This window comes from Mytilus edulis, chromosome 3 (genome assembly GCF_963676685.1).
Source record: "Mytilus edulis chromosome 3, xbMytEdul2.2, whole genome shotgun sequence".
Taxonomy (NCBI): domain Eukaryota; kingdom Metazoa; phylum Mollusca; class Bivalvia; order Mytilida; family Mytilidae; genus Mytilus; species Mytilus edulis.
The window spans coordinates 42,402,554-42,539,068 of NC_092346.1; the positions used below are offsets into that span (position 1 = coordinate 42,402,554).

General features: G+C 32.2%; 5 protein-coding genes and 1 long non-coding RNA gene across 8 annotated transcripts; 2 read left to right on the plus strand and 4 right to left on the minus strand.

Moving 5' to 3' along the window:
* Window positions 1–7,297: 7,297 nt before the first annotated feature.
* Window positions 7,298–8,531, minus strand: LOC139516539 (uncharacterized). The gene is made up of 2 exons (XR_011662981.1): window positions 8,360–8,531; window positions 7,298–7,660 (listed from the first exon to the last, which is right to left on the minus strand). It is a non-coding gene; the product is annotated as an uncharacterized lncRNA (long non-coding RNA).
* A 21,625-nt stretch (window positions 8,532–30,156) lies between these two features.
* On the minus strand, window positions 30,157–47,442 carry LOC139516541 (legumain-like). Of its 2 annotated transcripts, XR_011662982.1 has the most exons (14): window positions 47,206–47,442; window positions 43,202–43,299; window positions 40,540–40,624; window positions 39,549–39,634; window positions 39,172–39,247; window positions 38,455–38,517; window positions 38,163–38,232; window positions 37,565–37,683; window positions 36,047–36,136; window positions 35,187–35,267; window positions 34,373–34,489; window positions 33,589–33,762; window positions 31,373–31,913; window positions 31,134–31,218 (listed from the first exon to the last, which is right to left on the minus strand). XR_011662982.1 is itself a non-coding variant. In XM_071306709.1 (13 exons), exons 1-13 carry the CDS (start codon window positions 47,353–47,355, stop codon window positions 31,812–31,814), a joined length of 1,311 nt encoding a protein of 436 aa, XP_071162810.1. In that variant the 5' UTR covers window positions 47,356–47,442; the 3' UTR covers window positions 30,157–31,811. The 2 variants fall into 2 exon arrangements, 1 of the variants encoding a protein (XP_071162810.1); XM_071306709.1 differs by having other exon boundaries at window positions 30,157–31,913.
* Window positions 47,443–47,481: 39 nt separating this feature from the next.
* Window positions 47,482–52,823, plus strand: LOC139516542 (testis-expressed protein 30-like). The gene is made up of 4 exons (XM_071306710.1): window positions 47,482–47,616; window positions 51,010–51,244; window positions 51,826–51,874; window positions 52,405–52,823. The coding sequence occupies exons 1-4, from the start codon at window positions 47,567–47,569 to the stop codon at window positions 52,815–52,817; spliced, it is 747 nt and encodes a 248-aa protein (XP_071162811.1). The 5' UTR covers window positions 47,482–47,566; the 3' UTR covers window positions 52,818–52,823.
* A 3,414-nt stretch (window positions 52,824–56,237) lies between these two features.
* Window positions 56,238–84,761, plus strand: LOC139516560 (ABC transporter F family member 4-like). 2 transcript variants are annotated; one of them, XM_071306739.1, is made up of 16 exons: window positions 56,238–56,598; window positions 64,167–64,238; window positions 65,356–65,522; window positions 68,143–68,177; window positions 68,895–68,929; window positions 70,008–70,155; window positions 72,542–72,640; window positions 73,385–73,498; window positions 74,413–74,514; window positions 75,489–75,572; window positions 76,221–76,400; window positions 78,679–78,815; window positions 79,558–80,018; window positions 80,347–80,445; window positions 81,963–82,006; window positions 83,868–84,210. In XM_071306739.1, the coding sequence occupies exons 1-16, from the start codon at window positions 56,503–56,505 to the stop codon at window positions 84,062–84,064; spliced, it is 2,070 nt and encodes a 689-aa protein (XP_071162840.1). In that variant the 5' UTR covers window positions 56,238–56,502; the 3' UTR covers window positions 84,065–84,210. The 2 variants fall into 2 exon arrangements, with proteins under 2 accessions (XP_071162840.1, XP_071162841.1); XM_071306740.1 differs by lacking the exon at window positions 81,963–82,006 and having other exon boundaries at window positions 83,868–84,761.
* A 7,784-nt stretch (window positions 84,762–92,545) lies between these two features.
* On the minus strand, window positions 92,546–94,399 carry LOC139516543 (uncharacterized). Its single transcript, XM_071306711.1, has one exon. It carries the CDS (start codon window positions 94,383–94,385, stop codon window positions 92,712–92,714), a length of 1,674 nt encoding a protein of 557 aa, XP_071162812.1. The 5' UTR covers window positions 94,386–94,399; the 3' UTR covers window positions 92,546–92,711.
* A 20,607-nt stretch (window positions 94,400–115,006) lies between these two features.
* Window positions 115,007–117,157, minus strand: LOC139516544 (E3 ubiquitin-protein ligase Trim36-like). The gene has a single exon (XM_071306713.1). The coding sequence runs from the start codon at window positions 117,075–117,077 to the stop codon at window positions 115,401–115,403; it is 1,677 nt and encodes a 558-aa protein (XP_071162814.1). The 5' UTR covers window positions 117,078–117,157; the 3' UTR covers window positions 115,007–115,400.
* Window positions 117,158–136,515: the final 19,358 nt, after the last annotated feature.

Here is a 136,515-nt window from a genome sequence, read left to right on the forward strand (position 1 = left end):
GCTGGACACAATATTATTTCTATATAAAACTTCTGAATATGGGGGCTACAGGCGGACACAACTGGACACAACGTTATTTCTATATAAAACTTATAAAATCTGCTGGCTACAGGTGGACACAGCTGGACACAGTGCTATTACTATATAAAACTTCTAGAAATGAGGGGATACAGGCGGACACAAGTGGCCACAACGCAATTTCTATATAAAACTTATAAAATCTGCTGGCTACAGGTGGACACAGCTGGACACAGTGCTATTTCAATATGAAACTTCTGAATATGGGGGGCTACAGGCGGACACAAGTGGACACAACGCAATTTCTATATAAAACTTATAAAATCTGCTGGCTACAGGTGGACACAGCTGGACACAGTGCTATTTCTATATAAAACTTCTAGAAATGAGGGGCTACAGGCGGACACAAGTGGACACAACGCAATTTCTTTATAAAACTTATAAAATCTGCTGGCTACAGGTGGACACAGCTGGACACAGTGCTATTTCTATATTAAACTTCTAGAAATGAGGGGATACAGACGGACACAAGTGGACACAACGCAATTTCTTTATAAAACTTATAAAATCTGCTGGCTACAGGTGGACACAGCTGGACACAATATTATTTCTATATAAAACTTCTGAATATGGGGGCTACAGGCGGACACAACTGGACACAACGTTATTTCTATATAAAACTTATAAAATCTGCTGGCTACAGGTGGACACAGCTGGACACAGTGCTATTACTATATAATAAAACTTCTAGAAATGAGGGGATACAGGCGGACACAAGTGGCCACAACGCAATTTCTTTATAAAAACTTATAAAATCTGCTGTCTACAGGTGGACACAGCTGGACACAGTGATATTACTATATAAAACTTCTAGAAATGAGGGGATACAGGCGGACACAAGTGGACACAACGCAATTTCTTTATAAAACTTATAAAATCTGCTGGCTACAGGTGGACACAGCTGGACACAATATTATTTCTATATAAAACTTCTGAATATGGGGGCTACAGGCGGACACAACTGGACACAACGTTATTTCTATATAAAACTTATAAAATCTGCTGGCTACAGGTGGACACAGCTGGACACAGTGCTATTACTATATAATAAAACTTCTAGAAATGAGGGGATACAGGCGGACACAAGTGGCCACAACGCAATTTCTATATAAAACTTATAAAATCTGCTGGCTACAGGTGGACACAGCTGGACACAGTGCTATTTCAATATAAAACTTCTGAATATGGGGGGCCACAGGCGGACACAAGTGGACACAACGCAATTTCTATATAAAACTTATAAAATCTGCTGGCTACAGATGGACACAGCTGGACACAGTGCTATTTCTATATAAAACTCTAGAAATGAGGGGATACAGGCGGACACAAGTGGACACAACGCAATTTCTTTATAAAACTTATAAAATCTGCTGGCTACAGGTGGACACAGCTGGACACAATATTATTTCTATATAAAACTTCTGAATATGGGGCTACAGGCGGACACAACTGGACACAACGCAATTTCTATATAAAACTTATAAAATCTGCTGGCTACAGGTGGACACAGCTGGACACAGTGCTATTTCAATATAAAACTTCTTAATATGGGGGGCTACAGGCGGACACAAGTGGACACAACGCAATTACTATATAAAACTTCTAGAAATGAGGGGATACAGGCGGACACAAGTGGCCACAACGCAATTTCTATATAAAACTTATAAAATCTGCTGGCTACAGGTGGACACAGCTGGACACAGTGCTATTTCTATATAAAACTTTATGAAATAAGGGGATACAGGTGGACACAAGGGGACTCAACGTAATTTCTATATAAAAACTCTAAGAATCCGCTGACTGCAGTAAAATCATGAACATGATGCCTTCTCTGTTTTTTTTCTTTTTTTCTATGAAACACGGGCTAAGACGGGGTTCCCAGAAAGTAGAAATCCTATTTTTAAACAAACGAAATCCTTGTCGTCATACATTCATTAAACTGTCATCACATTGAGGCATAAAAAAAGAGGCGGAGTTCAAATCAGGGTTTAACATAAAAAAAATATCAGATTATACCATAGTCCAAGCTCCGCCTATCTACATGAAGTTGCAAGAACAAAGTACGTAATGATTCTTTTTAATGAATTAACATAGCAATTTTTGTATTAAACCATGGTCATGGTTTCTCAGAAACAGAAATATTAAGCAGATTATTATGTAAAACTTTATAGGAAAAATGCTGTATTATGTTACAAGTTTTAATCAGTCATGCATGAAAAGCAAGTCTGATAGTTTTTTTTTCGGTGCATTACGTGTGCGCGCATAACCATTACATTTGCGCGCAGCTTTTGCTTACAGTTACGCACATTTTTTTGACAGGTAAACTCAGGTGAAATACAAGTCATAATACTTTATTATTTATTAATTTGTTCAATTATTTACAAGTATCAGTACCCCTTCCATTAGTCTAAGTCTCCTAAGGCACCTATTTTGAAAGAATTCAATCAATAATATTTTAGGGAAAATACAGGTCATAATACTTATTTATTTATCAATTTGTTCAATTATTTACAATTATCAGTACCCCTTCCGTTAGTTTAAGTCTCTTCTTAGGCAGGGAAAAAAGGAGATAAAGCCGCATATTTTTTTCGATTTTCATATACAATTCAACAAGTCAAAGGTGTATACAAAAGTTTAAGAAATCTGTGACAAAGCCCATTTATCATAACTTGAACTTAAGATATATATAACGGGGTTTTAAATTGATTTTAGAATTCAATATGAACAATATATAATTTGAATTAACAAACTATTTTCAAAATTAATATAACTGATAGTCATATCTATTATTAAAATACCAATAAAGTATAGATTATTATTTTTACCTGAGATTACCTGTAAAATGAATGCGCGCAAATGTTATCAAAAGCTGCGCGCAAACGTAAAGTATTTTAATCCCCAAATGCGCGCAAACGTAGTGCGCCCTTTTTTTTATCCAGTCGAAATCAAGAACATATATATTGTTAGATATACTGTTCCCAGTCGAAATGTATTGGGGACAGTTTAAAACTGAGAGAATCATCAATTTAAGGGCATTTAATAATTTAAATATACAATATTAGGTCAATGTCAGAAAAATATAAACTTTTTTGTACGAGGCTGATAAACTGGGGAAGGGCAAGGTTCTACCGAAACCTTCCCCAGTTTTGCGTCGAGTACAAACAAAGTTTATATTTTTATGACATTGACCTAATATTGTTTTATACTGCAATTTAAATTAATAAATTGATAGTTTTTTTTAAATCGTAACACAAATGTCAAACTTATTTTCATCCTTTAATTGAGGGGGTCCTGATCCCAAAATCCCGGGCTTAAAAACACGATATCCCGAGGTCCCGAATTAAAATAAATTTACATCCCGACATCCCGAAATTCAAAAAAAGAATTCCCTGATCCCGCAAGTGTCAATCCCGAAATCCCGAGCTTAAATACACCCGATTACGGACATATGAACATATTCAGCTTATGCTCTTTAGCTTTTGAAATTATAAATCATAAAGCATTTAAATGAAACCGGTACATGCTGGTGTATTTCAGATACATGTTTTGTTGTAATTATTTTTGTATTTTATCTCTTAAGTAGGAGATGCGAGTTATATTTAACAGCAACAATTCCCTTTAATTTCAGTCAATGTTAGAAATTCAGTATATGAATAGTAAATAAATTTATCGCTATTTTGTGCATTTTTCCTTTGATCTTTTTTTGTGATAATTTTCATATCATGCTTCTCGCTTGAGATGGAAAAATTATCGCTAGAAACTAAGGAGGCCACGTGGCGTTGCTAACGAAATTGACATGAAATTGACAACGTCGTCATAGGTAAAATAGCGATAAACAGATTATCATTGGTCATCTCAACTCGATTGCTTTTCTCACTTTCGCTGTACCAGCTCAAGCGAGAAAATCAATCTCGTTGAGATGATCAACGATAATCTATAAATATATTGTATTTGAGTGTCACACATTGATTGATACAGTACATATATACAAATAAATTTAAGTAATATCTTTAAAATTCAATCAATGCCCAGCCAAACAGTTGACTTATGAGACACTTTAAAAACATACATGTTTACAATAAAACTGCATGTTAATTTGTTAGTTTGTATATGACTTGACCACATGTTATTTTGATTTTTGAAGATACAAATCCTTCAATTTAGTGTTAAACAACCAACTCATTAATAAAAGTTTAGTATTTACAACCGTTATTGGTATCGACTGTTAATATTAATTAGTGGCTTCTTGTGGCACATTTCACTTTGTGTAGACCTTTCACTCCCTCTTTTGGTAGGAAGTCATGGGAATGAAATACAACTTGGGATCATTTATAAATAAAAGGAAACAATAAGCTTTCCCTTTTTGTTAAAACGGCAAATGAATTTACCACTTAAGATAATTGATTATATTCAAGTATATCAAGATTTTTTTCTATGCATACAAAATCTCCAGTTGAATTTTACCCAAACAAATTACATTGTGACTTTTTTTCTTGTGACTTTTTTCCCGTTACTTTTTTCCTAGGTATTTTATGACTTTTTTCCCCGTGACTTATTTCCGTTTACCAGCACAATGACAGCACCAACCAGCATAGAATCAGGACATTTCTAAATTGAGAAAATGCACAATTTTTATAGATTGTGCAGGTTTCTCACCAATCATTTTTGTCGTGTGGATTTGGGTATAGAAAGCGGTCTCCAGGGGCATTTTTGTTTTATTTTTGAAGTTCAAGATTTTCTAAAAAAAGGGCACTTTTGTTTTACGCTTACTGAAACAGTTTACAAGGTCACATTTTTTATTTGGTGGCATATAAAACCCATAAGAAACAAAATTTAAACAATCTCAACTGTTTCCTTCTATTTCTTATGCGACAAAACGTCAACAGTCATCATTATCGTCTTTTTTTTTTACATATTCACCAGAACCAGTCAGGACCAAATCACCAGTACAGAAAGTTTTCTTGCATAACAACCATTCCCACCGTGATGAAGACATTTTTTCGTATCGTACTGCACGCACGGAGTGTGTTACGAAAATGATTATAAAAACTTAATTTTGATAATTAGATAAATCAGTACCAACATACGATAAATGACACAAACTGAATGGAAAACAAAGATAAATTCATTTTTCAAAATTTATCTAAATTCATTTCAAGGCCTAGCTGAGGTCCGAATGCATCAAGCTTCTTAATAAAAAAAATGTCCCGAAAACGAACTGATTTTTATATAAGTCGTCGTCCTACGATAAATTATGATACAAAACAAAATTTGGTGAGAAATTCTCTTTGTAATTTTAATTGGGAAATAGATCTAACTTCGTAAAATTTGAAATTATATTGTATTTATTTCTCACAAATAGGCTTTCGCAATAAAGATAAGAGCTAAGTAATAGTTCAGAATTTCAATATTTCAAGAAATTGATTTATTACTGGACAAGAATTTATAGTTTAATGGATTTTTTAAAAAAATAATTGAATAAAATTTACAGGGTCACGAAAAATACCGCAAAGGACCTCCTAAGTGCACCAAGAACAAAACTGTGCAGTAAGGACCTGATACAACTGTCACAAAGGACATTGCATATAGTAGTAGGCTTTGTAAAATTACATAATTTCAAATCTTTTGTAAATAGAAAGTAATTTAATGTTTTATCGACACGCGCCTCAATCTGTTGATTGTCACCTGTGTAATTGATAAGAAATTCACGTTCGCTCAACCTTGACCCGGCTATAATCGAAACCTTGCAATTCACTTGTATACTGATTAAACATGTATATGGTATTTCAAAATGTTCTGTGTTTGTTGTTACTATCGTGTTTATTTTGTATTTCTGTCTGTTATATTCTTTACTTCTATAGTAATAGCATATTATCTACTCTTATTTTTTGATTTTTTTATCCTTTTAATTTCGTTTTCTTGTTTGTAAAGTTAATTTTTTGCTGATCTCTGGTAAAGTAAGGCAGTGGGATTTCCAGTGACACTAGAACAATAGAAAAGTCACTCTTCTTATGAAAGAGATAGAAAAGGTCTAAGAAAAGGAGAGACAATTTACGCATAAAACCCGATATGCATAGTGATGAATATCTCTTAAAACACAAAACCATTATATAACTTTTATACAACCACTATAAATAAAGTATATGTTAAAGCTAAATGTGTTAATATATGATTTTTTAATTGCCAAACATGCTGTTAATTGAACAACCTATTGTTCAACATAGGGGTGTGTAAAAAACTGCCAGATTTGACTGCATATTTTTCTTTTTTTTTGAAAAAAATATATATCAAACCTTAATAATGTAGCTTTCTGGGTATCCAATTTTTAACGTGTTCCGAAATGTAGTTTCGTCACAAGAATTTTTCAAAGTTGTGTCATTTTGTCTATATGAATGTCGGTAAATTCGTATGATCGAGCACACCGACAAGTATATCGTTGGGACAACTCGATATAATGTAATCAATATACGTGAAAGATTACCTAATGTGAAGTTTATCAAAATCATCATAACATAATTGATCAACACATTATGTTTGAACAACATGAGTCCTACAATATAAGATTTAAAGGTGCATATCATTTACATTCAACGTTTTTATTGGATTTTTTTTTACTACAATGTAACCTCGAGGTTCAACGTTGATAGTAAAAAAAAATCCCAGAAATTTTTTGAATGATATTGTAAATGATATGAACCTTCGAATTCTTATAACATCGGAATAGAAAATATGTGATCCGAATTAACCATGCACGTGTGCTACAGAAGATTATGAACTTTTATGATGTACAGGGGGTAAGGGTTTTTCTTAAACAATATTATGATCCCAAATTTGATGAATTTTGTTGGCAATACTTTAATATACACACTACATATAGCAAAGTATATATTAAATCTCAATGTATTATAATTAGGAAAAATGTTTGACTCGGTAAAAAAAAAATCTTCCCCCTCCCCCCGTATTGCATGTAATGGTTTAAACCTAAAGGATTCGCACTAACTGCCTAAAAGGGGTCCGCTCCAGTCTTGAATCAGTGATTTTGTTTATCATAAACAAAATATTGTCTCACACTGAAAGGGTCAGCCGGGCAACATGCACAGCCCGGATTGTCAAAACAACTAAGATTTACAAAAACGATTACAAACAAAAACCATCAGTTGGACAATCTTACTGGAATCTGATTATCTCTACTGATAAATAATGCAACACTAATGACACATTTAAGTTTTGGAATGATTTTATTCACAAAGAATGTTTCTCATTGGTATACATTTCTATGCTCTTGTCTTTTCAGAGTTTATATTGGAAATTAAAAATTGCTGCATGAAAGACACTAGCTCCACATTCCTATGCATATGATGTTATATGTACGAGAATCATTCCATAACATATCCGTTTGATATCCTTTCAATGCATGACACTGTCTAGTGGTTTTTCTGCCACAATTACAAGGAAAACCTGGCTAAACTTGTGCTAAATCAAACACTTGAATCTTACATCGCTATTGATGTTAAGCAATTATTTAAAGGGCCATCCGGAACTGTTGGGTTTTATGACAGTCTTCCTTCCATACACACCATCGCTGCAAAATAATTTTAACATTCAATTAGATGATTATAATATTATTTGGCAATCCAAAGAGAACCTGAAAACATCAGACCACAATAAACAGAGACCCCAAAAAAAGCCAATTTTACTTTACAATGAAATTGAAAAAGTAGTTAGTTACATGTCAAATCATCGTTTGGCTGTCGACAAAAAATAAATAAAATCTAAATTTCGTAGCATTTTACCCCCCCCCCTTTTTTTAACTGAATTTGTTCAAGGTATGGTGGTTTTACCCCTTTTCAGATTTCAGTATGTCATGTTGTATATCTTTTATAAATAAGATGAATTTCTAGCAAGTTTCTACGATATTCTTTATCATTTGACAAAATACTATGCATCTGAATTAAATTGTTTACTATTTGAAAAAGCGCGCCTTCTTTTACTTTAATTTACTTCCCTTTATTTCACATAGCAACAAATATTAAAAACTGCCACATTTGACTGCATATCAATTTTTTTTCCCCAAAAAAATATATGTCAAGCAGCATAATTAACTTTACAAATTGGGAGAAAATCAAGATGTTCCGACTATAGGTTAGTATTAAAAAAATATAATGAAAGGTTGGCATGATTCCAGGTTTGAACCCTGACGACACTTAAAATCGAAAATTCACTTATTTACCTATCATATGAAGATACGATGATGTGATAAACTTAACAATTAATAATTTACCTGGTGCATTATCATATTCACATTACGTTGACACGTCTCAGTTCGTCTGTGTTAGCTCATTTCAAGCTCGTAAACAATGTACACCATTTTCCGCTGTTCTTTACCGATTACCTCTAGTCAGAAGAGCCCACTGTTTACAGGGGCGATAATATTTTGTCACCGGTTCACGCACTGAAGGAATCAGGGTCGTGTTCGGAATGAAGTTTCATGTCTTCCATCTGCATATGACTGTGACATATTATAGACGGCGGCATATTATTTCCACGTGTATAGACCACTTCAGCAACAAATTCGTATTATTGACCATTGCAATTTATTATATTTATAACATTTATTTTATAACTATACAAAATACACATAAGAATAACAATAAATTCATTTGATTGGTTAGGAATACAACTACAATATAACGAATTTTTCTATCTATTAACTTCTATACCACATTGTGAATATTTTGGTTTCTTAAATCACTAATTTACAAGTATATGCCTATTACATTATAAAAGAAAATGTTATTCATCGTCAATTGTTGAACTAAAGATGAATCGTTAAAAAAAAAAAGCATTGACATCAGTTATAAAGCTATCTTTCATAGAAGACAGTTATGATTAGAACTTTGAACAAAAAAAACAAACTTTTAAAATTGGTAGACGGCAGATTAATCAGAAAGAAACATTAGTGGATCCCTTAGGATACCATGTTTTGTAATGGATTCGGTTGATAATTTAACGTTTGCAAAGGTAATAAAATGAATAGAAATTTTTCCGACTTGTATGTGTTTATTACCTTCACAATGACACCTAATTTTTAGAGATCAGACGACCTAATCAACACGGTTATCGGTATTGAATATGATCATCGGTCGTGCATGACTAATCCCAAATGCCGATAAAATTGATTTAAAAAAACAAACTATAAGCATTCCTTAACGCTCACTCTGTCCTGAGTGGACTTTTTTATGTCATGATGTACCGCAAAATTGTTGCTTCATTTTGTTGATTTAGAAAAATGAACACAAAAATCCATATCGAAATTGGTAGATGGGGAAATATTCAGAGAGAAAATCGAGTTTGTACTTTGTGTAAATTCTGTAATATTGGCGACGAGTTCCATTTTAGAATGTTCGGTAATAGACAAAAGTAGACGAATGCTACTAAAGCATCATTTTGTAAACAGACCACACAACTGAAAAATATCAGTATCTAATGTGTGAAAATATTTACGTTAAGATGTCGTGAAAAAAAACCAATCTTATATGCATAATTCAAATGAACATAATTAATTAGAATAATTATTTACGGAAAAAATAAGTTATTAATTTATGTCGCATGAAAAAAAAACGGTTGAAAATTATGTGAACAATTTACGTCGCATAAAAAAAATTTAACAAAAAAATGGCCGAATACGTTTGAGAAATTCATGATTTGCATAAATTTTAAATCATCATTCAAATTATCAAAACTATTATATATGTTGTGAACATTATGAGTAAAGTTCAAATCTTAACAGTTATATAGACAACTGTTCAATAAAAAAATGTCAGAGCAATGAGTACATAAACGATCTTCAACAGGCTTGGTGTATCTTCCAGTCTCGATAGCTAACGGGAGCAAGCCTGCACGAAAAAGGACTGTATCACGCCGGTTCGACCGTGAAATAATTTTTGAAATAACCGGTTCAACGGAGCAGTTGCATTGTTATTGCCTGTATGTTACAAGTTTCCATTGTCTTTTCCACGATCGTTAAAGAGTTCTCTCTGCCATTCTGTGTTATTTATGATGTTAACTTGTTCAATGACTTTTTTCAAGGCTACTTTTGTACTCATTGTCACATCACTAACAAAGTAACAATGTTCCTAATTTCCAACAAGTTGACCGTATTGTTCACCTCCTTATTTCAGCCTTCCATCGACGTGATATCCAACTCCAAATACCAGTCAACAAAAGAAACGATACACGACTTTTTTTTAAATTAAAGATGAAGTCTTCCGTTTATAAGATTAATATTCAAATAGTTTTTTGCTCTCATGACGTCATTTGGCGATATTTAAACCTTAAAGGAGATACCACCGGATAAAACAAAACATAAAAAAAAACAGTCTCAATGGTTCGGCTTGCTGATTTTGCTAGTCCCTGGTAATTTTTCTAAATGTATTTAGTGTTCGTCAAGCCAAATATAAGGGTATTTATAAGAATACGTTATTGTTAAATCATTATTACTACTTGTAAAATTAAACTTTCAAATATCAAATGATTGTGTTCTAAAGAGAACTACTTTCATCCTTTCTGGGTTTATGGAAAACTTTCAAGATGAGCACAAGTCTGTCAGGACAGTAAGCATGCGTTGTGAACTCTGTTCGTCCGGCGCGTATTTAAACATTTGATATTAAATAAAGAATATCACAGTAACATAATAACATTTATGTAAAATACAAATATGCACACACAAATTTTTTAAAAAATAATACTGAAGGTGAATACATATGGTTTGCAAATCATAATTTTATAAAAAAAAAAACTTTTTTCTTCTAAGAAAAAATCTATTCAATGGAGGAGCTTAAAACGTGTGTATGTATTTGCAAGTTTATAAGAGCAATAAATCTAATCTATGTATTCATTCTGTCAAAGTCATCAATAAGTTCAAGTGATTTTAAAAAAAAGTTCGTATCGGATGTCTGTGTACTGATAAAGCTATTTAAGTTAAGATTTTCCTTAGTAAACACTTAAGTTAAGGAAACTCCGTCCTTTTTATCTCAGTGGTATGCATAAAAAGTCCTAAACTAACTAAAGTATTTCCTTAGTAAAATCTTAAGTGTTTTAAGTCACGACACAACACTTAATTGGTATGCATAAACCCCCTTTACTAAGAAAACGCCTAAGATTTCACTTAACTCTAAGGTACCCATAGAGCTACCTCAAATTTTCAAAAACAGTTTAAAATCAGTTGAAAGTATGCGGTTTTAATATAGGTAATAAAATACTTACAATTCGTTTGTTTATTGCTAAATATTAATGATCATCGTAATTTTCATCAAATCACGTATAATAGAAAAAAAAAGAGATAGCATAGGCCATGATAGGGTGGTTATGTACTTCATTATACAAATAACGTTATATTCCCAAATCTCGTTGTTGTGTGTACTGAACAACGCATGGAATTCATGCTACTATTTTCTTTTGTTTACTCTGTATGTGCATGTTTGCACAAATAACTTTGAATTTCAATTGTAACCGTTAGTATAACAGTATAAAGGAAGGAATGAACTTCGGGCATGAAAATGCAAAACCCTATTTTCTGTCTATACTCTGGGACTATTATTATATTAGTATAATAGTCCTAGTAAGTATACTGATTTGTATCACTACAATATAATAGTTATTACGTTGCGGTTGAATTTCCTGTCATTTATTCATCATCCAGACACGAACTTGTCTAAGAAAAAAATATATCTCTGTACATTTACCTCAGTTTCATGTATAGAGATGCGAGTTTTTCTGTGACATGTGCTTTTGACCATCCACAAGAACTTGCGGTCATCCGATGTTCAGTACTTCAGTACTTTGATTATTTTGTTTTATAGATAGAAATGAATATTGTATTGAATTTTTATAGAAAAAAAATATTGTTCATTTTTTTTTAAATTACTAAGATAACCTCCGGTGGGAAAATTATTAAAGCAAATTATCGATATCTCTTATTCTTCAGAAAATAACGTTTACGAATAATGTAGATTCTGCAAACAAAAAAAGGTTAACAAAAGAAGCAATTGTTTAAGTGATTCGGACTTTCTATAAAATTTGATATGGCAAAAAACTATGCAAGCCGAGTCACGATTTTCAAATTCTTCGAAAAAGATGCCGTTTTAAATCGAAAACGAGGTCGGTGACCCATTTTTGTGAGGGCTTATAATGAAGCATTTGAGTCTTTTGTAGACGAAACGCGCGTCTGGCGTATATATAAAATTTAGTCCTGGTATCTATGATGAGTTAATTTACATAGGCCAAAGTGTAAATACAACTTAAAGGAGATATTATTGGTATATCTGAATAGAAGGATTTGTCTTGAAGGTTACTTTACGCGCTCGATTTTCCATTTATGCCAGTTCCTCGCAACTTCGTTTATGAAATTGGATTGATTATGCTAGTAGTCCATTTATCTGGTAACTTTCCCAGTTCGAAATCCAGAAGCTTTTCGTAGTTTCGCGAATTCGACTGCACTATAGTGATCTCTTTTCGTGTTGTGGGGTCATTCAGCGTCGAAAAGTCACGTTGATTGTAATCGATGTCCGGCACTATTATTTGAGCTGGCATTTGGTTAAATTCCATGATTGATTGGACTTCATTTCTTAGTAAATTATACAGAAAAAAAATCGTTAAAAGTAGTATTTTATCCTTAAACTTGCATATGAAGAACTAGGGAGGTGTTTGAGAAAATAGGCCACGAGAAACGTCTACTATTGCTTGCAGGAAACAGATTATGGTTCGGTTCCTTCCGTGCAATATATTATTTGGTACTAACAACCTTTAAAAAAAGAAATGTTGATACTTGAACTTGCTGGGATCGTTTTTCGTTTTTCTCCGCTCGAAACCGCCACCCCGTGTCAAGCATAGCCGACATCCAGCATGTGGCGTTCTACACGGTGTAATTGTACTAAGGTAGAATATTAATGAAAAGTAATATTGTAATATGTATTTGAAATGCGATTTGTTTTAGATTCGTTTAGTCTATTTTTCAAATTATATAGGCCCTAAACGTAATTTCAAGGAGTATGGAGTATGTTTTGAAAGGTGACAAAAAAGGGGAAGTAACTCAAATTGTTGTAAACAATTTTCGTACATAAACTAGGCCGTTATATTATTTTTCTCGTTTGTATTGTTTTGAATTGCCTTTTCGGGGCCTTTTATAGCTGACTATGCGGTATAGGCTTTACTCATCGTTATAGACCGTACGGTAACCTAATTTCTTTGTCATTTGATCTCTTGTGGAGAATTGTCTCAATGGCAATCCGCATACCACATATTCTTTTTATATTTGAAATACACAAATTATTTACGACCTAAAGCTAAGGTAATTAGTGTGTTTGACACCAAAGCTGTCAAGTGAAGCCATACAATTAATGTGTCAGCTGACAGTACACACAGCTAGTTGAACTCTGTATTTCAAAGGAAAATCACTTATGAAATCAGTCTGATGGATTAGGAATCATAATGAAAACGGACCATTTTCGGCTTTCCTGGGATATTTAACGACCTAGCGGGTATCCCGGGTGACCCTCAGAATTATGAAACTCTCAGATCACACCCATAGGATACAGGTCAGTTGACAGATATGCAACAGCCGCCTGTATGGCAAGCCGTTGTGGAATTTATTCCCTATTTATTAATATTAAAAAATCATTTATTAATATTAATAAATGATTTTTTAATATTAATAAATCATTTTTTAATATTAATAAATCGAATTTTTAATATTAAATAATACGCTGATTTTTTAATATTAATAAATGAATATTTAATATTAAAAATTCATTTATTAATATTAAAAAATCATTTTTTAATATTAAATATTCAGTCTGATTTCTTAATATTAATAAATGAATTTTTAATATTAAATAATACGATGATTTTTTAATATTAAAAAATCATTTATTAATATTAAAAAATCAACATCAATGTAACCTTAGCGTTTAATATAAGGCAAATCAATCATTATCTGTCAAACGCTTTAATGATGATTATTGGACAAGTCGGTCCGTAGAAATTTTGGAGACTAGTCTATGTTAAGTTAACTCGGACCACAGGCACTAGACGTTCTGTCAGTAGTATAAAAATATTGGCAATTGGAAGAAAATAGTGTCCATATATAAATTGGAAGAAAATAGTGTCCATATATATAATATATTATATATTTGGACACTATTTTCTTCCAAATGCCAATATTTTTATATTGGCAATTGGAAGAAAATAGTGTCCATATATATAATATATTATATATATGGACACTATTTTCTTCCAAATGCCAATATTTTTATATTATTGACAGAACGTCTAGTATTATATATATGCATGGACACTATTTTCTTCCAATTGCCAATATGTTTATACTATTGACAGAACGTCTCGTGCCTGTGCTCGGACCATCTTATATCGACCCTGACAAGTATTTTAGGAAAGTTTTAATGATTATAAACCATTAAATATTAAATGTTTAATTAGATTTTCTTTCAAGTAATAGTTTCTGAACTTGCCAAAATAAAAGCGTTTTAGGGACAAAACAAATTGAGAATGACCGATATTTGGCAAACATACCACGTACAGTACCGTGGTTAAATATTCTGCATTGCCCCTATCAGAGCTTTGAAAAGATCTATTCATATCAATATTTAAGTTCAGGAACAAATCAAAACATAATGTCACATTCAAGTGAACCACTGACTAAATTCTCGATCGATTTATTTACTTGGGTCGACATAAGCGATTTGTATGCATATTTTTACTAGTCAAATAAGACACGGAATTTCGACCCTTCCATTTTTTACATTCAAATAATTGTAATACGATTTCCCTAACTTGGAGTCTGGACTAAGTAAATATACAAACTATTAGTCCAATGCATACAGTTGAGTTACCTTGTTTCTTCCAGGGGCGTAGCTGCCTTAGGCACGTTAGGCACGTGTCTACACATAATTTTTGTATAAAAAAAAATAATAAACAACGCTATCTGCAGATGCACGCCAGAGAAGTCGTCAAAACTCTTTAATTATCAAATATCATGTATACACTAGTAACTATTAGTGAATGGAGTATTGGATATACTTAAATGTCATCATATCCCCCTTTATATAGAAAATATAACTAGAACTTTCGTTCAGATCATTTCGCTTCTATCAACAAATGCTAGAATAAACCTCAACTTAGTTATAAGTAAATGAGCTGTAACGACAAATTATTCACCAGAAGAGAAGCCTTTCATGTCCCTCTCTGGAACGCGGCGTAAATTTTTGTTTTACGTAAGGACTTATTGCCACCTCAACTTACACACATGATTTTTTGTTAATTAGTTGCTGGTTTTCAACTAGCTTCCCACTTAGTCTTCATTCTACCTACATAAAACCGTGCCAAAGTTGGGCGTACGTTTGGCTGTGCAGGATGTATACAGACGCAGTCAATTCAGGTCAGAATGGGGACGTTAAATCCGATGCATGATGGAGAGAGAATGCCACGCTCTCTGCACGTTAAGAAACTTGCAACAACTCTTTGAGGGGTTCGTAGGTGGTCTACTGAAATTCTAAATTTATGTTCCTATCCAATAAACCCTCATTTGCCAATGCATGGGATTTCCAAATTTCCAGACCTTCGTCCTCGACGACCCCTATTACAGAACCTAGCTTCCTGTTATATTTATCATTATTTTGATTTAGTCCTGAACATGCATGAACTATTTGCCACTGGACGTTAAACAATCCATCAATCAATCAAGCTTTCAGTAACTTCGAGTAATCAAAGATCTACGTGTAATGACCATAAACATGCATTCAAATTCCTTAGCAAGTAGGGAGTTTACTGTACAGGATATAAGGAAATATGAATTTCTTGAATTTTGTTCCAAAGTATGAACAGAACTTCTGCCCGAGGCATTGACTGTGTGTATATCATTAGTATGTGTTTGTGTAGCCAGGGGCAAGATCGTCAATATACATGTACTTTCAATTGACGTATATTAATTATTCCCAATCAGAAAGAAATAGATGTGAAAATACTATATAAGTTATGCTGCTTAATTAAGGGCTTATGTTAATAAAGAAAATGTTGTATGATTACCAATGAGACAACTCTCCATAATTGTAAAAAAGAAGATGTGGTATAATTGCCAATGAGACAACTCTCCACAAGAGACAAAATGACACAGAAAGTAAAAACTATAGGTCACCGTATGGCCTTCAACAATGAGCAAAGCCCATACTGCATAGTCAGCTACCCGCACTGGGCAACACATATTGTAGATATTTTTATTGTCCTATTGGTATAGTAGGTTTTTGTTGAATGTCCTATTGGTATAGTAGGTTCTTGTTGAATCTCCTACAGTATGACAGGTACTTGTTGAATGTCTTAATGGTATAGTAGGTTCTTGTTGAATGTCCTACAGTATATGTACTTGTTAAATGTCCTACAGTATGACAGGTACTTGTTGAATATCCTATTGGTATAGTAGGTTTTTGTTGAATGTCCTACAGTATATGTACTTGTTAAATGTCCTACAGTATGACAGGTACTTGTTGAATATCCTATTGGTATAGTAGGTTTTTTTTTTAATGTCCAACAGTATGAAAGGTACTTGTTGAATGTCTTATTGGTATAGTAGGTTCTTGTTGAATATCCTACAGTACGACAGGTACTTGTTGAATGTCCTAATGGTATAGTAGGTCCTTGTTGAATATCCTACAGTATGATAGGTACTTGTTGAATGTCCTACAGTATGTTAGGTAATTGTTGGATATCTTATTGGTATAGAAGGTTCTTGTTGAATGTCCTACAGAATGATAGGTACTTGTTGAATGTCCTACAGTATGACTGGTACTTGTTGAATGTCCTATTGGTATAGTAGGTTCTTGTTGAATGTCCAATTGGTATAGTAGGTTCTGGTTGAATGTCCTATTGGTACAGTAGGTTCTTGTTGAATGTCCTACAGTATGACAGGTACTTGTTGAATGTCCTATTGGTATAGTAGGTTTTTGTTGAATGTCCTATTGGTATAGTAGGTTCTTGTTGAATCTCCTACAGTATGACAGGTACTTGTTGAATGTCTTAATGGTATAATAGGTTCTTGTTGAATGTCCTACAGTATATGTTCTTGTTAAATGTCCTACAGTATGACAGGTACTTGTTGAATATCCTATTGGTATAGTAGGTTTTTGTTAAATGTCCTACAGTATGAAAGGTACTTGTTGAATGTCGTATTGGTATAGTAGGTTCTTGTTGAATATCCTACAGTATGACAGGTACTTGTTGAATGTTCTTATGGTATAGTAGGTCCTTATTGAATATCCTACAGTATGATAGGTACTTGTTGAATGTCCTACAGTATGTTAGGTAATTATTGGATATCTTATTGGTATAGAAGGTTCTTGTTGAATGTCCTACAGTATGATAGGTACTTGTTGAATGTCCTACAGTATGACAGGTACTTGTTGGATATCCTATTGGTATAGCTGGTTCTTGTTGAATGTACTACAGTATGACTGGTTCTTGTTGAATGTCCTATTGGTATAGTAGGTTTTTGTTGAATGTCCTATTGGTATAGTAGGTTCTTGTTGAATCTCCTACAGTATGACAGGTACTTGTTGAATGTCTTAATGGTATAGTAGGTTCTTGTTGAATGTCCTACAGAATGATATGTACTTGTTAAATGTCCTACAGTATGACAGGTACTTGTTGAATATCTTATTGGTATAGTAGGTTCTTGTTGAATCTCCTACAGTATGACAGGTACTTGTTGAATGTCTTAATGGTATAGTAGGTTCTTGTTGAATGTCCTACAGTATATGTACTTGTTAAATGTCCTACAGTATGACAGGTACTTGTTGAATATCCTATTGGTATAGTAGGTTTTTGTTGAATGTCCTACAGTATGAAAGGTATTTGTTGAATGTCTTATTGGTAAAGTAGGTTCTTGTTGAATATCCTACAGTACGACAGGTACTTGTTGAATGTCCTAATGGTATAGTAGGTCCTTGTTGAATATCCTACAGTATGATAGATACTTGTTGAATGTCCTACAGTATGTTAGGTAATTGTTGGATATCTTATTGGTATAGAAGGTTCTTGTTGAATGTCCTACAGTATGATAGGTACTTGTTGAATGTCCTACAGTATTACTGGTACTTTTTGAATGTCCTATTGGTATAGTAGGTTCTTGTTGAATGTCCAATTGGTATAGTAGGTTCTGGTTGAATGTCCTATTGGTATAGTAGGTTCTTGTTGAATGTCCTACAGTATGACAGGTACTTGTTGAATGTCCTATTGGTATAGTAGGTTTTTGTTGAATGTCCTATTGGTATAGTAGGTTCTTGTTGAATCTCCTACAGTATGACAGGTACTTGTTGAATGTCTTAATGGTATAATAGGTTCTTGTTGAATGTCCTACAGTATATGTACTTGTTAAATGTCCTACAGTATGACAGGTACTTGTTGAATATCCTATTGGTATAGTAGGTTTTTGTTGAATGTTCTACAGTATGAAAGGTACTTGTTGAATGTCTTATTGGTATAGTAGCAGGCGCGTAGCTCCCTATACCCTAACACGCAGTTGCGTGCACATCGATTCGGCATGCAAAAAAAATAATGGCAAAATAAAAATTTATAAATTGAATGTTAAAGGAAACACGTATATTGTCACTTTTTTAATTGATGAAATATCATTAAATAACGGCATTTGGTTTCAAAATAAAAGTTTTATTGGAGATGATGGCAAAATCGGACAGTAACTTGTATCTTTTACAAGATTTGAATTTGTAATACTCAGTCTAAGACATGTAGTTTTGGAGCACATTTTACAGTGTACGGTTCATCAGTTTGGAATGAGATGTAACAATCGGCATTAGAATTATCAGGTCCCTTCGATATAATTGAAAATATGCCGAGGCGATGTGGTCGGCAGACTACCGGAGCCAATCACCCTGCAAACACGCCAAAACAGTATTGGAAAGTCTCATTATTTTTTGCGTTCATAGACCATATGATAAGGGAACTGGAGAGTGGAGTCGCGTCTAGTATTATCAGAAAATCGCTTCTTTGTGCTGTATCTGCTTCATCGTGTTGTAGGAAATATAACAGATGAACAAATCTCAACATTGTCTGAGACATACGAAACTGACCTGGCATGTAATTTTGACGAATTTAATTGGGAGGTCGCTCGATGCCGAACATGTACGCTGGTTTATAACATCTTGCGAGTGCTACCATGGAGATCTATCAGTGTACTACGTATGTTGAAAATAAATGTACGATCAACAATGAACAACGACATACAGTAACTGCATATTCATCGGTATTTCAGTGTGAATATTGACAAAGTAATAGAGAAGTTTGTTTCTGCCTAGACCCGAATAGCAGATTTTTGACGATTTTGAGTAAATTCTGTATCACAAATACATGTATGTTTTGTTTATGTATTACTCTATTCAGAAGATTTATTAATAGTTTTACAATCATATTTTTTTTATAACATTCAATTAAAGTTTGGAAGTATTTGGCCCAGTAGTTTCGGAGGAGAAGATTTTTGTAAAAGATTACTAAGATTTACGAAAAATGGTTAAAAATTGACTATAAAGGGCAATAACTCCTAAAGGGGTCAACTGACCATTTCCGTCATGTTGACTTATTTGTAAATCTTACTTTGCTGAACATTATTCCTGTTTACAGTTTATCTCTATCTATAATAATATTCAAGATAATAACCAAAAACAGCAAAATTTCCTTAAAATTACCAATTCAGGGGCAGCAACCCAACAACGTGTTGTCTGATTCATCTGAAAATTTTAGGGCAGATAGATCTTGACCTGATAAACAATATTACCCCGTCAGATTTGCTCTAAATGCTTTGGTTTTTGAGTTATAAGCCAAAAACTGCATTTGACCCCTATGTTCTATTTTTAGCAATGGCGACCATGTTTGTTGATAGATCAAAACTTCGGATACAATTTATAAATGAGATACCCTAAGGAACATTCAGTTAAAGTTTGAAAGTATTTGGCCCAGTAGTTTCAGAGGAGAAGATTCTTGAAATAGTTTACGACGACAGACGACAGACGACGGACGACGACGGACGCCAAGTGATGGCATAAGCTCACTTGTCCCTTCGGGACAGGTGAGCTAAAAATGAACGAAAAACAAATATGTAACACATAAACAAACGACAACCACTGACTTACAGGCTCCTGACTTGGGACAGGCACAAACATACATAATGTGGCGGGGTTAAACGTGTTAGCGGGATCCCAACCCTCCCCTAACCTGGGACAGTGGTATAACAGAACAACATAAGAACGAACTATAAAAATAAGTTGAAAAAGGCTTAACTCATCAGATGGACAAAAATACAAGTGGATAGGGTATGAGGTGTCTGGTTTGTCGCAAAGACCACCTGAACTTTTACCTGCTGACCGAAGTAAGTGATTCGCACCATTGTCCATGGATATGGAGGTAGAGTTATACTAGTCCAAATAATTATGACGTCTGGCAAGGCTATTTTTTTTCTGGGACGCCTTTACGTGATGACGTCGTAGGAAGGGGTCCCAGAAAAAAAATAGCCTTGCCAGACGTCATAATTATTTGGACTAGAGTTATACATGACCTCTAATATGGACCAAATCATTTATACATTTAAAAATTATAAACAAAATTTCATTAAAAGAAATCTCATTTTTTTCTGAGACTTATTTCTCTATGATTCCAATTCACTATTAAAGTATGTTTGTTGGTCTCTTAAACACCACAACGGACCTCCTTTGAGCACAAAAAAAAACCATATTAATGTAGCACAAAGGACCACAAAGGAGTTTAAAAGAGCACAAAGGACCTTATAATCACTTTTTTTGTAAGGAAATAATATTTTTTTAAATCTCTATTTCAGAAATGTCAATATATCATGCTTTGCTTTATCTTTTATTTTTATTAAAAAGGACTGTAAAACTGTCTTTGGGTATATGTTTCGTTGGGCTGTTTGATGAAAATGAAAATATATCTATTGCAGTCAAGATAATTTCGATACGTAATTGTAATAAAAGTGTATCATCATGCCGTGAAATGTATGGCCTTGCAGAATGTATTGAAACGTCGCACGATACAGCTGGTGTCACCTAACGTTACACGCTTGAAGACGTTAGCCAAAATAAAAACGTTAACTTGGAATGCACATTTTTAAGATTGCTTTCTAAAATAAATTTTGACGGATTTTATGAGTGAAATACCTTAAAGTTTAGATTCATGCTTTTCTTAGATAATAGATACTAAGCTTTTTATTAACAAATTAAGAATTAAAATGTAAATGGAATTGAATCATTTGAATAATAAAAAATTTCATCACAAAAGCAATCATATATTCCGTTTTAATAAACTACGCACTGCAAATGAACTCATTTATACAATCCAGAATGTCGAGGCGAATGGACTACGATATACATATATTAAGCATGGAAGTGTCATTGAGTTCTGCACAAATATATACAAGTAAAGGGAATCAGCGGGAACAGTAGCGGTTTTTCTTTCTATTAATTTGTATTGTAGCAGATGAGAGTGTCGATCATAATAAAGTCTGGAAAACACTTCAGTTCTGAGAGGAAATCTTGCCCGTCCGATGAATTGGTAGAGCTTTTACCTAAAACATTAAAGTTTTCTTCACAAGCAACCAAAAAATTGCCGTATTCCGAATCGTCTGTGAAAAATGCAATGATAACAATTAGACGTAACATTTGTATACATGTTACATAACGTTAAAATCGCATGTGGGGACATTATATCGGACATTATAGTTTTATCTGATTTCTAGTAATTTATCTTAAATTTATTGGAAATTAATATTAAAATAGAGAGATTTTTTTGTACTTTTATCCCCTATACTTTTTTTCATGCAGCGAATAAAGCAGTATAAAGAATAACATGAAAAAACAAAAAAACGTAACCCTATGTCAATTGGGTCTAAAGGGGACAAAATGTCGGACATTCTTATTCAACTCGAATAAAAAGAAATTATTTTCAAAATACCTCATTATTGCATGAGGTGAAAGTGTGAGCTTTGTACAAAATACTAGTATAAGAATTATTCACTTGCGACATGGTGATTGCTCTGTTTTTCCTTTATTTGGGGACAATTTAGAAAAATTACGGCAATTTTTTGTGCATGGGACACATTATTTGTGTCATATTTATCCTTTTTTTTCAAAATTCAGTCTTTTCGAAGAAAAAAACCGACATGACATCATCGACCATTTATGACGTGCTTGTTCTAGACAAAATTTATATCGTTTGGTGGAATTTTATTTATATTTTTTAAGATATTCAAAATTTCCCAAAACTTAAAGTGTAACGCGGGACAAGGAAATAATATTCAAAATTGAAGGTTTTATTGATTTTTACATAATGAAAATATATAGTCTGTTACATAAACAAAATTGCATTATTCGGAAAGAAGAATTTAAAAGCTTTAAAATGGTATATAACACTTTGGAATATCAATTTTAATGTTTATAAATTAATGACATGAATGTGTCTTGTCCACGTTTTCACCAAAATAACACCAGTAGCGTGCGACGTTTCTCTATAAAAAAAACTCTCGGCTTATTTTATACCCTCTGATAAAATTTTGGATGGAATGGTTTCTATTTCTCTTTTTTTTACATCAATAAACGATGTCGATGTCTTTGGTCGCCGCTTGTGTGGTCTAGACTTAGAACACTTGTATATTTTGCATACATTTCTTTATTCTACATTGGCTAGAGGTATAGGGAAGGGTTGATCTCAGATCTCACAATACATTTAGGTATCGCATCTCAAATTTATTTGTTCATAGTGTGTTAAATTAATCTACGTATTTTGATTGAGTTAAGCCTTCCAATTGATATTTTATCATGTGTTTTTCTATGTTGTGATGTTATACTATAATTGTCTCAGTAAAAGGGAGAAGGTTTGGTACCATTAAAACGTGTAATCCCGCTGCAAATGTTTGCACCTGTTCTAAGTCAGGAATCTCATGATGTACAGTAGTTGTTTATGTAATTTATACGTGTTTCTCGTTTCTCGTTTTTTTTAATATAGATTAATTTAGACCGTTGGTTTTCCCGTATTAATGGTTTTACACTTGTAATTGTGGGGCCCTTTATTATGCTTAATAGCTTGTTGTTCGGTGTGAGCCAAGGCTCCGTGTTGAAGGCCGTACCTTGACCTATAATTGTTTACTTTTATAAATTGTTATTTGGATGGAGAGGTGTCTCATTGGCACCCATACCACATCTTCCTATACCTATTAACCCCATGTCCTAAATCAGGAGCCTCTGGCTTTTGTTACTGAGTCGTGTATGTTTGTTTTTTTAAATTTTAGTTCATTTATATGTTTTGGAGTTTAGTATGAAGTCCATTTTCACTGAACTTTCTTTTCTAAGTGTTCTTCGACTAGTTTTGAAGAGCTATTAATTATTGTAGAAAGATTATTTCCTTTGACCTTTTATTGTTTACCATTTATGTCTATTAAATGGGCAGCTTTTATTAATATGTTCATGTTTAGTAATATTTTTAACAGTAATTTCATTAAATATAATAAACAAAATGTTTTATAGATTTCCGTATAAAAAAATGGTAAACGGATAGAAAGTCACAGGACAAAAAGTCACAGGACATAAAGTCACAAATTTGATAGGAAAAAAGTCACAGGACAAAAAGTCACAAATATTTGTTTGACAATGGTTTAAATATATTTTGAAATATTTTGTTTTTATTACATTTCTTTATTTTTAAGTTAAGGAAATTGCTCATAAACCTTGATAAATGAAAATGTATTAAATTTTAATCATGCAAAGGATATATTTATTGGCAAAATGAAGCCATTTAAGTGCCAAGCCACTTTGACATTTTGTTTTTATAACAATTAGTTGATCATTATTGATATTTATTGAATAAATTTTAATTAGAAAGTTGCTTCGGTTCATTCCCTCTATTCCCACTTTTTATAAATCTGGTAAGAAAAGGTAAAATTTCATGTGGGAATAGAAGGAAAACTTGTGCAAACAAAGGATTATTCTGTACAAACACATTTTTTAATCAACTGTTAATTGACCAGTGTTTTTTTTATTAGAACAGGTAATAAGTTATTTTTGCATCTGTGTGAATTCTGTTTTTTTTTTAAACAAAATAAATAATGAAGTAAAGTTAACAGTTTTCACCCATTATTTTATATCTTTGATTATTGGTCCAAGTAATTATGTTTTAAAGTATACTTTTATTCCACATCTTAAGCCAACAGGAATCACCAAAAGCATTAAATTATCGTTAATTTAAAGTTACTTTGGAGTTTGAGAAATATTTATTTTGGATGAATGGCAGATATCCTTATTTCTTAAATTTGGAACTTTGAACATGAAATCTCCAATAGAAACTGGAAGATGGCAAAACATAGAAAGAGAAAACAGAAAATGTGTATTGTGTTAATATTCAGATGCCATTGTACATTTTTAATTGTTCAGCTTTCGATAATTGTAGAAAACAATGTATTGCATTTTACAATAGAAATAGAACAAACACATTGAAGTTTTATGACTAAATGAATTCCCCAAAATGTACAGAACTGAACGAACTTTGTAAACTTATAAAGGAGATCAATAACAAATTGAACTTTTCTGGGTGAACAATTGTGAATGCCTCTATCTACTTTCGTACATTATATATTTATGTAATTGTATTGAAATATGTAAAATTATCTCTATACCTTTCTGTTATTTGGTTTGTGAGAATAAAGATTTATATATATATAAGATTATACTTGGTTATAATATTATTTATATCATGATTTATTAGTAAAGCAGACAATTTTTTAAAGTTACAAATTCAAAAATTTAAAAATAAATCTGACTCCAATCTATTTATCATAATTTTTCTCTATTTTTAAGTATTTATTTGATGAAAAAAGAAACATATTACAAATAAACAAGGTATTATACCTAAACAGTGTACCAAATATGTTATGCTTTAAAAAAAAGTACAGGTAAATCTTAGGTGAAATTCTAATTAACCCTGATTGTTATAAAAACAAATTATTTATCAAAACATCTATTGTTATTTGCAAGTGGGAATAGAAGGAATAGTATTTTTAAAAAGTGGGAATAGGAGGAAGACACCGTTGCTTCATATATAAAACTTCTAGAAAAATACCCCAAAAATATTTTCAAAATAAATGTTTTCTAGTTAAAGAAAAATAATCTCAAAACTGAATTGTGACTTTTTGTCCTGTGACTTTTTGTCTGTGACTTTTTGTCCGTGACTTTTTGTCCTGTGACTTTCTGTCCTACATTCTAAAAAAATGAGTGTCTAAAAAGATATGTACCTTCTTAAATCTAATCAAACGAAACAGTTTTCTTATCACTGGATTGTGTCTTGCAAGTTTTCAAGTAAAAAGGTTAATATCAGAATAAAAGATTAGAGAAAAAGATAAAACAACAACCGTATAAGAATATAAATCTTTCAAAATTTCTTTTTCGTGCATGAATTAATTTAAAATTGTTTTGAACAGTCATGAAAATAACTTTTATTGCCTTTTTCCTGTTATCATGGTTATGTCAACAGTAAGTAAGTAAGTAAGTATTTTTTTTGTGACATGTGTAATCACATTTCAGTAAAGTACAATATATTATATACACAATAAAATACACCCGACCCATTGGGTCTATAAGTCACTTTCAAATCATAAAACGTAATTCTTTTATCACGGATTTCAAACAAAATAATGAAAAGTAAAATTAAACTAAATTCAAAATAATTAATTAATAGTTAAAATTCAAACTTACATAAAAGAGAAAGAAAAAATAATAAGTTATCAAAAGATCGATTTAGTAAATTTCCAGTTGAATGCATCATAAATTAATATTCATAATAAAGAAAATGGAAATATTCAGATTGACAATGAAGAAACCTTTTTATAATCATCAATAAATTAAAGGCAGTGGCTATTCGTCCGGCTAGCCGGACAAATAGTCAAAAATGTCTATTCATCCGGCAAGCCGGACAAGTAGCATTTTTACGGTTTTTCGCTATTTGTCCGGCCAAATATATAATGATGAAGATATAACATCGTGCTTTGAAGGTTTTGAATGAAACGGGTTGTTTTATAATATATATTGTCTAACCTCCGATTATGAAAAAAAAACTCATTCTTTAAAAAAAACCCAAAAACCTATACATTTGAATCAGATTTTTTTATTCTAATATTCTAAAGGAACTTGGGTATTGGGTGGGGGGAAGGGGGCAAACATGATTCTCTCTTGTTGTTCTGCCTATGAATTTCCTGTAAGGTAAATAGTCGGGCCAATCATTATTGGTTTCATCTATAATTTCAAAAGATCCTGAATTTATAGTTTCTGTGAAGTTTGGTTAAAGTAGGGTCCCCATATGATTATGCACGATTCTTCATTTAAATTGTTCGGCGATTTTTAATTCATATGAAATTTGAGAAGGGCAGGCACGTGTAACCTGTACCCAAAAGAAGGATTGTGTTTTCGATAAGATTTTTTTAGAAAAAAATGTATATTAGATACAACAGAAAAAGGGGGGATACCAAAACCCTGGTGTCTTATTCCCAGTCCAGGCATATCAGTATGTTTATAGATCTGCGTTGTAGTATAACTAATAAATAATGCATCCAAGCAAGTTTGATATAGTATTTTTTCCGAATGCGTTTTGCCTCCATAAGGTAAATGGGGTTAAATCATCAATTTCACCTTAATTTCAGGCTTATTCCTCACAGTTAACATATATCACTTCTATAGACATTTGTTTAAAGCAATCACATTCTCTCTGGTTTTCTCTGTGACATCTTTAAATATGAATCACGATCTCCAATTCTCAACACGTCCATAGCATACGCGCTTGTGTTATCCGACACCGCGTGTGTTATCCGACACCTCATCCGGGACACTTTCAACGTCACATGACACTTTTATTGATATTGCATATTTGCGCATCCGCAGACGGATGGCCGGACGAATAGAGATTTTTAACTATTCGTCCGGCTAGACACTCCGTAAATGAAACATTTATTGGGGGAAGTTGTTATAGCAATTAAACGTCAGTCATATATCACAAGTAAAGCTTTGATAATCTGGTCACCTGTAATTACATAATCATTTAGTTGTTAAAATCACTCATTTTTGTTCCGGGAAGATTTAGAAACAGAACGAAAAGCTACTCTTGCCGAGGTTTTCTCTTCTTTCTCAGCGAGTACACATACATTTAGTATTTCCGACAATGTACATCTATTGTTTATATTCTACAATTTACAACTGGGGCTCTAAAGTTTATTATTTAAATCCAAGTCTCTGATTCTTAACATTTTTCAAAGAAATCTACATAGTTTAAACGCAGACCGCGAAGTGGTCACGACAGAAACAGAAATATTTTCATTACCGTTTGTTGATCTTTGCTCAATATGGAGTTGGAGTAACAAGAGACTTTATTTGTACAAGTAAAAAAAAACCTTTATTTTTCAACTTGTTATTTTTACAATAATTGGCTGATTGCCGGATAAAAGCAGGTGTTTCGTTAACTCGAATAATTCAGCGCCCTCTATCGGTCAGTGTCCTCTCGATGTAGCGATCGATAGTGAGTCGGAATATAACGACTGGATTATTCGGGTTAGTGTTTCGTAGATGTTTTTGTTATTCATATTTTCCACTGATCTAGTTCAGCTACATGCTTGCAGTAAGGTATGATCATCGTAAATAAAAGCGCTCAAACAACTCTTACATATAGGTGGCGTATTTATTAATATTAGAAAATGATTTTTTAATATTAAAAAATAAACCTGAATATTTAATATTAAATATTCATTTTTTAATATTAAAAAATAAGACCATTTATTGATATTAGAAAATGATTTTTTAATATTAAAAAATGATTTATTAATATTAAAAAATGATTTTTTAATATTAATAAATAGGATCTATTTTTTAATATTAAATATTATTTTTTAATATTAATAAATCGAATATTTAATATTAAAAAATGATTTTTTAATATTAAAAAATAAAACCTATTTATTAATATTAAAAAATGACGATTTTTTAATATTAAAAAATATTTATTAATATTAATAATTCGATTTATTAATATTAAAAAATAATATTTAATATTAATAAATGATTTATTAATATTAATAAATAGGGAATAAATTCCACAACGGCTTGCCATACGCCTGACAATTTCATAATTAAAGCGGAAAGAAAGGAGAAAATAAAAAATATTTTTAGTAGTTTTAAATAGTATTATACTAAAATATTTTATATTATATACGCCTAGATATCTAATAATTATCTAAGAATATAATATATATTCTTACTTTGGATTAGTTGCATTGCCATGCGATTTTATTATCAATAGTCATGAGGACCAATTAAAAAGTTACCTGTACCCTGGACTAATAGATTGTACGTGCGTCTGCGCATTGCGTATTTTAAGTTCCGTAAAAGTTGGAAGAATTTGGTCAACGCAAGTTTGTCCTTTTACATACTTCATATGAGGGTATAATATTATATCGACGATTTATTCACTCTATATCTTGAATATTGCACACCTTTTAATATCCAGGAATGATTTGAATATTAAATATAAGTATAGTCATTGGTGTTCTATATGTGTCCGGTGCTTAAACACAATGCACATTTTGCAGTATAATTCATATTTAAGAAAATTGAATCTGATTGAATTTTCATTTGTGTCATTTGTTATTTGGTCATTTATATTAAATCAAACATTTAAACTGAATTACTATATTCAATGTTTGTAATTTATCGTTGTGTCCATGTGTCCGGACACAAAATGCATGTCAACTATATTTTGCACCGAAACCTTGCCACTAATGCTGAGAAACTGCATATAGGAAAATTGTTCAGCAAAATAAAATCAATTTTTAAGTCAGCAAGACAAAATGGTCAATTGACCTTTTATTGGAGTAATTGCCCTAGAAAGATGTTTTCTACTTTACTTGCTTTTCTTGTAGACACTTAAATAAACAAAAAGAATTTGTTTTAGTAAAATTGTTCAGCAAAATTAGTCCCAATTCCAAATTTAACCTCTGACACAAAAACATAGTCTATATTTTGCCAGTTATTTTTTCATCCCGAGCCTTTCCTAAATCTGCCTCTAGTATTCAGTTTTTGGACATGAACGATGAAAGGATATTGGCCATTGCTACTGGAACATATATAATTCATTGTGTGACATTCACAAAATGTCATTTTATAAAGGTATCAGACTAACATAACATATTATTCTCTAAAATGTGCCCAACCCAAGCAAGGAAATCTGACCCATATGTTGCTTGTCTATTTTTTGGTGTTTGTGTGGTCTGGTTTGGTGTACAATACCATTAAATATTTTGTTTGCAAATCCTGCAATCCTTATTTGTTTTAATGTTTCCCAATGTGAACCATTCAGATAGAGAAGTAAATGAACCTAGAAATGTCCTGTTTGGATTGATTGTTGTTTGCTTATGGCAAGCTGCAGATATTTCATGCAAATTTAGGAAATCCTATATATGGTAACTTTAGGGAATTCATAATTAGTAACTCATATATATATACAATAGTCCTTTTCTGTTTGTTATTACCATTCAAATAAAGGTCAGTTGTTATATGGCATATACCGGTAAGCTTAAGCAGAAATGTCATACATATTTTAATGCCATTTTAAGATTAAACCCATGAAATGGTATTTAAATAGGTAATTTCCCCACAACTCTATCACTGGCAACCAACAATATAAGCAATTTTTTCATTTATGAAGGAGCAAACCTCTAGAATGGTAAAAAGGATGCCACCAAAATTCAAACTTGATATGTGTTATGTGGTAATAAGCATTGTGTATAAGTTTCATAACATTTGGTTGAGCCAAACTAAAGTTGGAAAACATAAACCAATTACAGGATGAACAGATCGACAAAGTACAGACTGACAAAGATAAAACTAAATGCCCCTTTCACTACGACGGGTGCATAAAAATCACTGGACTTCGAGGTTTAGTAATTGAAGAAAAGATATAATATAATATCCAACACTTTAATGATATTATGGATTGGCTGATCACAGACAAAGGCAGGAATGTTTTATATAAACACATGTACAAATATATAAATCTTTCTGAAACACTACACATGTTAATTCTACCATCACAGAAATTGTATAAATTTCTGTATCGTTTTTACATATCCCTGTTACAGAGCATGCAAATATATATAAATCTCTCTGAAAACCACTTATGAAATTTCTACCATCACAGATAAAGTAAATTTCTGTAACATTCTTTTATCTTTATGTAACAGACCATGTTTAATTCCATTAAATGAAATTAAGCTTTGCAACATTACACATATTATTTAAAAACAACAGAACATGAACTATACCTTTTACATTACATATTTAATCCTACTCAAACAGTTTAAGTAAAATTTTGTAAATGTATGATAGAATTCTTATTGAACAGTTAATGTTAAATTCTTACTGCTATTTATAATACATAATTCTTCTTTAATTGTAAACTTGAAATTTTTTCGTAACACAACATCAGAATATTACTGGAACACAGAATACAAGTAAAATTACAAAAATTCTACAATATAACATAAAACACTTAACAAATTATTATGCTTAATCTATGGCAACATTAAAAACACATGGGATTTACAATGTGTATATAATTTGCCATCAAAAGTAAAGAAACCATGTTGAAAGCTAACCCGAATAATTCAGTCCTTATATTTCGCTTACTACATTAACATCTCGCAAGTAGGAGAGATTGATTACGGGGAGGGACTGAATTATTCGGGTTTGTTGAAAGCAGGAATATAAATTTATAGTATGAAACATTTTTTAAGTATGTAGTACACTTTGAATGTTCCTTATTTAATATGCTGATACACATGTATATATGTATGATTATTAAAAATCTGATAATTAGCAGAAATGGTTAGATTGTTTCTAACAAGCTTTAATCTGAAATGTACAATTTTGTACTGACATTACTTTTGTTTTTTTTGTAACAACATTATTAAATATTTATTGTCAAATATTGGCTTGTTACAATATCCTTCAGAAGTCCAAGCTCCTCCTGATGCAGGGGCAGATCCAGCCATTTTAAAAAGAGGGGGTTCCTAACCCAGGACAACGGGGGGGTTCCAATTACATGTCCCCATTCAAATGCATTGATCGTCCAAAAAAAAAGGGGGGGTTCCAACCCCGGAACCCCCCCTCTGGATCAGCGCCTGTGATGTTCTGTACTGATAGTATTATTATACACTAATATTATATATCAATCCATAACACAGCCTGCATATACATATATATAAAGTATTTTGTGAATAGAAAATATATTTTGACGTTGTATTACAACAACATAAAAAAGAAGAAAATTATTATTGCTCCCAGTATCAAAGCAAAGATAATGCCATTTCAAGGAAAATTTTGAAAAATGTTTAAAAATGTTACAAAATCAGTATATAAACCGGTATAATTTTTTGTAAATAAACATACAACCTTCCAATAGTAAGAATTGAACGGAAATACATAATATTAATAATAAATCTAAACAACACTGCTCTGCAAAAAGTGATACATTTTTGTATTTTGGATGATTCAAACAAAGTTAATAGCACTCTGGTATTCAATATTATGTCCATTTTCGTCTACTGTATTTTTGGTCCACTAACATGTTTTGTCTATAGCAGATTTAATGGTGGCAAATGAATACTTGTTGCGTTCACACAGGTTAACAAAAGCATAAAGACGTCTGAGTGAGTACTGGAACTGAAATATAAATAAATAAGGTTAAAATTGTATAATATATAAATTTTCAATTATAAGAATTGTGTCCATAGTACAAGGATACCCCACTCACACTTAGTATCATTTTCAATGTTCAGTGGACCTTGAAATTGGGGTTCAAACTCTAGTTTGGCATTTAAATTAGAATGATCATATCATGAGGAACATGTGTATTAAGTTGCAAGTTGATTGGACTACAACTTCATTGACAACTATTTTTACCAAAAACTTTAACCTGAAGCTAGACAGACTTATGGACAGTGGACGTACAGACCCCAAAAAACCATAATGCTCCTAGGTGGGCCATATAAATCTCAAATATTTAGGTGTCTTTTGGAAAACTGTTGACTTTAGCCTTTACACACAATGGGACACTGTAAGTCTTCAACTGTTAACCAACAGATCAGATACATACACTTCTGGTAAAGATTCAATGAATAAGAGCATCATATTTAAACATGCTTCAATAAAATGCTTCGCTGAGCGCAGCCTGATAAGACCACAGAGGTTGAACCCTGAACAGTTGGGCCAAATTTGAACAAAATATTCAAGCTCTATACTGTCTGAATTTGGATTGTTATCAAATTTTTGACATGATAAAGTTTTCTGACACAAAACAAATATCAAGATCTTACAAATCTATTGCGCAATACTGTGTATTTAAAGATTTCTTCTTGAAACTTAATAAAAATTTTGAAAAAAAAATTGATCCCCTTAAAAAAATTGGAACCCCCCAAAACGTTTTGAATCCCCCCTTGGAGCAATTACCCCCACACTTGATCCCTGCCTTATCTTTTGTATTATGGAACCTTGTAGTACAATTTCAGAGAGATTCATACACTAAAACACAAGTTATTATCTGGATACTATATATGCTCGTTTTGGCCCTTTTTTGGCCCCTAATTCCTGCATGAATGGGACAATAACCTCCAATCTCAATCCCAGCCTTCCTTTTGTGATATGGAACCTTGTGGTATATTATCAGATAGATCCATACTCTCATATACAAGTTATTGTAAAAATACTTGTTGTTTGCCAATTTTTGGCCCTTAATTCCTAAACTGTTGGCACCATAACCTCCAAAATGAATTCAAACCTTCTACTTTAATATGGTATCAAACATTGTGAAACAATTTCAGAGCAATTGAAATACTTTTACACAAGCTATCATCCTGAAAGTAGAAAAATGCTTGTTTTGGGCCACTTTTGGGCCCCTTATTCCTAAATGGTTGGGACCATCATTCCCAAAATCAATCCCAAATTTCCTTTTGTGGTATTGAACCTTCTTATAAACTTTCAAAGAGATCTATTCACGAAAACTGAAGTTATTGTCAGGAAACCAATGTGTCTTCGGAGGACGGGATCGACAATGACGACATCATACCATTATACAATCCCAAAAATTTTTTTTCTGTCTTATAAAAAATATTATCTAACAATGTTATGATATCAGTTTTCATGTGCTTTAAGTATTATTTAAGTGAATTATTATAGTACATGTAATGTCATTTATTTATGAGATATTATAATTCCTTTTTAAATACTAATTGATTGAAAATCATGGCACCATTCATGTGATACAAGTTCTAAGCAGACAAGAGTGTTATTCAAATACAATAAAACACTCAAGGCACAACAACCATTTTCCAATACTTACATTTGGTAGGTCAAGGTCATGACATGTATCTCTCAAATATTCCACAGTTTGTATGTAACAATCATGATTATATAGGTCAACAGTGTCTTCCATGATACTGGTAACTGTCTGGTGATCATGATCCACTGTTTTACTGATAATCTCTTTCACTAATCTATCTATCTTAGATCTTTTCTGTAATGAAACATAAAAGTTAATGTTGTGACTTCAAAATAGCTTATTAAATAATTCATCAGGACGATATTTTTCAAAAGTCTTTACAATAAGTGTAAAACCATGAGAGAAAACTATTTATTTAATCAAATTGAGTTGTGGCGTTCAAACTTAAATCTGCATTTCAATCCACACAGAAACATTAGACCTTGGTTGACATGAATGAAAACTATATCTATTTACTTTTTAGGCCCTATTTTACACAATTTAAAACTGTTTAAGCACACATTTAGCTTTAAATTGATAGATTGCTTTAACAATGAAGGGATATCCTGTTTATAGATACATTGTACATGTATAAGAAGATGTGGTATGAGTGCCAATAAGACAAGTCTCCATCCAGGTCACAAGTTGTAAAAAATCAACTATTATAGGTCAAAGTATCGTCTTCAACACAGATTTGACTCACACTGAATAGTAAGCTATCAGGGCCCCAAAATGACTCAAGTAAACAAACTCAAACAGGAAAACCTAGTATGATCTACTTTGATTTACAGAATAAAAGTAATGATTTCATACTCTCCATCACCATGCTGGATTGTATGAGGTATTGTTTCATATTATAACTTACCAGAGCTAAGCCTGAAAGTTGTGACATCAATTGGTCCTTCTCTAACTCATCTGTTGACAAAAGCCATAAATTTCTAAGCACTTCCATTTCAACATCCTCAGCTTTCACAGCATCTATCTGTGGGTAGAGAATAACAAAAATTGATTTTCAGAATTGTTTTGATACAAAGATTTGACACAGTACAAGATAAATCACCACTTATTGCAGTGTGGTTGGTTGCAAATATGCTTCTCAAAATAAAACTTGTGTTAACAATTTGTGATACACAAGAGGTACCATTATGATGTGGCTTTTGTGCATACAAGAACATTGAAATGCCTGCAAGAGTTTACACCAAATATGACATTAACTCTCTTATATCTATGTATGATGTATATTTTAACTTTTTTGGATTTTAGCGTCACTGATGAGTCTTTTGTAGACGAAACGCACGTCTGGCATATAAACTAAATTTAGTCCTGGTATCTATGATGAGTTTATTTACATGCCAATCTGCTTAAGAATCAGGCAATGGTGAAATCACGACAAACAAAAGACCACGCAGCTTTATATTAATTTAAGATCAGAATGTGTATAATGATGCATAAATATATCATTCTTTTCCCTTTCCCTGTTTTGGAAATGCAAGATATAGTTGGTTGAAATGCACTATAAATAAACAAATAGGAGGAGATAATGAATTTTCTATCATTCTATGAACCAAAGTTTATTTAGATACTTCTACTTGACAATCTTACCACATAGATCTCCTAATTTTCTCTATTTTTGAAACGCACAATTTTACAACAATTGTTTTGAAGTAAAAAATACTTACAGTTGGATCAGGTGCTGGGAATACAATGTTGTTGGCTTGCTGATTTCCTTGGAATTCAGCCACTGTCATTTTACCAATTGACTGAAATATAGAAAAGAAAAACAAATTCAGATAATAGGAATAATGACCTGCAACACAAAAAAAAAAAAAAACAACCATCTTTAAAAATGGTTAGAACTTATCTTTTTTTTGCAAGTAATTAAAATCAACAACAAATAGCTGTATGGTATAAAATTATGTTGTTTGGTTATAAATAAAATCAGTGGCCAAAATCTCACAAGTGTGGACGTATCCCAATCTGATTAATATATATTGTCTGTGTGTAAGCTTTGCCTACATGAATGTACGCCTGAAACTCTCCATTCTATTTTCTGTTTTAAAGACCTCTCGAGATCCTTTGTTTTTTTCAGATTAATACACACTTTCAAAATTTTTAAGGCTAAAATTTCATTGGCTCATTTGGTAACTATCAGAACACAAAAACAAAATGGAGTGTTGTCAGATCATTAAAATTAAAGCATGAACACAGAGGGGCGTAAAGGGGGTTGTATCTGCACGGAAGAACAAGAAATAAAATTACTGTTTCAAGATGAACGTCAATTGAAAATTTCATGATCGTTGATCTTTTCACTGATTTTACGAAACATGGTGAATAATGAACCTTTTTCACTGCTGCACATGAAATAAAAATGGCGAAACATGTTGCACGAAAATAACCCTTTACCGACCTCAACACAGGATCTGTATTTTAATCAGATCAAAAAGTCTCCAGTAACCATGTTATACAATTCAAATGATGTGGCCTTGTAAAACTTAAACAAAACACATGAAATTAGCCCTAAGCACTATTATCAACTAACCTTATCTCCAAACTCCATCACATGACTTGTGTTTGTCTTCTTCTTTGTCATTTTAAACTGATCCTGGATTGTTTCAGAGTTTAAATTTTCCTGCAATTGACAAAATAAGACTATTTCTATATGTAAAATTTAATTGGTTATCTTCTGAAATTATTCATGTTTCAAGAGAAACATTTTATTTTAAGATATCCTATTAAAAGAAAGCAAAATTGTTAGCATTCATGTATTGCTATAGAGAATTTCCTAATTGTTCCATGAAATTTTGCATTCTAATATGACGTGCTTCTTTCGCTTTGTAAACAACACTGTGATAAAATTCTCGATATATCTATACTTAGTGCAGACTCAAAGATATACATGATCATGGCTGTTACAATATACTTCCCACGTAAATCTACATGTATTGGAACCTATTTGCAGACCCTTGGCCGATTTTATTGATTTTAAAAGTGCAATTAAAAAAAGACTAAATAACTGTTATTCTTATTCGAATGCATAATAAACAGCAGTAATGCACAAGAGCTCTGAGAAATCAACAAAATAAAAATAAAATAAAATTCCGCGAAAGTCGATTGATTTTTTTGGCGCATTTAAGTCCGATTTTAAAACATGACGTCATACAAATGAAACCGCTAAAGTTGAAAGTTTTCTGTTACGTGAATCATCGAAATTCGTATGATATTGTATTAAAACTGATTTTTGAGGTAGGTTTTGTTTTATTTTCTAATCTATTGCATTATTTGCATATTTACTAATTTCAGCAAGTCAACATGGCGGCTCCTTAGTTAAGAAATGTCAACTTTGGATTTGACGGAAGCTTACGAGAAAATCATGTAAATTAAAAATGGCAAATGTTGGGTTTGAGAATTAGAAGAATTAAACAGTTTTTTCTAGCGGTTATTCACGAAATAACCCATGCAAGCTACAGATTTATTAAGATATTTAAGCTTTATCTAACAGGGAGTAAACAAGATCAGCCACACACACCAAACCAACCCTTGCTTCAGTATTTTAATGACCGTATTTGTCATATTAGAATCGAAATAATTCATGGAAGCCATAGATTGTTGGAAATTTACACATGGCCTGGGCCGTGATATTCGTTAATTTTATCCCTCGCTAACGCTCAGGATAAAATTCGAATATCACGGCCCAGGCCATGTGTAAATTTCCAACAATCTATGGCTTCCATGAATTATTTCTTAATTAGAGAACGGAAATGACAGATTTAGACATTTTTCAATTCATATAGGGGGTTTAACTTAAGAACAGTAAAAGTGGTGTCATTCAATTCAAATTTGATCTGTGTTTTGTGGAAATAAACATTGTGTATAAGTTACATAATATTTGTCTTTATAGGCAAACAATAGTAATAAAATGGAAACGGAAAATTTGTTTGTTTATAAATGGGCATAACTCATGACCTGTAAAAGTGAGTTAGGACTGATGGACAAGGGTAATACTTAATGCCACCTTTGCCTAGTGGAGGGGGCATAAAATCTACCCTGTTATGATTACCTTGTCAGAATCCTGTAGCCACATTACACTAAATACATCTCCCAAATAGGTCTTCCTCTTCTTGTCAAAATAACAAGCATAAGATGACTGAGATGAGTTAGAGGCTGACAATGCAAGGACTGAAAATAAACCAACCATATTTAATACAAACTTTGGCAAAATGTATAACATAAAGATGCCATTTCAACAGATTAAAAATGCACCTCTGATAGAGTGAAATGCTTCCTTTTTTGAAGACTTAAATTTAGTTATTCAATGTATTAGATGCTTAAAAAACAAGTAACCTGAAGTTCATTGATAAATAAAAGATCGCAATAAATTTTAAGCATGTTCACAGTAGTTCATTCCATTATTTCCACAACATACAATCATATAAAAGATACCTCCCAAACAAAAAAATAGTTCTTCCAAAAGCTGGAAAAGGGGAGATAATTTTCAATGTTTTCTAATTTCAGAATTTGACATTTGATTGTCGTGTCATGATTGGTGTTTTGTTGATGAAGTTTTCATATAGATACTTTCATTGTTAATAGACTTACAAAGGAGCATGTTTATATTGTTTGATTTGTTTCTTTAACAGTGCATGTCAATCACTTACTGTTTATATCTTTTGGTAGAAGTGTTTTAAACATAGATCCAGATTCACAAGATTCCAGGTAAAACACAAGCTAAAATTAAATAAATAAAATTTATTTATATGAATATATATCAGCAATTTGTGAAAATCTTGCTGTTTATGTGTTCAAAAACACTGTAAAGTAATATCTTTAGATTTGATTTCAGAAAACAATTTACTGATATAAGAGAATGATTCAATATTCATATGTGAAATAGATTTGTCACAACAAAAACAAGAAAACAGTTTTAGTTCTAAATTAATAATGCATTACCTTTGCAAATTTCTGTTCTTGATGCATTTCTTTTAAAACTTTCATCAGATCTTTACTGTGGAGCTAGAAGAAAATCAAAAAAAAATTTTGTATACACTTTTTTCTTTTGGATTCTTTAAAACATACTGGTTTTCATTGTGTTGTAGGTACATTGTATGTGCAAATTAAACTTTAAGGTTGGGTACTGATTTCCATTGTGTTGTGGGTACAAATAAGGTGCAGGCTTAAATGCAAAATGTGTCTTTTCCTGGAAATCAATACATTTAATAGGCAAACATACAGGTTAATTTTCTGAATACACATAAATAAATCTCAAACAAATAGACAAATATAGACAATTTCCTTTAAAAGGAGCTATGGCTTTAAACACATTTCGTAGACTTCCGTATAAGTAAAACAAAAATAAATAGCATGTCGTTTATATATTTTTTCTTATATTTTTGACATTTGAAAAAATCTGTAAGCTCTTGGTTAAAAAATTTAATATATTGTGAATTCATTATTATTTGTTAGATACCAATTTATCTTGGGAATAGGGAAGCCACAAATTTAAATGTTCTAGGAATTGCAAATTTACTGTATGATTAAATGCAGACTTTTAGCAAAACCATGAATTCAAATATTGACTAAAATGCAAGTTTTCCTCAATCCATGAAAAATTGGTACCCTCAAAAATAAATAAAATCTGCAGTACTTATAATTATATTTTGTACTTACAAATTTTTGTCCAAAAGCAATCAAGTTTGGTGCTCCATGGTCAACAAAATTTACAAAGATATGATCATTTGGTCCACTGAAAAAAAAATCATAATAAAATTGGTTTTTCCTCTACAAGATGTTTATAAATCTTTCTAAAGGATATTTTTTGTAATGTTTAATTTCAATACGACAATGACAATCTTTTTTGGTATTGACTGATGAGAACAAACATTAAAATGAAGAAAATATTAACTTTTAACATTTCTTAAATTCTTTAAATTTTTTCTGAATTGTGCAACGTTTCCAGAAGAAATTTTATAAGTTCTAATACTATATACATAAGGAGTAAGAATGTAGACAGTTTGATGCAATTTTTGCTACTGACCAATAATTACCTATTTATAACTTTGCCACTACCTTTGCCCTTCACCTTTTTACTTTCACCTTGTAATACATCCAGGAATACATCTGGAGTGACATCCTAAAAATAAATGTAATATATAATATTTCAGGATCTGGATTTTTTGGAGGAGGTTGGGGTTTGGGGGAAAAGGGGGGGGGAGTATTTACTTCTTTTTTTAAACATATTGCAAATTATTCTTTATATTTAGCACCCAGTTATTTTCTATTCTTTATTTTTTGGTGTTATATAAAAAGTAAAATCACAAAAATACTGAACTTAGAGGAAAATCAATTTCGGAAAGTCCATAATCACATGGCAAAATCAAATAACAAAACGCATCAAAATATAAATGATATAATTGTTCTCTATTCTGATTTGTTTACCATCACAACTAAATTTCAGGTTATGTGAGATCATGTGACCAAAATGTTATAACAAACATCCTTAAACCAAAACTTTAACATCATACAAGATGTGATAACCGAAGAAAGGACGGACAGATTCACAAGCAAGACTGGAAAACAAAATGCCACATATATTATCCTAAGTGGGGTTTATATAATTATTAACAACACAGGGTAATGTAACACAACACTAAATATTGTTGCATCTAAGAAAAGGCTTCCAAATAGCTTTCTCATCACATGTTACTCCTTCATACTGTAGTTACGGAAAAATAGTCCAAACACTTTACTTTCCACTAAGGAAACAATGCCTTATAACACTCTTAATTTGTTTTTCAGATTTCATTATCATTATAATCATTCATTCATAAATTATAAGTTCTTGAAATATTCCTCATCAATTTTCAAGAAATTCTGCAATCTCAAAATAATTTTAACATCAAATAAACAATTACATGCTGCTGTATCTGGTCTGGCTCTTCTGTGGATGCAGATCGAGAGCTTAAGAATCCTAGGCTATCTTTAATCTTGTATATTGACTTTCAAATTTGTCAATTAAACATCTTATAATTAGTTTACCTTTAATCCTGTATAGTCTTTTGGAACTCCATGGTACACATCAGGTCCATCTGGCTGGTTAATGATAACTCCTGGTTTTGGATTTCTAAAGAAAAAAATTGAAAATGTTTAAAATATATAATTTCTGTTTTCTCTAAACAGAATTCAAGACCTGAAATTTGATATTATCGCAGCAAATCGAAATGTTCTATGGCACAATCAGAGCCATTTAATTTTCTTTTGATCTTTTACTTCAATCTTTGTCATACTCAAAAAGTTTGTTCATTGAAAACTCTCTATTGGTGATCAGTGTTCACAGGATACTAGTTAGAGGGACAATTTACTTTGTTCAGTAATACATATATCTCTTTTTAGCTCACCTGGCCCACAGGGCCAAGTGAGCTTTTCCCATCACTTTGCGTCCATCGTCCTTAACTTTTACAAAAATCTTCTCCTCTGAAACTACTGGGCCAAATTAAACCAAACCTGGCCACAATCATCATTGGGGTATCTAGTTTAAAAAATGTGTCCGGTGACCCGTACAACCACCCAAGATGGCCGCCATGGCTAAAAATAGAACATAGGGGTAAAATGCAGTTTTTGGCTTATAACTCAAAAACAAAAGTATTTAGAGCAAATCTGACAGGCAGTAAAATTGTTTATTAGGTCAAGATCTATCTGCCCTGAAATTTTCAGATGAATCGGACAACCCGTTGTTGGGTTGCTGCCCCTGAATTGGTAATTTTAAGGAAATTTTGCTGTTTTTGGTTATTATCTTGAATATTATTATAGATAGTGATAAACTGTAAAAAGTAATAATGTTCAGCAAAGTAAGATTTACAAATAAGTCAACATGACCAAAATGGTCAGTTGACCCCTTTAGGAGTAATTGCCCTTTATAGTCAATTTTTAACCATTTTTCGTAAATCTTAGTTAACTTTTACAAAAATCTTCTCCTCTGAAACTACTGGGCAAATTAAACCAAACTTGGCCACAATATTGGGGTATCTAGTTTAAAAAATGTGTCTGGTGACCCTTCCAACCAACCAAGATGGCCGCCATGGCTAAAAATAGAACATAGGGATAAAATGCAGTTTTTGGCTTATAACTCGAACCAAAGCGTTTAGAGCAAGTCTGACATGGGTTAAAATTGTTTATCAGGTCAAGATCTATCTGCCCTGAAATTTTCAGATGAATCGGACAACCCGTTGTTGGGTTGCTGCCCCTGAATTGGTAATTTTAAGGAAATTTTGCTGTTTTTGGTTATTATCTTGAATATTATTATAGATAGAGATAAACTGTAAACAGTAATAATGTTCAGCAAAGTAAGACTTACAAATAAGTCAACATGACCAAAATGGTCAGTTGACCCCTTTAGGAGTTATTGCCCTTTATAGTCAATTTTTAACCATTTTTCGTAAATCTTAGTTAACTTTTACAAAAAATCTTCTCCTCTGAAACTACTGGGCAAATTAAACCAAACTTGGCCACAATATTGGGGTATCTAGTTTAAAAAATGTGTCTGGTGACCCGTCCAACCAACCAAGATGGCCGCCATGGCTAAAAATAGAACATAGGGATAAAATGCAGTTTTTGGCTTATAACTCAAAAACCAAAGCGTTTAGAGCAAGTTTGACATGGGTTAAAATAGTTTATCAGGTCAAGTTCTATCTGCCCTGAAATTTTCAGATGAATCGGACAACCCGTTGTTGGGTTGCTGCCCCTGAATTGGTAATTTTAAGGAAATTTTGCTGTTCCTGGTTATTATCTTGAATATTATTATAGATAGAGATAAACTGTAAACAGCAATAATGTTCAGCAAAGTAAGATTTACAAATAAGTCAACATGACCGAAATGGTCAATTGAGCTCCTAACGAGTTATTGTCCTTTATAGTCGATTTTTAACAATTTTCATAAAATTTGTAAATTTTTATTAACATTTTCCACTGAAACTACTGGGTCAAGTTCATTATAGATAGAGATAATTGTAAGCAGCAAGACTGTTTAGTAAAGTAAGATGTACAAACACATCACCATCACCAAAACACAATTTTGTCATGAATCCATCTGCTTCCTTTGTTTAATATTCACATAGACCACGGTGAGCTACACAGGCTCTTTAGAGCCTCTAGTTATATTCCATACATGCACATGTAATAATAAATATGAAAGCTTATAACCATAGAAATACATGTATAACCTTCAATCTCCAGTAATAGCCTTTATTCACAGTAAATCACTCAATATCAACAACAGCGATAAAGTTATTCCTAAGTGAATTTCTTCTGTCTTGTTATAACTTTTTTGTTGTGTGGGATTATATACAAGCCACATTCAGTCAAAAAGGGTAGGCACAACACATCCCTATGAACAACACATGCAACAACTCTCTGAATGTCTTAAAAATAGACTGTTGCAAAGCTGAATATTGCCCCAAATCTTACATTATTTTGGTGGTCGTCTTTCTGTCTTTCATCTGTATAAAAGTACCTTGCAGAATGAACCTATATTGTGTTCTGGTCCTGAATATTCATGAAATATCAACCACTGTATTTTAAATAAGTAAAAATCCATCAATTATTCAATAATAATTAGGTATGCAGGTTAAAATGAGATTGTAGGTAATGTTAAATATTTTAGCCATTATAGCCAATACAGCATGCAAGTTATAAAATGTCTTACTCTTTATTGTTGGCTATATCATCAACCATCATAACAATAATTCTCTCATCTGGTAACCCATGATTCTTTAGTACTTGATAAGCATGACAAACATCAGCCTACAAAAATAAAATAATTTTTTTTTTTAAATTTAACTACAGAAAAGTTTTGTGATACATGTAGTTGTCATCTCAATTTTGAAGGTTGAAAAAGTTATATCATGTGATGTTTTATTCAGGTAAATTATGAAAATTGAAATTTTCACTTTAAAATTTGACCACACTTTTCTATTTTAACCCCCTCAACTAATGAAAACATCTTGTAAGTTGAAATGTCACCCTTAAATTTATGTTAACGCAGAAGAGTTTAAATTGATCAAAACACTGTCATGACCACATAAATTTCTGACGTTTTCATGTCTTGTGTGTGTGAGATGAAATCTGACACAGGAAAACCTAACAATCTCATAACTAAGTATTGTCTTCAAGTTGTAGTTATTCTGAAAAATAGGGATTTAAACTGCCAATTCTCTTCTTTCCATATAAATTTCTATCATGATCAGTAAGTCAATACAAATTCAACTTGAAATTCACAGAAACATGTTACAATTGTTGCAATTGTTTGCACCTGTCCTAAGTCATGAACCTGTTGTTCAGTGGTTGTCGTTATTTGATGTGGTTCCTAAGTGCATCTTGTTTCTTAAATAGATTAGACCGTAGGTTTTTCTGTTTGAATGGTTTTACACATCACTTTTGGGGTCCTTTAAGGCTTGCTGTTTGGTGTGAGCCAAGGCTCCCTGTTGAAGGTCGTACTTTGACCTTTAATGGTTTACTTTTTACAAATTGTGACTTGAATGGAGTCTCGAGTTGTCTTATCATGCTTATTGGCACTCATACAACATTTTTTATATTAAAAAAACTAAATTTAGCATAAAATTGTATACATGTTTACCAGAGTATCGGTAAGTCTATTTTTTTCTTTAAAAATTACCAAATCATAAACATTACAAGTCATTATGGATTAGTTAATCTTATTCAACCAACTCCTAAAGTTATGAGATTTCTTTCCCTGGTTCTTCCTCCATTAATATGTCATATCAAATCCCCTTGACTGACAAATAATAAACTCCATATAGTCATGATAGTGTTAGCAAGGTGTTGATCGATGCATGAAATCAATATTACTTAGACCATTAAATCACAGATAAAAATCAGTTTATTTTTACTGCATGTACATCAACCTTATGACATTTGTATATATGATGAATTTTAATATGTATATATATGTACAGGTATATGATATATTATCCCCGGCTTAGTATGTATCTAGGATTTTGATTGGTTAACGCACGTCGTTACAAAACCCATAGCCCCTGGGTGTTGCTAACCCATATCCCCGGACGTTGCTAACCATTATCCCGGGGAACTTCACGCAAGTTTTCCTTAGTTCCATGATTGCTCCTTGTGAAATATTGAATTCTGTAGATTATCCATGATGTTTGTAATTAAATATTTAATTCATTAACGATTTTGTCCTATTATGCCGATCATTTACACTCATTTCATTAAATGCATCACTTAACTGCCACATTTTCAAGGAATTGGACTACTGACCTAGCTATGCAAATTACCTACGTTGACGTCACACCATCTATCATGGCGTAACGCTCACAACATTGAGCGCCAAATTTGACTCAATCCAGTTTCTCTGTCTCCGTATTAAAAACTTCTTATATTTGACTACCTGTAGGGTTCTACCATAGGTAGTACCCTTCACCCCGTTAAAAAATATGTAAAATTTCCAAATTTCAATAAAACTTTTTTAGATAATGAAAAAAACGTTGTTTTCGCGTTACACTTTGTACACGAATTTCCATAAAACTCGCCCGATTCGGACTAAGACCGGGGATAAATTCGTTATCTACGTTCATATCCGTAGATATGGATATTTTAACACCCTTCAGTACCCTGTACACCCTTCGGCTACGCCTCATGGTGTACTGGGGTACTTCAGGGTGTTAAAATATCCATATCTACGGATATGAACGTAGATAACTTATATTATCTGACTTTATTCCAAAAATATTCCAAGAAAAAAACCATATTTCTGCATAATCTTTTGAACTACTATACATGCAGTGTATTCCATTCATAGATGTGAGCTTGGAAAAGTTATAATTTAATCCAAGACACATAAGTATGCCATTATCATGATATCAAATGAACATGGAATCTTTGAAAGCATACCAATCAAAAGTAGAAATGGTGTTTACATGTACATGTACAGTGTATGTCAATCATATCAATAAACCATCATTCCTTTGAATGATATGAAGAGTTCCAAAATTTAAACAGTGTAAAAGATTAACATAATTGAAAGCTGTAACTAATATAAACACTTATTTTTTTAAACATTTATTCATAAATAAACTCTTTTTAAGTTAAATTAGTATGTACAAAAATGTACAACATGTACATCTGTAACACAGGTCTGTTGATCCATAGACATGTTACTAAAAAAGTTTAATTACAAATTTGCCTTGGGAATTTAGATCATAAGATTAAAAAGTCATATGACAGAAAATATTGAACTAGCATCTGTTGCTTTACATTTTAATATTTGCCTGAGGATTATGATATACAAGACAATGGCCATGGTGAAATTAATATTAACTTAATATACATGTATCAAAAGTACCTTTAATACTGTATAAATTTAATTATAATATTAGTGCTGTCATTGCTGTTGGGTTTCTGACTCATATAGCCCTATGCACATCTGTATACATTCAAAAAATTCAATAACTCATCATATTTATATTGTTGTTCAATTAAATGGTAACATTTGTTCTAAGCTCAAGCATGTGACTAAACTAGGATGTAAATTCTTCGTCATTCATGAATAAATTTATCAAATCACATTTTGATCACATGACATACATGTAAATTATTATGAATTGTTATTTAATCACATGCAAAGTCATGAGCATTACATATGACCCCAAAAAGAAATTGATATAGATAAAATTTAATCTTCTCAAGTATCCTGTCTAATTCAATATTGATTAAATTATCAGTGTTAAGTGTAAAATTGTACTATAATAAGATAACTTTTCATTTAATCAAGTAATTAAGCAGATAAGGTAACATCTAGACAAGGATGGATCAATTAAATGTGTTATAAGTTTGTAAAAGAGATAGCAGTGTTGTTAAACAAAATGTTAAATATGTATAGACTTGATAAATTTATTTTGTATTAATCATTTATAATCGAATAGAAATCGAAAGGGTAAACTGGTCCGCCGTTCTATCTACAGCTTCGCACCGAAGGAACGGGTTGGAGCTATTGTCACATTGGCATTAATTGGACGAGTCGTACAAATTCAACGATTCGCTAATAAAACTGGCCAATTAAAGTGATAGGATATTGACCTCAAATGTTACTAGTGCGATGCCGCAAAATAAACAAGTATCTGTTAATTAACCCCATGGTGGTACTCGCAGATAGATGACCAACGAGCGTGTTAACATGTTCTTGACACACTGAGCCGGTATCTTTCATTCCCTAAAGAACTCAGTAGGGTTATAAATGTGCTAATTTCTCTTTGATTTGCTATCAGTATAATATATAATAAAACATAGCACATGATGTACTAGTCTCGTCAAATTATTAAATTGCGTGGTCAGAATTCTGACCACGGGATTTAGGCCATACCTGTTGTCAGTGTAGCGATAAGTGAACACAACAGGGGTCCAGTTTATCGAAAGGGGGGATATCAAATATATATACACTGTAAGATTGATTGAATTATCCATAAAGAAATTATGTTTATATCCCTAGCGAGTGTAAAAATCTGAGACTTCAATATAGTGCAACAGGTTCTCAACTTATTTATTACAATTGGCAATTACAAAACATGTATATGGAGCATAATAATCAGAGACAGAAAAGCAGAAAGAAAATTTAAAACTTCTTAAAATTCATTCAAAAAATCACTTAAAATCAACTTTCAATTTGCGTTTTACCTGGTGTCTGTAGTTCATCCATCCATTTGAGCCTGCAACTAACAAAGCCCAGTGAACTCCGTCGTCTTTTAGTTTAGGAAGTTCAAAATTATGTGGTATCCCAAGGACTAGCCCTGTCAAACAAACACAAACCAGAAAAACCTGCATCATTGTCGCTTCTAGTTGTAAATATGTATGTGTGAGGTGAACACTGTTGTACTTTCTTTTTGTTTACAGTAATAACATCACATGATTATGATTCTGTCACGTGGATTCTGTTTTCAGATTTAACTTGAGAGAGCTGAGCTAGAGAGCTAACAAAACATATTGATACCAGTCAAGTGCATTCGGAAGTTCTCAAGACTTTTCCCTCATTAGAAATATGGCGGGAAACCCAAATTGTCAAGATGAGAAAAAGCTACTTTGTGATAGGTACTATATTTATGTTCTTTCACGTTAAGAAATGACAACTACTGAAATCAAATATGTATACCATCAGGCTTCAAGTCATAGGCTTTTCTGATGTAAATGTTCTTGTATTTCAATGTGGAATGTGTCAACTTGAAGAAGTATACTGTCTTTTACTGACTAAAGTGTCCTTGTAGGCCCCCTTTTAAAATAATATGGAACTTTAATAATATAGGGTTATTGCATGAATATTGGGGAATATTGTCCAGAGTAAAATTTTATATTGCATGAGCTTGTGAGTGCAATATATGTTTTACGAGGGACAATATACCCCAATATTCATGCAATAACCCTTTTATTGTATAACAATATAATATTTGAAAGTAAAAATTGGTTTAAACTAAGTTTTGTCATCAATGACGTCATGAATTTTGAAGGTTAATTTATTGAACTAGTGCAATATAGAATTTATTGCACGCTAACTTTTGGTTACTTTCTGTGGGAAATATTATATTGCTACATGTGCTATATATACAGTCAGAGCTCAGACATAAATAAGTCTGAATCTGCTTTTGACTTATAGATGTCTAAATTTGTAAGTTTTAGGATTTGTCTCCCTTTAATGCAAGACAAGATACGACTTAAATAAGTCAAATATTGTTAAGCAAGAAATGATTGACCAGAATCAAAAAGTTGCAAATATCAACTCCTACAAGTCGATAAGTTACCAAAATTGGTCAACTTCAAGACCCACGCATACTTATAAAAAGGTCATGCATCTAAATCAAATAATGACAACATTGAAAGCCAATGCCTTGTCTTCTAAAGAAAAATATGAATGAGAGTCTGAAAAATCGGGGATCATGTTAATTAACCTTACAATGCAACCACCTGGATCTACACTTAATGAGGTAAAACATCTGTGTTTAGTAAGGATGTTCAATTAGATAATTAAATATAGATAGATCAAGTCCTTGTGAACTCTCAGACAGGTTTTTACTGTCAAAGGTGGTGTAGTTTGGCCACCAAGTCAAGTTAAGTTTTTTCATCAACATAAATAGACCTAAACAAGTCTGTCATTTTGTGACTTAGATAAGTCGAAAATTGAAAACACATTTTTATAAAGAATACATGTTTTGACTTCTTTAAGTCATAAACAGAAATAGACTTGTTTATGTCTGAGCTCTGACTGATATATGCAGTAATAATAAATACATCAGACTTTTTACATTTATTTCAACAATTGATTTACTATAACTTCAAGAAATCTTATAAACTTTACAAGATATCTTATTTATGATATTTTATAACATTAGATTTAAACTATATAATTTCTTGTCCTCGGATTTTTGGACTCCAAAAGTTGGGGCGAGCAAGCCATTTGAAAATTTTAATAAAAAAATATTTAATATACAAATTTTTGAGGTGTAAACATTAAATAGTAGGTTTTGACAATATCAAAACTTGCTTTATCACTTGTATTTTGACATTTCTTTAATTAATGAAGTATTTTTTTCCCTGTTCACAATGAGATAATTGAATAATTAAATCTGGTCTATGTTATATAATGTGTGACTAACAATGAGCCAATTCTCCATCCATGTCATAATATGATTGGGAACAACCCCTTAATGTTATAAATATCCCTTTAATGAGGGGTCAATATCAATTATAATATTATAGTAAAAAACTATATATATCTATTCTATCTGGTATCAAATGTTTAAAACATGTGATGTCCAAGAATTTTGTAATATTCCTTGACTTTAACCATGTTAACACATTTACTGTACCAGTTTAATATTATTCAAAATAAGTGGACCCCTCTTTTAGAAAGTTGTTTAAAATATGATTTATTTCTCCTCTTTTTGAATTAAAAATTCTAAGTTTTCCAAGATTTTGTATTGTAGCACTATACAAATCCTTGATATTTCTATTTTCTTTTCTACATCAGTAAAATGACCCCTTGTCTGAGGGAGGGTTGTTCCCAACCTGATAATAACAAACAGAGGCCAAAATACGGCCTTTTACACAGGGTTTTGATCAAGACCAAACAGCAAGCTATAAGGGACCCAAAAATTATTAGTGTACACAACTCGAACAGGAAATCCAACGATCTAATTTATATATCATAGTGGGAAAATACCAATGAACCAAACATCAAACCATAACTGCTGAACGAAAGGCCCCTTAATCAATCAGGGCAGGTGCATAAACATGCAGCAACTATGGATAGTTTTGTTTCGCCAGCATGCAATATAATTGCAGTTGAAGGCAAATCCTTCAGAAGTTCTTTGTTCTTTATTCTAACAACGAACATTTTTTGATAGGGAATATAAGTAAGGGGGAAAGGAACCAATGTTTTGTTCTGTACAGGTATTTCCGCTGTTAAATATTTATATCGGAGCACTCCCTCTTGGAATAAATTGGTTTCATGCTAAAACAAATAATGTCACAGATATTTACACAGTGTGTTGGGGTGCTTATAGGTTTAAAATCATTATATACACTCAAGGTTAGACTGCAATTTTAAAATCAAATGTTGATATCTTTTAAAATATTTACAAAAAAACAGTGTAGGAAATAGACATGATTACATTTCCGGATGCGGGAAGCAGGAAAATAAAAAAAATAACAAAAATTCTGTTTTGAAAAAAATAGGTGCGGGCGGGTCTGTCGAACAAGGAATTAAATTGGTGTGGCCTAAGATAAATTGTGATACTTATATATTATATAAGACATCTTATATAAAATAAAAGTGTTATGAACTGGCTGTTTCTGTATTGGCACTTGTATAGATTCTCGGGCAGCTCTCTCGAGGCCAATACAGCAAACCTTTAATCTATACCAGTGCCAAAACAGAAACATTATGAGTTAATAACACTATATTATAACTATATATATATATAATTTTCTTTAAAGATTATTTCATTAACTACATGTATGTGAGATATCTTACAAACTTTAAGAGATATCTTATAAAGTATTTAAGATATCTCATAACCTTTATGAGATATCTTAAATTTACCTAAGATTGTTAGGGATTGTTTGCTGTCATCTATAATCTGCAACATTCCTTAAATTGCTGACTGGATTTCTGTTAAAGTTTGAATCTTTAGTTTATAAATGCCATTGTGGTCTCCCTAGTATTGACCCTAATTTCTGTTTTGTCAATAAATGTCATCTATGTAGTAGTAGAGGTATGAATATGTCAGCTCTAATATGTTTTTCCATGTGTATTTCTATAGTGCTCAAATGATTGCACATAACAACTGAATTTCAAGTTAATGTATTTGCTTTTCAGCAGTAAATATCCAATTCCTCCTCCAAGTTGAAATGCACTATATCAGACCACCAGCAGAGAAAACTGCTGGGCAGAATCCATTTTTATTTACGTAAATTATGCCCATATTACAGGTGTATTACGATAGAATTGGGAAAGAAGAAGTATGAAGCCTGCCTAACTTATTATAATGATCCTGCTAAGATTGGCTATGGAATTATACTTACACATGGTGCAGGAGGGCACATGAACCATAAACAGCTAGTTGGTATTGCAGAGAAGTTGGCTAAAGCTGGATATTTAGTCTTACGTTTTACCTGTAAAGGATTGAACCTTGCTTACAGGACTAAAGTGTTTACAGGAATAGTGGTAAAGACAACTTTTTTTCTGAATTATAATTTGACATTCAAAAGTTTGTATTTTCTGATGAATTTCAAAGTTGAAATTTCTCTTTTCCAATGAGATTTCTGCATAAAGAACGTATTTTATTCAGATTTCAAAAAATAATATGGATTGAAAGTTTTTATTTTTCAAAATTGACGTATATGTTTGAACTGTGAACAGATACTGGTAAATGGGCAGAGAGTTACAATTTATTTATTTAGTCTAGTATCAAAGATAATCAGTATTTAATTTATCTTCTGAAAATCATGCAAGAGATATGTTTCTTGGCATCATGAATTACGCAAGTCAATTAAGCCACTTTGACAACTTTGTTTTGCAAGTTATTCAATAATTAAAAAAGTTTTTGCTTAAAATATTTTCAAACAGTTAAGTTAAAGAAACAGACAAAAATGGTTTTAAAAAATTGAAGCCTTTGTTAATTTAAAGGAAAAGTTATTTCAAAACTGAATGGTGACTTGTTCTGTATTTTCATGGGAGATAACTCATAACTTGTGTTTCAAAGAAGGAAAAGGTTTTGTCAACTACATGAAATTTGTATATTTCAGGACTATGTAAAGGAGAATTATCCTCATCTGAAGGGATGTTTTATTGGAGGTAAGTTTCACAGATATAAAGTATCACATTCATTGTACTGTTAGGAAAAAAATGTTGTTTTAATAGCTTAGTAGTGCTATTTAGAATAATTATACAGAAGCAAAATGAAATACATATAATTAAAAAGATGTGGTATGATTGACAATGAGACTACTCACCACCAAATTCTAGAATTATTTTTTTGCTTTGAAATGCAATCTTACAACTAATTTAGCAAAACTAAGTATAATTCCTAAAAGAGTCATTATTTTTTCAGTAAACCAAAAGTTTTAATTTTGTCTTCAGGTCATTACTTGTATAAGGTATACACTAAACAATTCCCATATGATATATTTTCATTTCTTGTGCCATACTCAGAATGAACAGGTCAACAAAAACGTGCTGTTTAATTTATTTATCTTTTATCACGTTCTTATATAATAAACCATGTGTATCCATGTCATCTATATAGTACATTTACATATTGTGATAAGCTTAAGATAAACAAAAAGGGCATAGTCATTATAATTGTATACATTAATTGGTTTTAGGACGTTCCATGGGATCAAGGGCAGCTGTTGGTGTTTGTTGTGATTCAAAGATGACCGATTTTTTACAAGGTGTCATATGTTTATCATATCCTTTACATAAACCGAATGACTTCAAACAGTTACGAGATGGTCCACTTAATGATGTCACAAAGCCAGTCCTTTTCGTTAGTGGGACAGATGATAATATGTGTGATCAGGAGTTGTTTTTACCTGTCCTTGATCACATGACCAAAAGTCAGGTGCACTGGATTGAAGGAGGAAATCATGGACTTGAGATTAAGGGAAAACCCATTGAAGATATAGTTCTAGAAATAGATCATGTTATCAGAATTTTTATTTTGGAATGTCTTACAGATAAACTTAAGAGAACTAAAGTACAGAAGGCTGTGAAAAAGAAAATAAAAACTCAATGAAATCTTTATATTGTGTTTTCAATATTTGCTTTCTATGAAACTAATGATGTTGAATAAAATAAGGTGTTTGGTATAGGTCAATGAGACAGCACTCCAGAATACAAATATAATTGAAAAGATATCAAGGGGTCAACACACATTCTAAAAACATTGTGAATAAATGAAACAAACTATCAAATATTTGCAATCAACAATAAATTCTCTAAATAAAAAAAATAAAAAAAACAACAGTAGGATTTGACACAAGCAAATGAATATGGTTTATTTTTATGCCCCACCTACCATAGAAGAGGGGCATTATGTTTTCTGGTCTGTGCCTCTGTTTGTCCGTCCCGTCCGTCCATCCATTCGTTTGTTCGTCCGTGCATCCGTTCGCTTCAGGTTAAAGTTTTTGGTCAAAGTAGTTTTTGAAAAAGTTGAAGTCAAATCAACTTGAAACTTAGTACACATGTGTCCCATGATATGATCTTTCTAATTTTAATGTCAAATTATAGTTTTGACCCCAATTTCATGGTCCACTGAACATAGAAAATGATAGTGGGAAGTTCAGGTTAAAGTTTTTGGTCGAGGTAGTTTTTGATGAAGTTAAAGTTACATCAACTTGAAACTTAGTAAACATGTTCCCTATTTTGCTCAAAATAGAACATAGGGGTTAATTACAAGTTTTGTCTGTTATTTTGAAAACCAATATGAATAGAGAAGATCTGATGAGTCAAAAATGTTGAGAATTTTGAAATACTACAGTGTACCATTTTGCTGATTATTTTGAAAACTATAATAGATACTAGTAGAATGATTTTTATGCCCCACCTACGATAGTAGAGGGGCATTATGTTTTCTGGTCTGTGCGTCCGTTCGTTCGTCCGTCCGTCTGTCTGTCCCGCTTCAGGTTAAAGTTTTTGGTCAAGGTAGTTTTTGATGAAATTGAAGTCCAATCGACTTCAAACTTAGTACACATGTTCCCTATGATATGATCTTTCTAATTTTAATGCCAAATTAGAGTTTTTACCCAAATTTCACGGTCCACTGAACATGGAAAATGATAGTGCGAGTGGGGCATTCGTGTACTGAGGACACATTCTTGTTTAAAAATAATCATCAAGACAAGATCTACAAATATGTAAACGTGCTTAAAATGTCCGACCCCTCCTTTTTAAATGAATTGATCTTTAATTATGGTTTAAAACAATTTTTAGAATTTTTTCCTGTTAACTTAAAAACTGCTACAGATCAATAAGCTCAATTAGCAAAATTGATTTATAAATAAGCATTCATAGCTGAAATCTTAAGTCGACTCATGATTAGAGTTATTGCCCTTTCAAGATGATTTTACCATTTTTCTGCGTTTTTGCCTTTTATCTTGATTTTAATAGTCTAAGAGACAAATGAAGATAAAAACTTTTAAAAGAATCAATGATCAGCAGGACAAGATCTACAAATACATCAACATGACTAAAGTGGTCATGACATTAAAATTGAATGACATAAAAAAAAAAAGCAGCCCATGCATGAAGCCACTACTGCATATCAGAAAATGCTTGTATGATATACAATACAATACAATATTTTTTTTTTTAACTTTTTCCAAATTAAAGGGCCCATAAAGAACATAAAATTAATATCAACATGACAAACATTTCAGAGTGATTAAAGAAACATAAAATAATAGTTCAAATACCTTAAAGGAGATTTCATACAGCAACATCACATTTAAAACACTACAAAGAAGACATGTGCATTTTTAAGAATAGACAAAAAAAAAAGAAATATTAACCATTCAACCTGGCTTATACAAGTTATCAAAACACCAATTTGGTTTTTGATGAGCCTGCAACTATTGTTGCAGAAAGCTTGACATAGGGAAAGTGATCCAGTGGCAGCAGTGTCAGCGTTAACTTACTTCTTTTAAGCTTTATATTTTAGAAGGTTGAAGTTTTGGATGTTTCATATTTTGTATATAGATGCCTTATGTTAAGAAGTTTCTGTCTGCCATACGTCCATTATCCTCGTTTTCATTTTTCAGTGACTACTTGACAAATGTTAAGATTTTTTGTAATGTTAATTTCTCTCTAATTATGGGTAATAGGATAACTTTATTTGGTATATGTCTGTACTTTAAATTGCTTGTCAGACATTTTTCACTTGACCTTGACCTCATTTCATGGATCTGTGAACAAAGTTAAGTTTTTGAGGTCAAGTTCATATATGAGATACTATAAGCAATAGATCAACTATATTTTAGTATATGGAATGATTGTAAGGTGTACATGTCCAACTAGTAGGTGTCATCTGACCTTGACCTCATTTTCATGGATCTGTGAACAAGGTTAAGTTTTCGTGGTCAAGTCCATATAATTATCAGATACTATAAGCAATAGATCAACTATATTTTAGTATATGGAATGATTGTAAGGTGTACATGTCCAACTAGTAGGTGTCATCTGACCTTGACCTCATTTTCATGGTTTAATATTAAAGTTAAGTTTTTGAGTTTTGATCTTTTTTTTTAATACTTTATGTAATAGGTCTGTTAAACCTAATTTATTTAACCAGTCTTTTACAATATTAACCCATTTACTTAATTTCTCTACATTTTTATATATTTTTATGGACTAAAGTGTTAGGTGAGTTCACAATGTGGTTTATGAATTTTATAAAAGCGGAATTTTAAAGTACTAAAAGGTTCTGTTTGTATCAGCTTAACAGGCTTCATTTGTTGAGGGGGGTAGGAACTTTATCAGGACTCCGGGATCGGGTGTTTTTAAGCTTGGGATTTCGGGATCCGGGAATTATTTTTTTCTAATTTTGGGATGTCGGGATATAATTTTTTTTAATTCGGGACCTCAGAATTTCTTGTTTTTAAGCCCTGGATTTCGGGATCAGGACCTCCTACCCTCCCTCTTTGTTGTTTTGCACTGTACACCTAAAATTTCTTTAATAAATTTTAAAATATGTAAATGTTCAAATGGATCTAAATCGTTGAACACTTGGCTTACACCTTAAACTTCACTTCCATAAAGAGTTATTGAAACAACTAAAGTATCAAATAATTTTTCAAGCATATCTAAAGAGACTATTTTTTCAATTTTAAATCAAGCCCTTTTCCATGACTAGTATTTTGAATAACTTCCTGAACAATTTATAGTTATTCCAATATTTGTTGTAATTAAACTGAAACCCAAATAGAATCTGAAAAAAAGATAATATAAATTATTTTATACAAAAAAAAATCTTTTTTCTTCTGATGTATTATTTTGAAAAATGCCAAATAAAAATCGGGGAGACTCCCCGATTTGTCCCCCAATGGCCTCTATGACAGTGAACTAAAGATATATACATCATTAATTGCTGCATTTGAATTACAGTTGTATGTCAGTTCTTGTTTAGTTTTTGGTTGTAAGACATATCATAATCAAAGCTCTCTTGGGTAGGAGTTACATTTACTACACGCTAGAAGACAGGTTACCCACGCTGATTAAAAACTTACAATTATTATACTGTGCAAACTGACACCAATGCAATTAATTCATTACTTTGTTTGTTCTGCATTAGTTTAATGCATCCGTATTTTTGCAAATTCAACCTTGACAGGAAGTGAAGAAACAGCTACACGATCATTTGCAGCGCAGAAAAGTCGTCAAGCAACGTTTTACTTTCACCCTCTGGCTCCAAAAATTATGCCACTATGTCTATAATTACCCTTGTATCTTTGGATGACGGCGAGACTATAGATCTCCCTGAAGAAAAAACTATAAAAATTGGACGTGGCTCTTTCTTGAAGGTAATACAAGTCTGAAAGTGATTCTATATTTGCAGTTTGAGCTAAATAATATATAATCGGTTAACAAATTATCTCCCTTTGCATATTTAAGAAAAAATATAGTTTAAGTTTCTCAATTATTAGACATGTTAGATGAAAGTGCAATGTTTAAGGTTCATCATAAGGAATTGAAAAATATGGCCGTGTTTACACCTCCAAAATTACTATGAGTACAGACAAACTGGTACATCCAGGAAAGTTTTAAGGCATGGCAGGAACTAGATATATAAAAGTTATATGAAGTCTACGTTTCAGAAAATTATAAACTTACCTGGATTTTGATTTTCATTTTTTTCCAGTCTGCAGAAGATAACAAAATAAACAAACACCTGAGTTTCATTTGATACGGTCCACTCAGTTAAACAGTTTAAACCTGTTAAATCACCTATTGTTTACAGGTGTCTATTGTCCATCCATTGTCCATTTAAATCAATACTACTCACAACATTGATTATATGAGGGGAGCTTCTCAATCGTTTTCACTACTTAGTTAATTTTTGCACCTTCTGCAGGAACGAAAAAAAATGGGTAGCAAAATCTAGAAAAGTTTATAATTTTCTGAAACATAAAATGCATTTAAAATTTATATATCTAGTTCCTGCCATCCCTTAAAACTGTTGCAGGTGTATAGGTTAGTCTGTACTCAGAGTAAAATTTGGGGTGTAAATACGGCCATTTTAGCCAAAAGGTTATGATGAACCTTAACTTAGCAGACAAAACTAAAAACAAAAAAGCCGTTTAATTGTGATAAAATACTATAAAGAAATCATCATTTAATATTAAAAAAAGAAGATGTGGTATGATTGCAAATGAGACAACTTGACCTCCACAAGCAGGGGTTCAAATTAGTGGTGGTCCGAGGTCTGTGACCTTCCACTATTGCAATCAGACTTTTGATTTGGTTACAAGCTACGCCCGACGGACCTTCAATTGGAAAGAAAATAAAAATGTGACAGAGTTGTCAAGCCACAACTGGAGATTTGGAAATTTTCAGCTGGAGTTTTGGTCTCATAACTGGAGATTTTTTATCGACGTACGCAATGGGTTTTTTTGTGTGTTTAAACTGCATATTTTTTTTGGGGGGGGGGGGGTTAAAAGAACAATAATTCCATACCTTTAAACACCTGCATATCCATTTTTACTTGATCAAAATCTTAGCTGGCTACCATGTTATATATATCTAATTGAACACCTTTTTAACACTTTTTATTCTGGATTACAAAAAAAATGACCAGAAAAACCTTAAGTGATCGTCGAATCATCCAAAAGTTTTGAAGTTACACAGAGGAAGTAGTGCTCATTAGGAATCCTTGTGTAGTTAATTATGACCTGTGCTTTTGGCTAAGATGTCAAAAAACAATTGTATGAAATATTTAATCGCCAAAAATCTCTTAAGACAAGTAGTTTAGATGTCCCAAATGGCAAAAGTCGCAGGAATATTGCTCGTCATCAATACATAGTACAACTACGTCAGTATCTATTATATAATAAGTTCAACTGTTCATGCTGTTGGCAGCAATTTCAAATTAGAAGACAATTTTTTTGTATCTTTTCAATTTGGAGACAGGGGTGCAAATTAGCGGTGGTTTGAGGTCCGCGCACTTCCACTTTTGCACGCAGAGATTTGACTTGGTTTCTAGCTATGCCAGACGGAGTAACCTTCCACTTGAAAGAAAATAAGAAATAACTTTGCAAACCTTTTCACCAAAGTCTCCAAATAAACGATCTAAAAACTTATTTTCATCATTATAATTTATGACAGCGATGTTCATTTTGTTCAACCGCTAGCTTTATACAGAAAATCGCCGACAAATAATGTGTAAATTCGAGTAAAATCTTATCTGATTGACAAAAACAATATTGTAAACACCAAAATAATGGCTGCTGTGAAGACAAAATTTTACCATATCGGATCTGATTCCGGAAGCGGATAAGGGCAATTCTGGGTTTTGGCGATCAATTATAAAAAAATCCAGGCAGGTGACGAAATACATCTATGCATGGTAAATGAATATAAACACTAGACTGCTAGAATTGAAAACCAAATGATATGTTTAAAGAAAGAAAAAGAAGAAAATATTTTATACAGACACTCAAAATTACTTTTTGACAAATTTTAATGTCAAAATCCAATACAATGTGACAGCTGGGAACAGTATATATCTATTAACAATATATATGTTCATGGTCACAGTATAAATTTTCTTCATCAGTGATAAATGATGATAATGCATGTGAGATGCTTTTAAAGTGTAAACATATTACTTCAATTTTGAAGGGTTATTTTTTTCTCAATTTTGAAGGGTCAATTAAAGAAGCTTGAAGTTTCTTACTTTATTTAACTATATTATATAATACCTGAATGTAAGCAAATCATATGATATATAGGTGGCGTCCTTTAGGCCACTCTACCAAGGGGTGGGGGTTCCAACTATATGTACCCATTCAGATGCATTGATCGGCACAAAAAAGGGGGATTCCAACCCCCAGCCTCCCCCTGGATCTGCCAATGCTACCCCCTCCTGTTTGATAACTTGGAAATAGTCGAGATTCCCACCCCTAAACCATAAATTCAAGTATAGGACAATATGATAAATCAAATAAAATATAGGGGGAGTCCCTGGAGTCACCCACCACTTCTGTTTGAGAACTTGGAAACGGTCGAGATCTCCACCCCTTAACCATATATATTCATGTTTGTGACAATATGAAAAATCAAATGAAATATAGGGAGAGTCGCTGGGGGTCACCCCACCCCTCCTGTTTTTGAATTTAAAAACGGTCTAGATCCCAACCCCTAAACCATATATATTCATGTATGGGACTATATAAAAAATCAGATGAAATATAGGGGGAGTCCCTTGGGTCACCCCAACGCCTCCTGTTTGAGAATTTAAAAACCGTTGAGATACCCACCCCTTAACCATATATGTTCATGTATGGGAAATATAACAATTCAAATGAAATATAGGGGTCACGTACCCTACCCCCTCCTGTTTGAGAACCTGGAAACTGATGAGATCCCTACCCCTAAACCATATATATTCATGCATGGGACAAAATAACAAATCATTCACATTTACTATGTGCAGGTCAGACTTCAAACTTCACCTTTGATCCAGGTAGTACATGTAGTAGTGAACATTTGTCTGATTCCTGTCTCATAACTTTTGTACAATAGAACACAAACTCAGTTTTCTTTCCTGGGAAACCAGTCCATTCATACTATTACATTTAACATGTTCGTACTAAGTCAACTTCGTCGTGTGAATATTATAATGTTTTATGTCCCCTTTTTCTAAAACTGAGAAAATGGCATTTAAAGTTGGACAGTCTGATATCCAGTCATATAAAACAAGAGCTATGCAAAAAGTATGCGTAATACTAGTTCCAACACATCTGATTAAATTGTCCTTTTCAGAAATCTGATCAAGTATATATTATTTCGGCAATTTCATATTTCAAGTTTGGAGATAGTACATTTTAATCTTGTGATAAGTAAAGTTGAAAGAATTAAAATGGTATTGGACATAAAACATTATAATATTATTACTGGGCAATGTATATGCCATTAAAATTGAATAAAATCGGCAGTAGAAACAAAGGCCATACACAATCTTGTTGGTTAAAATAGTGTCTTATGTTTTCTTTGAACTATATAGCTATGCCTGCAAGGCAAACTGGACGTATAGTTCTTCTGTCTATGCGTCTGTCCTTGCAAGGTTAAGGTACACGTTGACTTTGTCTTTCTTAATAGAATTTCAATGTTAAAAAACCAGGTTAAGTTTCAGGTTTAAGTTTTTGATATAAGAGTTATGATATCACCAAGCAGCTTTGTACATAGATAGCTTATGATGTGGACTGTTTGATGCAAAGTTGATGCTTGGGTCGTAATAAGTCAAGACTTATGGACTTTGTCTTTTGTAATAAAAAGTCAATGCTAAAGACCCAAAGTTAGGGTACGGCCAGATCAAGTTAATTGATAGATTCTCATCCACCTAAATTGAAAATATTGGGTTGAGTTGGACTCTTATATTTTATTTTTACGTATTTTTATTACAGATTCCAAAGAACTTTGTAAAAATACATAAAAAACCTAATTGGTTGGAACGGATGGGGATAAGAATGTAAAAATTAATTTGATATGATCTTAAGGTTAAGTCTGTAATGGGTCTGTGTCTGAACAAACTGTTAGTCATTTTAAATACAGATCATTGGCGGGCATGTAGTGTCATTGGACATTCTTTTTCTAAAAGGACAGTAATAAAATGACACATAATAATTAGACAATGACTTTATGAATATAAAACTAAAGAATTACAAAAATGGCACCTTTACTCCTTATAGGATGCTGATTTATAAACAAATCATAATTAGCACATCATCATAACAGTTGGACATTAAGTTCATGACATGATATGAAAGGGATCTGTATATGTTTCAGCTAAACAAAATGTATATTTTTTGCTATTATTCATTAAAAAGCTGTCACTTGGACCATTTGAAAATTTCTATATTTTGTCAATAATATTAATAATAATTAATAATAATAATATACAGACTATATTTATGTATGAAAGTGCCATAAAGTCCTATTAAATTATAATGCCCTCATTTCATACTATCTCCATTGGTAAACTTTTGTCATGTGACCCAGAATCCGTCAATTTCATTGGTTTGTACTTAGATCACTATAATTCTGAATACAACATTGTATTTGGAGATATATCATTTTAATACTACTGTTTTAGGCAAATTTGAAGATAATTAAGCCTGGTTAAATATATAGGGAGATAAAACATTGCAGCACGAAACTATTGACACCCATAACTCATTTCCACTGTAAAATGGACTTATAACATTATAATATTCACACGACGACTTGTACTACTAGTAGTCAACTAAAACCAACATTAACTACCAAGTAGAATAACTGCAATCATTGTGAACTTGTACCACTGCAGACTCACCATAAAAACTTGATATACATTGATAGATGCATTGCTTTTGAAACCTTGATAACATATAAATTATTTGCCTTATAATTAATTCATTAGATAAACATAAATATACTATATATGAATGTTTAATGTTGAAGCAACATTGCCATAGTTTTCATAAATACGTTTGCCTTGGTTTTTGGTTAACTGCCCTCAGTGCTTACAGCGCTTTGATTTTTTTAATTTTAGACAAGTATTTTGCAAATTCAGATAATAGACATTTGTAATAAAGCACAAAATGTCAAAAACAAGTATGAATGTTTCAAGTTAAACAATAATATATGAATACTATTTCGAAAGACAGATAATAATGGATCACAGCTTATAATGCTAAAAAGACATGTTTTTCAAAAACGATATCAAAATGAACAATGCCAAACCAACTTAAATTTCACAGATATTTATTAATTTTATAAAATTAAAAGAGTTAAACATTATTTTAGAACGATAAAAGTGACACGCACATGTATATCAGCATCAGCAAATAAAACAATTATACTATGCATGTTAAAAGCTGGTGTTTGGTATAAACAGTCAGAGCTCAGACATAAATAAGTCTGATTCTGCTTTTGACTCATAGAGGTCTAAATTTGTAAGTTTTAGGATTTGTCTCCCTTTAATGTAAGACAAAATACGACTTGAATAAGTCCAATATTGTTAAACAAGAAATAATTGACCAGAATCAAAAAGTTGCAAATATCGACTCCTACAAGTCGATGAGTGATCAAAATTGGTTAACTTCAAGACCCACGCATATTTATAAGGAGGTCATGCATCTAAATCAAATAATGACAACATTGAAAGCCAATACTTTGTCTTCTATAGAAAAATATGAATGAGAGTCTAAAAAATCGGAGATAATGTTAATTAACCTTACAATGCAACCACCTGGAATCACACTTAATGAGGTAAAACATCTGTGTTTAGTAAGGATGTCCACTTAGATAATTAAATATAGATAGCTCAAGTCCTTGTGAACTCTCATACAGGTTTTTGCTGTCATAGGTGGTGTAGTTTGGCCACAAAGTAACATTAAGTTTTTTCACCAACATAAATAGACCTAAACAAGTCTGTCATTTTCTGACTTAGATAAGTCTAAAATTGAAACTACATTTTTATAATAAATACATGTTTTGACTTATTTAAGTCAAAAACAAAAATCGACTTGTTTATGTCTGAGCTCTAACTGATAAAACAAATATTATTGAAATATTATTTTTACGGCATATTCCACAAGGCCAGAATATCATATTTGCTAAATCAGTGAGGTTAACTTTTCTTAGTGACAGGCATGTTAAAACCCTTCCACGATCTTTAAATGTCAACAAGTATTTAATAATATACAAAACTTTGAAGAGTTCACCATGCAGTTGCGAATATTAGACCTCGGGCACTGATTTTTTTTTAATAACGAAATATACGTTTTGATTGAGGACAATATCCTTCATGATTCTTCTTTTTCCTCTTGTTCATATTTATGGCTTACTTATATACAATTTTGAAATCTAAAATGTAACAACACTATCTATACACTTTTGACAAAACAAGCAATGATTTATATTTTTTTTTTATTCAGGAAAACACTTATTGTATTATTAAATTTTTTTTTTTTTTTTCTCTCTGGCGCTCCTGGGTGCTTTTTAGTAGGACCAGATGGACAAAAATATAAGTGGTAGATTATGTACACAGAAACATATATTAAACAAGAGATTGAAATTTCCTTTAAAAGAATGTCAAAGGGAGATCATTTTGTCTAATCTTGTCACAAATCCCAAGGCAAGACATAGATATGATGTTTCCAGTGTCGTCAACAATGTTTTGTGATTAGGTTAGTTTATAGGGAATTGCTAGTTGTAGATCAATGATATTTGGTATGCATATGTATTAGCATTGGCACATCTCATTTCCATGGAAATGTTTTGCCCTGTAACTTCAGTCATGGTTCATTGACTGAATAATTTGCTTCACTTTTCATGTTAGAAGTATTGCTATTTTAATTTTAACACTTAAAGAATGTTGGCATGGTTGTAGTGGGGGAGCAATTTTACATCTCCCATGCAGCTACTTTCTATGTTTGAAATCTTACAACACTCATTGTTTGAAGAAACATTTCTTCAAACTTTTCAAGGCTTCACCGAAAGAGAAGGATCAGTGATGTTTTAGTATATATCTTATGTATAAAATTGCTCCCCTACTACAACCCATGCCAACATTCTTTTAGTGCCTGTCCCAATTTAAGAGTTTAATGGTCATGGTGGTTGTAATTAATGGGTCCATGTCTATCATATTTGGTTTTTTTCAGAAATTGCTTTGTTAAGCTTTAGATTTCTCAATAGAATAGTTTCATATTTTGCGGGCATGTCTTGCCATTTTGATGGTAACATGCAAATGTTGAAATTACCCTACTTGATTAATGCAGTGACACTAGTCCAGATCTAGCATTGGTCTTCTTATAAATTTTTTTTTTTGCAACTGTAATGAACACTTTATGTAGCGTGTACCAGTTTAATAATATTTTGTCTTTTGCAGGTATCTGATAAAAGAGTATCCAGAAATCATGGAATTTTAGATGTAGAAGATAATAAGTTATATCTAACACCTGTGAGTATAGATGACATATCTATAACCCTGACTTATCTAAAATTATAAAACTTAACAAGATTTATTTATATTCTCTGACAGGATCTGGTGAAATTATAGAATTTAGTGAGGGCTATTCCAGAAAAAAATGTATGGGGGGGTTGGAAGGCACATTATATTAATAATACATGGGTGATGTCTATCAGAGCAACTTTTCACACTATAATGCACTATAATTCTCAATTACAATTGTCTGAGTGGCGGGTGCTGACAAAAACTGCCTTCCAACCCCCCATACATTTTTTGCTGGAATAGCCCTGATGCGGTTTGAACAGTAGACACCAAACAATTGACCTGAGAATCTTCTGCAACTAATTCGAAAAACTGGCTGATTCTAAAGATTTATAAATATTCCTGGGATACTGCTTTTCATGGATTTTGTATATAAACTTGGAATTAAGATGAACCAGGAATTTAATGTTGAATGAATATCAAAATGTCTATAGGCATGATATGTTTGTACACAGAATTTTGAAAAGCCACAAAATCAAACATCCTGAAAAATGCAGTTTCTTTCAATCCACAAAAATTAATAGCAGCAAAAATAAATGAATATATATCATACTATATAGAACTTCGACTAAATTATGAATTGATTAACATATCTGTATAATATTCCTCACTGAACTGGTTCTGTTCAAATAGCTCTGTAACATAATAAACAAATATCAAAAGCATTACATAATTATTTGATGTCTACCTCTCAACATTGTTGAGGGGGGATAGAACCTTTATCAGGATTCTGGGGTAGAGTGTTTTTAAGCTCAGGATTTCTGGAATGACCCTTTTGGGATGGAAGAATTTTTAATTCGAACTTCGGGATGTCGCTATTTAATTTTATTTAAATTTAGGACCTCAGGATTTCCTGTTTTTAAGCCCAGGATATGGGGATCAGGACCCCTCCTACCCCCTCAACAAACTAGTGTTACTCTCCAAAAGGAGAATGACAGAGAATATTAAAGATGAAGTAAAAGTTTTTGCGATTTTGTCACAAAACTAATTTTTGCTATAAACAGGCTTTAGAGGTTGTTGGACACAAACTTTGTGACCTTGACATATTCCTTATATTTTTGTCTAGACACATGGTAATCCTTGTTTTTACAAGAAGGATGAAGATGATGAGTTACCATCATCATTAACTAAAGATGTTAGGATAGAACTTAAAGATGGAGATATTTTTGGATTGTTGCCAGATAAGTTGTTCTACAAAGTGGAATACAGCCTTGTCAATGGATCAGAAAAAAGGTTTGTTAATATATCAAAATAGATTTGTAGTCTCTAATCCTGTGAAGTGACTCATTTATTCTTGTACACTGTATATATGCAGTTGGAACATTTGAATTGATGGTAAATAGTTTCTTTGGAATCAAAATGGAATAAAAATAAACTCATTGTTAACATGTTAATGGATTTTATTTTATAATTATTTTCCGACTTTCTTTTCAGAATATTTTTTTATGCATTTGCTGCACTAGAAGATGCATTGAAGTCATATGAAACCCCAAATTAAAAAAAATATGCATATGTTAAACACTCGCTTAATACCCATGCTTTTTGTCAAGCCTTCGACTTTAGTCGAAAAAGCGAGACTAAGCAATCCTACATTCTACATTCTGTCCACAAATATTCACTCTGTGGTTTTTGTCGAGCCTGCAACTTTTGTTGCAGAAAGCTCGACATAGGGATAGTGATCCGGCGGCGGCTACGGCGGCGGTGTTAGCTAACTTCTTAAAAGCTTTATATTTTAGAAGGTGGAAGACCTGGATGCTTCATACTTTGTATATAGATGCCTCATGTTACGAAGTTTCCATCAGTCACATGTCCAATGTCCTTGACCTCATTTTCATGGTTCAGTGGTTATAGTTAAATTTTTGTGTTTTGGTATGTTTTTTTTCATACTATATGCAATAGGTCTACTGTATTTGTTGTATGGAATGATTGTAAGGTGAACATGTCTAGCGGGCAGATGTCATGTGACCTTGACCTCATTTTCTTGGTTCAGTGGTTATAGTTAAATTTTTGTGTTTTGGTCTGTTTTTTTCATACTATATGCAATAGGTCTACTATATTTGTTGTATGGAATGATTGTAAGGTGTACATGTCTAGCGGGCAGGTGTCATGTGACCTTGACCTCATTTTCATGGTTCAGTGGTCAAAGTTAAGTTTTTGAGTTTTGGTCTATTTATCTAATACGATATGCCATAGGTCAACTATATTTGGTGTATGGAAATATTTTATGATCTTTATGTCAGTAGGGCAGGTTTCTTTTGACCATGACCTCATTTTCACGGTTCATTTCACAGTGTTAATTTTTTGTGTTTTGGTCAATTTTTCTTAAACTATAAGTAATAGGTCAACTATATATGTTGTATAGAAGCATTGTTAGCTGTACATGTCTGCCTGGCATGGTTCATCTGACCTTGAACTTATTTTCATGGTTCATTGGTCTTTGTTGAGTTATTTTGGTTAATGTTAAGTTAATGAGACAGTTGTAATAAAGCTTTATACTTAGGACTATCAACATAATATCAATGATTAATATAGAAGGCGAGACATTTCAGCGTGTGCACTCTTGTTGAAATTTTAATAACTTTCTTAAACTATACTGAATTTCTACCAAACTTGGACAGAAGCTTGTTTATGATCATAAGAAAGTATCCAGAAGTAAATTTTGTAAAAATAAAATTCCATTTTTTCCGTATTTTACTTATAAATGGACTTAGTTTTTCTGCGAGGAAACATTACATTCACTCTGTGGTTAAAGTTTTTAAAATTTTATTAACTTTAATAAACTATCCTTGATTTGTACAAAACTTGGACAGAAGCTTGTTTATGATCATAAGATAGTATCAAGAAGAAAATTTTGTTATAATAAATTTCCACTTTTCCGTATTTTACTTATAAATGGACTTAGTTTTTTTGCCAGAAACAAAACATTCACTCTGTGGTTTAAGTTTTTAAAATTTTTATAATGTTCTTAAACTATCCTGGATTTCTACCAAACTTAGACAAAAGCTTGTTTCTGATCATAAGATATTATTCAGAAGTAACTTTTGTAAAAAAAAAATTCACTTTTTCTGTATTTTACTTATGAATGGACTTCAGTTAACATTACATACAGTCTGCAGTTAAAGTTTATAAAACATTTATTAGATTCATAAACTATCCTGGATTTTTTTACCAAACTGGAAGCTTCTTTCAATCAAAAGACAGTATCGAGAGGGAAATTTTTATTGATGTTTTTCCTCATTTTTGTTGAGTCTGCGATTAACAGCAAAAGTAGGCGAGACACTGGGTTCCAAGGAACCCTTACGAATTTTTGTTGATTATTTACTATAAGGTAAACTTCGGTTTCAAAACACGGCATTTAATGAGTAGCCATATAGACAGATAGAAAAAAAATTGACGATTATACGATATATTTGCGTAAAAAATGATAAAATCGTGCGCAGAGGACTAAGTTTATGATATATACATGCATTGGTTTAAGAATTGGATGAACATTATTTTTCACCAGTCACTCATTTCTTATGACTTTAAGCATTACCCTTGTACTTCCTTTCATACGTACATCCTTAATTAGGTCCAAAAATTCTTTTCTGTTCTTTAACTTCAGTTTGGCTCAACCATATATATGTAATAAAACTTAAAACACAATGCTTATTATCACAAAATACAGATCATGTTTGAATTTGAGTGCTGTTATTTTCACGGTTCTTGATTGATGCCCCTTTATAACGTTATATGCCAGCTAGAACATCAACTGTGTCCATGGACACATTCTCCATTTATTTAGGAAAGGGATATCATTCAGCAAAATATAAAATAAATTTAAACTAGAACTATTGTGATATTTTTTTTTCAGTGAAACTAAAGAAAAAAAGAAAGAGGAATCAGAAGGTATATAGCTTTACTTACAAATTATTTTCTTATATGTAAATTGTAACTCATCACATGACTTTCTTTAATAACTTCTAAATTCTTACTTACTTTATTGTACAAAAAAAATATAATTTCCATGGTAAACGTTAAACAACCTTTGTCTAAGAAGGACAGGCAATGGCATTGCACACTGAAACAAGAATAAACTCCCAGAAGTGTCTTGCCTTAGACTTAGTAACTAGTTACTAGGTAATGCTATATCTGTCTATGAGATGTAGGTCCATTTTCGTGTACAAAAGTTTCTAGGGGGCACTGCTACCTTATTATTATATGACATACTATACAAGTTGATATAAGAATCATGTAAAAAGTTATTTATCAAGTCAACTTCTGCATATATGCATACTATGTTTATTATAAAAGATGAGCAAACAAAAATCAAGTACTGTATATTAAGAATTTATTGCATATATTTATAATTACAGTTTTTGTAGAAAGGACAAAATGCAAGATTTATCATTGTGAAAATCTGCATACGCTTAAATGTTTCAGATTCTTAAAATTGTGATTATCACCAAGTCCATATATTTGTAATGACTAATGAATTTAATTGATTGATTGCTTCTCATAAAAGTTACTGTTTTTCTTATTGTCTGTAATATTGTTAACAGATCCTAGCTTAAAACAAAAAGAAGAAGAAAAGGTAACTTTCTAATACCATATTTATATTTTCAGAACCCAAACCAAAGAAAAAAGAGCCACATATAAAGGTGAGTAGAAGTAAACTGATAATAAAAAAATGAATTCCTAACAATTTCCTTTAAAGAACAATTGATTGATGTTTATCCGGAATCAAACTTTGCATGCATATTCAGAAAGATAATATTTCAGTGTTGTATGATATAATATTATTAATTTGTATATTTTAACAAATTTGATTCGTCTAGGGATAGTCACATGTTAAACTATATTTTCGAAGGTACAGATAAAACGGTGGATAGCAAAAAGCATATTGCACAGAGCATATTGCACGGTTATTTTTAGAATATCTAAAAACCGATTTACTTTGTGACGTCATGTAATGAATTTCAGGATATCGTTAAAGGTTTTGAAACAAATGTTATCTGTGATCGATTATTTGACGAAAAAAATCTTCAAATACATAAGTTGTCAAACAAACAAAAAAGTAAATTAAATAACAACTAATATGTTGTTATTGTCGAGGAGACAATATGATATCTATAAGATTCAAACAAAATCAAATGACTATTTTGATACAAATATATGCATAATGGTCTGAAATTAATAATATAACAAATTTAGCCTTTGTATGAGGTCAATACAGGATATATCGACCCAAAGAAGTATATCGACCTCGGACTTCGTCTTCAGTCAATATACTTCTTTCAGGTCAATATATCCTTGTATCGACCTCATATAAAGGCTATATTTGTATAATATAGTGCTTCATACTAGACATACACAGAGTTGTGTTTTTAAATGTGCTAGGTAACAGTTAACAGTCCCCTAAAGGGCATTCACCATATCTTGATGAAAAGCCAGCTAGTCTCTGCTCATGTTGTATGCTTATCATAGAAAGGGAACTTTTTTATCAGGATAGCAGAAAAAAGTTTTGCATGGGGGTAATAAATGTATGAGTTACCTGTTTGGATCAAGAAACTTCAAACACATCTTTTGCTAAACTCTGATGAAAAATAGTTGTCATTGAATGGATATTTTATGGAATATGAAAAGGTCATAAAATCCCTGAAATAACTATTATAATGTTGTTTATATATACATGTATATGTAAACTAATAATTGAAGAGTGGCGAAAAATATTTACAGAATGATGAGAAAATTGTCAAACCTCCTGGAGGAAAGGATATGGCATTACCGATAGACAAGAAAAGAACACTACCTAGATGGTTGATTGAGTCGGCCAAATTATCTCCCCCTAGTAAATCTCCTGTTAAAGCAGCTCCAAAACGTGCAGGTAAAATTATCTTCTTTTTGACTTTCGAACAGGACAGTGACACATAACAGTCGAACATTGTCTTCTTCCAGAAGAAAGCAAACTTAAACATCTGTAAAACAGGTGCTTTTCCTATTGTAATTTAAAACTTTTTTTTAAAGGGGACCAGATATGATGAGAGTGCTCAAACTTATAAGCATTGTCACCATTTTCACTTGTCACTATATAGGCTTTTATTTCTCATTAATCATTAATATAAACATGATAAACCCTGTTTTCAAGACATGTGCAGTTACTATTTTTGTCTCTTTAATATTTCAATCACTTGTTTTAACTGAATTTAAATAAAAAAGCCAAATAGCTACACCATATGCAACCTATGTTTGTACATACTGGGGTATTCAAGTTTCAAAGTGCATGTTGTCTCATTGGCAAAAATTTCTCATCTCCTTATTTTTAGCTCACCTTGCCCGAAGGGACAAGTGAGCTTTTATCATCACTTTGCATCCGGTGGCGTCGTCGGGCGTCGTCGTCCATCGTCAGCTGTTAACTTTTACAAAAATCTTCTCCTCTGAAACTACTGGGTCAAATTTAACCAAACTTGGCCACAATCATCATTGGGGTATCTTGTGTCCTGTGACCTGGCCAACCAACCAAGATGGCTGCCATGGCTGAAAATAGAACATAGGGGTAAAATGTAGATTTTGGCTTATATCTCTGAAACCAAAGCATTTAGAGCAAATCTGACACGGTGTAAAATTGTTAATCAGGTCAAGACCTATCTGCCCTGAAATTTTCAGATGAATTGGACAACCCGTTGTAGGGTTGCTGCCCTGAATAGGTAATTTTAAGGAAATTTTGCTGTTTTGGGTTATTATCTTGAATATTATTATAGATAGACATAAACTGTAAACAGCAATAATGTTCAGCAAAGTAAGATTTACAAATAAGTCAACAGGTCAGAAATGGTCAGTTGACCCCTTTAGGAGTTATTGCCCTTTATAGTCAATTTTTAACCATATTTCGTAAATCTTTGTAATCTTTTACAAAAATCTTCTTCCCTGAAACTACTGGGCCAAATTAATCCAAACTTGGCCACAATCATATTTGGGGTATTTAGTTTAAAAAATGTGTCTGGTGACCTGGCCATCCAACCAAGATGGCTGCCACGGCTAAAAATAGAACATAGGGGTAAAATGCAATTTTTGGCTTATAACTCAAAAACCAAAGCATTTAGAGCAAATCTGACTGGAGTAAAATTGTTTATTAGGTCAAGATCTATCTGCCCTGAAATTTTTAGATGAATCGGATAACCTGTTGTTAGGTTGCTGCCCCTGAATTGGTAATTTTAAGGAAATTTTGCCGTTTTTTTTTGTTATTATCTTGAATGTTATTATAGATAGAGATAAACTGTAAACAGCAATAATGTACAGCACAGTTAGACATGAAAATAAGTCAAAATGACCAAAATGGTCAATTGACCCCTAAGGACAAATGAAGGAGTTATTGTCCTTTATAGTCAATTTTTAACAATTTTCCTAAAATTTGTAAATATTTACTTACATTTTCCACTGAAACTACTGGACCAAGTTCATTATAGACAGAGATAATTGTAAGCAGCAAGAATGTTCAGTACAAACACATCACCATCACCAAACACAATTTTGTCATGAATCCATCTGCGTCCTTTGTTTAATATTCACATAGACCAAGGTGAGCGACACAAAAGAGCCTCTAGTTATTTTCTATGATGAATTATGCATCGGTCTCATATTTAGTGATTTTCTATATATGGGTTGTCACTATCTTGAATTTGTTTCTTGTTTTATCATAGGTTTAATATATTTGCTAACATTGATCATATAAGAGTTCTTTATATAAGTCTAATTCAAATAAATATTTCAAAACTAAAAACTCTTGTTAAATGTGTTTTTTTATGCTTAGCACATAGCTGATTTTTCAAGCTGTGAAGCACTTGTGACCTGTGACTCTTTATTAAACATGTTAAACTATATATTGGACAGAATTTTTTACAGATTTAATTTTTTTTTCTGAAAGGATCATATTTACATTAGGATTGATCATATCAAAAAATGTTTCTGTGCAAAAATGTTCTGTATTTGGGCCATACAAAAGAATAGGTTTGTTTGCCCAAACCCTACCTACCCAGAAAAAAGCTGCCTACTCAAATTCTTTTATTATCCTGATTTGAAGAAGTTTTTTTTTATTCAGATAGGCATGAAGACTAATAAACATCGGATACTTCAATTTCTTTAAAAAAAATATTTTAAAAATGCCTACCTACCTACCCACTGTCTCAACCTTGAGTAGGGTTTGGGCAAACCAAAATATTTTTAATTGTAGCCTTGACTGTTGACATTGAGTGTTGATTTCACTTTATTTACAGCACCCACTCCAGTTAAAGCTAAGAAGAAACAACCTGAATCTGATGAAGACTTTGATGAAGAAGATTATGTTCAGGAAAAGAAGCCACCAAGGAAAAGGGGTAATAAATCTTCAATATCAAAATCAACATTCAACTACATTGTCAGGAAATTTTAAAAACGGTAATAAGGACAACAACACCCATCAATTATTGCATGGTAAGAGTTTATTCTGATCGACATGTTTCTCCATGGGTGGCATCTTCAGGACCATATAACTTATGAAATCAACAGTGAAGTACAATTTGGTGGTTCATTGTCATGAAATGTACAATTCATTTATAAAAGCTTTAGTAACAGGAAAAAAAGCAAGGCTAGTTGAGTTTCTCCTGTTCCATAGTGAGTACAAAACAATTTTGTATAGTATTATTGATGAGTTTGTTGGGTTTTTTTTGCTTTTGTCTGTTGTTTAATTGAAATTGATAATCCGTGGGGAGGATACCAAAATGAACTATGTATTTGAATATTACTGTTTGTTTGCTAGTTTGGTTTAAACATATTTATTTAAAGTGGATTGGGAAAGAAGCTTTGCAACTTATATTAATCCCTTTCCACTTTGCGGGTGCGAGTACTGCCTTGTAGCGGCATTAGCATGCTCACAATAGACTTTGGATACCAGTAGAAAATACTGTATGATATATAGATATGGCTGAAGCAAAATTGTCTTTTTTCAGAATAAAAACTTTGTTGTCTTTAGGTTTGCCTTTTTGGGGGTCAATTTATTTATTTCAACAAAGGTCAAGTCTGTACATCTTGTATGTAAATATACAATATATTTACATTAGATTATTTTAAAAATTTTATAGTTTTACCGTTTCCTACAAAAGTCAAAAAGAAATATACAGAGTCTGATGAAGACTTCAATGATGATTTAGATGATGAGGATTATGTGGAAGAAAAGAAGAAATCAAAAAAGAGAGGTGAATTTTCTGTCTTGAAAAGACAAATAAGATAATATGTGTATCCATCACAGCGAAAAAACATTATAACATGTATAATTACAATCTGTTGGACAAAGGAGTAGGTGTGGTTAAGGGCCTAGAGTTGGTTTAACAAAATAACTTAGAACTAAGATTGATCGTAATTTATGAATAATTCGGTATACTTACGATTATTATTTGTCTTAAGTACTTTTGTGAAACGAACTCCTGAATATCAAGTCTGTAATTTCAAGATGAAAAGTGTCTCCCGTTGATGATATACATTTGAGAAAGTGAAATGGATTTTGTTTAAATTTTTCCAATGGAACAGTCACATTTACACCCTTAATAGACGACCAAAAAAAGAGATTGTCTGGATTTCAACCAAATTTAGACCCAGGAATGCGACATACAGGGTAAGACAAATTAAAACTTCATGTGAGATATGGTATTTGTAATAACAATACTATTGTTACAAGATCTTATATGGCTATGCATCTGAATTGGCCCGTTTTCAGAACAGTTAGCGGAAATTTATAAATTGAAATTGATTGTGATGCCAAACAAAAGTATATGTTTGGTTCCAGTTACTCAACCAACCCGAAATCTTTTTTTTCCATTACTAAAAAAAAAAAATCTAACCATGCCATTTTGTGGAATGAGGAATTTCATCTGAACTTCTGTAAGCTGTGTCAACTACATCTAAATTGCAACAAATTCTTAACAGAAAGCAACAAATTAACTAAAACTTAATATATCTGTTTTATTTTACAACCAAACATATAAAAAATGGTGATCTTCCGGTAGAGACATGTATAAACTGGAATTCAACTAGGTTGTAAGTATTGTAGTTATTTCAGTTTTATTTTTTTTTTTGGTAATCAAGAAATTATTTTTGAAGTATATATTTTTAGCACCTCCTGCAAAGGCCAAGAAGAAATATGCAGAGTCTGATGAAGATATGGATGATTTAGATGATGAAGAATATGAAGAAAAGAAGAAATCATCAAAGAGAGGTATAATTTTTTATGCCCCACCTACAATAGTAGAGAGGCATTATGTTTTCTGGTCTGTGCATCCCTTCGTCTGTCTGTCTCGCTCAAGGTAGTTTTTGATGAAGTTGAAGTCTGAACAACTTCAAACTTAGTACACATGTTCCCTATGATATGATCTTTCTAATTTCAATGCCAAATAAGGTTTTTGTCCCAATTTTTCGGTCCATTGAACATAGAAAATGATAGTGTGAGTGGGGCATCTGTGTAGTATGGACACATTCTTGTATCTAATTATTTTTTTTAAAGCAAATGATCACAAAAAAAAAGTTATAGGGCAATGGAGCACAATTTTACGATGGAAGTCATATAAGCATGGATTCTATGGTATCTGTCTCTTTATTTTCCCAGAAAGTGATTAATTATAATAAGTATACCCAAATCGTTGGGCTTCACTACATTCACCATGTAGATCTGTTAGTCCAACAAATATTTCCATTTTATTTGAATAGCAGCTTGATGAGTTGTGATCTCTTTTCGAATCTGTCAGACACCCAAGAAACAGTTTGCCAATACTTTGATTTTTTTATTATTTTAAATGAACTTTATCACACATTTCTTCAGTACTGCATACTACATACAGTATGCAATGACTTCATATTTGGTCTTCAGCTTCGTAGTTATAAATTGTAATGTGTGTGTGATTTAAGTTCATAAAACTTTGCTCTGAGCACAAAAATCATGCTCGAAACATGAAATCCAGCAATTTGATTGGTTGATTTTCGAGTCTGAGTACAAAAAACTGACTCGAAAGTTTTATGACCGCAATTGATACTTTGAATTGTGAATGGAGGCATGCCAATCATGTCACCTGGGTCATTTTTGTTATGATTATCTAAATTTTGACTTGATTTTTAAAAGTTGTTCCTGATTCTTTTTAAAATTGCTTGATATCTAAAAACTAAATTTGTCAAGTGGGTTTTATTTGTATCCTAAAGGTAAAAAGAAAGTTGATTCTGATGAAGATTTTGATGATGAGGATTATGAAGAAGAAAAAAAGCCACAGAAAAAGAGAGGAAAAGGTAAGACTAACTCATAAATCATTATTATTATCAGGTACTGTGGATTCATTTATATTCGTTGAATACCAATTTTCGTGAATTTCGTTGGTACGAGAGAACCACGAATTTAGATGTTCAACGAATAACACATTTTCTAAAGGAATAAATGCAGACTTTGCCAAAACCTAGAAATTAAATTTTCACAAATTTGCAAGTTTTTCTCAAACCAAGAAAGTTGGTATCCACGAAAATAAATGAATCCACAGTATCAGTTTTCCTGAATTTTGTTGGTTAAGATAAACAACAAACTTAAGATTTAAAAAAGTAAAAAAAATTTTTGGTTCATATGACGACTTTGGCAGTCCCAGGAAATCAGGTTTCTAGACATTATCTGCTTGAATGCATCCTAAAGTTAATAAATGAAGAATTGTATGAAATTAAAAGTGTGAACATTGAAAAAAGGCTATCTGAGAAGATGCAGTCATAAGAACTGCAGTAAACTACCAGATAGATAATGTCCAAACAGGAAATGTGCTGATTAGAAGGGAAAATTGAAAACCTATTTACAGAAAAGACATAAAGTGGGATAGCCAGTTGCTTGTTTATAAGATTGCTATAATGACATAACAAGTTAAAAGAAAGGGAAAAGAGATAAGTTTTTTTTTGTAGGACCAAGTCCAAGGAAAAAAGCAAGAGAGCCATCAAGTGATGAGGATGACTTTGAGGAGGAAACACCACCCAAGAAGAAAAAGGGGAGACAAGCAAGAAGGAGAGATGACTCTGACGATGAACCAACTGGCAGACGAGGGAGACCAGCTAGATCTGCAGCAAAAAAAAGGGGGAGTTATGGTAATTTTAACAACAACTTGGCAAATATGCAAAGACAGCTATCTAGAATAGATAGACCATTGAACTAATCCTTTGTTAAAAATACTAGATAATGTGTATAAAAAAACTTTGTAAAACAAACAGACGTCTTGCCAATATAAATATACAGAAATGGAGATGAATAAGAAAAAAAAGTATAGATGCTGTGAAATGAATTTTCAGTAAAATTACTATGAATCAACTTATTTTCATAAGCAATTTATTTTTGCATCTTTGGTGAGTAGAAAAATTGCACAAATATAAATCATCTCAAACATGTAAAACTTGGATCTTTCCTTATTTTATTACATCAAGCAAATTTGAAAATTGTGAATTAAATGGCCTTGAAATGGTCAAGTAAGGGATAAACAAGAAATAAAGGTATCAGGGAAAATAATTTGGTTTACAGTATATAGATAAAAAAAATTCAAAATAATCCATTAAAGATGAATATGTTTTGTTTCTTTTTTTGCCGTCAGGGATACTTATGTTGAACCCATATAAAATTTACATGCAAGATATACAATTTTCCTTTGGTAAACAAATAGATTGACAAAGAAATAACGAAAATATCTAATCAATGAAACCTGTAAACGTAAAGACATTTGCTTTTGTTTTCTTTCATTTTTCCTATTATCTTTTGTTATGAGTTTATTTTCTCTTCATATAAATACTTTATTGTATAACAGTCAACCATGTTCTTCACAGTTTCATATAATTACTTGCCAAAATGTAATACTAAAAATAAATTAATGACTGTCGTATATATACATAATATTTATGTTATATGAATTTAAGGCGCAATTTCTATATAAGTAAGGCGCCTGCCAAAACCAATAGTAACAAAAGCTCCCCCAAAAAATGTTTTAATTCTGAATCACAGTCAATATAATTTATTTTTATGTTGCATTTATGGCCATTATGTTTTCTGGTCTTTGGGTCTGCTCGTTTGTTCTCTCGTCCGTCTGTTCGTTCGAAAGTCCATCCTGCTTTCGGTTAAATTTTTGGTCAATGTAGTTTTTTTCGAGCCTGCAAAGCTCCACATAGGGATAGTGACCCGGCAGCGGTGGGCGGCGTTAGCTCATTTCTTAAAAGCTTTATATTTTAAATATCTCGGATACTATAAGCAATAGGTCTAGTATATTCAGTGTATGAAAGTACTGTAAGGTGTACATGTCCTACTGGCAGGTATCATCTGACCTTGACCTCATTTTCATGGTTCAGTGGTTAAAGTTAAGTTTTTGTGTTTTGGTCTGTTTTTCTCATACTTTATGCAATAGTGTACTATATTTGTTGCATGGAATGATTGTAAGATGTACATGTCTGGCGGGCAGATGTCATTTGACCTTGACCTCATTTTCACGGTTCAGTGGTCAAAGTTAAGTTTTTGAGTTTTGATCTTTTTATCTAATACTATATGCCATAGGTCAAATATATTTGGTGTATGGAAATGTTTTATGATCTATATGTCAGTTGCCTAGGTTTTATTTGACTTTGACCTCATTTTCATTGTTGATTGCTCAGTATTAAGATTTTGTGTTTTTTTTTTTTTTTTTCTTAAACTATAACCAATTAGGTCAACTATATTTGTTGTATGGAAAAATTGTTAGCTGTACATGTCTGCCTGGCAGGGTTCATCTGACCTTGACCTCATTTTCATGGTTCATTGGTCAATGTTTAGTTGTCTTGGTTAATGTTAAGTTTTATGTGACAGTTGTAATAAAGCTTTATATTTAGGACTATCAACATAATATCAATGATTAGTAAAGAAGGCTAGACATTTCAGTGTGTGCACTCTTGTTGATGAAGTTGAAGTTCTATCAACTTGAAAAAAGTTCCCTAGGATATTATCCTTCTAATTTTAATGCCACATTAAAGTTTTGACTTCAATTTCACGGTCCACTGAACATAGAAAGTGATTGGGGCATCTGTGTAGTATGGACACATTCTTGTTATGCCCCATTTATGGGCATTATGCTTTCTGGTCTGTGGTTCTGTTCGCTCGTTTGTTCGTCCATTCGTCAGTCCGTCTGTCCAGCTTCAGGTTAAAGTTTTAGTCAAGGTAGTATTTGATGAAGTTGAAGTCCTATCAAATCGAAACTTAGTTCACATGTTCCCAATGATGTGATCTTTCTATTTAAATGCCAAATTAGAGCTTTCACCCCAAGAAAATGATTGGAGCATCTGTGTACTATGGACACATTCTTGTTTTTAATAATTTGCAACACCAAATTTATTATCCTGATTTTTTATTTTTCAGTTGATGATATAGTAATACCAGATTTAAGTTCTGAAGAAGAGTCACCCGACATTGAGAAGAATCATGACAGTGATTTTGTTGCTATAGAAGAGGAAGACTCAGGAAGTGACTGGGAAACGTCAAATAAGAAAAGCAGGGTAAGGGGGAACATGTCTAATTTAAAGAGACGGGTAGGAGGAATTTACATGTCTGTGTCTATACCAAGACTGGAACTTCCAATATTTGTCTTTAGATATAACTTAATATTTTGTTTACATATATGAAAATAATTTTGATTTCTCTGAAGATACTTTACTTGAACAAAATATAGTTAAACGATGCTATTATGGTCCTTTTACCAAATGATGTCAGCTTATTTAGTTTGTGTCTTGAAATACCCATCATGACTTATCTGTAGAAAAAAGATTAATAATGATTTATTAGTAAGGAATTTCGAATTTTTTGACACAATATTTTGAGAAAAATACACACCATAACAAAAGCCTTTTAAATTGCATCCAAAGTTTACCAATCAAAAAATCCATCTTTACTAAATACTACCTTTCCTATCTTTAGACCAAATTTTAAGTTTTTAATTCAATCAAACATTAAAAGAATAAAAAATATAAATCTTAACAAAACTTTAAGAAGTTCGCCCATTTAAAATGATCTGGATATGATGAAGTTATTATGTATTTCAAAAATTATATTGTGTGGATCATCGCAATAGATCATTATTATACAAGATGCCATTAGTATATAAATGAAAAGTGTTGAAGGACTTATTTCTTGATTAAGGTTCCTCACACCGTCCAGAATAAAATGTAATGGAAAGATGGGCTTTACAAATTTCCAAAGCTGTCTTCTTTGAAATATATTGGATTTTATGTATAATTTCAGATGAAAGTAGAGAAACCCTCAAGAAGGACCCCAGGTAGAGGTGCTAAAAAGAAAAAACGAAGATACGGTTCTGATTATTCTGATGAAGAAGACGATGAAGAATATGTCCCTCGACCTAGTCAGAGGAGGGCAAGTGTCAAAGCAGCAAAAAAATTCAAAGATTACGATGAAAGTGATGAGGAATCTTCTGAAGATTTTTCACCAAAACAAAGTAAAAGAGACTATTTAGCTAAGAAAAAGCCAAGTCCTCCTCCTAAAGGACGAGGTAGAGGTCCTTCTAAAAAGGAGTCATCATCAGAAGAGGGATCAGAATCTGAAGAAGAGGAAGTGTCTGAAGAAGAAGATAAACAAAAAAAAGATACTAAAGGAAAGAAGAAAGCAATTGACGAAGAAAAAACTAAAAAGCCCAAGAAAATTAGAAAACATAGAAAGCGATGCATGTTTGGTAAAAAATGTTATAGGTTAGTATTACCTGTGAGTATTGTAAATTTTGAGAATGAATGATGAATTTATTATTGAGAATTGGTCGTTTTTGGATAACTGACATATTTAAATAGGTATTTAAAAATATCTAATAAAAATTTCAAAAAAGGATCTACTTTAAAGGTCATCGGACTCAAAATTCAAAACTTTGATTTAGCAATACAAATGAGCAATGTATTGTTTTGATATTCCTAATTTGTAGGTAAAATGTAGGTAGCAGTTTGCTTGTGAAATAGTCAGAAAATTTTTTAAATTTTTATTAAAATCAGTACACAGTTTTAATTACAAAATGTATTTCTATTGCAGGAAAAATGAGGCCCATTTTAAAGACTATAGTCATCCTGGTGATGAAAGTTATGATAATATAAACAGTGATGATAGTGTGGATGAAGGATCATTAAATAGGTAAGATAATATACTCACATTAGAAGGGCACTGTTTGAGTTATATTCTCAATAAAGTAGACAAAACAGTTTTGGATATATAAGCACAAAAAAGTATAAAACAAATACAAAACTCTCCAAAAGGGGGGAGGAAGTCCATAAAAACTGATAGAATCAAATGTTATACTTTAATAATTTAATTGTGGATGTAACACTTCTTCTGCTTGGCTGACGTTATTTTGTTATGAGCCCATAGACATAATTTAGCCATGTGACCGTGACGTCATCAATGTTTTTTCATGGTTTTCTACGGTTTAAAATGGAATTTAGAATTAAATTATAAGAAATGACTGTAATATTTTTTCTGTCTATTCCAAATAACATAAAAAATGTGGTGCACACTGTTAAATAACCCGCTACGTGTGTTATTCAGTGTGCACCACATTTTTTATGTTATTTCTTCATATACAGAAAAACTATTACAGCCATTCCTTAATTAAGCAAGTCTGTTTAGGCCAAACAGAAAATAATGTGAGTTTATTGTCACAAGCTGAAAAAAAAGTAGGTAGGTAGTGAATTATTTTTATTTTTTTTAACTTTAAGTCAATAGGAGCATCATTGTGACTTTAACAGTTCTTTATCAAAACAAGTTTAGAGTAGGGGATAAAAATAAGGGTAGATAGCCAGGTAGGGGTACAGTAAACACACATACTTTTTTGTTTGTATGCGTTTCAGAAAAAGCTCAGGTGAAACTATGATAAAATAACTTTCTGAAAGAGCTCCTTAATTACATTGTTTCTTAAAAAACTTAAAAAATTGATAGTTTTAAAATATTTAAATTGAACTGACCAGTAGCACAACAATTGGTTAGTGTGGATTCTTTTAATTTCATGGGTGCCAATTTTTGTGTATTGAGGAAAACTTCCATATACGTTTTTTAAATTCCTGTTTTGCCAAAATTGGAATACAACCTTATAGAAAAATGTGTCATTTGTTAAACATTTAAATTAATGGTTCAACTGTTCCAACAATATCCACGAAAAGTGGTATCCAATAATAACAATAATCCCCAGTAATTTGTGAATGGTTTTGGTTGTAAATGTTTTATGCCTATAATATATTGCAGTTACATTTCTCTTGCTTTAGGGACGACATCAAAAGTTCAATCTTAATTCACATAGTTTTTTCACTGACCCCACACCTCCCCCCTCTTAACTTAATTTGGGAAAAATTGATTTACCAATAGGGATATATGTAAAAATCAATTTTAGATATACAAAACTTGCAGAATTTTAACCCCCCTACCCCCAAACTATTTGATTTAAGTTTTTTATCCTACGTCGATCTTTTGATGTCGTCCCTTAAACAGGTTGTAATATAACCAGTTGGTTATTTTTCATGCATGTCATGTTCGAAACTTTATTATTTGCTTTTCTTTTTATAATTGTTTTGTTTACATTGTGTTTTTCTACAGCAGGCTATTTCAAATTTGATATAAAAATAACATTAAATGTAAATTTATTAATTTTTATGTGACAGAAAAGACAAAAGTAAACAAAACATCTTCGGCAAGGCTAAAGCAGGTTTGTGGTTTAGTTTAGTCCAAACTAATTTGACTTTTAGTTCTTCAAATTTTGTCATATCTTTTTTCAGATCAGGTTCAAATGCTATCCTGATTCTAATGAACATTATGTCATTATTAACATTTTAGAATATTTTAGAACAACATCAGATTGAAAAGTTAATTAAAGTAAAAATTTTTAGTTGTATTTTGATAAACGAGATAAAAAAAAAAATCATTTTCAGTAGGAGCTGGTCCATCAAAAATTGTATGCAGAAAAAGTATTTGCTTTCTAGCACATTATTTTATTCCATGAAAATCTGAAGAACTAAAAGTCATTTTGGTGCCATTTGTAGTATGGCTTGTGCTAGATGTGCTGACCTTAGCTAATCACCTCTTCTTTGCTGTTGTAAATTTGTTAACTGTTGAGTGTACTGACAAAAATGCAATGTATATAAATACTTATATGTCTATGATACACACCCTTTCCCCACATATCTTATTGGAAAAAGAATAAATTACCTATTTGATGATGATTATCATCAACTTAACCTCAACTTAAAGTCTCATTAGGAAAACTACAGAATCAATTTTCAACTGTACTTCAGAAAGTATATGCGTGTTCATGAGTTTGCTATAGAGTTTGCCACATTTGTAAACATTTGCATTGTAAATAAAAAAATCTTTAGATAGGACTTATATTTTAAAAATATCTAGGGATGAATTTTTCATCTTTGTTTTGAAGGTCTGTCACAAGATTTGTTTTATTAATTTACATTTTCTGCTGCAGCAATTCTCGTAACTAAACATGCCTTAGTCATGTAAGTCACAAACAATGTCATCAATCTAAACTTCTGCATAGTTTATACTACTTTTTATTTGCTTTGCACATGATTAAACGTAACCATTTGTTTGCACACACACAAGACCTAACACTGTAAACTGGGACCTCTCCATTTTGGAAAATACTTAGGTTTCCATTTAAAAGGTTTATGTTATTACTTAGTAACAATTTCAATCAATATATATTTTCAGAAATGCTATGTATATGTCCTGCACAAGTTGTGATTTTGTACATGTAAAACTGTACAGAAATATTGATCATGTTATAACTTGTATGATGCAAAAATACAAGTTATACAATGTACATCTTGCACATGTAATAAAATGTATAAATTATTGCTTAAAAATGGTTTTTACTTGTACAAAATTTGAAAATAAAGATATCTTTATAATAACAATACACAGCATTTACCTCAATAATATTTTCATCATTTTTATACCCCACCTATGATAGTAGAGGGGCATTATGTTTTCTGGTCTGTGCGTCTTTTGTCCAGCCGTTCACCCTTTCGTTCGTCTGTCCCGCTGCAGGCTAAAGTTTTTGGTCAAGGTAGTATTTGATGATGTTGAAGACCAATCAACTTGAAACTTAGTATACATGTTCCCTATGATATTATTTTTCTAGTTTAAATGCCAAATTAGATTTTTTACCCCAATTTCATAGTCTACTGAATTTAGAAAATGATAGTATGAGATTCAGGTTAAAGTTTTTGGTCAAGATAGTTTTTAATGAAGTTGAAGTCCAATCAACTTGAAACTTAGTACACATGTTTCCTATGATCTAATCTTTCTAATTTAAATGACAAATTAGATTTTTAACCCAAATTTCACAGTCCCCTGAACATAGAAAATGATACTACAAGGTGGGCATCCATGTACTATTGTATGTATATAAGGATTCAAGACAAGGCAAACAAAAACCATTAAGATTAATTTCAAGACAAACTCAGACAAAGATTTTAAACCAGGTTGACTGATATTTAGCACATTAACATACAGGCAGCCCTATGATTAAAATTTTATGTTTTTTTCTATTTCAGCTAAAACGGCTGATGAAGATGAAGAAGATGATGGCCAACCTAATACCTATGATTACAATGATTCTTTTATTGATGACAACACACAGAAGAATGAAGAATCAGATTCTGAATCAGATTACGAAGATTCAGAGGATATCAGAGACTTGAAAAAAAATGCTAGAAAATTTGTCAAAAATAAAAAAATGTATCAAAAGTAATCAGAATAATTTGTATCATTTCATCAGTGTCAACATTTTGTTGTATTTAGTGCATGTATTTTAGAAATTTTATTTTTGAATCATTTTATATTTTAAAGCAAAGCTTCCTTTTCTTATAAGCCATTCTATATATATAGTAAGTTGAACTTTTGCATTTGCAGTAATAGAAATAAGACATTCATTCTTTTCTTTCTTATCATATGTTCTCATTGGTGCAGGACAAATGTATACTGTTGAAAGTTTGTGCATGTAAAATTGTATGCTATTAGTTATATTTGTTGCAAATATTACTAGCAAGCCAGTATTGCTTGTCAGATATTGTGAGAAAAAAAACATTACACCATACTGTTGATTAGTTTATTTTTGTGGGTACAAAACATGAACAAATTTTCATTGATAGGAAATAATTTTCGTGGATAATTGATTTTGTTTTTGAACATGTACTGAATTCAAGCCAACATGTTGTTACAGACTTGAATTCAGGCTACAACAATACCAAAAAAATCTATAAAAATAAACATGCCTATAATACTTCTGAATCCACAGTATGTATGTTTTATATAGCTTTTTTGAAATTGTATATGATTAAACAAAAATAATGGCAGCTTCGATTTGTTAAAATAATTGACAACAAAATAAGTTTTTATGATTCCAGAGCTAAACATGAATTTTATTAATTTCATAATATTAACATACTTACATATAAACTTCCATTTGAAGTGTTCATTTGAAATCTTATAGAAATAAAAAAATAGATTTGCATTGACCTTGCAACTTTAAACGAAGGTGAAGGACATAAAGTGAATAATTATTTACACAGCAAAAAATAAATAACTTAGATATAAACTTTGAGCATAGCTCACAAATTCATACACACTTTATACCCAAATCCCATCTACAATTTCCATCCATTATCTGAAAATTTATGTTTTTGAATTAGTACTTTATGGATACAATATGACTGCACTTTTTGCATTGTTCACAGCTACATGTATTGTTAGTTCAATGCATGTAATGAGACAATAGGGGGGATTATGTTTTCAGGTCTGTGTGTCTGTTAATCCATGCCATATTTGAGACCATATCAGATTAAAACTTTGGTTTATTGTAGTTTACCATGATGTTGTGTTCACATCAATATGAAATTTATATATGCTCATTATGATAAAAACTTTTTTAAATCATAGTAATTGAGGTTTTGAACCACATTTTGCCATTAACTGATCAGAAAAATATGACCCGACATAATTATTTTTTTATGAAAAAGCTAGTCTAATGTGTTTTGCTGTGGCATTCCCATTGGGTAGACATTGTATTATGTTCATTATTACAGTACAGTAAATATATAAAAAGTTGGTCAACAATAATCAACATGATGATTTGTTAAAAAGATTTGCTACAAGATTTAATGGTTTTAACTGGTTGCAATATCAACGTATGTCAAATTTTCTGATGTTTGCTATAAAGAAAGTTTGAAATTCAAAGGAGTAGGTCCGGTAAGGACTCATTTTGGCCTCAAATTTCAGTTTCATCTGACGAAAGATTTTGACCACTTTTTAAACACTTAAGTGTCTATTTCACTTGATTCAATTAGTTTATGTGAAAGATTTTAACTAATTAAGTCATTAAAAACGATCCGATTGAAGCTCAAATATGAAAAATCTCTCAAATATGCCAAAAAACGTCAATTTTCAGATTGTTTTTGTCAAAAATGAAAGTGGCCGCATCCGTGTTCATCCACAACCTTTATATATGTTATGTATTATCATAAAATACAACTTACATTGCAATATTAAGGATGAACACGAATGCGGCCACTTTCGTTTTACACGGAAACTGTCTAAAATTTAACTAAAATGATAGAATTTTGAAGATTTCAGTAATTTAGCATGACTTAATGGTGCTACAACCCGATATATGTGCATTGTATTGTCAAAAACAGCCCATATTTATGTAGCAGAAGCATTCAACTGTCCAATAAATAACTAAAAGTTTACATTTTAACAATTTTGTAAAACTGTTATATTTTGGGGCCAAAAAAGGGCCTTTCCGGACCTACTCCTTTGATCATGTTCAGGACCTCTGAAATATTATTATGATTAGTGCCATTAATTACCTTGCATGGTTGTTGATTATTTTGTCTGTTTTGTGTGCATTGATATGATCACAATCTTCATACTTATATGACGGGAGAATATTTTATTTTATTTTTATCCTGCAGGTATGTCAGTATTTAAAGTAGGTTGATAAAATTCTTTTGCCATTTCTCATGATGTAATGCCTCAGACAGGTTGGCAAAAATTGAAGTACTCTAAAACATTTTTGCTAATTTTTACACAGCTGTTATGTCAGAATTGTTAGAAGTTATAAACTTGCACACTTCCATTTGATTTTTAGTCTTTTAATTATATTTTATACATTTATAAACATTGGTTATCAGGAATCTGGATTATTGTAGATAAGAGGGGGCTTTTTTTTATCTAGCAAAATATTTTATGGTATGCATGGTTTTTCAAGCAAGTTCCATTACATTTCGACATTTCACACTAACCATAAAATTGTTTCACTGTTACTATTTTAGGAGAACTGCAAACAATGTAAATTGCTTATAATGAGTTTTAACAGCTTAATATTTGTACCCAAGTCACAAAACAGTGTTTAGCATTATTTTCTATACATAAATGTGTGTGTATGTCTTGACATTGTTTATACCATTGTGTAGATGTAGTCATGGGAATTTTATCATAACACAATAAATATTGTTTTAATAGTATATTTTTTTTGTATGGCCATTAGCAATATACTCTTTAATACTCTTGCTAGTTCATCCATTCACATTTTATATGATATACCCCTTTGTATTTACAATATCACAAACAATTCCACAGATTTGATAGATTGCACCATGATGAAAATGGTATTGACTAACACATTTATATAAACACAAACACGATTAACCCAGCCCAGGTCATATAGCTGTCCACAGTAGGAAATCTGTAATCAAGTGATTGTCCTTAGTTGCTGTTCAAACAGTCAGCAAAGTGAATACTTACTAGCATTCAAACTGTCGGAGGAATTATCCGGAAAAACTATGCACTACATATGCAAGTATATACTACAAAAGTTACAAAGTTAAACTATCTCTCAAAAGAGCAAATATTAATAAAAATCAAACCCTGACCAAATGCACACCTTCAATATATGTACAACCAGTCAGCAAAGTGAAAACATCCTAGCATTCAAACTGTAGGAGGTGCTATCTGGAAACGCTATGCACCTCTTATGCAATTAAATACTCAAAAAAATTACAAAGTTCAACTATCTCCATAAAGAGAAAATAAATATTAATAAAATAAAAATCCTGACCATATGCACACCCTAATATATGTACAAACAGCCAGAACAGTCAAAACTTCTTCATTTTGAAACTTTAGGAGGAGTTATACAGAAATGCTTTGCACCTCATATGCAAGTATATACGCTAAAAATGACATTATTCAACTATCTCCCAAAAGAGCAAATATCAATAAAATCAAAACCCTGACCACATGCACATCTTCAATATTGTACAAACCGCAAGAAAAGTGAAAACATCCTAGCATTCGAACTGTAGGAATTATATGGAATAACTTTATACCCATAATGGAACAGACGGACGGACGGACAGGGGTAAACCATATGCCCCAAACTTTAATAGGGGCAAAACAAAACAGATTCGTCAATTACCATCCTGCTTCTAGTGCCACATTTTTTTTTAAGAAAGAAAATATCTTGATCGAAAAATTAAGATTCTGAAAATATATTTTAATCAAATAAGTTATAAACAAATATTAATTTTTATCATCTGCTGGTCATTCAAAAGTTTCTTGCAAATATTTTATGATTTCATGAAAATCCCAAGAACTTAGGGTCAAGTTGGTGTTGTCTGAAGTATGGGCTATGCTTGATTTGCTGAGCTAGCTTATCTAGCTAATCACCTTTTATTTTCTGTAGAATATTTAGTTATTGCTTAGTGTACTGAAAAAGCTAAGTATAATTCTTATTTGTCTATAATTCCCAACCTTTCCCCCAATATTATTTTATGGAAAAAGTATAAATCGCCTGTTTGATAAGTATCAACGTTTTATCACGCATCTGAGTTCACATATTTGTAAAGTATTGAGGTTAAATATTAATTTCTTGAGAGGACCAGTATTTTGATATATGCAAGATGCATGTTTTTAATCTTTGAAGGTCTGTCAGAATATTTGATTAATAAACTAGAATTTGTGCTTCATCTGATCTTACAATTTTTGAAGTTTCTTTTTTATGATTCCATCAAGTCACAATGTCATTAATTTGTCCATAGTATTTTCCCTTTTTTGCTTTGAACACAATACATCGAAATAATGTAGAAGGTGAATTTTCACTTTAATATCTGTACAGCAGGCATATTACGGTTAACCATTTCAATTTATAAAAAAAATATACTATGTGTAAATATCAGACATAGTGTTACATTTGAAAAAAAAAAGATTGGAAACCTAATATAGAGTCCATATGTGAAAATACGAGTCTATTTTATTTTATTTACTTTACTTACATTACAAATAAATGAATTGTTCCTTACATACAATCAAATATAGATAATGATTTTGACAGGTATTACTTATTCTGAAGGCTTTGTCCTATCAAAATACCAATTGCTTAATTAGTTAACCAAATTGCAGGTTGAATTCATCTCCAATAAAGGTACCAGTTGATCAGTTAGTGGAGATAAATTGAGACTGTAATTTGGTAAACTATGTAAGCAATTGGTATTCTAATAGGACAAAGCATTTAAGATAAAGACAGTAATTGGTTTCAAATTGGTGCAAAGGCTTGACTGTACTTACAACTATCTAAAAACTGACAACAGTATTATGTACATAGTTTCTCGGTATTTACAGTCACAATTTCAATCACTTATGTTTCCTTAACCTTTTTAATCTATTTCAGACATAATTAAATTTCTGTCTCGCCTGTCAGGTGCAGGAAATGCTTTCCCTTCCGGAGCACCTGATTTCACTCCCGGTTTTTAGTGGAGTTCGTGTTGTTTCTTATTTATTATTTATAACTGTTGATGTAAATGTCCTTTGGTTTTTTGAGTCTTTGTTTACTCCTTGGTTTTGATTGTTGTGGTCTGTCACATAATGAATTACACAGAAATTACAATCAAGCAGCTTTATTTTGAATATGAAGCTTTATATTTCAGAGGATAGAAGACCTTAAGGTGTCATACTTATAGATACTGGAAGATGTGGTTTGAGTGCCAATGAGACAACTCTCCATCCAAATCACAAGTTGTAAAAGAAAAACTATTTAAGGTCAATAAATAACTCATCATAGATACCATGACTTGCAATTTTATATTTGCGCCAGACGCGCGTTTTGTCTACAAAAGATCACATCAGTGACGCTAGAATAAAAAAAAGCAAAATAAAGTACGAAGCTGAAGAGCATTGAGGACCAAAAATTCGTAAAAGTTTTGCCTAATACAGCCAAGGTTATTCAAAGTACGGTCTTGTTTATCTTATATTACAAAGTTTCCATCTGTTATATGTTTGTTGTCCTTGACATCATTTAAATGGTTCAGTGACTGCTTGAAAGAAAAATGTTTAGTCTTTTTTTAGTCATGTTTATTTTTAACTTACTGGTTTTACGAATAAAAGGATATCTATATTTGGTACATGAGTTCATTGCATGGTCTACATGTGTGTAAGACAGGCCTAGCGTTCAACTAACTATAGCCACATTTAACGGATCAGTGATCGAGGTTTCATGATAATGTTCATTTCTCAAATAATGTAAGCAGTAGGTCAAATATGTTTGGTGTCGAGAATGATTAAACGGGACATGTCAGTCTGGTAGGTTCCATCTGATTTTGACCGTAAGTTTTCATTGGATAAATGTCATGTTTCAGTAGTTGGATTCTATTCTAAGATAGTCTAAGCAGTAGGTTAATTATATATGATGTATGGAATGATGGTAATAGTTATCAAAGGTACCATGTTTATAATTTAATACGCTAAACGTGCGTTTCGTCTACATAACACTCATCAGTGACGCTAAGATGAAAATAGGTAAAGCAACACATGTACAAAGTTGAAGAGCATTAAGGACAAAAAAATCCTAAAAGGTTTAATTACCAAATACGGCTAAGGTAATATATTCCTGTGGGGATAAGAAAATCCTTAGTTTTTCGAAAAATTCAAAGTTTTTGAAAACAGCAATTTTATAATAATGACCATATAATTTATTCATGTCAACAGCCAACTGCTGACTACTGAGCTGGTGATACCCTCGGGGACGAAACGTCTACAAGCAGTGGCATCGACCCAGTGGTGTAAATAGTTATCAAAGGTACCAGGATTATAATTTAGTACGCCAGACGCTCGTTTCGTCTACATAAGACTTATCAGTGACGCTCAGATTAAAATAGTTATAAAGCCAAAGAAGTACAAAGATGAAGAGCATTGAGGACCCAAAATTAAGGCTTACTTGTTTTGACAGATTAAATATAACCTTGGCCTTATTTACACCAGACGCGTGTTTCGTCTACAAAGACTCATCAGTGACGCTCGATTCCAAAAAGTTTAAAAATGCCAAATAAAGTCAGTACACAAGACATATGTCTGATAGACATAGACTCCCTGGAACTAACCTGAAACATAACAATATTGACAACCATCTTTGGTTACTATGGTAACTGATTTACAGTCTTATTCTAGAAGTTAATGATTACATAGACAAATGAATCATGAAAATAAGGTCAAGGTCAAATTAAACCTGCCAAACTCAGTATTGTGAGTAATATGATATCTATATTTGATATTTGGGTTCCTTGTATGGTCCTTGGACAGCAGCTGTTATATTTCTATTTCTGACTAAGTACAGGCATTTTCTACAGAGGAAAATGGTGGATCAAACCTGGTTTTTTTACCTTTAAGGTTCCAATGGCATAGTTTAGCCTTCATGGTTATTTATCTCAAAAACTATACATGGTGCAATGAATCAACACTAACTTTTTGCTTTAGTTGTAAGGAGTATATGTCTTTCTGTGATATTTCCCTTTTCCTTGACTCCAATTTAACTCTCGAGTGTCTAGGTTCAAATTTAGGAAAGAATTGATTGGTTAGGAAAAATTAATATCTTATCTCCTAAACATTTATAAGAACATGATTGGTTGAAAGTAACCGCGTGGAGACCGTATATATTCCATATTAGGTGGGTAGAGAGGCGGGGCTTATTTCAATACAAAAAACACCAATGGAAGTAGGTTCTTAATACTAACGGTTTTGAAGAGTTGAAAACTTATATAGGCCACTAGTCTTTACTCTGTGTGCTAGTAGTGACTTAGTACGATATATATGGGCTCAGTAAATTCCATATGAGGTGAGAACTAATGATATCCACCTGTTACATCGGTAGAGTATTTAGCCTTGACCTTACTTTTAAGTGGTCATTTAAGTACATGCATGTATTTGGATTAAGTGTATCGCACAAAAATTATGTTCATACGAATTGATAACATGTGTATGAACCTATGCAACTTGTAAGTTTTATTAGACTAGTGAGTTAATCTAAGTTTTATGATTTATTTCCTTAAAAAAGAAAATCAAATATTGCTGCAGGCAAGACATTTTAATGCATCATTTCTTGATTCCACTTCATTTCTGGTGCATGATTTCTGTGCAATTAAATTAAGTTGATCAAACTTTGTTTGTAGCTTCAACATAAGTAGGGTGCATCAAATCTTTGTATACTACATCTCTGGCTCATAACCTTGGTATACAATTGCATCATGGGCTGGTAGTTTGTCATATAACAATACCAGGTCACTCTGACTTTGACTTTAACCCCAATGATAGTAAAACCTTGTCATATTTGAGATTTGTACTTTACTTTAGTACCTTAGAGCTCGCTTATGCAACTAAAACATTTGCAATTAAAAGTTTGAGTAACAATATTCAAACTCCTTTAAATAGATAAAGTTTTGAGCGAATGAATAGGGAAGAAAGCAAAGACTACTAAGTTTAGAATCGGACTGCTATGTATGTGTAAGTGTAAGCTGACATGTCATCGTATCAATTATTACCTGTGAACTAGCACATAAATTTTCTCGCTCGATGTGTTGGTCTTCAAAAATCAGGTTTTACATTCACAGTATCATGTTCTCATCCTAAATATGCAAATGATTTACCATTATGAAACTAAACTGCCATCCATTCATCCATAAAAAGTGAAAAGAATTACCATCTTGTCTAAAAAATTCTGCACGTTGAACCACAAAGCTAATTAATTTGAACATTTGAAAATTGATAGTTATATTATTTTGCATGTCTTCTACATACCCCCTTAATTTGTTTTGATCACTTTGCCTGCTATAGAAAAAATAGAAAATGTGTATAAAGCTGCAGTTTTACTACTGGCTTGTAATTCAAAAACAAAATTAGATAAGGTAAAAAAAACACTATTTAATATCAGACTTTTTGTTGTTCAAAATAAAAATACATACATATTTTTTGTCCTTTTAAAGTTTACTTTGTATAGTTAAAAGTTCATTTATTTTAAATTGTCCTGTTACTGAATGTTCATAGATGGATCGAATATTCCTTTTGGAATGATATTAAAATCCAGAAATGTTCACTTCATACAACATGGCTTCATTAGTGATACTTCCTTCAGCCCTACTACTACCAATACACAGTTGTCCTGACGTATTGACGGCAATACAGCATGGATAGGATATTCCAATATTGTTAGTGTTGTAGTATGTTAATGGATACCCTTGGTTGTTCAGAATGTGTAAACAGTAATCATGAATACCTATTACAACCACATTGTCTGTAGGAGTTGCCACTATGTCAGTTGGTTTGAATGGTTGATCCTTATTGATATCTGGATGCCCATTATATTCATTAATTACACCACCTCCTTGTTCTAAGACTACTACTCTTCCACTTGTAAGATCTGGATCACAATCTACCACATGTATATTTCCATTTCTTGTACTGGTTATACTGCTTGGGTAGGTGAATATAGGTTTATTGTGTTGATCTTGTTCATAAACCGTCTCATGTTCTCCCTGTTTCTGCATTACAAAAACGGCACTTCTCCCTAGATTGCTACAGTAACCTCCTACAACTACTTTATTACCGCTGGTAATGTGGATGGTAATCGAAGCTAAAGGGGCAACATTATATACAGTTTCTGTCAGTTTACCAGTGAATAAAGAGAGTTGTTTTGGACTTGGTTCATCTGTCACTAACAGAACATAATTTGGTGAAAGTGCTGCTATGCCATATACCTGTATCTCATATTGTGACATTTTGTTCAGTTTGTCACCATTAGGTTGACTTTCATTTGTAGAACATATCCAGTATGAGTTATCAAGACATGGTCTAACAAGGCTGATGATTGGGAGTTCGGACTGGTATTCTTTGGTGACAACTAGAGATATATTTGGTTCCAAAGATAAATTGGCATCATCTTGTAAACATCCAATATTAGCTTGAGTTGTGATTCCTGGAACGAATTTTGATGAAGAAATGTAACTTGGTTGAATTTGTTGCATTGGCATGTCAAGGGATTGCTCCATCTCATTGACCTCTCTGAAGAATTTAGAAGCATCAGTGATTTGCATGAACTCATGGACTTCAGTGGTTTTATTTTTTATCTGTGTGTTGGACAAAGAGACAGCATTTAGATCAGACGTGTGTGACAAAAGGGCATTAGCATGACTCTGATCCAGTTTGTTAATTAGTTCTTTGAAATATTTTTCTACTTGTTTTTTTACCACTTTTTTATGTTCAGTTATATCTGTTCTAACTTGTAAATGCTTAAGATTTTCCTCATTTCCAAGATTCTGAAGCTGGCCTATTTGGATAGATGTTTTGACATTACTACTTTGAATTTTATCCTGTCCGTCTTTTAACCTCTGTATTTTCATATTGTACCCTTCGCTAATCTCAATTAAGTCATGTTGCTTATGGTCTTTAGCAAAACAAGTTGGACACACAAGACAGTCGCATGTCTTACAAAAAAGGCAGCATGATTGTGATGAATGTTGATTACACTTAATATTGGTGAAATCAATTTCCTCTCTGTGCAATCCTATATCCTTTATGTCTATTGTTTTATGCTCATGTGCATTTTTGAATTTAGAATGTACTTGTTCTTTACAGTGATTACACATGAGAATATTGCAGTCTATGCATTTCCACTTGATAGGTCTATCTGTTTCACATAATTTACAACTAACAGTTACTTGTCCTTTTCTGGTTGATTGTGAGAACGCCATTCTTGCAAGGCGTAACACAGGTATTTTATTTCCTGGTTGGCCTCTACCCGACAGGATTTGTGCGTTTTGTGTGTAGATAATTTATAAAAATCAGAAACCTTCATGCAGTGTAGATTTAAATACAAATAATCTCTTATCTGATATCAATAATTATACAATGTATTTAACAGAGATTTAAAATTTACCTTTTACAATGAGGATACACGAGGGATTTCATTTAGAGCTCTTGTTGTCATTTATCTTTATTGACCTTTAAATTTCAGGTCTGGTTTGTTTTATAGATAATAGTTATTGTAATATTTTAACCCAAAACAAAACAATCAACAGAAAAAGTTCCATAAAAAGAACATATTTTAAAAGTCATCTTCAGTGCAACGTACACTTCAAAAGAGTACATAACTAATTAACCAGTATTATATGCTAGTCTTTACACTTTTCTCAGTGCCAATTATTGTGAAAAATAAAAATGTAAACATACAACATTATTGAGTAAAAAATGATCTACAAGAATGTCAAAACGCCAAAATGATAATCTTAACTTTTTGTGATACTCGCGTTTAGCATTTACTTTAAAAATTGTCCATATAAAAACAATTTGACAGTTGATTTCTATTGATTTGATTTGTTTGAGCATTTGAATTTCCCATTTGTAAAAGGACTTTCCGTTTTAAAGTTTCCTTGGTGTCGGTATTTTAGCTATTATTTACTGTCTTCGTGATCAGTAAAGCAGGCTAGAGTGTCATGATACATTTCTATGTGTGTATTCTTTGAGCAAAATTAAGCAGATTGAAAGAAACTGTAAAAGAAGTTCAGAAGACTATTTTATGTATAAAATTATTGTAAGATGAACATGTCTATCTGGTAGGTTAAAATACTGTCATGTGTCTCATTGACACTCATACCACGTCTTATTTATATCATTTAACATTGAACATTTAATATTGATCTAAATGTTGCAACTCAGTTTACATATAATGCAATCATGGTCATTTAACAAAAGAGACATTTCAACGTGTGTACTTGCTTTTTTACGCCCAAGCAACTGAAAGTTGGGGGTTATATTGTTTACCCTTTGTCCGTCTGTCCCATTATGGGTATAGTTATTCCAGATATTAACTCATCCTACAGTTAGTATATAGCTACTTCAGAGTTGAGTGCGGGGACTTCAATTTGTCTAGTGTATTGTTATTTTTCAGTGTTTATAGACATTGGCCTGTGAGTGGTACACATGCAAATGTGGGGCTGTATACCAATAATAATAGCAACAATACAAATTGACATGTATAGCTGAAAAAAGGTCTTGACATCTACACAATATGTCTAGGCCATGTGTAAATTTACAACAAATCTTCCATGAATTATTTCGATTCTAAAGGAAAATTACTGTCATTAAAAAAGCGAAGGTGTGAATGCCGTGTGTATGGCTGTTACTTTTCACTCCCTGTTAGTTAAAGCTTAAACATTCTAATAAATCTGCAGACTGCCTGAATTATTTCGTAATCATGACTGGTAGAAACTAAGTGCTTTAATTTAATTCTTTGATTTCTCAAACCCAACATTTGCCATTTTTAATTTACATATTTTTCTCGTTAGCTACCATCAAATCCGAGGTTGACATTTCGGTACCAAGGAGCCTCTTATTTTTATAATAAATCCGATTAAGAATAATAGTTCCGTTGTCAATTTTTAAAACAATAAAATCGGCAAAGCGTTTGCCAATAGGTTCCGATACATGTGGATTTACGTGGGAGGTATATTGTAACATACGTTATTATGTGTATCTCTGAGTCTGTGCTTAGTATAGATATATCGAGAATTTTATCACGGTTTTGTTTACAAAGCAAAAGAAGCACGTCATATTAGAATTGATAATAGACTATCAAAGATCTGATGGGTCTAAAGACTCTAGATCAGGCAATCAAATGGATAACAACTGTCGAATTCCAATTGGTATAGGCATTTTCTTATGTTTTGATTGAACCTGGTCGTTTAGCTAGCTAAACCTCTCTTTTTAAAATTCCAGCTTATTATTATTCAGTCTAGAACCACAGCATTGTTTATGTTCATATCAGATTATCATGTACTCGTCAGAATACTCTTTAAATATTGCCACTAGATATAAAAACAGCTATCCATTCATAAAAAGTTAAAATGATCAACAAATTGACAGTAATGATGTTTTGCATGTCTTTTACACACCACTTTATCATGTTTTTATCCTGTTGCCACCACAGATGAAATAATTTTTTTTTTTAAAAATGGGTAAACCTGCAGATTTTATACTGGCTTATATCAAAAGCAAAAGCAGTTGAGACAAAACAAAATGACAACTTAATCCTTGTTCAAAATTAAAATAAAAATCTTAAATGTTCTTTTATAATTTTCTTTGTTAATATTCGTAATAAAAGGTTAACTTCTTTTTTTTTAAATTCTGGTACTGAATGTTCACAGGTTCCATAAATATTTGTTTGAAATGATATTAAAATCCAGAAATATTCACTTCATACAACTTTGCCTCATTGGTAGTTCTCCCTTTTGCCCTACTACAACCGATGCAGAGTTGTCCAGAAGTATTGAAGGCAAGAGAGTATTGATGGAATATGCCAATGTTATTTGTGTTATAGTATGTTTTTGGGTAACCTTGGTTATTTAGAATGTGTAAAACTGGATCGTTTTGACTTTTTACAACCACATTGTCTTTAAGAGTTGCTACTATGTCCCACGGTTTGAATGGATGATCATTATTGATATCTGGATGGCCAGTATAAACATTTGCTATATCACCTCCTTGTTCTAAGACTACTTCTCTTCCTCTACTACCTGGAAAATAATCTCCAACTTATATATTTCTGTGTATTGTACTTATGCTGTTTGGGTAATAAAATATTGGTTGATTATGTCGATCACGTTCCTTTACAGTTTCAAGTTCTCCCATTTCATTCATTACAAACACAGCTCTTCTCCCTTGTTGACCACTGCTACCTCCTACAACTACTTTATGACCACTTGTAATGTGGATGGCAATAGCAACTAAAGGGCCAACATTATATACAGTGTCTGTCAGTTTACCAGTGGTAATAGTAAGATGTTTTAGTCTTGTTTCCCTGTGGATAATAGAACATCATCTGAGTAAATTACTGCTATACCATAGAACTTCAACTCACATTGTGATATTTTGCAAAGTTTAGCCCCGTCAGGTTTTACCTTTTGTAACAAACTTTCTATAGTATCACATATCCAGCATGAATTACCAACACATGATCTAATAAAGACCTGGAAGCTCAGACAGGTATTCTTTACTGATAACAAGAGAAATATTTGATTCAATGAACAAATTTTCATCATCTTCTAAAGATCAAATATTAGTTTGGGCGATGTTCCCTGAAACAAGTTTTTGTGAAAAAATGTGACTTGATTGAATTTGTTGTATTTGTATGCCAAGAGATTGCTCCAACTCGTTTATCTCTCTGAAAAATAATGAAACGTCGGTGATTTGAATGAAATCTTGGACTTCACAGGTTTTGTATTTTGTCTGTGTACTGAATAAGATAACAGCATTGAGGTCAGACTTGAGTGATAAAAGATGGGCGTCAAGTTGTTTATCTATTCCCTATTCGTTACCTATTCGTTACCTATTACCTATTCCCTATTCCCTATTCGTTACCTATTCCCTATTCCCTATTCGTTGCCTATTCGTTACCTATTCCCTATTCGTTACCTATTCCCTATTCCCTATTCGTTACCTATTCGTTACCTATTCCCTATTCCCTATTCGTTGCCTATTCGTTACCTATTCCCTATTCCCTATTCGTTACCTATTCGTTACCTATTCCCTATTCCCTATTCGTTGCCTATTCGTTACCTATTCCCTATTCCCTATTCGTTACCTATTCGTTACCTATTCCCTATTCGTTACCTATTCGTTACTTATTTGAATTTTAATATCCTTCCCCTTTTTTAATTATGGCATGGAATAGTTTAATATGGCTGCCGTTACAATGGAAACGGCACAATTGTGAAAAAAAACCAGTTTTTGGTTTTTGGTGAACTGTTTGGATATGCTTCAACTCAGAATCATCATATTTTAAAACAATGTAGGTGCCAACTATGTACAGGTGTTGGAAGATTTTGGCGATCATTGGAACTACTATGTTGCTATGGAAACTACATCAAAATTCTCCAAATGGTCAAAACTTCATGAAACTTCACAGTAATGATGAGCAACATTGGTAGATGTGGCATTTGGAGTTGGAATTTCCAAAATAGGTCTTGTTACCATGGAAACAATGCAAAAAGGTCAAAAATTTCGAAAATAAGAATTTTGAGTAAACTGGATGAAACTTTACAGGAATAGTAACTGGCATAGGCAGAGTTGGATTTTGAAATTAGAATTTTCAAAATGGCCGCCGTAACCATGGAAACAGCAAAAATACCAAAAATTTCAAAATGTTCAAACTTTATGAAACTTTGCAAAACTGTTACTAGACATCTGTAGATGCTCTCTTTGACTTTGGAATCGTCAAAATGGCTGCCGCTCACCTGGTAATAGGGGGAAGGGTGCCATCCGTTATTGCTAGCAATTACAAATCTAGTTGTTAATACTCTTACATATGGTAATAGTTCTAAAATTTGTTGAGGTAAAATGATCTTTTTATGACCTATTTATATGTGTTTGTGCTCAACCGATCCTTTTACTTCATGTTCGATACGCATTTGTTCCTTACTTGTTTTTTTTATACGTTCTACCTTTTAACTGCTTTATGTCCGTATGTTTGAAGATGGATCTTGGTTCGACGGGATGAAATCACCGTGTTAGCGTTTGCATAAAAAAGAAGATGTGGTTTGATTGCCAATGAGACAACACTCCACATTAGACCAAAATGACACAGAAATTATCAACTATAGTTCACTGTACGGCCTTCAACAATGACCATAGCCCAAACCGTGTAGTCACCTATAAAAGGCCCAGACATGACAACCTCATACAATTCAAACAACAAAACTGACGGCCGTATTTCATATACAAAAAAATAAACGGAAATATGTAACACAAAAACAAACGATAACTACTTAATTTCAGGCTCTTGTCTAGGGACAGGCACATACTAACATAATGTGGTGGAGTTAAACATGTAAGCAGGGTGTACATCGTTTCGGAGCATGCTATTACCTTGTTTAATTCGTTCCATCACTCGCTTATAATTCGCTTATAATACGAGTATCTTACGTTGCACCTTTTAAAACATCATTTTCAATTGTTTTGCTGTCTCTGGTGGAAGATTTGGGCTCTTAGAGGTGATATAACTCTATAAGTGCATTTGTATCCGTTCCAGCGCTCAGTTAATACCCTGCTACTAATTCGTTCCTTATTTGCTTTTAATGCACGAGGTATACGTTGCACCTTGAAATAAATCGTTTTTTAATTGTGTTCATGTCTCTGGTGGTAACAATGTGTTCTAAGAGATGAAATGACCTTATTAGAGCGCATGAACCCGTCCAAGAACTCGGTTAATACCCTGTTACCTATTCGTTACCTATTCACTTATAATAAGTTTGTTGTACGTTGCACCTTTTAGAAAAGGATTTTTAATTGTCTCCATGTCTCTTGTGGTAACAATGTGTTCTTAGAGATGAAATTACCATATTAGCGCGCATGTACCCGTTCCAGCGCTCGGTAAATACCCTGTTACCTATTCGTTACCTATTTTCTTATAATACGTTTGTTGTACGTTGCACCTTTTAGAAAAGGATTTTCAATTGTGTCCGTGTCTCTGGTGGTAATTATGTGTTCTTAGAGATGAAATGACCCTATTAGCGCACATGTACCCTTTCCAGTACTCGGTTAATACCCTGTTACCTATTCGTTACCTATTCACTTGTAATACGTTTGTTGTACGTTGCACCTTTTAGAAAAAGATTTTTAATTGTATCCATAACTCTGGTGGTAGCAATGTGTTCTTAGAGATGAAATGACCCTATTAGCGAGCATGCACCCGTTCCAGCGCTCGATAAATAACCTGTTACCTATTCGTTACTTATTCGATTGTAATGTGCGGGATATACGTTGAACCTTGAAAGAAATCGTTTTTTAATTGTGTTCATGTTTCTTTGGTGGTAACAATGTGTTCTTAGAGATGAAATGACCATATTAGCGCGCATGTATCCGTTTCAGCGCTCGGTTAATATCCTGTTACCTATTCGTTACCTATTCGTTACCTATTCGTTACCTATTCACTTATAAAATGTTTGTTGTACGTTGCACCTTTTCAAAAAGGATTTTAAAGTGTGCCCATGTCTCTGGTGGTAACAATGTGTTCTTAGAGATGAAATGACCCTATAAGAGTGCATATACCCGTTCCAGCACTCGGTAAATAACCTGTTACCTATTCGTAACTGATTCGCTTTAAATGCGCGGGGTATACGGTGCACCTTGAAATGAATCGTTTTTTAATTGTTTTCAAGTCTCTGGTGGTAAGAATGTGTTCTTAGAGATGAAATATCCCTATTAGCGCGCATGTACCCGTTCCAGCGCTCGGTAAATACCCTGTTACCTATTCGTTACCTATTCGTCACCTATTCACTTATAATACGTTTGTTGTACATTGAACATTTAGAAAAGGATTTTCAATTAAATTCGAATAGGTCTCTAAGAACACATTGTTACCACCAGAGACATGAACACAATTAAAAAAGATATATTTTAAGGTGCAGCGTATTACCATGCGGATTAAAAGCGAATAAGGAACGAATAAGTAACAGGGTATTATCCGAGCGCTGGAACGAGTACATACGCGCTAATAGGAATATTTCATCTATAAGAACACATTATTACCACCAGAGATATGATCGAAATTAAAAATTCTTTTCTAAAAGGTGCAACGTACAACAAACGTATTATAATTTTAAGTGAATAGGTGACGAATAGGTAACGAATAGGTAACGAATAGGTCACGAATAGGTAACAGGGCATTACCCGAGCGCTGGAACGGGTACATGCGCGCTAATATGGTCATTTCATCTCTAAGAACGCATTGTTACCACCAGATACATGGGCACAATTGAAAATCCTTTTCTTAAATCTGCAACGTACAACAAACGTATTATAAGTGAATAGGTAACGAATAGGTAACAGGTTATTTACCGTGCGCTGGAACGGGTACATGTGCGCTAATAGGGTCATTTCATCTCTAAGAACACATTGTTACCACCAAACTTATGGGCACTATTGAAAATCCTTTTCTAAAAGGTACAACGTACAACAAACATATTAAAAGTGAATAGGTAACGATTAGGTAACGAATAGGTAACAGGTTGTTTACCGAGCGCTGGAACGGATACATGCGCGCTAATAGGGTAATTTCATCTCTAAGAACACATTGTTACCACAAGAGACATGGAGACTATTAAAAATCCTTTTCTAAAAGGTGTAACGTACAACAAACGTATAATAAGTGAATAGGTAACGAATAGGTAACAGGGTATTAACCGAGCGCTGGAATGGGTACATGCGCTCTAATAGGGGTATTACATCTATAAGAACACATTATTACCACCAGAGATATGAATTTAATTGAAAATCCTTTTCTAAAAGGTGCAACGTACAACAAACATATTAAAAGTGAATAGGTAACGAAAAGGTAACGAATAGGTAACAGGTTATTTACCGAGCGCTGGAACGGGTACATGCGCGCTTATATGGTCATTTCATCTCTAAGAACACATTGTAACAACATGAGACACGGACACAATTAAAAATCCTTTTCTAAACGGGCAACGTATAACAAACGTATTATAAGTGAATAAGTAACGAATAGGTAACGAATAGGTAACAGGGTATTAACCGAGCGCTGGGACGGGTACATGCGCGCCAATAGGGTATTTTCATTTCTAAGAACATATTTTGACCACCAGAGACACGGACACAATTGAAAATCCTTTTCTAAAAGGTGCAACGTACAACAAATGTGTTATAAGTGAATAGGTAACGAATAGGTAACGAATATGTAACAGGGTATTTACTGAGCGCTGGAACGGGTACATGCGCGCTAATAGGGTAATTTCATCTCTAAGAATACATTGTTACCACAAGAGACATGGAGATAATTAAAAATCCTTTTCTAAAAGGTGCAACGTACAACAAACATATTAAAAGTGAATAGGTAACGAATAGGTAACAGTTTATTTACCGAGCGCTGGAACGGGTACATGCGCGCTTATATGGTCATTTCATCTCTAAGAACACATTGTTACCACCAAACTTATGGGCACTATTGAAAATCCTTTTCTAAAAGGTGCAACGTACAACAAACGTATTATAAGTGAATTAGTAACGAATAGGTAACGAATAGGTAACAGGGTATTAACCGAGTTCTGGGACGGGTACATGCGCGCCAATAGGATATTTTCATTTCTAAGAACATATTTTGACCACTAGAGACACGGACACAATTTAAAATCCTTTTCTAAAAGGTGCAACGTACAACAAACGTGTTATAAGTGAATAGGTAACGAATAGGTAACGAATATGTAACAGGGTATTTACTGAGCGCTGGAACGGGTACATGCGCGCTAATAGGGTAATTTCATCTCTAAGAACACATTGTTACCACAAGAGACATGGAGATAATTTAAAATCCTTTTCTAAAAGGTGCAACGTACAACAAACGTATTATAAGTGAATAGGTAACGAATATGTAACGAATAGGTAATAGGGTATTAACCGAGCGCTGGAACGGGTACATGCGCTCTAAAAGGGTCATTTCATCTCTAAGAACACATTGTACCACCAGAGACATGAACACAATTAAAAAACGATTTATTTCAAGGTGCAACGTATACCTCGTTCATTAAAAGCAAATAAGGAACGAATAAGTAACAGGGTATTATCCGAGCGCTGGAACGAGTACATATGCGCTAATAGGGGTATTACATCTATAAGAACACATTGTTACCACCAGAGATATGAACTTAATTGAAAATTCTTTTCTAAAAGGTGCAACGTACAACAAACTTTTTTAAAGCGAATAAGTAACGAATATTTAACAGGGTATTATTCGAGCGCTGGAACGGATACAAATGCACTTATAGAGTTATATCACCTCTAAGAGCCCAAATCTTCCACCAGAGACAACAAAACAATTGAAAATGATGTTTTAAAAGGTGCAACGTAAGATACTAGTATTATAAGCGAGTGATGGAACGAATTAAACAAGGTAATAGCATACTCCGAAACGATGTACACCCTGCTTACATGTTTAACTCCACCACATTATGTTAGTATGTGCCTGTCCCTAGACAAGAGCCTGAAATTAAGTAGTTATCGTTTGTTTTTGTGTTACATATTTCCGTTTATTTTTTTGTATATGAAATACGGCCGTCAGTTTTGTTGTTTGAATTGTATGAGGTTGTCATGTCTGGGCCTGTTATAGGTGACTACACGGTTTGGGCTATTCTCATTGTTGAAGGCCGTACAGTGAACTATAGTTGATAATTTCTGTGTCATTTTGGTCTAATGTGGAGTGTTGTCTCATTGGCAATCATACCACATCTTCTTTTTTATGCAAGCGCTACACGGTGATTTCATCCCGTCGAACCAAGATCCATCTTCAGACACACGGACATAAAGCAGTTAAAAGGTAGAACGTATAAAAAAAACAAGTCAGGAACAAATACGTATCGAACATGAAGTAAAAGGATCGGTTGAGCACAAACACATATAAATAGGTCATAAAAAGATCATTTTACCTCAACAAATTTAGAACTATTACCATATGTAAGAGTCTTAACAACTAGATTTGTAATTGCTAGCAATAACGGATGGCACCCTTCCCCCTATTACCAGGTGAGCGGCAGCCATTTTGACAATTCCAAAGTCAAAGAGAGCATCTACAGATGTCTAGTAACAGTTTTGCAAAGTTTCATTAAGTTTGAACATTTTGAAATTTTTGATATTTTTGCTGTTTCCATGGTTACGGCGAAAATTCTAACTTCAAAATCCAACTCTGCCTATGCCAGTTACCATTCCTGTAAAGTTTCATCCAGTTTACTCAGCCATATTAAACTATTCCATGCCATAATTAAAAAAGGGGAAGGATATTAAAATTCAAATAAGTAACGAATAGGTAACGAATAGGGAATAGGTAATGAATAGGTAACGAATAGGGAATAGGGAATAGGTAACGAATAGGCAACGAATAGGGAATAGGGAATAGGTAACGAATAGATAACGAATAGGGAATAGGGAATAGGTAACGAATAGGCAACGAATAGGGAATAGGGAATAGGGAATAGGTAACCAACTTGACGCCCATTGATAAAAGAGCATTTTCATGACCCTGGTCCAGTTTATTAATCAGTTCGTTGAAATATTTTTCTACTTGTTCTTAAACAACTTTTTTATGATTCAATTATTTCTGTTCTGATTCTTGAATGCTGTAGATTTTTCTCCTTTACAAGATTTTGAACCTGGCCTATTTGGATCGCTGATTTAGCATTACTGCTTTTAGTTTTGCCTTGTACTTCTTTTAGACTCTATATTTTGATATTTTACCCTTCACTTATCTCAATTAAGTCATGCTTCTTATGATCTTTGGCAAAACACGTTGGATAAACAAGTCAATCACATGTCTTACAAAAAAGACAGCAACATTGTAATGAATGTTGTAAACACTTAATATTGGTGAAATCAATTATCTCTCTATGCACTCCTTACATCCTTTTTGTCTTCTAGTTTATGCCCCTGTGCATTTTTTTACTTTAAAATGTACTTGTTCTCTACAGTGATTGCACATGAGAATATTGCAGTCCATGCATTTCCACTTGATAAGTCTAGCTGTTTCACACAACTTACAATTAAAAGGTACTTGTCCTTTTCTGATTGATTTAGAAAATGCCATTATTAAAACATTACTCAGAGTGTTCTGGTTCCTGATTTTTCTGCCTAGGTGGCAGGGTCGAAGGTTAGTGGATAGATAAATTGTTTCTTACATGAAGTGTAAACATTCAAATACAACTTATCTGATATAACTGTATATAACTGTATTTAAAATTTACAGTTTTATAATGATGATTTATCTGATCTTTTCTTTTTATTTATCACCAATGCATTTTGAATTTTCAGAGGATATCAGAGACTTGAAAAAAATAATAGAAAATTTTTCAAAAATAAAACTAGAAACTCTTAAGAGCCCGTATCGCTCACCTTGGTCTATGTGCATATTAAACAAAGGACACAGATGGATTCATGACAAAATTGTGTTTTGGTGATGGTGATGTGTTTTAAGATCTTACATTACTGAACATTCTTGCTTCTTACAATTATCTCAGTTCATAATGAACCTGGCCCATTAGTTACAGAGGAATATTTTGTTAAAATTTACAAAAAGTTACAAAATTTACAAAATCATTACGAATAGACTATAAAGGGCAATAACTCCTCAATCGCGTAGTGGAATTAACTATTTTTGGATTCTCATAAATTCTACCTATAACTTTTGGACTAGTTTAAATCTCGGTCTATTTCTGTAATTTGTTCTTACATACTGTTGATTTTTTAACTCTGTATGCTTACATTGCCTATGTAAATTTTAAAACTGTGTGTATGCACATTGAACGAAAAATTTATGTGAAGTATACAAATTTTATGACGTCAGACACTCTAGTCAACCCATGTGTTCGTAGATAGATGTTTTTGTGTTCTGTTGGATTGTCCCTTTTGGGGTTGTTATGCGATGATGACTGATGTACCCATGTTTTGACTATTTTATTAATTGTGACTGTTTGTTTGGCGCATCATGTAAATATAGCGGAATTTGATGGGACTGTTATAAAAGAGAGGGGGTTGGCGCTATGGAACTAGGTTTGATCCACCATTTTCTACATTTGAAAATGCCTGTACCAAGTCAGGAATATGACAGTTCTTGTCTATTCGTTTTTAATGCGTTTTGTTATTTGATTTTGCCATGTGATTATGGACTTTCCGTATTGATTTTCGTCTGAGTCCAGTATTTTTGTGATTTTACTTTTTCCTAAAGGGGAAAACTGACCTTTTTGGTCATGTTGACTTATTTGTAGATCTTAATTTGTTGAACATTATTGCTGTTTACAGTCTATCTCTATCTATAATAATATTCAAATGATAACCAAAAACAGCAAAATTTCCTTTACAATTTCCATTTCAAGGGCAGCAAACCAACAACCAGTTGATGGATTCATCTGACAATTTCAGGGCAGATAGGTCTTTACCTGATAAACAATTTTACACCATGTCAGATTTGCTGTAAACGCTTTGATTTCAGAGTTATAAGCCAAAATCTACATTTTACCCCTATGTTTTATTTTTTTTATTTTTTACAAGGCAACTATCTGACAGTTGAAAACTGACCACGGTATCCATGTGTCCATAGTTTCCCGTTATTTACAGCCACCCTTTCAATCACAGATATTTCCTTAGCTTTATAACATATTTTAGTTATATGTAGACGAAACGCGCGTCTGGCGTTTAAAATTATAATCCTGGTACTTTTGATAACTATTTACACCACTGGGTCGATTCCACGGCTGGTGGACGTTTCGTCCCCGAGGGTATCACCAGCCCAGTAGTCAGCACTTTGGTGTTGACATTAATATCAATTATATGGTCATTTTTATAAATTTTCTGTCTATAAAACTTTGAATTTTTTTTGAAAAACTAAGGATTTTCTTACCTCAGGAGTAGATTACCTTAGCCGTGTTTGGCACAACTTTTAGGAATTTTAGGTTCTCAATGCTCTTCAACTTTGTATTTATTTGGCTTTTTTTTTAACTATTTTGATCTGAGCGACACTGATGAGTCTTATGTAGACGAAACGCGCGTCTGGCGTACTAAATTATAATCCTGGTACTTTTGATAACTATTTACACCACTGGGTCGATGCCACTGCTGGCGGACGTTTCGTCCGCGAGGGTATCACCAGCCCAATAGTCAGCACTTCGGTGTTGACATGAATATCAATTATATGGTCATTTTTATACATTTTCTGTCTATAAGACATTGATTTTTTCGAAAAACTAAGGATTTTCTTACCCCAGGAGTAGATTATCTTAGCCGTATTTGGCACAACTTTTAGGAATTTTGGGTTCTCAATGCTCTTCAACTTTGTATTTATTTGGCTTTTTTTAACTATTTTGATCTGAGCGTCACTGATGAGTCTTATGTAGACGAAACGCGCGTCTGGCGTATAAAATTATAATCCTGGTACTTTTGATAACTATTTACACCACTGGGTCGATGCCACTGCTGGCGGACGTTTCGTCCCCGAGGGTATCACCAGCCCAGTAGTCAGCACTTCGGTGTTGACATGAATATCAATTATATGGTCATTTTTATAAATTTTCTGTCTATAAAATTTTGCATTTTTCGAAAAACTAAGGATTTTCTTTCCCCAAGAGTAGATTACCTTAGCCGTATTTGGCACAACTTTTTGGAATTTTGGATTCTCAATGCTCTTCAACTTTGTATTTTTTTGGCTTTTTTAACTACTAAAAGTATTTTGATCTGAGCGTCACTGATGAGTCTTATGTAGACGAAACGCGCGTCTGGCGTATAAAATTATAATCCTGGTACTTTTGATAACTATTTACACCACTGGGTCGATTCCACGGCTGGTGGACGTTTCGTCCCCGAGGGTATCACCAGCCCAGTAGTCAGCACTTTGGTGTTGACATTAATATCAATTATATGGTCATTTTTATAAATTTTCTGTCTATAAAACTTTGAATTTTTTTTGAAAAACTAAGGATTTTCTTACCCCAGGAGTAGATTACCTTAGCCGTGTTTGGCACAACTTTTAGGAATTTTAGGTTCTCAATGCTCTTCAACTTTGTATTTATTTGGCTTTTTTAAATTATTTTGATCTGAGCGACACTGATGAGTCTTATGTAGACGAAACGCGCGTCTGGCGTACTAAATTATAATCCTGGTACTTTTGATAACTATTTACACCACTGGGTCGATGCCACTGCTGGCGGACGTTTCGTCCGCGAGGGTATCACCAGCCCAATAGTCAGCACTTCGGTGTTGACATGAATATCAATTATATGGTCATTTTTATACATTTTCTGTCTATAAAACATTGATTTTTTCGAAAAAACTAAGGATTTTCTTACCCCAGGAGTAGATTATCTTAGCCGTATTTGGCACAACTTTTAGGAATTTTGGGTTCTCAATGCTCTTCAACTTTGTATTTATTTGGCTTTTTTTTAACTATTTTGATCTGAGCGTCACTGATGAGTCTTATGTAGACGAAACGCGCGTCTGGCGTATAAAATTATAATCCTGGTACTTTTGATAACTATTTACACCACTGGGTCGATGCCACTGCTGGCGGACGTTTCGTCCCCGAGGGTATCACCAGCCCAGTAGTCAGCACTTCGGTGTTGACATGAATATCAATTATATGGTCATTTTTATAAATTTTCTGTCTATAAAATTTTGAATTTTTCGAAAAACTAAGGATTTTCTTTCCCCAAGAGTAGATTACCTTAGCCGTATTTGGCACAACTTTTTGGAATTTTGGGTTCTCAATGCTCTTCAACTTTGTATTTTTTTGGCTTTTTTAACTACTAAAAGTATTTTGATCTGAGCGTCACTGATGAGTCTTATGTAGACGAAACGCGCGTCTGGCGTATAAAATTATAATCCTGGTACTTTTGATAACTATTTACACCACTGGGTCGATGCCACTGCTGATGGACGTTTCGTCCCCGAGGGTATCACCAGCCCAGTAGTCAGCACCTCGGTGTTGACATGAATATCAATTATATTGTCATTTTTATAAATTTTCTGTCTATAAAACTTTGAATTTTTCGAAAAACTAAGGATTTTCTTACCCCAGGGGTAGATTACCTTAGCCCTTAGCCGTATTTGGCACAATTTTTTGGAATTTTGGATTCTCAATGCTCATCAACTTTGTATTTATTTGGCCTTTTTAACTATTTTGATCTGAGCGTCACTGGTGAGTCTTATGTAGACGAAACGCGCGTCTGGCGTATATATTATAATCCTGGTACTTTTGATAACTAATAATAATTGTTTCTGTCTCGCCTGTCACAGAATGCTTTACGTAGGAATTACAATCCAGCAGCTTTGTTGTATGACTACCAATGAGACAGCTCTCCATCTAGTTTTCAATTTGTAAAAGAATAAGAGTGCACACGCTGAATGTATAGCCTTCATTACTAATCATTGATATTATGTTGATAGTCCTAAATACAAAGCTTTATTTCAACTGTCACATAAACTGAATTAACCAAGAAAACTAAACATTGACCAATGAACCATGATAATGAGGTCAAGGTCAGATGAACCATGCCAGACAGACATGTTCAACTAACAATTTTTCCATACAACAAATATAGTTTAACTATTGCTTATAGTTCAAACAGACCAAAACACAAAAACGCTGAGCAATAAACCGTGAAAATGAGGTCAGATGACACCTGCCAGTTGGAAATGTACACCTTACAGTTCTTCCATACACCGAATGTACTAGACATATTGCTTAAAGTATCCGAGATATGGGCTTGACCACCAAAAACTAACCTTGTTCACAGATCCCTGAAATGAGGTCGAGGTCAAGTGAAAACAGTCTGACGGGCATGAGGACCTTGCAAGGTACGCATATACCAAATATAGTGATTATATTAAGAGAGAATTTAACATTACAAAAAATCTTAACTTTTTTTCAAGTAGTCACTGAACCATTTTAAAAACAGGCCAAGGGCATTGGACATATTACTGACGGAAAATTCGTAAAATGAGGCATCCATATACAAAGTATGAAGCATGCATGTCTTCCACCTTAATAAATATGAAGCTTTTAAGTAGTTAGCTAACACCGCCGCCGCCGGATCACTATCCCTATGTCGAGCTTTCTGCAACAAAAGTTGCAGTCTCGACAAAAATCATTAAAAGTTCAATAAATAAACTTATCATAGATACCATGAATTGTGCAATTTTATATTTTCACCAGACACTCGTTTATTCTACAAAAGACTCATCAGTGACGCTCGACTGAAAAATGTTGTCATTTTAGTGTCAAATTTAACATGGCCATAAAAGCGGGAGGTTTGGCTAGCCACAAAAACAGGTTCAACCCACCATTATTTTTTTCTTAAAATGTCCTGTACCAAGTCAAGAAAAGGGCAATGTTATCTTATAATTCGTTTTCCCGTGTGTTGCGTTTTCTTTTGTGTTGTGTTTTTGTTGCACTTTAGTGTTTCTGTTGTTTTGTTGTTTCCCTCTTATATTTGGTGTGCTTCCCTCAGTTTTAGTTTGTAACCTGGATTTGTTTTCCCCTCAATCGATTTATGACATTTGAATAGCGATATACTAGTACTACTGGTGCTTTTATTAAAGGTCAAATAAAGAACGAAAATGAAGTGCATTGAGGACCAACCATGCCTAACAGTTTAGTCAAATACAGCCAAGGTAATTCAAAGTACGATCTTATATTACAAATTTTCGATCTGTCATATGTGTGTTGTCCTTGGCCTCATTTAAATGGTTCACTAACTGTTTGAAAGACAAAAGTTTAGTATTTTCGTCATGTTAATTTCTCAACTACCAGTTTTAAGAATACATGTAATAGTATATCTATATTTGTATATGAGTTGTTTACATTGTCAACATGTTTGTAAGACATGGTTCAACTGACCTTGACCGCATTTCATGTATCAGTGATCAAGGTTACATGATTATGTCCATTTGGCAGATACTGTAAGCAGTGGGTCAACTTTATTCGGTGTATAGAATGATTGAAAGGGACGTGTCAGTCTATCAGGCTTCATCTTACTGTGAATTTTCATTGGATTATTGTAAATATCAAGTTTCAGTAGTTGGATTCTATTTTAAGATATAGATCTTAGCAATAGTTTAATTAAATCTGAAGTACGGTATAATGATAAGGTGAATATTTTTTATGGCAGTTTTAATCTGACCTTGACCTTATTTTCATGATTCATTGGCCAAAGTTCAGTTTTATGGTTAAATATACTTCCTTGTTTCTATATGCATTAAGATCAAATGTATTGTACGATTGAATAATTGTGCTGGTAGTTTGTCATACATCACATCCAGTTTACTCTGACTTTGACTTCGACCCAAATGAAAGTAAAACCTTGTCTGATTTGAATTCTGCATAGAACTTTTGTACACTAGAAATTTGGTTGCACAATCTTGTAATGCTGATGCAACTAAAAAAACTGGCAATACGTCATTTAGTTTTATGAGCAATATTCAAAATTATTATATTGATATAAAGTAAAAATATGGATTATGATTATGGACTTTCCGAATTGAGTTTCCTCTAGGTTCAGTATTTTTGTGATTTTACTTTTTATAGGAGAGAGCAAAGACAAGCCGGCTCGTATTCGGATTAATGCGACACAATGTACGTGTATGTTGGCGTGTTTTCCTGTCGATAATCACTGATTAGCATGTTGAAACTCCACTTAGTAAGTCAGTATAGAACACAGTTCATATGAGATAATCATGATCTCATCAAAATATGCTTTAAGTGTTGGCACTTGATATAAAAAAGATATCTATTCATAAGAAGTGAGATAATGATTAACTTGTTAAAAATCTTTACCTATAACCACATAGCCAGTTGATATATAAATTGACAGTAATAATGTTTTGCATGTCTTTTACACTACACCACTTTATTTGGTTTTAATCACATTGCCAACACCGGTGAAATACAAAAGATGGTGAATATACCTGAAGATTTTATACTGGCTTATATCTCAAAAGCAAAAGCAGCTGATAAAATATATAACAAAATGATAACATAATACTTGTCTTTTTCCTGTTTAAAATTATTTTTGTTAATAGTGCTTATAAAAAGTTATTTCATCATTTATACAATATTCCCAGAAATGAATAATCAACTCTCATTTGTTCCATGTCTGCATTGTGTTCTGATTCTTGGTAAATATTTTTATGGTAAATCAACTCATTTTTGATGTGATGTTCTAATCTTATTTGAATTGTCTGTTGTTTATAATGTATATTTTCTTTGGTAAATAAACTCATCATAGAAACCAGGACTAAATTTAGTATATACGACAGACACGTGTTTCGTCTACAAAAAACTCATCAGTGACGCTAGAATCCAAAACAGTTTAAAGGACCAAATAAAGTAGGAAGTTGGAGTTGAAATAAGAGTTATAATCGCTATTTTGTGCATTTTTCCTTTGGTATTTTTATGTGATAATTTTTTATATCATGTAACTCGCTTGAGATGGAAAATTATCGCTAGAAAGTAAGAAGACACGTGGCGTTGGTAATGAAATTGACATGAAATTGACAACATCGTCATAGGTAAAATAGCGATAAACAGATTATCATTTGTCATCTCAACTCGATTGCATTTATAGCTTTCGTCGTACCGGCTCAAGCGAGAATATCAATCTCGTTGAGATGATCAACGATAATCTATAAGTCTTTTATATAATAAGGAAATGTGTGTTAAGACCCGAGTAAACATTGAACATGATACCTTCTAGCAAATTTCTTTGACCTGACAATTAAACCCATCCTGGTGTAAATATACTCTTAATACCTGGATTGAAATTTCATATTAACGCCAGAGGCGCGTTTCGTCTACAAAAGACTCAATAAAGCCATGAGAAAAAAACTAAAAGCAATCACATAATTAATTACACATTATCAAAATTAATTGTTAAACAAAAACAACATCATACAGAAACTTTGTGAATACATGCATGTGAAACATTTGAAAATGAGCGTTCCCTTCAATTCTACCTCACCTACTTTGAGATGTTTTAATGGATGCTGGTGGTACCTTAATGTATCGGATGTAACTTTCTGAAGATCACCGCCCTAATGTTTCTATCAAGTGATCTTCTAAATTTGCCTTATCAGCACTAGTAGCAGTCCCAATTCTAAAACTTTGACCATTTTAAGGACTTAAGTTGAAGCTTCATATATCATTAATTTTCCAATACAGGTGAGGACATATTGTCTCTCCAGAGGTTTCTTATCAATGGTTATGAAAAGTGGATCAGTTTGATTGATAGGAGAAAATTCCTTCCTTACTTGTGTATATATTTTAACAAAATTTTGGTTCTAGGATACTCCTAAAATGCACCCAGGTTAATTTACTAAGAAACGAAAGACAAAGGAATCCAAATGCCTCAACTAGTCACTAATTAACAAGACATGTATATCACGGTGGGTATGGTTGTCATGCGAGAGGACGTTCTGTGCTGGTGATTTGGTCCTGTTCTGTGCTGGTGGGTCCTGATTCTGTGCTGGTGGATTGGTTTACATTGTATCAGAACGGCAATAAAACGACTGTTTTGTTGCTTAATTTTTCTCTGATGTGTCATAAGAACCATGCAAAGTATATTACAATAATTTATATTAGAAAAGTCGTGCAAGTTCGTTAAACAGAATTGTTCTGACGCTGGGCTGGTGATAAGAAAAACGGTCCTGGTTCTGTGCTCCTATGTCCTGGTTCTGTGCCTTTATATTTTAGTTAAAAGTGGCATATATTCAAGATCATTGATGCTGTACTGTTATTGACTAATTAACTGTTGTCTGCTTTCTTGAAATTGACATTGTTGTGAATGTGTTTACTGTTATTATGAGAGAAAAAATACCCCTATTTTCTATTTTTTTTAAAAGTTGACTGTAATCTGATTTTTTGGCCTGGTAATGGAACCCTTCTTGCCCCCTTTTAAGATAAGAAAATATGTTAACGATTTTCGGGATTACGATCATTTTGCAAGATCACCAAAATACGTTGTAATTTATACAATACTTATATAAAGTAGATTATGTGGTATGTTTGTTGTCAATGGACAAATTCCCATAAGAAACCAAAGGAAGTATGTGTTAACAACCATGCGTCATCGTACGACCTTCAACAATAACCCATAAAATAAAAATGTAAAAGGTTTTGCATAAAAATGGAGAGCAAAAATATAGAACAAAGGACTTTCTGAGCGTTTGAATCATATGTCTTTAGCAGCTTAAAACACATTTGTTTGTGAACAATTGAGTGCTGACTATAAGAATGACAATAGTATTGCGGGTTTGTTCGGGGGTTTTTTTTTTTTGGGGGGGGGGGGGGGGGTTGGGAGGGGGATAAGTTTGAGCGAGCTTATAGTGAAAGTTTTAAGCTTGGAATAGTTTCCCGTAATATTTAAAAGTTGTATTTTAAAAGAAAAATGTATCTTATAGCTATTAAGAATCATTTGCTGTATCTGTAATATTTTTTCAACATAATATTTTTGTCTGAACGGTTATCAGGTATTTTTTTTCGAAAGTTCGATAGAACACTAAAAAAAATCACTATTTTATTTTTCTAAGGGCAGACTATAATATGTCAGAGAATGAAGAAGAGGGAACACTCACAGGCACTTGTCTCAAAAAAAAAAATATACCTATATACCTTAATATAACACAAGGTACTTAACTAATTTTTTTGTAAAATGACACCCAGTCCCGAAACCCCGTTGTTTTTTTTATTTCTCGGTTGTCAAACCCACTTAAACTTGATATGCCGTAAATCTAAATTGATTTATCTACACAATGGTATATGACACGACTATCATTGTTGTCGGGATCATTAGTAGCAGGTCTCAGAAATTGGTCAACGGGATGTTTTTTTGCATTCGTCTGAAGCTTTGGCAACACCCAATCCGCATGTAATTTTATACTGGTTTCTCATTGGTCAATCGTCTGGCTAAAAATAAATGTGGGAAATTTTGGTTAATTTATAGCTCTACATTAGTGTCGTTGTGTACACGTGTGTTTCATTACAAACTTATTTGGGTTTGTTTCACATAATCTGTAAAGAATTTGCAATAAAGATAATAATTCATAGTCAGAGGGAAGCTGACAGTTTTTATTTTAATAATTTTTATAATAATTCAATCAGTGCGTATTTAAATTTTCTGGTACTAAATATTTACAGGCTCGATATATTTTCATTGGAAAAAATATCAAATTCCAAAAATGTTTAATTCATACAACTTGGCTTCATTAGTAGTGCATCCTTCTGTCCTAGTACACCCTATGCAGAGTTGTCCTGAATCATTTAAGGCAAGACAGTATGGATAGAATATTCCTATGTCATTAGTGTTGTAGTATGTCAGTATGTAACCCTGGTTGTTTAGAATGTGTAAACACGGATTATCATTACCTATCACTACAACATTGTCTTTAGGTGTTGCCACTATGTCTCTTGGCTTGAATAATTGATCTTTATTTATATCAGGATGGCCAGTATATTTATTAATTATTTCACCTCCTTGTTCTAAGACAACTACTTTTCCTCTTCTACTACTACCCGGATAATAATCTCCAACAAATATATTCCCATTTCGTGTACTGGTTATACTGTTTGGGTAATTGAAAATTGGTTGATTATCTTGATCATGTTCAAATACAGTCTCATGTTTTCCCTGCTCATTCATTAAAAACACAGCTCTTCTTCCTAGTTTGCTACTGATACCTCCTACAACTACTTTATTACCACTGGTAATGTGAATTGCAGTTGAATCTAAAGGGGCAACATTATATGTAGTGTCTCTAATTTGACCAGTAGTATATGTGAGTTGTTTTGGTGTTGGTTCATCTGTCACCAAGAGGACATCATTAGATGAAAGTACTGCTAAGCCATAGACCTTTATCTCATATTGTGATATTTTGTTAAGTTTAGCACCATCTGATTTTACTTTTTGTAATTTGTTTCCATTAGTCGATATTATCCAGTATGAATTGTCAAGACATGATCTTATAAGTCTTATTCCTGTGAGTTCAGAATGGTATTCTTTGTTGATAACTGGTTCCATGGAAAGATCATCATCTTCTAACGATCCAAAATTAGATTGGGTTATTATCCTTGGAACAAACGTTGGCGAAGACATGTAACTTGACTTAATTTGTTGTATGGGGATGTCAAGAGATTGCTGCATCTTGTTGACTTCTCTGAAGAATTTAGAAGCATCCGTGATTTCCATAAAATCTTTGACTTCAGTAGTTTTATTTTGTATCTGCGCATTGTAATAGGAGACATCGTTAAGATCAGTTTTTACTACTAAAAGAGCGTTTTTATGACTCTGATCCAGTTTGTTACTGAGTTCATTGAAATATTTGTCGACTAGTCCTCTTAAAACTTGTTTATGGTCAATTATATCTGTTTTGGCTTTTGAATGCTTAAGATTTTCCTCATTAACAAGATTCTGAAGCTGGTCTATTTGAAAAGCTGATTTAGCATTACTACTTCGAATTTTATCTTGTCCGTCTTTCAGCCTCTGTATTTTCATATTGTACCCTTCGCTAATCTCAATTAAGTCATGTTGCTTATGATCTTTAGCAAAACAGGTTGGACACACAAGACAGTCGCATGTCTTACAAAAAAGGCAGCAAGATTGTGATGAATGTTGATTACACTTAATATTGGTGAAATCAATCTCCCCTCTGTGCACTCCTATATCCTTTATGTCTAATGTTTTATGCTCTTGTGCATTTTTGAATTTAGAATGTACCTGTTCTTTACAGTGATTACACAGGAGAATATTGCAATCTATGCATTTCCACTTGATATGCCTATCTGTTTCGCATAAGTTACAACTAACAGGTACTTGTCCATTTCTGCTGGATTGTGAGAACGCCATTCTTGTAACACATGTAATATATTTCCTGGTTTGTGTCGACCCGACTTTATGTGTAAATAATATTATTAATAACCGGTGTCGTATTAAATAAAACTAGATCTACCTATAAAATGTACTACCGGAAGTTGTTGGTAGGGAATTTCAATATACAAAATGTAGCTATTAAAATTAAATAAGACTACCATTAAATTGTGCTTCCGTTAAAACAAAACGAATAATGAATAAGATTTATCTACCGTTATATGTTTTTTCTGGAAAGTTTTATATTTTGCATGCAAGATCTGTCAACGTCACAGTAAGCAAAAATAGCAGCGAAAATCTTGCAAATTTTCGTTGGTACTAAACAATTTGTGTGTGTGGTTTTTTTTTAAAATTATTTGACATTATGCACGTCTTAGGTAAATATAGATCTAGTATATCAACAGATGAAGTAATCAATAGAAAAAGTAAAATCTACAAAAATGTCCACTTAAAGTCATCTTTTTAAAAATGAGCAAATACAATATGTTTGGGAACGACTATTTAACAGTACTGTGTTTATCAACAGATGTACTGTTTACTGAAAATGCAAAATGTACGAAAACGTCATCTTTTTAAAACTAGCAAATACGATATATTGTAAGTATCCATTTTGTAAAATATCAAGAGTAAGCACGGACTAATATCCAATTGTTCAAAATATTTGATGAAATTAAACAAAACCTCGGTTTATATTAGACTTTTGACGATGTGAATTTAAGCATGGATGCAATTTGGGTACTCCTCATTACAGAAAATTGGATAGTTTGGAGATTGATTCAAACCCATTTTTTTTGTGACTCACTATGGATTAAAAATCAAATTGGTGTACCTGCACAATAAAGAAGGATAGGGCTACAAAATAAACACAGTATGGGCATTTTTTTCTTGATCATAAAAAAACGTAGGCGAAAAAGCTGTCAAAATAGGTGCAATTTGGGTACCGTCACGTTAACTTCAAAAAAGGAGGGGGAGGGGGAGTGGAGGGTGTGTTATGTTCTTTTTCCCTAAAATAATATTCTGATCCCCAATTTGATGAAGAAAAAAAATATTGTGGTCAAACAGATGGGAAAAAAAATATTCTTAATTCAAATTTCCCTCATACCTTAATAAAAGTTTCAAATTTTAAAAATAATAATTTGATTAATAGTGTTAAAAAATGTTCGTGCTTCGAGCAAAAAATCCCCCTTTGAAGTTAAATGGTTGCTCCCTTACGATGCTGCTCTCAGATAGTAATCTATGTAAATTAGCTACCTTACTATAGACATAAGAATATTGACTCGTCCAGTTTGAAGGTCAATTTAGTTACCGCACACATGTATGTACGTTCTTATTATCAATAGTAATGTATGAATAGCATAAAAAAGTTTGAAGGTAAACTAATAATAAGTTAATCCAATCAAATTGCCTACGAATTAATTACAATGATCAGTCCACATCATAAAAAATAGTAAGAGTAAACTGGTAGGGAGAAATTAAATGTCGTATATTTTAAGTTCATTATTTTGCAATAACGAATTAAAAATTTTAAACCAAAAGATATGCTATAATTCCATAAATATGTCGTTCTGTACTGGTATAGTTTTTGTATCTCTTATTTGCGTATTTAAGGCTGTAGAAAGTTTGGGCTTCAAAAGTCAACATAATTATTGTCTTTATACAGAAAATTCGCCTTTTTAAAATATTGAATGTTTCACAAATAATACGCGACAACAAAGTACAATCATTTTTTAAACCACTGCAAAAAAACTCATTCTGATTGATGCTGTGGTATTGTCACAAATTGCATTGCAGTGAACAGTGGTACAGCAAACGTACATCAATGCCAAAACGACAAAATGATAATGTTAACTGTTTGTAATACTCGTGTTTAGCATTTACTTTAAAATTTTCCATATAAAACAATATGACGGTTGATTTCTATTGGTTTGATTCGGTGCTTTGCTTTAGCGCCAATTGGCATTTCATTTGCGCCAAAAAAATCTTTCATTTGCGCCAAAAACTAAATCTTTCATTTGCGCCAAAAACTAAATCTTTCATTTGCGCCAATATTAAAGGTAAGTACAGGTTAATACATGTAGATACAGGTTATAATAGTATAAAACATAAAAAATTTCAAAAAGTCTTTTAATAATAGAGAGAGTTTTAAACATATTCCTCAGAAATCAGTTATCATAAAATCATACAAGTTATGCTAAAACCTCGATAAAATCATACAAATAATGCTAAAATCATACAAGTAATGTTATAACCTGAATAAAACCTTGGTAAAATCACGAAAGTTATGTTAAAACCTTGATAAAATCAGAAAAGATAGCACTATACACTGGAGTACGTTATTGAGACATTTGTTAGCACTATATAGTAAAGTTACAAGTCTGTTTTGGCGCAAACATGTATAAGCAACGGTCTTGATGTAGTCATGTCTTGAAATTTTCCGTCTTAGGTGCATGCCATATTTCTCCATAAGATAGTCAGTTTTCTCTTTCTCCCATCGTCGAACTGCAGCCGGTGTGTCCAAAGATCTCATGTACGTTGTAGCCTGAATCTTCTTTACAACGTCAACATAAATAAACATGTTTGGATGTTTTGAATAAAATTGTTCATTAAAATGTGCATGAAATGACTCCGGTCCATCTCAGTTTTGAATTAGAAATGAGTATGAACTCACACATATATCCAGGGGGAGTTATGTACAAACAAAAAACAAAATAAATAATATTTAACTTTTCCGTTATATTTCCTGTTCCTGTCATACCTGTAAAATGGCGCAAACGAAGGTTTTTTTTTTTGGCGCAAATGATATATAACCTTGTGGCGCAAATGAAAGGTTTGATTTTTTAAAAATTGGCGCAAATGAAATGATTTGTTGGATCATTTAATTTTTCTATTTGATAAAGGACATTCCGTTTTGAATTTTCCTTGGAGTTCAGTATTTTTTTTCTATTTCACTTTTTTCATGATCAGTTAAGCAGGCTAGAGTGTCATGATACATTTCTGTGTGTGTATTCTTAAGGGCAAAAAATATAGTAGATTGAAAGAAACTGTTAACAACTAAAATGATCTGCAATACTTAATTACCTAAAAAGGTATTTTGGTCAAGAACTATATACTGGGTTATGATCGTGATAATAATACAATTCATGGAGAGTTGCAATTGTTGAAAATGCACATAGATAAGGATGAGACCCACAGGCTCTTGAGCATTTAGTCTAATTGAAATAAGTTGTGTTGGTTAAAGACCAAACTGAAGGAAATATATTACTGTTGAAGACCAAACTCAAGGGAAACAAATTACTGTTGAAGATCAAACTCAAGGAAATATATATTACTGTTAAAGACAACATTAAGAAATATATTACTGTTTTAAAAAAGTCAAATTCAACATAACATTACAGTACATTATTTCTATCTGACAAACTAATGTTTAGCGATCGTCTATAAAATGGCCTTTGATAAATTTAGTATGTTTTTATTAGAAAAAGGGGTGGTATTATATATACTTCAATTTCATTAAAAATTTGTACATTTGTTGCAATTTTGAGTGAAAACTCTTTGTATCTACGTTTACTGTAAGAAGAAGGTCAAGACTATTTTATGTAAAGAATTATTGTAAGGTGAACTTGTCTTTCTGGCAGGTTATCATTGACATTGTCATGTGTCACATGGCACTTATACCACATCTTATTATTTATATCCTATAATGTTGACATTATTTGCATGGATCATTATAATGTTAAATTCGTGTGATTAATGTTGTAAAGCTTTGCTTTAAAGATTTTTTTTGCAGTGTTTAGAGAAATTGACCTAGACAGTTATTTGAATAAGATAATGAATTCTGTTTATATTCGAATATCTCATTTTGAAAACAATTCTGAAATTAATAAATATAATCTTTATTTGTCATATAAGTAACATTATACTTGTGACATAAACAAAAGTAACAACAACAATAAAATAACTGAGTTGAACACACACATATCTATATATATACAAGTAAAACTAACTAAGAGTCCCCTGTCCTCAGCTCTAAAGACTGTTTTATAAAGGAACCTGTTTTTTTCACTTGGTTTATATTAGAAGGATTTAGTAGAATTACTAGTTTTTGTGTATCAGATAGATTTGGAAACATAGGATTATCTATTGCCATGTCATTAAAAAGTTTTATACGTAAAACGTTATTAATTTGACAGTGGAGGAGAAAGTGATTTTCATCTTCTAAGGTTTTACAAGTTGGACATGTTCTATTGTCTCGAGGTATTTTTAGATATCTGCCCTTTTCAATGAGCAAATTATGGTCACTAATTCTGATTTTTGTAAATAAACGTCTAGTTTCAAAATTTTGATATTTAAGATAAAATTCTTGGTCTTGTTTGACTTTAATATTTTTGTAAAGAAAAAGTTTGTTATTTTCGTTCAAACTATTTATTTTATTTTCCAGTAGTTCTGTATAAAATTTACTTGTAGTATTCTTAATCCAAGTCTTTAATTTGTTAACTTGTTCCATGTTTTGACAGGACATTACTTTTTGTGTATCAATATTCATTTCTTGTGTTGAGTCTTTTATAAAAGTGAACCAAGTATAAACTCCTTGTGAATCAAGGTGTTTACTTAATGTATAACTTTCTTTTAGTAACGGGTTTATGTTTTCAGTATTTAATCTAGCCCAATAAAGAATTGCTTGTGTTTTTATATATTTTTCTATTGGTTGTCTACCAAGTTCAGCTTTAACGCCTAAATTAGCAGATGTTTTTTTAGTACCTAGAATATATTTACAGAAATTAACATGAACCTTTTCAAAGGGAGTCTTATCCAAATATTGGAAATTATCTATATCTTTGTTTTGAGATTTTAATCTGCCTTTTGCTCTATAATAAGATTGATATGTATCCATGTATGATATTTCAGCATTATATGTTAAAATTGGTTTTATAAGAGAATCAAAAAGATTACAGGATACATTAACAGGGAAATTTCCCCAAAAGGCTGCATGTTTTTTTTAATGAAAACAGAGCTTTCCTAGCTTTTTTGGCTAAATCTGTTAAACTTGCATTTAAATTTCCGTTATTTTTTATTATAGTGCCCAGAAATTTATATTCTGTAACGTTATCAATTTTTTCATTATTGAACCTTACAATGTATGGTTCCAGTTTTGTAGTTCTTTGTTCAATGATCATTGTTTTTGTTTTTTTAGTATTTAGACATAATTGCCATTTTTCACAGTAATTTGATAAGTTATTTAGGCTATTTTGAAGACCTTCTTTACTTTCCGATAAAATTATAAGGTCATCAGCAAACAAAAGACTTCCTATATCAGAATTTAATATTCTCAAGGGTGTTGAACCTTTATGGTCAAAATTTTCAACTATATCATTAATAAATAAATTGAAGAGTGTGGGACTAATACTGTCCCCTTGTTTTACTCCTCGGTCAATGGGAAAGAATCTAGAATGTTTATCATTATATTTTAAAGATGCTTCAGTATGAATAAACTGTTGTTTTATTATTTCAAACATATGTTTCCCTACACCCATTTTAGCTAATTTATAAAGCATTCCAATTCTCCAAAGGGAATCAAAAGCCTTTTTAAGATCTACAAAACAGACAAAAAGTTTTCTTTTATTTTTATGAATATATTTATTAATCAAAGTTTTAAGGATAAATACACTGTCTGCAGTCCTATGATTAACTCTAAATCCAAATTGGGCATTAGTTAATTTTTTTTCCAAAGTTTTAATCATTCTTTGATTTAAGATGCTACTAAATAATTTGGATATACAGTTGATTAAAGAAATTCCTCTGTAGTTGCTTGGGTTACATTTGTCACCAGATTTATGTACTAAAGTTATGTATGCAGTATTCCATGAAGTTGGATAGTGTCCTGTTTTTAACATAAGATTAAATAATTTAGCATATGCTTTGGTAGTTACTGGACTACTAAATTTAATTACCTCGTTTAACACACTATCTGGTCCACTTGCTTTTCCATTTTTTAAGTTTTTTAAAATACAATTAATTTCAGAGCAAGTAATAGGCCTGTCTGTTTCAGGGTTATAAGAAATATTATCTTCAAAATTTTTCAGCTTTTGCTCAATTTTGGTTTGAAAATCATTATTTATTTTTGAAAACTTTCCTTGATTTTGGAAATGTTTAATTGTGCTTTCACTGTCCTTTAACATTTCTTTTAAATCATCATCTCCATCTATATTTTTGTTTTCTAGTGATTTTAGTATTTTCCAGTATTCCTGAGGATTTGTATTCATTGAATCTGAAAGTTTATCAAAGATTTTCTTTTTATATTCTATTTTTTTCAGTTTTATTAACTTTCTAAATGATTTGAGTAAACAAAAATATTTATGTTTCAGTGAACAGTTAAAGGGATTTTGTCTTAATTCTTTTCCGACTGCATTTATTGACTTTTTATATTCATATACTTCATTATCTGACCATTTTTGTTTCTTTTTTTTGTTTCTTTTAGAGTTTGGTATACCTCTTACATGTCTTAATGTACAAGATTTTTCTGTTAAGTTGCATAAAATTAAATCAAGCTCACTAGCTGCCTGATCTATCCCATTTTGATTTTCACTATATTTCTTTGTTTCAAAGTTTATAATTTCATTTATAAAATTTTCAGAAGATATAGTTTGAATTAATATATTTTTGGAGTTATCGTTCCACTTATAAGATTTCATTGTTTTCCATTTGTCTTCTGGAAATAGATACTGTTTTTCACTTATATTACATTTAAGAAATATTTCAATTTGTGCATGATCTGAAAGGTAGTTGATTTCATTAGTTTTAAAGTATATTACTGAGGTCAGGAGACTCTTACTTACAATAGCATAATCTACTGTACTCAAGCCATTGGGCGTGAAACATGTAAAATATCCCAAAGAATCACCAATGTATCTGCCGTTAAGTATACGTAGTCTTGATGACAAGCATAATTCTAAAAGATTGTTACCCTGTGCATTTAATATTTTATCTTGGTTATTTCTTTTTAAAAATTGATCCACATCATAATTTTGAGGTAATATATTTTGAGAATGTATATTAAATAGATCTGGGTCATCATTTTCTATAAAATCTGGATGACTGCTAGTGCAGGAGTTAAAATCTCCTATTAAGGCAATTTGTCCTTTGTTTGAATATGTACTTATTTCTTTTTCTAACTGGGTATAGTCATTTTCATAATGAGTGGAATTTACAGGGGGGATATAAACAGCACACAAGTATAAGTCATGTGTAAGGCCAAAGAAATTTTTGTCTAATTTAAGCCATAGCCTGTTTTGTGAATTTGTACCTTCTTGAATATGGGAAATCCCTTTGGAGTATATTTTTTTTATAGTATACTAGTATCCCACCACTATGTCTTTTTGCTTTCTTCTTCTTTTTTCTTATTTTAGAAAAGGTATTAAAGCCAGGGATATTATATTCTTTACATTCTCCTTTCCAGGTTTCTAATAAGATATTTATGTCACTTTTTATACTGTTAAGAAAAAAATCATCATTTGATTTGTCACCAAGACCATGTATATTCCATGCAGATATAGTTAGTTGCTTAATTAATGACTTCTGATTCATTATAAATTCAAAATTGAAATATATGGCTGAAAACTAGCTTTAAAGCATAGTGATATATCTATAACATTATTATAATCATGTGTAAGTCTACATTTAAAACACATAGTAGTATAATACATCTGTTTGAAAGTATGCATTAAAAATAAAAAGGCATTCAACTTATTTAAGCTAAGTACCATAAAAAGAGGGATAACTCTTATCTAAATTTTCTTTATTCCAAATCTTTGAGAGAGATAATACTGTGTTACAGAATAACCCTTTTTATTTCTTTTCCTTCAGGTTTTTTATTGTAATTCAGAAATAAAAATAAAAATCTCTATTTCTAATTGTGTATAAAGCATTATCTTTACTGGTTGTTATTACATTTTAGAAAAAGGATTTATGGATGCATGAATATAATATACAATGATGAAGAATATAACTAATATAATATAAATTTAGTACCACTTTACATGTTAAATGGGGGAAAACTTTAAGATAAATATAAAGAGAGTTTCTAGACAATAAAGTTTTACTATAGTATTTAATATACATGTATATTCTTATTATTATTAAAGTAAAATGTATATATAGAGAGAACCATGAATCTTTAAGAAACAAAATTTATATAGAAAACAATAAAGCATTATTTCTTGTTCTTTGTTTTACTGTGATAACATATCACTATATCTTGTTATAATGTCAGACTACGTCAAGATTTTACTGTTTTACAGTATTGCAAAAAATAAATTCTAGCTAATAACATGAATAATAATCTATCAAGCACCACATTCTTTTTATGGTATACTTCTATTAAACAAAAGATTATTTATAAAAAACAATTTTTAAACACCCCAAAACTACATCTTAATCAGTCATAAAGCCATGTTTATTTCTCAGCTGCGTTTTAAAATCAACACTGAACACAAGATTTATCTAAAAACTGTATAAAATGAAGAATAAGATACACTTATTTCCTAACATTTTTCATTTCTTGCAGCATTAATTCTATCATTGGAAGCAAGCTGTCTGTACTGTCGCTGTATTGTTGACGGTTTACATTTTGGTACTGATTCTGCCAATTTTGATTTATATTTTGGTTTTGCCTATTGTTGTCATTTTGCCAATTTTGCTTGTTATAACTCATATTTCTATTTTGTGTATTATAATCCTTTGTATTTCTATTGTAAAAGCTATGTTTGTACCCTACATTATCTGCTGTGTTTTGATATGGTCTGTTTCCATAGTTTTGGTTTCTATAATGGTTGTCTGGACTTCTCTGCTTTGTATCTGTTACAATACCAAGTAATGGGTTAGTTATTTTCTTGATACATTTCACCATGATTCCTACTCCTACCTCATTAAGATGAATTCCATCAATATAGTCTGTTGTTCTCATATTACTATATTCTACCAGTTGTATGTTTTCGTCAAAACAGTAATCTTTAAGTAAAGTATTATACTGACGTCGTTTCTCTTCAAATTCTTTAGACTGATCACGGTCTCTTAAAAAACGAGGTAGAATTTCTGCGAGAATGATCTTAGTTGCTGGTAGTATTCTTCGTGTTGTTGCTACTAGATATTCTACTTCTTTTAGTACACAATCAGCTTGTTTTCTTTCAAGATCATTTGATCCTATTTGAAAAAGTACATTTTCTGCACTTACTTTTTCTAATTTGATAAATTGTGTAGCGCCAAATACTGTTTTGTCTCTCAGTGTATTAATTCGTGTATTTTTATTTCTATATATCCTTCTGCCATTCAAGTCTTTAACTATTGATGAACCTATTATCCAAAGATTAGCTTTGGGAGTATTTTCATTTGTTGAATTTTGTGTACTTCTAACACTTTCTCCTTTTTCTTGAGAATTTTCAAGCCTGTTATGATCAATTTCACCTTCATCATTTCTAAAATGTTGCGATTGATCATTGTGAGATACTGGTGTGTCATGTGACATACACATTTGGTTTTTCCTTAAATCTGAATCAATTTTGTCTATTTTTTTGTTAGTTTCTCTTGTTTCTGCCTGATTTACTCTTAACTCTTCAACAACGCGGTTCATGTTCACGGCATTTGCAGTCTGTGCTAATAGTTTGTGAGTTACTTCTATTCTGTTGAGAACAACCAATGAATCTTGATATATTTTCTGTGAATTTTCACATCTGTCTAAATCCATCTTAATATTTTCTCCTAACCATGCTAACTGCCTGGCGACTGTTGACATAGTTTCACTATTTATGTTGGTATTTAAATTCTGAACAACTTTTTCTAATTTTTCTACGTCGGATTTAAGTTTTGTAATTTCTGAGAATTTTTCATTCATTTCATTACATACTTTAAGGACCTCATTTGTTTTAGAATCGTTCTCTATTAATTTACGTTCGATTGAGTGCAAAACTTGTTTTATATCACTTATATCTTTTTCTTTAGATTCATCTCGAGCTTGGACATTTATTTGTTCTGTATCTGACATTGTTTCTGAAGTTTTTTTGTCTTTCTCTTGGTTTTCAGACACTATGATTATTTGTTCTTTATCAGACATTGTTTCTGAAGTTTTTTTGTCTTTTTCTAGGTTTTCAGACACTGTTTTTGAATAACTAGTTTCTTCGTCTTGTTCATCAGATTGCATGCTAAGATCAACATTTACTGTCACCTTGTTTGAGGAATTATTTTGTTCTTCGTCCTTGAAAGGTTCATAAAGTGTTACCTTTGCAAACAGCTCATCCACATTCGGATTATCTCCCTTTGCCCGTTGGCTAACCAAATTGTCAATTACCAACCATATCTCTTTGTATTCATTTTCTAACCATGTGTCAATAGTTTTACCCTGTATCATTGCATTTGTCGTGGTGTAAAAGAGAGTAACTACTAACAACTTTTTATTATTGAATGATATTTCAACAGCTGATTTGTACAGCAAATCTGTTGGTGATTTCCACTGGAAGGGCTTTTGTTCATCGTTAATGTTAATTGATTTTGATTTAATGTCAAAATCTTTCCATTTTACATCGTAATTTGGATTGTCACCCAATATTTTAAAGTATCGGATAAGCAGTGCTCGTCGCCAGAGTAGTAAAGTGTCCTTGTTAAGCTTAAAAGTTGCTTGTGATTTCCCCCTTACAATTTGATGTATGGGGCTTTTGCTGGACCTCGGAGCTTCAGGTGAATTTGATGCCATTATGACGTCTAGGGTTGAATATATTATATAAAGTATAAAACACGTGTTTTGGGTTAGTTCATAAAATCTACTTTTTGTGTGTTTTCAGCCATATTTCTCGTTTTTAAGCCTTTTTAGTCTTCTGCCACATTTGGGACATGGGGGTCGCCATGATAATAAAAGTGTCCATGATATATCTTTTTCTACAATAAAAAATAAACTTCAAGTACTCGCAAAGCGGTTTGTGTTTGTACAAGCAACCTGTGTGGTACGCACTGAAACCCGGACCGGACCGGACTCCGGACCCGGACTTTGGTATGAAACCCGGACCCGGACCCGGACTGGCCGCCGGACCCGGACTGAATGCCGGACCCGGACTGTGGGTTTTTTACCACTTTGATTTTGATTTTGTCATATAATTAGTTACAGTATATAAATTTTTAAAAAAAATCCACATTCCGAGTGCAAAATTGAACAAAAAAGAGTAAAGTAAAGAAAGGAAGAGATATATAATAATTCCTTTGTCGTTATTGTTTTATTGAAATTAATAAAAATCTTTTTATTATCAATGAAAGCAAATTAAATTCTTTTCATAGGAAGAGTAAAGCGCAATAGTTTGAAACATTCGAGGGTTATATTTTTTTGTATTGTTTTCTTCTTCTAGACATTAAGGGAAAAATAGAATTCCTGCTTTTCTAAAACATTGTTTTGGCAGTCTTAATTAATCACTTTTAATATTGGTTTCCTGTTATGAGAACATCAATTACGCGTTGTTATGTCACTGTGTAATGAAAGTCTCGTGTTTTATTGGGTATTTGACATTTGCGCCGATTTTTAAAAGTTTCGATCTTTCATTTGCGCCGATTGTGCACAGGTTAATTGCAGGTGAAAGTCACATTCTATTCATCAATATAAACCTCTTTCGTTAGCCAATTGTACATATGTTATGAATTGTCAACTAGTATTATCAGAATTCCTATGATATCTTATTGTTCTTCCGAATTCTTATGATATCTTATTGTTCCTCCGAACTCTTATGATATCTTATTGTTCCCCCGAACTCTTATGATATCTTATTGTTCCTCCGAACTCTTATATCTTATTGTTCCTCCAAATTTATATCTTATTGTTCCTCAGAATTCTTATGACTTTTTATTGTTCCTCCGAATTCTTATGCCTTTTGATTGTTCCTCCGAATTCTTATGATCTCTTGCTGTTCCTCAGAAGCCTTATGACTTTTTATTGTTTCTCCGAGTTATTATAATCTCTAAGACTTATATGGTTTCTCCGAATTCTTATGAGTTTTAATTGTTTCTCTAAATTCTTCTCTAATACTGTTCCTCAGAATGAATTATTGACAAAGGTTTACACTCGCTTTGGGATATTGGTTTAATTGAAAGAAAAAGAAAAAAGAAGACACAACCAGGAATTACTTACAAAATACATTAAGGCTATTGGTAATTCAGTGTTTAAATAACCAAAGTAAAAACTATGATAGATTGCTTTTTTGAACTAGCTGTGACCAATAACTGCGAGTATTCTCATATCTGTAGTTGGTGTCGTATGGTGACCTATAGTTGTAAATGTCTGTGTCATTTGGTCTTCTTTGTCAGCTGTCTCATTGGCAATCACATCACATCACATCATTCTTATTCTTATATCAACATCGCAAATAACGCGTCACTTGTCGATAGCATGGTATTTATAAATAAAATAATAAAACAAAAGATTTACTTTCTTATTTGATTGTCATCACAAAGTCTATTAAAATAATTCAACAATCCAATGTTTCACGCAAAAGGTGTCAAAGACTACACTATCAATCATAATCAAGCATGTATAGAAGTCAGATTTAAAGGGGCATTCGCTCCGAGATATAATGAAATAATAAATAAAAATGTTCAATATCGTGAAATAATTTTATTTTTAAATTAGCAGCCATTGTCAAAATAAACTAAGATACATCGCTTATGAATTATTCACTCGTAATCTCCGTATCAGTAGTATTCCTTTGGTAAGAAATACAGAAATAATCTTGTGTTACACGTTAAGATGGTACTCTGAATAAAATCTTCTGCGGCTCCTGATCGGATGATACAAAGTTGGAATTGTTCCAATAAAATTTAAGCAGCGATCAATCATCCATGTAATACACAATCTTGAACAGGTGAGTCCGGACTGTGACCTGACATGACCCCGGACTAGCTTGAAGTTTACTATACCTGCGTGTATTGCATTACGACGACTAACTGTATGTAAACTGTTTATTGTCGTAAAGTATATTGACGGGACATTTGATCAAGCATGTTATACATAAGAAATTTATAAGATATTTATCCGACATTTAACGAAAAATATAATTGTCATAGGCGAGTCCGGATGGTGACCTGAAGTAACCCCGGACTAGGTGTATTCGCAAACTATAGACATCGATAGAGATATAAAAACTTCACAAATTATTTGATGAGACGAACTTATTCATTTTTATTCATTCAACTTTTTCCTTATTGGATTGTCGTCGGAAACATTAATAAAAGACGTGTACCCGAGAATCAACAAATTAAAATTAGGCGAGTCCGGACTGTGACCTGATATAACCCCGGACCAGGAGTATACGGATTGTATATAAATATACTAAATTATTTGTTTAATTGAATGATTTTTTTTCCCTTTTTGCCTTTTACTTTTCCTTTATTCATTTCTCTATTTCTTTAGTTATTCGATTGTCATCGGAAAAATCAATAAACTACACTTAAGCGGCGTTCAACAATGTAATACACATTCTTGAACAGGTGAGTCCGGACTGTGACCTGACATGACCCCGGACTAGCTTGAAGTTTACTATACCTGCGTGTATTGCATTACGACGACTAACTGTATGTAAACTGTTTATTGTCGTAAAGTATATTGACGGGACATTTGATCAAGCATGTTATACATAAGAAATTTATAAGATATTTATCCGACATTTAACGAAAAATATAATTGTCATAGGCGAGTCCGGATGGTGACCTGAAGTAACCCCGGACTAGGTGTATTCGCAAACTATAGACATCGATAGAGATATAAAAACTTCACAAATTATTTGATGAGACGAACTTATTCATTTTTATTCATTCAACTTTTTCCTTATTGGATTGTCGTCGGAAACATTAATAAAAGACGTGTACCCGAGAATCAACAAATTAAAATTAGGCGAGTCCGGACTGTGACCTGATATAACCCCGGACCAGGAGTATACGGATTGTATATAAATATACTAAATTATTTGTTTAATTGAATGATTTTTTTTCCCTTTTTGCCTTTTACTTTTCCTTTATTCATTTCTCTATTTCTTTAGTTATTCGATTGTCATCGGAAAAATCAATAAACTACACTTAAGCGGCGTTCAACAATGTAATACACATTCTTGAACAGGTGAGTCCGGACTGTGACCTGACATGACCCCGGACTAGCTTGAAGTTTACTATACCTGCGTGTATTGCATTACGACGACTAACTGTATGTAAACTGTTTATTGTCGTAAAGTATATTGACGGGACATTTGATCAAGCATGTTATACATAAGAAATTTATAAGATATTTATCCGACATTTAACGAAAAATATAATTGTCATAGGCGAGTCCGGATGGTGACCTGAAGTAACCCCGGACTAGGTGTATTCGCAAACTATAGACATCGATAGAGATATAAAAACTTCACAAATTATTTGATGAGACGAACTTATTCATTTTTATTCATTCAACTTTTTCCTTATTGGATTGTCGTCGGAAACATTAATAAAAGACGTGTACCCGAGAATCAACAAATTAAAATTAGGCGAGTCCGGACTGTGACCTGATATAACCCCGGACCAGGAGTATACGGATTGTATATAAATATACTAAATTATTTGTTTAATTGAATGATTTTTTTTCCCTTTTTGCCTTTTACTTTTCCTTTATTCATTTCTCTATTTCTTTAGTTATTCGATTGTCATCGGAAAAATCAATAAACTACACTTAAGCGGCGTTCAACAATGTAATACACATTCTTGAACAGGTGAGTCCGGACTGTGACCTGACATGACCCCGGACTAGCTTGAAGTTTACTATACCTGCGTGTATTGCATTACGACGACTAACTGTATGTAAACTGTTTATTGTCGTAAAGTATATTGACGGGACATTTGATCAAGCATGTTATACATAAGAAATTTATAAGATATTTATCCGACATTTAACGAAAAATATAATTGTCATAGGCGAGTCCGGATGGTGTGTATTGCATTACGACGACTAACTGTATGTAAACTGTTTATTGTCGTAAAGTATATTGACGGGACATTTGATCAAGCATGTAATACATAAGAAAGTTATAAGATATTTATTCGACATTTAACTAAAAAATGAAATGTAATAGGCGAGTCCGGATGGTGACCTGAAGTAACCCCGGACTAGGTGTATTCGCAAAATATAGACATCGATAGAGATATAAAACTTCACACATTATTTGATGAGACGAACATATTCATTTTTATTCATTCAACTTTTTCCTTATTGTATTGTCGTCGGAAACATTAATAAAAGACGTTTCCTTAGAATCAACAAATTAATATTAGGCGAGTCCGGACTGTGACCTGATATAACCCCGGACCAGGAGTATACGGATTGTATATAAATATACTAAATATTCGTTTAATTGAAAGTTTTTTTTCCCCCTTTTTGCTTTTTACTTTTCCTTTATTCATTTCTCTATTTCTTTAGTTATTCGATTGTCATCGCAAAAATCAACAAACGACACTTAAGGGCGTTCAACAATGTAATACACATTCTTGAACAGGTGAGTCCGGACTGTGACCTGACATGACCCCGGACTAGCTTGAAGTTTACTATGCCTGCGTGTATTGCATTACGACGACTAACTGTATGTAAACTGTTTATTGTCGTAAAGTATATTGAAAGGACATTTGATCAAGCATGTAATACATAAGAAATTTATAAGATATTTATCCGACATTTAACTAAAAAATGAAATGTAATAGGCGAGTCCGGATGGTGACCTGAAGTAACCCCGGACTAGGTGTATTCGCAAACTATAGACATCGATAGAGATATAAAAACTTCACAAATTATTTGATGAGACGAACTTATTCATTTTTATTCATTCAACTTTTTCCTTATTGGATTGTCGTCGGACACATTAATAAAAGACTTGTACCCGAGAATCAACAAATTAAAATTAGGCGAGTCCGGACTGTGACCTGATATAACCCCGGACCAGGAGTATACGGATTGTATATAAATATACTAAATTATTTGTTTAATTGAAAGATTTTTTTTTCCCTTTTTGCAGTTTACTTTTCCTTTATTCATTTCTCTATTTCTTTAGTTATTCGATTGTCATCGGAAAAATCAATAAACTACACTTAAGCGGCGTTCAACAATGTAATACACATTCTTGAACAGGTGAGTCCGGACTGTGACCTGACATGACCCCGGACTAGCTTGAAGTTTACTATACCTGCGTGTATTGCATTACGACGACTAACTGTATGTAAACTGTTTATTGTCGTAAAGTATATTGACGGGACATTTGATCAAGCATGTTATACATAAGAAATTTATAAGATATTTATCCGACATTTAACGAAAAATATTATTGTCATAGGCGAGTCCGGATGGTGTGTATTGCATTACGACGACTAACTGTATGTAAACTGTTTATTGTCGTAAAGTATATTGACGGGACATTTGATCAAGCATGTAATACATAAGAAAGTTATAAGATATTTATCCGACATTTAACTAAAAAATGAAATGTAATAGGCGAGTCCGGATGGTGACCTGAAGTGACCCTGGACTAGGTGTATTCGCAAAATATAGACATCGATAGAGATATAAAACTTCACACATTATTTGATGAGACGAACTTATTCATTTTTATTCATTCAACTTTTTCCTTATCAAATTGTCATCGAAAAAATTAACAAAAGACTTTTATCCGAGAAGCAACGAAATAATACTAGGCGAGTCCGGACCGTGACCTGAAATAACCCCGGACTGGGAGTATACGAGTTATAAATACATATACTGTATTTTAGCTTAAAAGTGTTTAATTGAAAGATTGTATTTCCATTTTGCCATTTTCTTTTTTCTTCATTTATTTCTCTATTTCTGTAGTTATTTGACTATGATCGGAATGATCAATAAAAGACACTAAAGCAGCAATCAATCATGCAATACACAATCTTGAACAGGTGAGTCCGGCCTGTGACCTGACATGACCCCACACTAGCTTGAAGTTTTCTATACCTGTGTGTAATAAATTAATTTTCATTTCAAACACCATAGATGAATATTATAGGACAGACAAGGAACAACCAATGAAATGCATATTCTATGTTTTTAATAAAACTTGGATCAATCGATTGTGTATGAAAGCTCCAAGTGATTGTACAGTAGATGTGCAAGCGATTGTACAGTCAATAAACATATCTAACATAGAGAAAAGGAATATATTTGGAATTCCTCGGGGATAATGGCTTTGAAACTTTCAGACAGATGAGACTATATATCAGAAAAGGTACACGTGAAAAGTCTGGTAGAAACGATTGTTATTTCATTTTATAAAGCTTTTCGTTAGAGATTTTTGAAAATATTATATTTTTAACGTTTTCCATAAAATCGTGGTTGATGTTAAGATTGTGGTCTTACTTATACGTTAAAATGAATAATATGCATTATAATGTAAGTATAAGTCACTGCTTAAGGTTATAAGCAAAGACAGCCAATGTGATATGTTGTAAGCACGGTCGTCCTAAGAGTAAAGAGATTCGCCTCAGATTTGTTCTGCATTTGTTTCACTCATAGCATCATACTAACTTAAGTTTTAATGTTTTAAAACAATTTGAAGATAAAAAACGCCAAAAAATATGTACAAAACAGACTCTTTCGTTCATTTCTTTTACAAAAATTAGGCAGTTAGTTTTCTCGTCTGAATTGTTTTACGTTGTCATTTCGGGGCGTTTTATATCAGACTATGCTTTTGCTTTGCTTTTGAAGGCCGTAGAGTGACCTATAGTTGTTAATTTCTGTGTCATTTTGGTCTCTTGTAGAGAGTTGTCTCATTGGCAATCATACCACATCTTCTTTTTATATATTTCAATCATATAACAAGACATCAAATTGTTATTTTGTGTTATTATTGCATCTATAATTCTTCGCAAAAATTAAAAATTGTTCATGTATTTAAAATTTTGTTCAAATTCAATGGAATTTTGTATTTGCACCGGCTTGAAAACATAAAACCATATAAAGAAGCAACATCGAAAATCTCTGTACTTTAAGCGGCATTTCACATGAGTAGAATATAAGGTCAACGTTTGAAACTTTCCGTGGAACAACGTCAAAATTTTCGTTTTATTAGGAACGTCGTGTAACGCTAAGTGGCACCAATACCGTGCGTAGCGTCTGACATACGTCTTTCGGTAGATGGGATTTTAGCACTTACGGATGGTGAAACCAACGCACTATCATCAAATATTTGTCTATCGTTATTATGTATGATACAAATGTATCACAACTTGAGTAAACTGGTGCAAATAATTTCCGAATATTGGCGCAATTGATATATTTGAAAGAAAAAATGGCGCAAATGATACCCTTGAAAAACATTAACTGTCACAAAAGGACTACTGCCAACTATAGTCAGTCGTTTTTAAACTGGTTTTTTTCTAAGTTTATGATTCAAATACATGTATGAGATTATAAATAAGATTATTTTTTTAAATAATTTCATAGTTCAACAGTTTTCAAAATATCATTTTGTTCATAACACTTTTATGTAATACATTTGTTATGATTCGGTCCTTCCCTAATTTGATTATCAGTATGACTAACGGAATTATTGCAAGAGTTATTGTGAGGTGACATGACCAGGTATTCTAGTGATTTCCTGTCGGACTTTAAAACACATATAGTACACAATTACGTAATGCGTGTTCATGCATCGCGTCACTGCTGTCCATATAAACTACTGTCACGGTATATATCAGTATATGGGGCCGTTTATACAGGTTTAATTAATTTTCATAATTATTATACATGTAACGCATCTTGTTTATTTCTGCCAAAATTAACTTCCTTCCGAATAATTTTAATAAAAAACGAAAAAAATAATTCTAAGAAAATCCACTTTCTCCCTATAATTTATAAAAAAAATATTTCCATGTTTTTTAAAGTCATTTGTAAACATTCATACTGTATGTATGATTTTTTAAAAAAGTAATTGCACAACTATAAATTGAAGATACAGAATCATTGCAAGGCTAACTTGCATGCTTGTCTTCTCTTCTAGACTATACAAGAGTAAGAGCAAAATTTGATTATCTTATCATTATTATAATGTACTGTGTTACAGTTCTCAAAAAATTATCTTCCTTCTCCTGATTAAAAAAAGAAAAGGTGATTCGAAGAAAATTCATAATTTTTACCCAGTCCGGGTCCGGCATTTGGTCCGGGTCCGGCGTCCGGTCCGGGTCCGGGTTTCATACCAAAGTCCGGGTCCGGAGTCCGGTCCGGTCCGGGTTTCAGTACGTACCAACCTAAATAGCCAATAATGTAGCGGTTGTGAGACGCATATATACTACACGGAATTTCTTCAAAACAAAATTATCAATTCTCTACATTCAGATCCATACGGTCCACTGAGAGAAAAAT

Excerpts from the sequence above, each read along its gene's own strand:
- LOC139516542 (XM_071306710.1), top strand. The coding sequence starts at position 47,567 with ATGGCGGGAAACCCAAATTGTCAAGATGAGAAAAAGCTACTTTGTGAT. Across the intron at positions 47,617-51,009 it reads AAAAAGCTACTTTGTGATAG|GTGTATTACGATAGAATTGG; the intron begins GTACTATATTTA and ends CCCATATTACAG. Across the intron at positions 51,245-51,825 it reads AAGTGTTTACAGGAATAGTG|GACTATGTAAAGGAGAATTA; the intron begins GTAAAGACAACT and ends TGTATATTTCAG.
- LOC139516543 (XM_071306711.1), bottom strand. The coding sequence starts at position 94,385 with ATGGCGTTCTCACAATCAACCAGAAAAGGACAAGTAACTGTTAGTTGT.
- LOC139516560 (XM_071306739.1), top strand. The coding sequence starts at position 56,503 with ATGTCTATAATTACCCTTGTATCTTTGGATGACGGCGAGACTATAGAT. Across the intron at positions 68,930-70,007 it reads AAAAAGAGCCACATATAAAG|AATGATGAGAAAATTGTCAA; the intron begins GTGAGTAGAAGT and ends AAATATTTACAG. Across the intron at positions 74,515-75,488 it reads GAAGAAATCATCAAAGAGAG|GTAAAAAGAAAGTTGATTCT; the intron begins GTATAATTTTTT and ends TGTATCCTAAAG.
- LOC139516541 (XM_071306709.1), bottom strand. The coding sequence starts at position 47,355 with ATGATGCAGGTTTTTCTGGTTTGTGTTTGTTTGACAGGGCTAGTCCTT. Across the intron at positions 36,137-37,564 it reads GGCTACAGGATTCTGACAAG|GAAAATTTAAACTCTGAAAC; the intron begins GTAATCATAACA and ends TGTCAATTGCAG. Across the intron at positions 33,763-34,372 it reads AACTTTCAGGCTTAGCTCTG|AAAAGATCTAAGATAGATAG; the intron begins GTAAGTTATAAT and ends GTTTCATTACAG.
- LOC139516544 (XM_071306713.1), bottom strand. The coding sequence starts at position 117,077 with ATGGCGTTCTCACAATCCAGCAGAAATGGACAAGTACCTGTTAGTTGT.